The sequence below is a fragment of the Lathamus discolor genome, chromosome 3, assembly GCF_037157495.1.
Source record: "Lathamus discolor isolate bLatDis1 chromosome 3, bLatDis1.hap1, whole genome shotgun sequence".
Taxonomy (NCBI): domain Eukaryota; kingdom Metazoa; phylum Chordata; class Aves; order Psittaciformes; family Psittacidae; genus Lathamus; species Lathamus discolor.
Window position 1 is genome coordinate 47,118,487 of NC_088886.1, and position 144,179 is coordinate 47,262,665.

Genomic DNA, 144,179 nt, shown 5'->3' on the forward strand with positions numbered 1-144,179 from the left:
TCTCTGAAAAGATCGCTGTCTCTGAACACACAGAATAAGAATGAATTAGAGCTCTGACACTCTGTTCTTTTGATTGTTTTACCAAAAAGACAATCAGAGACTTTGCACAGAAATAATCTTTATTTATACAGAACATTTAGTGGTGCAATCAAAGTAATCCTGTATCCTTTTTATTTATTTATTTAAATAATAACTGCAGTAAATTATAGCAGAAAAACTAAAATTCCAGCATGAAAACAAATCTGGGGACACTTTTTTTCCTCGTTTACTCTTTTTTTTTTTTTTTTTTTTTTAGATTTATTCTGTCTCATATGAAGGGCTTAATTCTGCCTGCTTATTAAAGCTTAGAGGCTGTTACCAAAATTCACCCTTACCTTAGCATAGGCCAGGATCTAGTTCAGGAATCTTAAACTGTGACCCTATTAGGTCTGTCTGATCAGATGTTTTTTCCCTACTGCAGAAGAAGGGGGGTGTGCTTTTAAAGCAGTCTGGATGCAGTTTGCTATTTTCCGTGCTCACACTTTCAGCTTTACCCTTCAAATTCAACCAAGGCTCCTCTGAAACTGCCACATATCCCCTGGAACTTTTAGCAGAGGCTATTTCACTTGCATTTGCTTCATTATTAATTGAGCCCTCTCTCGCAGCCGCCCCGAGGACGACTTAGGAGGAGCCCGTCTGTGTAGCCTCCCCTTGGCTGGTGGCCCTGGCCGCTGCCGGCAGCTCTCCTCCCACCAGCGCCGCTTGTCAGCTCGCAAGGCCAGCGAGCACCAGCCCTACATCTTCATCCCACTAACTTACTTTCTGGGAGCCGGCGCTGCTCCCAGCCGATCACGAATGAGTACGAAGCACAGCTGCTAAGGCCTGCCAGCACAAAGCCGGTGATACTCAAAAGCAGTTTGTAATAATTAAGGTGTCTGTTAACCTCCACCGCTCTAAAGAACCTTTCAATGAAGCGAAGGCAGGCGCATTCCTCTCCGGGTTGCCAAGCATCTGTGCTAGCACTGCAAACAACCTGCAGCCTTACACAGTTGTTTGCACTGGTTTGTTGGTCACACTTTCACGCGAAAAATCCTGCAGGTTGCTGCTTGCCCCCTGGTCTTACTTGATGGTGAGAGCCTCACTGAGCTAAACTGGCACCTTCATTATGGAGGTGGGCACTTGTATTTATCACATTTGATCTGCTTATTAGGTGAAAAGCCATAATAACTGCTTTGACATCCTGCTGCATTTATTTCTCTTTTCTTTGCTCTGTCTGTATTGCTTTTCAGATTTTACCTTTGGCCAGTGCCCTTCAATGTTTGTTTATTTTAGGAAGCATAAACTGCATTGTAAAGGCTCCTGGCTCTGTGAGTAGTTTTGGCAGTAGTATTTCCTTTGAGAGACTTGATAATGACAAATAACAAATTTTAGACTAACTATGAGATTTGAGTTGTATTGTCAGAAGCAATGTAATAAAAGGTGCTGCTTCAGTTGTCATTAAAACCCTGTTACATTTCACTTACCATTATCTATTTTGCTTAGTAATGTTGGTTAAAGGAGGCAACAAAATCTATGCATCTGTCTGTATATTGTCAAGTCACCACATGTGCCAACACAAGTCCTGTAATCAGCATCAAGGCAGTAAGAAATAAGAAACTCTTGTGATGATGGTGATTATGATTAAGAAAACGAAGTGTAAATAATCTATAGTGCCTAAAGCTCCCTCTTTTTGCAGAGTGGATTTGCAAATCAGCTACAAACCTCATACTTTTCTTATTGAGGTCAGCAGCACAACTCCTGCTAATCCCAGCTGAAACAAAATCATTCTGCCAGCTTGATGTTTATAGAAATGTGTATTACCTTCAGGTGGATGTTCTCCCGCTATGGCTTTTTGTATTACAGACTGCAACTTCATCTAATGTAAACACGATCTGAGGAATGAAATCGTACTCATATCAAATAAAAAGATGTTATTCTCAAATAGCTAGCAATAAATTTTGTCAAGTAACTTATCAGCAAATGTTTAATACTCACAGGTCCATTAAGAATCGGTAAATCCAGGGAGGGAAAGGCTAGGCACATCTGAGCACTAGTGCCGGGAATGAGCTCACTGGTGCCCAGCCTGATGAAGGTGCACCTTTGGGGCATTATTCCTATTGACAATGAGACTCTGTGTGTGTGTGTATGTTAAACTTCCTGGGTTTCTTTTTTACACTCTTTTGCAAATAGCTGAGTGGGAGTGGAGTAAATGGGATTGCATTTTTGTAGGAAAAGGCTTTTCAGAGGAGCCAGGTGAATTTTTCCCTGCAGGCTGTGGAATTGCATACTAAAGGAAGGGCTTGTGCTTCCTTCCCCCCTCCCCTTTCTTCTTTTTCCTTTTTCTTTTTTTTTTCCACCCATCTAAATGTAGTGCTGGGCCTCTGGAGGCCTATGAACACGTAGAGCTTCCTACTGAGGTTGTCACTTGACTGACAGCAAAAAGCTTCTCAGGAGATGGACGAGCACGAGTAGGTGGACACAGAAAAATGGAGAATGGAAAGATAAAAGTAAAAATAGAACAGAATGTTCATCTAAAATCACAGCCTTTTCTGGGACTGTAATGTATTTAACTTAGGAATGTTGCATTTGTGATTGGGAAAAATGTAAAGTGTATGTATGTAAATGTATGTATGTGAGAGACACTTAATATCCATTCAGAATGCTCATAGTAGAAATTATATTAACTACAGAAATACATCCGAGACAAGCCACATGTGCCAATGCCCAACTGTATGTGTACTCGTATCTTCCCTTGCTGTTTTAAAGTAAGAGGAAAACAAATTGTGAATGAGCCTGAAATACAACAATCTTTCTGTCCCTATATTTCAAGACAAATTACAGTTTCTCAGAACCCCCGTGTCTGTGTGTTTGTGTGCCTGCTTGTCTCTGCCATTTGAGTGCTATAAACAGATCTCTAAATAATTCAGCTGGGGTTGACCTCTCTGAAGCAGACAGGATCAAACATTTAACACACTGTCATAATTACTACAGTGTGTGCTGCAAGTGAGTAGAGTTTTGCTATGGAGCTGAGACAGATAGAAGATCTGAGACAAATATCAGAGATGTTGGCTGTGCTTTTCTGAGCCGCATTAAATTGACCTTTTAAATGGTGTAAACTTGATTATGTTGCAAACACGATTAGTTCCTATCAAAGCCAAATCACTCCTGATAGCTAGTTACAATAACACAAGCGGCAGGTTGGCAGCAGCAGGTAATAGGCAGTTAAGGAAAATATCACAGATCCAATGCCTGGATTTTGAGGAATAAATTTTGATGCCAGGTACTTTGTTGTAAGGTGGAGTTACTTGCTGAAGCTGAGAACAGAATTTAGTCCAAGTATTGATGACATCTGCTAAAACCAAGCTGGGCTTTTACGATCTGTTGAAATGACACAAAGTAAGGGAATTGTGATTATTTTGGCAAGGCTTCTTAAAAAAACCCAAACTTTTATAGGAGCCAAAAAGTAGTGGAGTTGGTAGAATTGTGAACATTTTACTTCATGACATTTGCAGGCCCTTTCCACATTGTCTGTGTTTATTTTATGTGAATTCTTTAACAAATTAAAACTGCATTAATGCAATTGAAATATTTTTAAGGTTTCAAAGCATTTAATATTTTTTATGACAACTGACTTTTCTGGCATTGCAACAAAAATAACTTCAATTAAAAAAGAAGGCATTTTGATGCTCCACCATTCCCATAAAGTTTATCCTGACTTGTAGTAGATCTGTCTGCATCAAAGATGTGAAAACAAGAACACTCAGATTGCTTTAATTGAGGGCTGCCTATATTTTTGTGTAAATAATAAAAAAGGAACTAATCCTTTTCTTCCTCCTCATTAGGCCAAGAATTCTTGTAGATAATTAAAGTCAGGAAGTACAAGTTTTAACAATTGCATTTACTGTGCTGCACTGTTTTCTAACTCCCATTATCCAAGCAGCCGCTTAGAAGATTTATTTCCTACGGAAAGAGAAAAATACACCAGCTATCTTTGCAGAGTTACCTTGAAGGCTCTGCCAGCGGGTGCTCCAAAAGAAACCTTTAAGGTGAAGGGAAAGAATCTGAGCCTCAGCCCATAGAAACTTCATTGTAAATACTGTGTTAATCAACCTTTTAAACGCTGTTTTTAAAATAAAATAATGCTTTCTTCCTAGATCTTGAGCTAAAATTGAAACAGGTGAAAGACACTATATTTTAAAGGGAAAAAGAACTAGTAAGCGTGTTTATAAGTATTCTGGTTTGCAGGTATTTGAATTTGGGGAAAAAGTAGGGTGATTTACTGATGCACGACAGGCATGTTTCCCGTTGCACAAAATTGTTAGTCGAACTTTAAGACGTATTCAATATATATATATACACATATACATTAACTAATCGAGCTTCTGCAGGGGCTCTGCGCTAAAGCTGAAGGTAGTGGTGGCAATAATTCGTTTTACCCCAGACAGAGGAAAAGTCTTTAGAGAGTCGGGGTGCAAAGACGGGTGCTGGGATGAACCCGGGATGCTAGCATGCTGACTGGAGGATTTGTGTCCTGCGTGGGGCGGCAGATCCGCCTTCCCGAGGGGCCCGGGGCGATGCCGGGGTGAACGGGGCGATGCAGGGGTGAACAGGGTGCCGCCGCGTACTCCAGCTGGGTTTTGCCCCAGCCGAGGGGTCATAGTGCCCAGGCGCAGGGAGTTAGTGTGTGCACCCACGGGTGAAAAGGCTCGTTGCGGGCTAAGGCAGCACCACCAAGTACCTCGAGTGGAAGCACCCGGGAGGAGAGGGCTTTTCGCGAACTGCCGTTTGTGAAGCTTTTCGGAGGAAAAGCGGCGCAGGTTGTCGCGAACAGCGCTGTCGGTACGGTAGTGCCGAAGCGGAGCCCGCAAGCCGCGGCAGGGCAGAACTCCGAGGGTCGGTGTGTGCAGTCTGTCCGTCCAACCTCAGCGCCGCCCGGGGAGCCGGCGCTGGCGGGCAGGCCGCGGGCAAACCCGGACCCCTCAGAAACAGCGTTTGGCTTACTAACGCTGCCAGACACACACCGAGGAGGGGTCAGCGGACTTCGAACAACTACCGATTTACCGCAAACGAACATTTAGGGAGTATTTTTTAAGAGCCTCATGGTCAAAGCGCCCAGGGAAAAGCAGGGATGGAGCTGCGCACCTCCTGCCAGAGGCGTACCCGCGTTGCCCTGCAGACCGCGTCTGCTACAGCGCTGTCCGCTCCGCAGGCTTCACCGGCGCCGGTCTCCACCGAGGCGTGGGACGGGGGCGGTCTGTAAGACGCTTGTGTGGCCTGGCCGGTCTCAGCCTGCAGAGCGGATCGCTCCGATCTCTTTTTCCTAACAAACACCCACCCCGAGTGCTGCCGTGGCGCATGAAGGCATTAACGTTTCCACGCTGGCGGTAACCAGGGGGTTCGCCCTCCGCCGCTGTGCGGGGCAAGCTCCCCCAGGAGCTGCTGCGAGTCTGCCCGAGCCGCCCGCTTGTCGCCCGGCGCGGCAAGAGGGGGACTGCTTCCCTCCGCACCCCCCGGCCCGGGACACCCCGCACCGACGGCGCGCTGCTCCCGCTAGGTGGCGCTATTGCTCAACGGTGGCGCCGCGCCGGGAGGGGCGCAGCGACGGGAGGCTCCCGGGAGCCGGGACCGCCGCGGGCTGGGAGCGGGGTAGGCGCGTGTGTGCGGCTCACCCCGCAGCACCGGGCAGAGCGCGCGGGCTGCTCCTAACCCTTTATTTTTGCCTTTTTATCCCCGATTCAGTCACGTTTTTGTGTTCGGACACTGTCAAGGTTAAAGACCGGCCGCGGGGCGCACTCATCCCACGGGACCGCGGCCACTCACAGCGTTCCGCCAGCTCGGGGCAGCGCGTACCCGCTCCGCGCCGCCGAGCGGCGGAGGCGGGCCGGGGCGGGGCGGGCGGCGCGGGGCGGGCGGCGATTGGCTGCGGGCCGTGACGGGCAGGCGGAGCCCCGCCCCCTTGGCAATGTCTACGGCCCGCCGCGCGCCCCATGTAGGCAGTTATTCCGCTGGGATCGAGCGGCCGGAGCGGCGGCGGCATGGCCGGGGTCCCGTTCTGCGCCCTCCTCCCGCTCCTCGTCGGCGTCTGCGGCGCCGTCACCGGCTCCCGGGTCTATCCCGCCAACGAAGGTGAGGCGCCGCGCGCGCCCCGCGGCCGGGCTCGCGCTCCCTCAGTGGGGCTCCGAGGGGAAAGTTTCGGGCGAGGGTCCTTGCATCCCCCCGCCGCTCCCCGCGCCCCCGGCACAGCGCTGCCCCGGCCGGTGCCCGGGCGTCCGGCAGCAGCTGACCTGCCCCAGCCGCGCTGCAGGGGTCCCTCGGTGGCGGCGGCGGCGGCACAGGTGTCGCGGGGCAGCGCGGTCCCGCCGAGCTGCCGCCGGGCCCCTCAGCCGGGCCGGACAGCGGTGCTCCCGTGAGCGGCGGCGCCGCGCCGGGCTCCCCGGGCCGGGAGGGCGGTTCGAGGAAACCGGTTCTCCCGGGAGCTCCCGGCTGCTCCGCTCTGTTCCCCGGGGCCGTGCTGCAGCCCGTCCCTCGGGGAAAGCCCGCGGCGCAGCCCGGCGGGCGGGGGGCGCCGCTCCTGTGGCGGAGCTCCCCGTGAGGTCTCCTGGTGCCCGGTGTCCCGGACCGGGCTGAGCCAGCTCCCGCGGTCCCAATAAGTTGTAACCTTTGTTTCCCCGCTGAGGTGCGGGCGCCCCGGCTGCAGGCGCGGCGGGAGCGCTCCGGTCCCAGCTGGCCGGTACGTCGGCCGCTTCGCCTGCAGGGCAGGAGCGCTCTTCGGTGTCGGGGGGAATTCACCTCTCAGCCCGCGCCCTGTGATCGGCTTTATCCCGCGGAGGAATGGATGTGCTATTCCTCGGCTCGAAAGCAGAGAGAGTTTCAAAGTGTACGAGGTATCGGCGCAGTCGGAAATAACATTTCGTTTCAAGCTGAAGGTGGATGCGATCGTGCTCCACACATATGGAAACGGTCAGGTAACCGGTTTGTTTTAATATTGCCTTTTTGGCCGCTGAAATTTAATCTGTTTTATTTGTACCTTTCTGCAGTTACCTTGCTGGATTCCAGATCAGTTCAGGGAGAACTGGGGTGGATAGCAAGTCCCCTGGAAGGAGGGGTAAGTTTTAAACCGCTATCTGATCTAAAGGGTAAAGGGGGTGATTAGTAACTTTCAGAGAGTCCTAATGGCTCGATTATTGTTGATTGTGGCGAGAAGGTCAGATTTCTTCCCTGGCTTACCCAATGAATTACTCTTTGTTGAAGAAACTCTATACTCCCTTCGTATAGTTCTGTCATGCAAGAAGTGGAAACCAAAAGGGCAGAAAAGAGGCTTCAGAATTAGGAGACTGGTTGAGGCATGGGCTTAGTTGCCTATTTAAAACTGAAATACCAACAAGAAATGTGATCTGGCTGTTGAACTGGCATTCTTGACTGTAATTATTATACCTGTAGGCTGTCTTGGCTGGGAGATGTTCAGGGCAATTGCTGTTCTATTTCTGGATGAAGGAGTAGGGATCAATATACAAGAGAGACCTTTTGGTGTGATGGGACAGTTGGCCTGTTTTAGATGGTAAGCATTGTATGTTTCAGTTTCTGACCAGATAAACTGAAACACTCAGTGCTTGATGGTGGTTCCTTGGAGCTTCTTTGTATGTAATTTTTCAAAGAGATAATTGTAAGAGAAGACTGCTTCAGGCCACTGCCTGATAGTGATGCGATGACATTGAGATTCACGTATCCATCCTCGGGGTTTAGAGCCCTTTTGTCTAGTGGGCTGCAGGCCCGGTATATCTACTGATTTAGTTTTGTGTTAGTGGATTGGCACCTTGCTGCGCTCCCATCCTGTATGGTGCCTGTGACCTCTGTGGGGAAGCTCCTGAGAGCACTGGAGTTGGTGGGGTCTGGTGGAGACTGTACTTTGTGGGATCTCTTGTTTTAGTTGGGGGGGGGGTGGGGGGTGTGGTTTTTTTTTTTTTTTTTACTTTTTAATAAGCAATTAGAAAGGCTTTTTCTTCAAGTGAACAATTTCAGAAGAATGCCAGCAATGCACACTAAATATTAATATAAAGAAGCCCATCTCCAATCCTTTAAATATTAAATGAGTAAAACGTCTTTGTATGCTAAAGGAGAAGTAACAGTCAAACTGACTGAAAAATGAAAGTGTTGAAAGATCGGGACCTGCTCACAACAAAGCAGTGGATTCTTAAGGAAACCTACAAATTTACTGTTTTGTGTGCGTTCCCACTTGTAATTAGCAGAAGCAGAGCTAAGGAAACAGAAGTGAGTGGAAGGAATCCAACGTTGCATCGGCTGGTGATGAATTATGCATAAGCTCTGAATAACCATAACATGGGAGAATGGGGGATTGTTTTGCTCCCCCATTGTTGTTCTGAGTGAACTTGACTACAGTCCTGGCTTGTGCTCTGCCTGAGCACACTGTGCTGTCACCGAGGCTCGTTTTTCTTGGTTTTTCAAAGAGTGGGGAGGTGATTGGCAGGCCTCTAGCAGCGCCCACGGTGCACATTTACTGCTGATTGCAGGCAATTGCCCTCATCCTTTGACAGTGTGGGAAGGTACAGCTCTATCTCAGTGAGCGTCGGGCTTCCTTGTTAATCCTGTACCCTGGGAAGGTCAGCTAATGAGATGGGGTCTTTCATACAGCTCTTCAAGTGATATCTATACTGTGTATTAAAACGGGACCTAAAATAAAAGTTTTAAGAAGTTGGTAGTAGAATTGATGATCAGAGGACAACTGTGTATTATTAATGGCTGTTGGATTCCCCCTTTTCCCCTATGTTTTCTCTGAGAGCGCCATGCGAGCTTGAAAAGGAAATGTGTTCTCTTATTGTGGACGTGACTCGTTTCACTAAACCTACATATGTGTGTTCTATTTTTAAGCCAGTAGTGAAAAATTTAAGAGTACATGGTCTGTCTCTGAGATACAGTGCTTGGAAAGCATTTATTCGAACTTCATATGCTGCAGATTTATTTCAAGCAGCAGAAATTAACTCCTTCATGTTCCTAGGAAGATCCTGTCATTCAGTGCTGATTTTTCTTCAACTGTGTGTACCTTTTTGTTCATAAAAAAGGCATTATTCTAGATCTACACCACACAGTTTCTGACGTGAGAGGATAGTGTGGATAGGAAGGGCTGGAGATAAATGTAGTCATTTAGGGGTGATTAGCAGTAACCAAATATATAGTAGCCCTGGAGGAATTAATGAATTGCATTATAAATGTAAGTAATGATTTACTCTTGCATTTCACAGTTAAAAACTAGGTTTTGTGCCAGAATGTTTTATTTTCTATCATTTAACCATGAGAAAACTTGAATTACAAAAGCTAATTTCAACCTGAAAACAGAAAGTTACAGCTTTGTCCATATATTTAGAGTTACAAATGTTTTGCAGTGGCTGGAAATATGGGGCTGTAGTTACTTTTGTCTCTGGCAGTAAGATACATATGTGTGTTCATGAAATAAGAAACCTAGCCTTACATATTTATATTTTTAAGAGACAGGAGTTCGTTGAGAACCTGATCTGAAACTTGATGATTTTAGTTGCAGTCTGTCCACTGACCTCAGCGGTCTCTTTATTGACTGCTCTAGCAGCATCCTCCGTTGTGTAAATACACTAAAGGAAATCCCATCAACAAGTATTATTTCCCTCTGCTTCTTCCTTTCTCTTGTACCACACACAATATAGGTAGTGTAGAGAGTTTGAAGATAAGCAGAATGGAAAGTGATGGATAATAAAGACAATATTGTAACAGTAAACCAGCTTTGTGGCAGATGTAAATTAAACAACACTGTCTTACTAACACCTTGTTACACTTGCACTGATAGATGACATTTAAAGATTTATTTTTTCCTTTTCTGTGGAAAGGAGTGACATGCTGGGTATTGATTCTGCCCCCCTTCATTTTAATTTGCAGTTATCTCTAGGCAGCAAATATTATTCTTTCTGCTCCTAGTGACTCATGGTGCTAACTACTGTCATTCTATAAACGGATTCAGCTAAGCTGGAATCTTTTTAAGTAAAAATCACTTGCATAAGAGCAATCCTTGTGAGAAGAATACAGGATATTATACAAGAAGCCCCTTAATGTTAGGAAGACTTGTGTTTATCAAAGCCATGTCTTCAGTAGTTGTGAAAAGCACTTCTGGGGAGTCTCTTTAAAGTTACTGCTGCTTTCCAAGGATAATTTTGTATGGTTCATTTTATTGCCTGCAAACCCAGACAGTGTATCATTATCTAATATATTTATATAAACTTTTTTTTTTTAAGAAGGACTTTTTTTGATACTTAAGTGCTATGCTGGGAAGACATCTCTCTCCAGTGCCCCTTCCTCTTCTCTCACTAGCAGGAGAGCCCTGTGATAAACTTTCTTCTCTATGATAATCCTTGAAACAATTTTTTAAAAGGTGTTGTTTATGTGTGCTTTCCTTTTCTAAGTTCATTATGCTGAACTATTGAATTAGGGTCAGATTCTTCTGATACCGTTTTTGGAGTGCCTGTATTGTTGTTTCCTAATTATATTGCCCTTTAGTTTGACACTTATGAAGGTGCCTGAACTTGATTTGAGGCCATTGCCTGCAAGGTCCATGCATTACCTGCCTCATCTGCTGTCAATTCTGTAAAGTGCCATGCATAGTCCTTACCTAGGCAAGGGTCCTATGAACAAAACTGCAGTGCAGATAAACGTAGTTGGTTGGTAGAACATTCTTGGATTGGTTCAAAGGGCCTTTAAAACACATGCTTGCTCCTTGAGGTGTTACTTGATTTGGAGCTTGTTTCTCCAGAAAAGATTCTTCTTTTAATGTCCAAGTACTTAATGTCTACTGGCTATGACTTGATCTGCTGGGTTTGTTTGCTTGTTTGTTTTCCTGCAATGATAAAAATAGTTTCCACCTTAGTTGTGGAAGTACAGATTCTGTTTGCTGCGACGCTCTGTTCCTTTTAATATTGATGTATTATTTTTTCCATTTCCCTCTTTGCAGTGGGAGGAAGTGAGCATTATGGATGAGAAGAACACTCCGATCCGCACCTATCAAGTCTGCAATGTGATGGAGCCCAGTCAGAATAATTGGTTACGAACTGATTGGATTCCCCGTGAGGGGGCTCAAAGGGTATACATTGAAATCAAGTTCACGCTAAGAGACTGCAACAGCCTGCCAGGTGTCATGGGAACTTGCAAAGAGACATTCAACCTCTATTACTATGAATCAAACAATGATAAGGAGCGTTTCATTCGAGAGAGCCAGTTTGCCAAGATCGACACCATAGCTGCTGATGAGAGCTTCACCCAAGTGGACATTGGTGACAGGATCATGAAGCTGAATACAGAGATAAGGGATGTCGGACCACTCAGCAAGAAAGGGTTTTACTTGGCTTTTCAGGACGTTGGTGCCTGCATCGCTTTGGTGTCTGTTCGTGTCTTCTATAAGAAGTGTCCATTGACAGTTCGAAACCTTGCGCAGTTTCCAGACACCATTACTGGAGCTGATACATCCTCTCTGGTGGAGGTTCGTGGCTCCTGTGTCAACAACTCGGAAGAGAAGGATGTGCCAAAAATGTACTGTGGGGCAGATGGCGAATGGCTGGTGCCCATTGGCAACTGTCTGTGCAATGCTGGCTATGAAGAAAGTAACGGTGAATGCCAAGGTAAGATGAGCCATATTGTAGTCTTCATTAAGGCTTAGTTGAATGCATAATTGAATTGGAGATGAGAGTAAATGGAGTAAAGCCAGTAATTAGCAGCCCCTGTGGGATGTGGTGGGACAGAGGAGTTTAATGAAGAAACCCAATAGCTCCAGGTGGCAGGGCTAGGAATTATATAATGCAAAACAAATGATACTGCCATAACAGGCAGAAGGCGAAACACATTTTCTAGCAGGCGTCTACATTTGATTTGGCTCACAATAGTCACCAAAATGTGAATGGCTGCAAGGCAGGGCAGTCGAGCTACCATTGTTTAAAAAAGACAAATCTCTCAAGTTTTATCTGAAGTGAACTTTGTTAAGCACAGGGAATTCTGGCAAACGCCCATTTGGATAATGCAGTGGGGTAAGAACCAGTGGGGGGAGGGAGGGGAAACAGGAGTCTTAGCTGGATTACTTTCCCCCTTTGGGAAGGGGAAGTCTTTGGTGTTTTACTTGTTGCAAATTTTTTAGCACTAAATACCCTTTGATATTTGACACTGCTGCCTTTGTTAAATATTTTCATTTCTCAGAGAGTCTCTATTGTCAGCTTAATAATAGAGGTGCTAGGATACTCTTAGAAATGCTAAAAGTCTCCACCCCACCCTCCCACACACACCATCCTGTGTGCTGCAGAATTAGGGATTAAAGTCTGTATAAAAGGCAGATTATCCTAAAAAGAAAAAAACCTCAATACCTATGCTCTTTTCACCTCCCCTTTCTGGAAAAAGAAGCTGTAAAAGGCTAGGGAAGGAGAGGAGCAGGTTTATAAATAAAATATATTTAGCTTCAGCTTCTAAACTCTTGCTCATGTAAGCATAAACCTAGATCAAATTTAAATGGATTCTTGCACAGGTCAGTGGGCTTAATTTTGCTGGGTGCTGAACTGAAGGTGCTCAGCTCCTTAGTGGATTTGGAAGCATGTCTTTGGAAAATTCTGAGCCAGATTTTGCTTCATATCCTCTTGGTGTATTTTTCACTAGGTCATTTTCTGTCCATCTTGAGATGGAAAGCAAGATAGCAGAGCCAAGTAACTGCTGGCTTTTGTGCTAGGCTCCTAAGAGGACAGTGTCTTTTGAATGTACTACTTGATTTCTTCTAAGTGATAATTTACAGTTGGTATGAAATTCATTAGTATGCATTGAAATTAAGCTTTGGCAGGACAAAAATGCTAACTATGAAGTTCAGCCTTAATTTGTATTTCTGATTTGCTATATGGAAAAAGCCAAAGTGTGCCATATTGGCAACAAAATTGCCATGGGCTGTAGAGATTGCTCAAAGATGTGCATGTTGGCAGGGCGTACTGTCTGGGCTAAATTACTCTGGGGTGTGTTTTTGAATCCCATGAGATGGACACTGAAAAACCTGTGTGGTGTTAAACTTGTGAACCTGTGGCTGTGGTACTGACTGGGTGGTGCTGGGGGAGCTGTTAGTGGCTGGGGAGATGCTCTTACATTCTTCATGTCAAGAAGGTTTGCCTGGAAGTTAACTTTACAACCTGAGTGGAGGGAAGTGGAGGAGTAGCAGCGAGCATCTTGGGTTTATTGTTGGAGATTATTCTGCCTTCTCGGAGAAGCCTACCAGGTCAGTACTGGGTCACTCTGATTGACACAGATCTATAATTTTTCTGCTGTCAGTGGCCCAGACATGATGAGCTAATTGCCTAACAAGGGGAAATCTCCTGAGGTTTTTGCAGATGAGCAGTGGTCATAGTAGGATGCTTTTTGTTAACTTGTTTTTGTGGTGTTAAACTAGCCCTTGGGGTTGGATGTCAGCTCACCTACCAGCTCTCAGCTGCAAGGAGGTTTGGGCCTAGGAAACCTAATTCTCCTGTTTTCTAAGTAAAATGAAGATCAGGTGATGCGATATTTGAAAAGGAGATAGAAATGTTCTGTTGCTTGGGCTTTCCAGAGTGACATTGGCTTATACTAGTCATTTTGAGAGGATTTGAGCCAGTGTGTAATTTGAAAGCACTAAACACATTTCATCAGCGGTTATTTGTGGTTTCCTTTTCTCACATTTGCTATTCTTCAGCCAGAACAGTTTTGAGGGAAGCTCCTCTTCATGAATTCATGAAGTTTACCAGAACTATGTGGCTCGCTCTCTGGTTTCCAGCGGGGCCGCTAAAGCAGTTTGGCCTTTGACACTGCTGAATGAGCCTTCCCCTTTTCTTTCCCCACTCAACTTCATAGTTCAGCAAATGTTCTGCTCTGGCAGGTTTCTGGAGGGGAGGAGGAGGATGAAGTGAGGACATTCCTGTGGTTTTGGTACAGAGGATTGGGGATGGGGGGAGAGACTTTGAGTTTGGAAAAGGCTGCAAGAGGGTGGCAGGCTGGGACTGGAGCTGGTGAGCAGGTTCCACCTCAATTGTTTTTCAGTAGGTTGACTGTGGCAGGACAAATACAAGGGGAGGTCAGAGGTTGTCCGTTTCCTCATCCATCTTCCCCTGTGATCCTAGGGTCACAGTTTGGATTGATTAAGATCTTAAATGTTTGACAAAAGCTCAGTGGGCAGAAATACTTCAGGCCAGTGGATTGGGGCTTTGCAGTTGTTGGTAGATCCATGGGAGATGTCAGACTCCTGCCCTCTCCTGGGGCTTGCCCTTGCTGCACAGCACTGAGGCGGACCAGCTGGCACTTGTGTTATCCTGAAAGCTGCTTCAAGTTCGCTCAACCTTCTGATTCTTAAATAATATATTTTCCTTGAGCGGCTCTTGCTTAATTTCTGATGCGTGTGGGAAGCGTAATAGGAAGCCACTTCTCATCTAAAGTGGTTCCTGCAGTGGGAGCTAATAATGCTCTGACCTTGAACAGGGTTTGTAAAAAAAAAAAAAAAAAATCAAGTTGGTGGTATGGAGGTATTGGAATATGATGACAAAAATCTCCTTCCTCTGACTGCTATTTTTTCCAGCTGACTTTATTGATAATGATTGTCTTACTGAGCATACATGCATGTGTGTATGCAAAAACTCAGGGCAGGAAGGGAAAGGAGCCAAGTATTTAATCTGTATTTATTTAGGAAGCTCCACAGGTGTGTCACAGGAGAGGTTATGAAAAATTGGTCCCAATCTGTAGAATTATTAGGTGAGCACTGATTCTTTCCTCATAGCCAAATTTGTAGCTGTGTACTTGATCTTAAAAATCCAACAACTTGCTATTGCTTTTTTCTTATTGCTATTTATTCTTCCCCAAATATCCTGTGTCAATGGCTATCATTTTAGGAGAGTATAAATGCGGAATATTGTCCATCCCCAACTAGTGGCACATCTCAAGGCTAAGGTAATTGGTGCTTTAGGGCAAAGCTGAGACATAAAGTAATTTTAAACTTCTCTTTTATGCATCATTGTTATGTAAATTGTTTTGTTACATATTGACATAATGTGGTTTGGATTTAGCTATGATTTCCTTATGATAAAACACGTATCTTTTTAACTCAGAGGAGGAGGGGGGAAAACAAGCAGGAAGGAAGACAGATTAAAGAAGCAATAGACTGTAGCCATCTGTGACGATTTTGATGCTGTGAAATTACAAATCTCAATTTTAGACCTGCCATTTAGTATAAATATGTGAGACAGTTGAGATTTTTACTGTGATATTGTAAAGGTTATGAGAGCCAACAGCTTTGTCTTCATCTACACTTGCTTTTTCGAGTTGTGAATTGGCCAATTGGCAGAAAATCCAGTGTCATTTAAAATATGGCTCAGTCCTGGTTTCATATCACTGCTGTTTTTAGAATTTTTCTTCAAACTTTGATAAGAGCATCCCTAAGAAGTAATAATTTGAATGATAAGATTCTTTTTATCTCGGAGGCTTTGAAGAGTGGCTGTGATCACTGAGAGCAGCAGTTCAGTGTACATCAGAAGGGTACAGTGTAATTATATAGTTTTGGGGTGTTTTTTTTTTCTTTCTGTGATAAGAATTTTGGCTGGTGGGTTTTGTAAGGGTGGGGAAATGAAGTAATTTGTATGTACTTTCCTGTTTTAGTTAGAGACGACTTTTTCATCAGCATAACACTGATGAACAGTCTGGCTGCACAAAAGGGTAATCAGAAGGGTGACTAAGACAGCGCAGAATTGAGATTTCAGAAGGATTTTTTTTCAGGTTGATTATTTTTGGCAGGGGGAAAAAAAATGCACAGACTCAACATGTTACGTTTTAAAAGGAGCTGAGAAGACGGAAGCTACCAGGGAGAGCATGGGAGCGATACTGAAACACAGTCTGTCTGAACCAAATTTAGTTGGTTCTCTTCTCTGCTGAAGCAGTGATTTTGGTTATGTTGTTGTGTTCTCATGTAGCTCAATAGATCTTCCAAGGGTTGATCCCTCTGTGATTTTTGTACCACCTGGTGTGTTTCAAAATCTCCATTTAAATGTTATTGCAGGCTTTGTATTGCTTTTCTCCTCCCTGGGCCCCTTGGAAGTCAAGCTACAGTTGTTGAGCAATTCTCCCTTCATGTATCCCTTGGAGAAAGGCTGGGATTGCTTCCTTCTGAATTCCTGACAAAATTTCTGCTGGTGCACAGGGGAGCAATATCTGGTCCTTATTCTGCATGTTACTACTAAAAAGCACAGTCCTTGGAATCAAAGCCAGATGAGCTGCTATGGTGGTATGAATTTCAAGGCATGTCTGGGTGGACTTTTGTGGGGCATATAGACCACCTTCTGCTTTTTGTGTGTGGTTTGTTTGGTTGCTTTGTTTTGTTTTCAGGGGGCAAACCAGAACTTTCCAGACAACTCATCTTGTGTGTGATGACTTCAGCATTTACATCCTGGCTGGATGAGGGTTATTATCTGTCTAATAATATACTCCACTGAGCTTGGTCTTTATTGCGCTTGTGAGAAGTCATTAAAGAAACGCTCAGCAGTATGCTTCAGTCTCTTGAGACTGTGTCAAAAAGCCCCCCGAACTTGTGAGATAAATATCTTATCTGGTTTCATTCCATTATGCTGCATCCTTTTGATATGTTGCAAGGAGCAGGTGAGGTCACACAGTTTTGTGAATCAGACACAATTAACACTCCCATGACTAAATGGCCATTTTATGAATATTCAGAGCCTGCTTCACCTCCCTGGGAAGCAGAAATGTTGGTTCCCTTCTCTTCTTCCTGCTGGAGACTAAGGAAGCACTTTCTCCCTGTGAATGGGGATTGGCAGCTGTCGGCTGCTTTGCCTTTTGCATGCAGCATATTCCTCATTTACATCTTTTGTATAAACCAGCATGCAAAGTAGCACACCCATTTCCCCATTTCACAAAGGAGATAAGAGCTTCCTTTGGAAACGCCAGCCAAAATCTCCTTCTGTTTATGCAGAGCTCAGAGATTTGGATTTTGTGCAAATGAGTTCTGTTTTGATATTTTTGATCTCTTTGTTTAAGAGACAGTGTAATATCTGCACAGTGGGCTCCTCATGTCTCAGGGTCTCCTCTTGACTATGATTGTCACTCTGCACCCTGTCACTGCACCCTGCTTGCTCACTTCAAGCTGGTGTGCGTGAAAGTGCTATGCTCTGAAGCCCTGACCGCTACTGTGAAGCAATGGCTGGAGGTGAAGGGAGTGCCATTTCATGTGGCTGGTGGGGCTGCAGGCCCTTGGGTGTCATCACCAGATGTTCAGCAGTGACCATGAAGCCCTCCTGTAGTTACATCCTCCACTGGTGGGATGACCTGTTTCAGGAGCTGGGACCCCCACTGTGCTATGAGTGTGCATGCACACATGTGCATGAAAAAGCATGACATTTTACAACATTTTCTGTGTGTTGAGTCAAGGACCTGCTCAGCCCTGCTGGTGTGTCCTGCACGTTGCTGGTCTGGCCACAGAAGTGGGCTTGGTCCATGGTTTTACTTTGGTGCGGAGGGGGAAAGAGGCTGGTAGCACTTGAGTAAACATGCACAAATGAACTGCTGTCTTTATTTATTGAAAGAAAATAATCTATGAGAAAAGTTCTGCTTTCTTAAGCATCACCATTATACAAGAACCCATATTTTATTTTATTTTTGGTTTTAGTGGCTTTCTTTTCTTTTTAACTTTTCTTTATTTCAACTTTACTTAAAATTGCCTTTGGCTTGGAATAAAGCTGAGGCTCATTAAATGCTCCCAATACACAGGCTTGTTCAGAATGGATTTGTTGAAAGGTTTATTGATATAAGTTAGAACACATGCTGCATGAACGTACTATATTTCTTTTAAGCACTGTTTTTCATTTTGTGTCTCTGTAAATCAGTGGTATGACACTGGGACCCTGATCGCGTTGGGGCTACATCCTATGAGAAACCAGAAGGAAAAACAAGGTTGTGAGAGAGGTTTGTTTTTGTTGGATGTCCAATTAGTGTTTAACTTGAAGGTAATTTCACAGGGGTAGTAAACTTCGCAGTGTGAAACCTGGTGGCGTAATTAAATGGAGGAACAGCTCTCTAAACCAACAAAGGGACGTGCAAGAACTTTGCTTTTGTCCTAATAGTCACCCAGAAGGGGTGGTCCTGCTGTTTAAAGTATAATATGGATGGGCTATTAAGGTCTGGGGAGGGGGGAAAGAAGGGAAAAAGCTGTCCTGGACAGTTAGTATATGCTTTGGCACATTTAGTTATGCATGTCTAGAGAAAACTGTTTGCTGACCTACATTTTCTTAGATGGGTGGGTTTAAATCTCGCTAAAGGAATCTGTAAAACCAAGTTCATCTATACAAACACACTGAAAGAGGAGTGCTGAGAAACAGGTTTCCTATTTACTGGTGGCCTGGTGCAGCAGCAGAAGGGCTGCAGCTTCGGCAGGCTGGCCCAAGGTGGGACTCGAACAGGAAGACGGATGTTTTTCTGTGCTGAAGTGGCTGGAGGACCAAGGGAGGAAGACCAGGTGACTTTCCCAGAGGCACACACAAGGAAGTTGTAAATGCTCCATCCCTGGCAGTGTTCGAGGCCAGGCTGGTTGGAGTTGTGGGTGAGATGGTTTAGTGTGTGGTGTCCCTGTCCATGGCGGGGGGGGTGGAACTAGATGATCTTGAGGTCCTTTCCAACCCTAACTGTTCTATGTTTGATTCTATTATTCTATGTGACTGGGAAAAGACCAAAGACTCATGCTAGTGTCCTAGCTCTGAGAATAGCTTCTCCCCCCTCCATACTTGTCAGAAGGCATTGGTCACCCTTCTCTAATGAGTTACCCATCTTGCATGCTGGAACTCCTTAAAGCATCACTTGAACTAAGGCAATCGATAGCTATTGCTTCTGCTTGTTATATGGGAATGCTTTGTACAGCCACAGTACAAAGCTGCAGTACAGAGTCTTAATTACCCAGATAATCCTGTTTGCTTGTATTTTTAAACTATGGAGCACTGAGTAATTATTCAATTCTTAATAGAAGGCAAATGGCAATGTAAACAATAATTAGGATGTTAGACTAATGCGCTTCAAAGCAAATTGGATTTTTTTTCATACCGTTCAGCATGAAGTCCCATAAAGCTAACAATTTAGTGGCAAGGAAACAAGTTCCATTTTGCTCATTTTCTGGCGTTATCTCTTCATGCCTTGTTCCTGTGACTAAGTTTGCTCCAGTGATGCTGCCTGCTCCAGAGCCAATGTCAGGTTGATAATTAGCCCCCCCCTCCCCCCCTGCCTTTGCCTACACTCTCCCACAGCTTCTGATGGGCTTTTTGTCCCTTGTGGCCCAGGGTTAGAGGTCAGCAGCATCCCAAATTCCTTCCTGCTGTGGGGGTAGGTGAGCATGGGTGGGGCTGGCTGATGCTGCAGGTGCAGCTGGGGCTTGGACTGAGGGGTTGTGGCTGGGGTCCAGAGAAGCAGGCTGGGCTTGGTGGCTGAGGCTCTCCCTTCATTTGGGGTTGGCTGCTCTTGCTTGCTAACCAAGGCTGACTTTAGCCTTGGAAATAGTCGTATGTTGAAGGGAAATTCAAGTTTTCAGCTCTTTAGTCTTTGAAAGCAGGGTGATATGCTGTTGGTCAGAGCTACAACTCATTATCTCCTTCAGCTTGGAGAGCGCTCCTGCTTTTCACAGCCCATCTCTAGAAGTATGATGTGAGCCACAAACAGGGATGCTAAACACTTGGTTGATTTGTGTTCTGTCTGGAAATCTTCTGTATGTAGTATATTTTAGTACTTCCGCCAGCCATTAGTTAAATCCTGTCATTGTATCCATTCCTCACATTGTATTTAGGCCCTGATTGGAGACCCTGTGTTGGTAGCAAAGGCGTTAAGTCAATAATGCTGCTGCTTTCCAAACAATGTTAGCAATGTCTCTGTCACACTGAGGGCTTTGTCTGGCCTTTGCTGTGCATTTTCAGTGGTCTGAAGAGATTGAACAATCACCTTTATTTTCCCCATTATCAATGCTAAGAAAAGCCAAAATGTTCTCCAGTGTTGATGCTGATTTATAGAAATTAAATTACAGAAATTTAGTTTTAACTACATTTTACTTCTGAGAAGTGGTGGTGAGGGAAGTCAGGGGAACACATCAAGAGATTATGGCTGTTTTTTTTTTTTTTTTGATACTAGTACAGGCTATCTTTATACTAAAGTGTGTACTTAAAGGGAGTGGATTTTCTTATTTTAAATCCCAGGGGCATTTTGCCAGGCCACATTTTAATAGCATTAATTAACAAGTCTGTCTTTCCGTACATCAAACATCTCTGTCTGGGGAGCTGAAGGATACGACCAGCGCTTCTGTGAATTCATTTGTTTTCAGTTTTAAGTGTTTTCTGCAGTTGAAAAACACACTGCTGCTTTGAAAACAGTTTCCTTTTGAAGTGTCCAGCTTGGCAATGAGTGAAGCAGCCACTGGGCAAATTAGCATGTTAAAAGGACCAGATCAATACCTTCTCTTTGCCTGTCCTCCTCTTGGGCTGGGCCAGGGCAACCCTTGCTCAGGGTCTGGCCAGCTGCACCCAGCATGTTTCAGGGGAGGCATCAATAGCAGCAAGGGTTGCATCAAGCTGAGAAGGCTTGATCCAGTGCCCAGACTCTTTCAAGGATGGCAACTTGAAAATGGATTTGGGGGAATTGATAGCTTGGGGAAGATCAGGCAACTCATGTAATTACATAGAGGATTAGAAGGAAAGCGTAGGGAGAAATAGGAGATCAATTGTAGGGCACAAGTTGCCTGAACTCCTCTTCAGATGCTGGAGTATTCAGTTTTGTGCTTAGCTGGTGTGTATAATAGGCTTCTTTGGGCTTTTTCAAGAGACAAGTAAACACAAATTAAAAAGAGTGTGTGGGTAGTCCCTACTGTTTCATAGAAATGCTTGGGGGCAGTGGTTGCTGGGCAAGCATAGCAGGAGATGCTTAGATACAACTGTGTTTGCTGACAAACCAAAATAGGTGGTTCTGGTTTCCCAAGTGCGTGGTCTGCAGCTCAAGCCTATGTACCTTCAAGCCTGTGGTGGCACCCTCCAGGAGCTCCAGGTGTGATGCTCTACTGTGGCCTGGGTTTGCTGGCTGCTGAACTCCTGTGCTCTGACAAGGGGCTCCTTGGGGCCTTTGGGCAGTTCTCAAGGTCTGTGCCCTGAGAGGGGAATGAGCACGGAAGGTTACTACTGTGCCCATCAGTGTTAAAACAATGAACAAAAGGTTGCAGTTGTCAAAACTGCGCTGAAGTCATTCTGAAATAGGGACTATTTCTGGAGAGGCTTCCTGTGGTCTTCACACCAGAGATGCTAGAAGATAGCTGAATTCTGTTGCTGTTTCTTTTTAGTGGCTTTGATGTTTGCATGTTGTGCATCTGCCAGCCTCCTCTTAATCTCTGAAGTACCATAACACAGTTATTAGGTTGACACATTTTGTGCACTCATAATTAGTTCTTGGATTTCCTCGTTTATTTTTGTGGTGATCAGAAATGTCCAGGGTAGAGCTAATACGACAGCTGAAATCAGGACCAGGTCCCTATACACATTCCACCTGCTCATTAATCAAGGACTCTGCAGTTAATGAGAGTAATTTCCAGGTAATATTTAATCTCAGAGTAGCAATAGTTACACTTAATGTGAAAGAACTTTCTTTTGCAGCTTGTTGCTGAAGTCATTCTAATAGCACATTAGAAACTGTCCTCCTGTGCTAATCCCCGACACAGTTCTCTCAGGCTGACCCAAATTTGGACTACTTCTGAAAATCCACAGAAGATTAAAATACTGGAGCCAATACTTAAGGCGGGACACACCAGTTCAGTGGGTGCTGGGTACACATGAATGCATATAGACACAGCTGATAATGTACAGTTTTGAAATGCTTTGAGGTTCAAAGGCCTTTTTAGTTGATTCCTTTCAACTTTCATCACCACATAAAGAGGTGAAGTCAGGGTGTATAACTTAAGGTGCGTTGCTAATCGCCCGCAAAACTATTTCCATCCTTTTTGCCTGCATCTACCCATGTGCAGATCCTTTATCCATTTAGTTGATTCACCTTCAAGTTCTTTGTGGCTCTTTGAAGACATGTGCTCAGTACCCAGTTTTAATGTACCCCAAATTAATGTACTTGGTAACCTTGAATTCAACACACCCAATAGCTTGGGAAAGTGAGCTCAAAGGGTTGTGGGCACTGTGAAAGCACCCATTTATAGCTTTAGGATAGACAGAGAACTTTAATTTGTGAGAGAATGGAGAGCAAAAAACCTACAGTCACTTGCTGTAGAGCATGGAGTGGTAGTAGAAAGAAGCATGGCCACAGGTTGCTAAAGAGGGGTCCACAGACGGGCAGGAGACCTTGTCCATTGTGAAGGAGCAGCACTGGCTCTGGTGGAGGCTGAAGGAGATGCACCATGGGTCTGATGCAGCACTGCAGGGAACTGCCCATGTCTTAACAGGAATGGTGCAGTCCCAAGAGCAGTATGTGGCCTTATTGTCACATCTCCTTCCTGTTAGGTTGCACTGGAACAGTGACTGTGCAGAGCTGGTCCTTTTAATTCACGGCAAACTGGAACTGGGGTGTCAAAGTGTGACAGAGGAGGTCTTCTCTCTTTTCTCCTTGGTTGGATATTGGTTTGTCTGTCCATCCAGAGGATCCCTCTAGTTCTAACTTGCACTTAGGTTTCATCAGCCACCCAGCTCAGTGTGGGGATACTAGGAGGAAGGAGCTTTTTCCATCATATTGCTCTGCTGCTTTAAAGGTTGCTAAAACTCTTCCTTCTTGTGGTTGTGCATTTAGCTAGCCCTCTGCAGGAGCCATGGTAGTCTGACCTCTCTGTACACCTGTATTAAGGTTTGGGTTAAAGATGTACTGTAGCAGAGGAAAGGAGACATTTTTCCGTGGGATTGTTGAGCTCTTTGAGAATGCCAAATGGCTAAGTTAACTCTTGTGCAAACACTGCCTTTTATTTGACTTTGTAGTTTGCCCTTTGAAATACAAACATATTTGTGTCAATCAGCAAGTCTCCCTTCCGGGGTTCTGCTTGACCCTGTGCAAAGAAATGTGACTGTGCAATTATTAAAGGTGAGGCCGTTGTTTTAACAAATGCTGAGTAATTGCTATTCACTTGTCTCTGCGCCTCTGTCATAAATGATGGTGAACTGCCCTTCAGCCCAGCTAAATAACAAGGAAGATAGTTGTTTGGAAGAAGTAACTCTTCAGAAATTTGCAATATGTTAGAAGTATTGTGTCACAGGGATTTGTGAGTAGGGCAAAGAAAAAAGGTTGCCTGAGTGCAAGAACCTTATTTGGTCTTAAAATTCAGTAAGGTCAAATATACGTATGTTGCTTGAGCAGAGTTAGTAGGGGGTGTTGAAATATAGTGGAGGGCAGAATTTGCCCATTATAAAAAAAAAATCTGAAGTAAATAGGGAAATGTGATACTGTGGCAACTTTATTTAGAATTTTTTCACCATAAAAAAGATGAAGGCTTCTCCTTTCCCTTGCCACCGTGTTGGCAGATACCAGAAAAAGTCTCTTTATGTTTCTGAGGAGCTTCTTTCACCGTCTTGAGACCTGGACCTGGTTAGTGCCACTGCCCTGTTTGACAACTTCTCTGTACAGAATCGGCCATGGTTGTGAGGCTATGGATGAGTTGGGCCAAACAAAGAGAAAATCAGGCCTCACAACTTTTGCTGGAGACTAAGCCCTGTCCTGTTCCACATACCTTTTTGTTGTTGGTTTGTTTTTTTGTTTTCTTCAGGTTTTCACTTAAAAAAAAAAAACAAAAAAACAAACAAAACCCCCCCAAAACATCAAGAAAACCCCCAAAACATAACCCTGATATAAAATTAACTTTATTAAGCATTACAGATGCTCTATAGAGATATTACCAGGATGGCCTAGTGCTGATCTGACCTGCTTCTTCTTCGTGTATTAGCTTGTAATTCCTATATCTTTATCATCTGTGATTTCTCAGAATAAATTGTTTATTGCCCTGAGCTCAGCACCATGAATCTTGCAAGCAGACCTTCGATAGCAAATAAGTACACATGATAAGGGGAGATAAATTTTCTTTGAGAGCACTTTGCTATTCGCTTCTTGAAGAGGTTTTTCAGAGTAGTGGATTCTGTTTTGTCTATTCACATCAAGTAGTGTATTTTTGGCCTTATTCCAGGAGGGAAGAATTGAAATGCTATGTGATGTCTTTTTAACTAGTCCAGACCTTGACTGATGGATTTGTAGCCCTCATGCAGGCTTAAGAGACTAAGGCATCCCTTCTGCCTATGTTAGCACTTACTGTCCAGCTTACTTTAAGGAATTCAAAGTTTGGATTTGCTTAGAGATGAAGATATCTTGAAAAATCTCTCACCTTTCCGCTTTAACAAGAGGTGTGTAGAAGTTGGCCGTGAAAATGGAGCCTCACATGTGAAGAGAAAAGGTTAGGCTGGACACAAGGAGTGTGTGGGGAAAATGAACCATAACCACAAAGAGCTGTACTGCCAGTGCAGATTGCCCAGGGATGGGGGGGAATCTCTGCATTGGAGGATTTTCACAGTAGGTTAGTTAGGCACCTAGTACCATGGTATCCTCCTGTGGGAGTACAGGTTATCCTCCTGTGGGACAGGGGAATACACTAATTGAGATTGCCTTCAGCCTCATCTCCTGTGGTAAATGCCCTTGCACAGTTGCTGTGGGATCACCATCATCTTACAGCAGAAAGGTAACTCTCAAGGTCTGACCTAGAAATAGACACTTGATTGTGTTCCCCCAAGAGAAACTTTCTCAGCTGAAGAGGTCTTGCCCTGCATCTCAGTTTTCCAGTTAACTAACCATCTAGTTTCAGCTAACCAGAACCCTCTTTCTGTGTCTGGGATACCCCTCTACCGGTTTGTTCCAGCCTAATGCAGGCCCAGAGTGCTACTGAACAGGCCCTGGCTTTTCCAAATGATTGTGGTTCTGCATATGAGGTTGGTAGCATCATTTTACTGACCTTAATGTCCCCTCCTTTTCTGAGCCTGTGGTCATGATATGGTATGGCAAGGATGCCATGGAGCAGCCCCAAGGAGCTCTGCCTGGAAAGATGAGCAGAAGTGCTGCTCCTGTCTGGGTTCCTTCTCTGCCCCTGTTTGCAGCAGTATCATCACTACTTTCATCACTCTAAAACAACACGCTGTCTCTAACACTTCAAGAAGCCCAGCATAGATGTGTGTAACAGATGCGGTGCTGTGTGTGCTTTGCTTTGTGAGTCTGTGCTGTGTTTTGGCTCAATTTCACATACCCTCCCACACAACTTGGATATTTGGCAAATTTACCTCGGCTCGTTGAAAGATGGCCTCCCTCATGCAGTCAGAAACCTTCTCTTTGCATCCAGGTTGGTTTTAATGTGCAATGCATGTGCTCACTTACAAGTTGAATAAACAAGTACCTACTGAGGAGATATTGGCTGCTCAGGTGCAGTCCTGTATCTCCTGGGATGCGGAGAAGGGATATTAAAATTGTTTACGAGGTCAGAGCTATAGTGAGCCTTGTACTGCCTTTGAGTTACGATATCATTACCTGAGCTGCGGGAACCAAGAAATAAAACCTTTTACCGTGAAATATGAGGAGTGCTTATGACTTTGAAGTATAGAGAGGAAGAAAAATGTACACTGTGTCCTAGTGTGTTCTCCCCCCATTGCAGTAGGTTTGATTTTTGCTTACTGGTGACACATATAGAATAGGTATGGCATTTGTTAATAAAGCTTGTGCTAGAAAAATGCTCCTTTTACTAGCTCATTTCTTTTTGGGTCATGCCAGGAAAAATGTTCCTTTGCAAAAGGAATAAATTATTCAAGCTTATTTAAATAAACTTGTTTTTCCTCTCCTTGGTACCTGCACTGTTGCAAGTCCAATCACTTGTTTGCTTTTATCGCATTGTGCTTCCTATCCTTTACGTGAACAGATTTTTTTCGTCTTGGTGAGGAAGGTATTATTTTGTTTAGGCCATATGAAAAATTGCACTAAAATATTGATGGAAAAGGACAGAGATTGCTGAAGCAATATTAAGCAGAGTATTCTCAAATAGATGAGAGCAGCTAGCAGTTTACTTCTGTTATGAGAACCACTAGCAGTTTTTCAAAGACTGAAAGCAGTTGATATCTGTATGCTTTATAGGCAGTGATCTATCAGAACATGTTTTTGGAAGTTTTTATGTTGTCCTGTATAGGTTCTTGTCTCATAAGTCACTTTCAAATTAAATAACACTATTACAAAGTTAAGTATCTGCAGAGCGAGAAAGAACTTAAAAGCCATCAATGAGAAGAATGTGTAGGTGTAAAAACTGTAATGGACGTGCGGTATTGAACAGAAACATGAGTTGCAGGCAGTGAGAGAGGCAGCAGAGACTGTCCTAGGGGAGAAGCTGAGAGACAACTGCCATGATGAAAAGCAGTAAATCAGCATTCAGCAAAGTTAACTTTTTGTTTCTTCAGAAAGTGGATTTTGTGGTCTTGCTGGCCTACTCTTATGTCAATAGCTTGCATCAAAACTTCCTCAAGTCAGAACATCTGTTGCGGCCAATGGAAAGACTCCCCTTGACTTTAATGTGCTTTGGATCAGGCCCAAAATGCAAATACTTTTTCTCTCATCCTTTGAAGTCTTTAACATTTCATGGGCTCCCTTATGTTATTGGTAATTTGCACCAGAGGTATTTTGCATGCAAATGAAATTTCGGCAGTAACAACGACTGCATTTGTGAATATGCATGTAAGTACACACACACAAATATCAGTAAAGCAAATTTTACTTTTCAGTATACCAAACTAGAAATTTCTTTGTAATAGTAGGTTACTTGTACTAACTAGAACTGCAATCAAATGCATTGACAAATACGTGTAAAAGATTGTATAAAACTGGCAAAGTAAGTTTTAATGCATCTGTGTAGAGCCAATTGATTTTTCTTTTTTGTAGCTTGTGCATGTTAATACATGTTTTCTGTATGAAACTGGCATTTGTCACCAACTTGTTACAGCACTGTAGATGTCATAAATTTAAATATGGTAATTGAACCTGAATTCACTGTGGGTTTATTTACCAGATCAAAGAGTAACTTCAACCTACAACACTTGTTTTTGTTTGCTAGCTTAGTGAAGTGCTGGAGAAGGATTATTCCTTTGAATTATGTGAGTGCTAGAAAATCACACTAGAAGTGTGTTTTTTAGCTGAGAGATCCTACTGATTTTAGTATTAACATTTTACAGTTTCTTAAGTCATAAAGACTATTGTAGTGCTCTCATGGGAGTCAATGTGTTATTCTGCAATACCAAGGCAATAAAATACAGCAATAAAATATGACAAGTTTACAGTTACCCTGTTTACCTGATATTAGGACCTCACTCTTATCATGTGAGGGGGGTGAAGTTGCTTTGTCCCCTATTACCTCTTCATTTAACCCTGTCTGAAAACCACTGAGCACTTATGGGACAGCGTATTGACATCCGAAGTTGCCCCTTGTCTTGACCACGGGGGTGCTCTACCCCATTTAAAAGTCAGTCTGTCTAGCTTATCTGTTTAGTTCTGTCTTTTTCTGACCCACTCATTTTCTGCACAAGTTCTCACTTGCAGGACTATTCTCCTGAGTCCCAGCAGTTTTAGCTGCAGTTGTGTCCTCTGGGGACTTGTGCTGGGGTCCTTCGTCCCTTCCTGTTTCCACCCTCCCTGGCTTTACCTGTCTTGCTGCATGGTGACTGGCTTGGCTTTACTTCAAGGGCATAGCCATCCACTCACTGGGAGGAGAAAGGGAAAAATAATTTGGGTTTCTAATTGCTGTAAGATATGATTAGGAACACCTTTCCACAGAAAAATGTCTACTAAACAGTGTTGCAGGAAGGGCTTGTCAGTGCCGTTGCCTGTTAGGAGATCACTGTATGAGTGGAAATGTAAAGAATTAGTCACTCTTTTTGTACCCCAGGCTGTTATTTACATCTTTTGCTGGGAATGTCATTACAGCAGGGAGGGAGTGGCAGGAAATAAGGGCTGGGGTCAGTAGTGACAATGCTGAGTGGTGAGAAAAGATGTGTCAGCGAAGCAGAGGTGCCGGTACTGGAAGCCCTTGGCTGAGCTGTGGAGGTGACGTTCACCTGCCAGGAGAGTGCCATGCAATCAGGGAGCTTGCGGCCCAATGAGGTGTTAGCTTCCATTGGCTGGGAGCTGCTTCTGAATTTCTGTGCATCTGTTTGTGCAAGAAGCACATAAATAATGAAAAGCTGAAAGTGGGCTTTTGTAGACTGATGTGGTTACTCAACTCTTAAAAATATAGGTCATGAAAAATACTTGTGTGTTGTCAATGGAAAACATTTAAAGGAAAGTGTCTTTCTGGGTCTCTGAATTTATTTGTGGTGATTTAGCAAAGTTTCATTTTGAGAAAGAGAAAAGGCAACATAAGGGTGAATATATGAGAGGAGATAATGTTGCATGCCATATTATGTAGCTGGTGGCTCTACTGGGACAAAGTAAGCTGGGCAAATTGAGGTACTTAAGCTGTTAAGGACAGCAAAGGTATTTGATTAACGCTGTTCCTGGTCTGGAAAATACTGAAAGGAAGGGAATTATGGACCAGGCTTTGCTAAAGAGTGGATTTAGAAGCTTCTTCCCACAAGGCTGTCCTCAGCCCAAAGCTTCCTGGGGCCTTGCTGAGCCAGCATTTGCAGTGCAAAGAGTAATGAAGGAGGTAGACTGCTTCAGTGGGGGTTTATGGTCCTGAGAAAGCAGTGCCAATGAGTGCACATAAGAAGCCCGAGGCTGCCTCATTTAATCATGGAGCTTTGGGCTCCTTGAGAAACCTCCAACTTCAGAGGGGTACCGCTCTGCTCTGCTTCCTTCAGTTGCTTGTACTGCAAGGTGGTGCTTGAGCCATGCTCAACTTTCCCTCCTCAGCCTCCCTCCAGGCACTGCTGAGGGCACAGCCTCAGGGGGGTGGGAGGGAAGGGTGCAGTGGCATTCATGCAAATCCTTGGCTGCTTTGAGCTCCTCTGTTCAAACCAAGCTGTGGAAGTTTCTGATTCATGGGTTGCTCTATTTGCTTAAGCATCTTGGTTACATTTTCAGAAGGCAGGTGGTGTCCCAAATTACTATGTAGCACGGACTCTTTAATATCATGAGTTCGAGGGCTAACTTTGATATGAGCTGCATAAGCAGTGAATAATAGCTGCTTCATTCCTGGCAGGGCTTGGTGATGGATGTTGGCAGGAAGTAGCTAGTTAATTTTTGAACTCTCCCATCCCAAGTTAAAATCTGATCTCAACCTATCAGTGACATCTGGTGCATAAACTAGGTTGTTAAATAGCAACCCACCAGATTTTGTGGTTCAGGGGCACTGCTAAACCATGCTGTGATACCCAAGCATATTTGAAATTCACCTCACAAACATGCCGTTGTGTTCCTAATTCACTGCCACCCCTCTAGAGAGGCAGCAAGTGACCAGTCAGTGCAGTGAGAGCCATGGCCTATCCGAATTAGCCTTCCAAAATAACTGTGAGGTATTGCCCAATTAATATACTCTGCATTGCCGAAGACCATGAACAGCCTCTTTTGTGAGACCCAAAGTTGTCTTTACAAAGAAACAATACAAAGATGTCTTTAAATATGCATGGAATGCATACTGATTATTTTAAACACTAAAAAAAGTCTTGCTTGTTATCTGGGAGACCGAGGACAGTTGTTTTATTGTACTGAGTCTTACAACATCTTTAAAACTTTTCAGCTGGCTACAAGTCTAGAATAAGAATGAAGTTTTAAGTCTGAATCCCATACAAGTTGTAAGCTATTACTATTTTCAGTACAGAAGGGGGAAGGAGGGAAGAGGGCTGTCTTCCCAGTAATGAGACAGGTTTAAAAATGCAAAAACTGTGAGCTTATGTGCTGTTCTTTCCCTCTGCAGTTTGGGGTTAGGGTTGTGTGTGTGTGTTGGGTTTTCTTATAAACCGACAGGAGAGTATTTGGATCACCATTCCAGGTTCTTTTCATTGCCAGGAAGGATGTGCATTGATTCTAAGATGTGAGAGGCAGTGCCCACTTAATTGTCTTTAGAGAGCGGCATTTTGATCAAACAACACAGTGTGCAGCTCATGCAACAAACTGCTGATAGCTGTCCTCTGGCCCATAAAGTGACACCTAACGTAACCACACGGAGATTTACTGCAATGCACAAATCTGGTTTCTTGTGAGTCTTCTCAGTGCACAGCCCTTGGGTTTGCTTCTCCTGCCTTGCAACTTTTATGTCAGTGAAACTCCACTAATGATGAGAATTTCAATTTGCTACTTAAATTTATGTTGATGTCAATGTGAGGAGACTCAGACTCTGTGTTATTAGACTGGTTTTATGAGAGTAGTGATCAGGCTGTTGAGTCATTACATCTACTTTACACTTTGGATTTTAATTGCTTTATGGAGCTTGTTAATTTTTGTTTGGTTCACCGGTAGCGTATGAATGATAGTTGTCTCTATCAAAAACCACCACCAGCTTTTTCACCACTACTTCTAAATAGTACCACAGTTCTTAGAAACATAGAGGCAGGGTTTTCTCTTAAGTAACTATTACATAGTAGCTGCATAAATACTATTGTGTTTCATTTTGGCTTGTTTTCTATTCTCTGGTACTAGAAACAGATATGATTCTCAGAACAATGTGAGTAATAATCAGAACTTCTTGAAGATCAACGAATATGGGAAATAAAACTACCCAGGTGATGTATTTGTAAGCGCAGTCAGTAATAAAGCCACATGAGAAGTCATTATCTCCATGCTTTTAAATCATTTGTTGAGAAATATATTACTGTTTATTTAAAATATCCCTGGTACAAAGCTCCTGGGAATACACAGCTAGAATGTGGTATGCAAATCCCTCTGTGTGGGGTTTTCCATAGGCAGCTGTTCTTTGACCTTGCCCTACATGAGGAGTTTCATTTCTGGATTACCCACTGCCCACTCTCAGTATCACACATTCACCTCAGCTTTCTGAAAATGCAGTGGCAAATCAGACTGCATTAATGGAAAATGCTGTGGCCTAGAAACAGCTTTTACTGCTGACAGAATGGGCTGATGAAATCTGGGCTGGTAAGGTATGCTATTTTTTGACTGTGAAAAGCAGCATTTTCTGAAGGTTTGCTGAATGCACTAATGCGATTTCATGTTCTTTGTTAGTCGTCTCTAGCTGCCGGTGATGGTAATGGATGTTAATGTTAAACATTTGATCAGCTAAAGTATATGTCTGTCTGCTTTTCTTTTTCAAAATTTGCAAGGACTGTGATCAGCTCCATATACTTTGTAAAAAGCCAAAAGCAGCTCAGAGAAGGTGAACAGATCTGCTAAATCCGCTTTAAAAGCTGTCAGTGCAAATGAATGATTATGTGGAAAGAATTGTCTTCTTGCCAGCTAAGTGACCATTGGCTTGTACTGTCTTTCTCCAGGCTTGCTGTGACCATTTAGTGAGGTCTGATTCATACTAATTCCCACAATCTGTAGGTTCTATTCCCTGCTGAGGTTGGAATATTTGGATGACTGTTCAGACATTTAGTTTTCTTTTTAATTAGCACATCTGATATTTTTTTTTTTTTTCTACTCTGAAGGCCACAACCTCTGTCCCAATCCAGGCAGGTGAAATTTCACAAGCACTTTATCATGGCTCATACCTCAAGCATCCGGACACACCTTTCTAATTGTCATTTATATCCGCCTGTCATTGCCTCTGGCATTTGCTGAGTTCACATTTCCATGTGATTTACTGCAAAACATTTTGCTTAACAAGTGCCTAACGCACACTGACAGGGAAGTCCCCCTCAAGAAGCTGAAATAATGATAGCCTTCATCTTGGCTTTCTTGAAGTAGATGCTAAAAAATCAATCTGTTCGTATCAGTACTTTAGACTTTGCACATAGGAAGAATTCTTGAAACGGAAAGAAATCTGACCTTGAATCTGTGAGTGCTTTGAATTGCAAATGCTTTTTGTCATGGGCTCTGTGTGTGTAACAAGGTGAACGAGCTCTGAGGCAGCATTTAATCCTCAGTTGCAGAATTTTGAGTGCTTATGAGTCAGCGCAGCCCTGTGCATGTTCAGGTAACTATTAAAGTATTTGGATACCGAGGCTGCGCCTTAACAGCAGTTCTGGGAAACTTTTTAATATACCAGGGCAGCGGCTCTGTCTTCTGGACTGGGCTTCCTCGGTCCCTGTCTGAGGGTCCTATGTGCAGCAGGGAGGGAACGCAGCTGGGTACCCCCAGCCCATGGGCTCTCACTGGGCAGTGCAGGACATAGCTCCAGCATGGAGGCTCCTGTTTCACGTCCATGGACCTGGGAAGCCTTCAGCAAGGGGTCTTGGTGAGCTAGCCATGTGTGAGTCCAGGGTAACTGTTCCAATGTGGGAATGACTTTCATTCTTTCCTTGCTGTTTTAAGGCAATCTGGGTAGGGGACATCTAATTTAGGCCCAGAATTTGCTCTTCTTTAGTCAAATATTCAAGCCCCATATTCCTCTAAAATTGCTGTGCAGCTGAACAAAATAAAGTCACTAAGCAGCTGCAATGTCAAAGCCTTATTTGTCAACTTAATGTTGACAAATGACGTTAATAAAGGTCTTTCAAAAAATTATGTCCTATGATGAGAACTCAAAAAATAAATAGCACATTCACAAAAGTAAGCAAATGCGTAAGAATAAAATATGGTGAAATAACCATCTTGCTCAGTTGGTTGCTCATCTCAAGTATTTGGGCTCTGCCTGGTACAGTGCAAATTTACTGACCCATTAGTGGCTGCTGTTCAGCTGCACCTCCACAAAGGAAAAATACGCATAGAAAATAAACTTGATATGCCACAACTAATTCATCACAGCCAGCACTTTTCCTCCTGCTCTGCTTAACTCCTTCAAGTCTTGATTATGTACAAATTTAATGTTTTGATTTTGTTAAAAAATCTTGGGTTTGTTTATCTGAGTTATATTTCTTAATGAATGAACACAGGCAAGAAAAAGTGCTAAGTAATTGCAAATAAGGAGCACAGAAAACTAATATGCTTATCTGAGGATTAGTTTTTAAAGGAACAAGTTTTCCTGTGTATTTTTGATAGGCTAATAAAGATTTTGGTAATCAAGTGACAAAGTACTTGAAATTCAAGCAAATGATGGTCTTTGAATCACTTCTGGCTGAGGCAGCCTAACAAATTCTCAGTGAACTTGGTTTTGGTGAGCAAAGGCAGAGTGCAAGTAGCCCTTCTGTGTGGTGGGCACAGGGGAAAAGTCTTTGGTGGCTGTAGATACCTGCTGGGACTGCTCTTGATAGTCATCTGTAGTTGTATGGTGCCTTACTGTGAAACTTGGTAGTCACAGAACACCAGGAAGGCAGTGGAGTTTTGCAGGGTGGTTTTCTCTAGTTGAGGGTGAATCCACTGATAGGTGACTAAGGCAGAGAGAAAAAGGGGAATATTTCTGCCTCAGACTCTGTGCTGAAAACAGTCTTGCATACCTGAGGATATTTGTTTAACTGGTGTCACATCCCCTTGTCAACAGTATTTTGAAACCTCATTCTCCTAAATGATCTTAGATGCAATCTGAATACTGCTGATAGCATTCTGTTAATTGCTGTGGCAAAATTAAGTCTTGATATGGTTTAGTGAGAGTAGATAACAGGAGCACTCATAAGATATCATATCAGGAGGAGCGCGGGCGATCAGGGCGGACGTGAGTCACACATCAGCTCCAGAGCATGTGAAGCCTCCGTAAGACTTACAGCCAGATTTCTTTGCTAGAATGAATTTTTGTGGCCTGGACTGAAGTCAGTGGTGCTTTTGGCCATTTCTAAATAGTTCCATGGTTACCACAATTAAATTCTTTGTTTATTATCTTGCACTGATTTACATATCATGTAGATATTTAAATAATAGCTCTATCATGCCAGCCATGAGGGCCTCTGAGCCAAAATGGGATGTTATTGTTAGCTTTATTTGCCAATAGTTTTGTTGGAGACGGATACTTTTCCAGATTAGGAGCAGAACTGTGTTTGTTTTGTCACTTTCTCCTCATTAGCAGCTGTACGACATCCAGCAGGAATCTGAACGGAAGCTTTTCTTCTGGTGTGTCACCACTGTCGGGGTAAGGGCTCTGCAGGCTGGGCTGTGTCCTGACTTATATCCCAGCATGTTGGGTGTGCCCTCTGGGTACCTGCTCTGGTGGCCGGGGGCGCAGCAGGCTGAGGGCAATGTGGCAAAGCCTCACTGGGCCAGCTCATCCACTTCCCTGCTGGGGATAGGAGTGGCCTGCAGTGACCTGTGTGGAGAGGGGGAAGAAACCCTTCCTTGGTTCCTCAGCACTGGCTAGCTTTAACCCAGCCATTTGAGTGAGAAGTCATTTGCTTTAGTGATTGGGTCAGCTGGGGAGCTTGTCCCTTATGCCACAGCTGGTCTTCTCTTGAAGCTGCATTATTTCATGCCTTGGTTAGCATGCTTCCTGCAGCACCCAGAGTGTGAGCTCCATCTCCCCCAGGAGCAATAAGCACTTCCAACACATATGCCTTCAGCCACTGCAGTTTTGCTCTAGGATGGGTAGACTCACATTCTGGATGCTTCCCCTGGAGTAAGCCAGAGAACCCCTACCACCTCCTCTCCTAATTCATCATTTCCACCAGCTCACTGGTGTGCCTGCTGAGAGCCTCCCTGGCATTGCCTGACGAAGGCTAAGGTGCGGGATAAGACACCTATCACAACTATTTTTGCTCATGTGTAGCATCAGTTTCTGCAGTTCTTTTCCCCAGGATTTTATTTCATGTCATGTGTTTTTTTAAGTACCTTTTTATACAAAAGGAAACTTTCTGCAGAACTCTTGAAGAAAGCTTGGTTTAAAGCATTCATCAAATGACTGCCTCCATAAACAAACCTACTTTCAAATTTTATCAGTTGAAATGCCCATTGCACAACTGGGCCAAATCCTGTACTTTTAAAGCAGCAGCTGTGTTGTAAATCTGTGGGTTATCTGGACCTCAAAGTAGGATGGGCAGAGCTGTGGTGTAAAGATGCCATATATCAGCTGAAAGGAATTAGTGTATGATGGGTCTTCTGAATTCAGGATAGGAAAGGGTTTAAAAGCAAGGTCCAGCTCAAATTATATTTCTTCTCCAGAACTCGCAGCAGCTGCTCATAAAACCGGTATCTCTCTGGTTATTCTTTTTCTGAACCTCTTGCTTGCTAGGGCTGCTAAAACAGGTCCCCCAGACCAGGCTCTGTATATCTGGTATCTTTACTTGTTCCGCAGGGAAGTGTGATGATGAGACGAGGCACTGAGTGTGGGCTTGGGGGAGTCATCTGCTCTCTGCAGAGCAAGTGCTGATGCACTAGTGTGGTAGAAACCATTCTGAAGAGGGTCAGGAGCCTGGACAGCAAGCGTGCTGCTTTTCTACTCCTAGATTGGCACAATGCCACTCCTGCGTCTCCTTCAGGATGGTTGTGATAGGCGACGTAACAGGGGGTTTGCTGCACTGGTGTTTCTGCTCATGACCAAACAGATTGTTCTTCAGTGCTGAGAGTGATACACTTCTCCCCAGATAATTCCCTCTCTTGCTTTTATTTATTGGTGATAAAAGACTGTCACAGATAAATAAGCATGTTCTCACTTGACTTGATAATTTACATGGCATTGCTGAAGGTGATTTATAATTTATACATGGAAAGGATTTGCTGATCTCATTAATAACTTTCCAAACATCTAGATAAACATGCTATCACTCTGAATCAAGTGAGCTTGAAACAGCCAAGGTATTCACCTGCAAGGGCTTCTGGCACTCTGCTCTTTCCCAGACAACAGAAGTTTAACAAAAGAATGTGGGAACTATATTCCAAAATGCATTTCTCCTCACAGCCACCCAGATCACCCTAAGGTGGGAGATTTCGTCTATTCTTGCTAAATTATTCTTCTCTATTGAAAGGCTTGTTGACAGGAGCAGATTCCCAGCTCTTTGATTTTTAAATAGGGACTGTATTTCACAGCTCTGAGTGCTCAGCCTATCCAGTCATTTCTTTGCATCCTCTCAAACATCCTGCCAAAGCCTGTGATGCAAAAGTGCGTGTAAACAATCTCCACAAGCTTCCTCTACCAAGGCTGTAAAAAGAGAGTTGAGACAGCCCTGGATGTTCCCTGCTGGGTTTGCCAGGTTGTTGCCGTGAGATTTTGTTTCATCAGAAGAAATCACCTCCTCTCTTGTACAGGTACCTTGTTATCTGGAGATCTCCAAGCGCTCTATATGCAGTTACTGCTTAATTAAACCTCACAACAGCTTTAGATGTATCTATTGTGAATTTTATTGCCACTTGGTAAGCGGATAAACTGAGGCAAGTATACTGAAGTATTTATGCTCTGGGTGTCTGTGTAGTTACTCTTCAATTTAGGGGATCCAACAGAGCAGCTCTGCTTTCTCTTCTGCTGCTCCCTGCTTCTTTCTTGCCATTAACTCCTGTGAGAAAGGGTAATCCACATCTGGGGATCTCCCGTGATCCTCAGGGAGATGAACTGGATGTTACTGAGCAGAGGGTGAGGCTAGCTGAGCCGAAAGGAAATGGGTGATTTTTTTCCTGTTAATACTGTGATACACACTGTGCCTGTGAATGCCAGAGGAAGGTCAGGCAGGCTGTCCTCTGCCTCTGTGACGCAGCCAGGAATTACACTTGGGTGACTGTTTCAGTCTCCTCCTGTAGCCCTAAGATTGCACCTCATTGTGAGTCATCACATTGTAAAAGAGAACAAATGTAGAATGATGGCTTCCAGATGCCTCCCTGGGTATTTTGGGTTTTTCGAAATTAGCCCAATGAGGAGCAAATCTTCAGACTGGTTTTCACACATAGGGTAGAATCAGGAAAAAAGCCATCTAGTGAAATCCTGGTGGTTTGAGTCTTCTTCTTCCACTTTCAGAATGTCTTTGGTGGCGAATGCCATGTTTAAACAAGAGTGCACCTGCATGTGACCCATAATCTGACACTTTTTCTGAAAAGGTGTGATCTGTGTAGAATAAAGAAACATACAGCTTGAGCGAATTTAAGGGGAAAAGGACAAACAACTGAGCTGCTGTTTTCCTCTTGTTGGAATTAAGCTTTGTGCTGAACTTTGCATTAGTAATGAACAAAAAGTGGTCATGCACTCCAAATAGCAAAGGGCAAAGAAGAGAGAAGCAACTCATCAATGTATGACCCTCTCTAAGATGTCATGGGTAATCAAGTGTGAAGCACTTAATGGATCATGATTTCCATGCCACTATTTTGATTGATGTACTACTTAGTAGAAGATTGATAGTTTTTACAGTGATGATGATGGGAGTCTCTCAGAGGCAGAGGTATTTAAAAGATGTGTAGATGCAGCACTTAGGGACATGGTTTAGTGGTGGACTTGTAACTGTTAGGTTAATAGCTGGACTAGATAATCTTAAAGGTCTTTTCTAACCTAATGATTCCATGATTCTGTAAGCACCTCTGTATTTTCTGCAGTGCTGGGGAGAGCCAAAGCGTGTTTGTTTGCAGCTATTGTGTTCCCAGCATCTTTGTTAAACGGTCAAAAATAGTGCAGAGTTGTTATCTTGCAGAGACCCAGATCTCACCAGAACTGTCTATATTTAGGCATCTTCCAAAACCTTTGTGTCAAGCAATTCCCTGGGGAGACCACAATGGCTTTTCTTTCTTTCTTTTTTAAATATTGTCATACAGCCATTTAGTTTAGAGAGGATGTAATGATTAAACCATATTAAGGCATCTTGCTACAGCTCTGGAGACATTAGCTTGAACTCTGTTCTGGGCTGTTCACAGTTAACCCAAGGATAAAAAAAATCCCAGAAAAACACTGCAGTTTTTAGTTTGCTGGCATGATGTGGCTCCATCACTCATGATACAAGTTCAAGCAGTAGCAGAAAACATTGCAGCTATGCCGAGTTATGCTGCAGAGTGAAATTCCACTTGCGCAAAAGAGAGAGCATTAAAGGTTTTATACACAGGATCCATCCAAGTTCTTGACAATAGACAATTTCTTAAAGGGTGTTAATGTAATACTTATTTCAGCCAACTTGCAGTGTCTCATTAGCATGTATAAAGTACAAGCACTTGTAAAATAACTCAAAATAACATGTAGGATGTTCCTTAATACCTTATGAGTGCGCTCTTTTTCTGAGTCTGAAACCCTCAGCTGACACCATCTGATGCTTGTTTTTGGAGCAAATAGACATTTTAAACAGCAACATTGGAGCTCATGTTAGGCCTTTCCATGTCAAACTGCTCAAACTGCTACTGTGCTCTATCTGACTCCATCTAATGTTGGAAGTTTAATTGCCTTTATACAGAGCTGTTAAGATTTAGGAGATGAGAGATAATCCCAGGTTGGCTGGACAGTGCTTTGAGATAACAGATCTCTGTTCCCATCAGTGCTTTTTTTTACATGACTGGGGAGAGAAACTTGTAAGCAGGTCCCCTGACAAGAGGATTAGTGCCTGTTAATGTGGAGATTCAGGCCAATTAATCAGCTTTCACTGGAGTATAGTGTAAAACTTCAGTAGTGATTCTACACCCTCCACCCCATTTCCCCCCTCCCTTCCCCCCCCCCCCCATTTAGTTGCTAAAAGAACAAAATTTATTATTTTCTATGGTTTGGTTTGGTTTTTGTCCTTTTATTTTTAAATACGAATACCCTTAACTTAGGTTTGCTTAAAAATCTGTTAGTTTTGTGATTTTCCTTGTGCTGCTTCTGTTCAAGGGAAGCCATCAACTTGTTTTTCTAATTGAGTAATTATTTGAAACTGATTAGTCTCGTAAATCTCTCAGCTTGTATAAAGGTGATTAAACTTTAGATGAAGATTGTGATAGAGCACAGTGACAGCCTGAGCATTCCGAAACGGAGAACGTCTGTGAACACTTGACTCTGGCAGTAGTGTCTTAAAGATCCTCTTAGTGCTGGTACAAGTGTGCTGGCACTTGTGGCGGTGTGTTAGTACTCCTTGCACTGAAAAAGGACACAGACGTTCAACTGTGGCCTCTGAGGAGAGGCGTCTTTACCATACCAGGGCAATTGCTTGTTGTTTAAATGTTTAAAACAATAGAAGTAAAAATGCAAGCCACTGTGGTGCCAGCTCCCCCGTTAAGCAGGACATCCCTCTTCGTAAAGGCATTTAAATATGAAGGTACGCGAGGGTTTAATACTCAGCTGTATTGGAACCCAGCCGCTTGGAAAGGAAGGGGCTTTCCAGGAGGAAAAGAAGGGACACCTCCTGGAGACACGGAAAGGACAAACAGTCCTTTCTGTTTCCCGCTGGTGGAGTGCCGGCCGCTTCACTTGCGATTGCCAGCCCTAGCAAATATCTTCCTGTAGAGAGCAGAGCAGGTTGGGATTTCATTCCTTGTGGAAAGTGCTGACTTCTCACTGAGAAAAGGGCTTTGATCAGTTTTGTTGTTTTTTTTTTTTTTTCTTCAGTCAGAAATTATTTCACCCAGACCCTTAATTTTAGCTTTCTACTTTTTCATTTCAGACAAAACCCCAGTGCAGCAGATATTCTGTCTGGGGGCTGGTTTTCCTTCTACGATGTCTTAATGAGACTTTTCAGCTGACCCTCCAAGCTCGAGGCTGGAGGCAGTTGGATACAGGCAGCTTCGGCAGCGCTAATGTAAGATCAGGGCACTGTCAAAGATCAGTAGCAATCATCAGGTGGAAAATATCAGACTTACCCCCAGCTATTCCCCCCCAGTACTACAGCTATAGCAGAGGGAGGTGTTGCATATATAAGCTATAAATTCATAGAAATACGAGATTTTCATGCTTGTGGGTTTTTTAGAGGTTTTTCCTTTTAGCAGTTGTGATCTATCAGCTGTGTAGCAAAGTTCAGAATAATTCTTAATACTTCTAAGAATAAAAGCTAATTTTTCATTTTAGGACTTTTCCATAGATGTGCCTATTGAACTTACTTAACATATGAATTGTGTATGTATTTAATTTTTTCTTCTATGCCTTTGACTGTCTAGTTTCCTTAGAAAAAGGTGACTGATAAGTAGGCTTCAGCTTTTAAAAGGATTGAGTTATCAGCATAATTACATTTCTTTTGTATGAGATACAAGTTGGTTTGAAAAATTTCTGTAGAAGACAAGTATAGCATTTCTCTGCGTAAAATTCTCTTCTATCAGGAGAACTGATACTGCTTAGGAGTGGAACTCCAAAAATACAAAGCCTGTGCCTACAGAGAGGATTTAGCAGTGTAATGATGGCAGGGGTGCCCCGGGTCTGTGCCCACAGCATGCAGTGTGCAGGGCTGTGAGGTAAAAATGCCTGACAATTGACTTTGAAGGCTGCATCAAGAAAATGTTGCCTGGGTGGACAAAACCTCCTTTTCCAGGCTTAATAGGCTGTTCTAGTTCTTGTATCATACACCTGGCAGTTTTGCTTGTGCCTGTAGCATGCTCTTGAACAGATTGCTGAATCAGATGTCCTGTCCCATTGTCCTAGCCCAGCCCTTTGCTGAGCTAGCTACTTCCTCATCTCCCCTGTTCTATTTCACTGGACTTCACATATATTTAAAAAAAAAAAATAAAGCCCTGGCCTTCAGAAGAGCAGATTTTGGCTTGTGCAGGAATTTGTCAGGAGTGTGGTGAAGAAGCCCGCGTTGTAAAGGCTTGTAAAGGACAAGCTGCTGAAAGCGCAGAAACAGCCCGCTGCAGCTGCAGAAGGCAAAGCAGGTGTAGCAGAAGGCGAGGGTGGATGGGCACGGTGCCCCTGGCACAGCTCAGAAACATAAGAGAAGTGCCCAGGAGGATTGTATAATCTAGTCATTGCCTGAGGATGCAGGAGAGGAGTTAGGAAAGCCAAAGCCTGGATGGAGTTGGACCTAGTGAGGGGTATGAAGGACACCTGCTTCTGCAGGCACCAAAAGGAAGGATGAGGCAGGCATCACAAGGAACATGACCAGCAGGTCAAAGGAGGTGATCCTGCCCCTCTACTCTGCTCTCATGAGACCCCACCTGCAGTACTGCATCCAGCTCTGGAGATCCCAACACAGGACATGGACCTGTTGGGTTGAGTCCAGAGGAGGCCACAAAGATGATCAGAGGGCTGGAGCACTTCTAGGAAGACATGCTGAGCCTGAGGAAGAGAAGGCTCAGCTGGGTGCATAGGCTGGGCTTGTCCAGGGCAGTGGGGGGGAGGGTCTATGCTCTCATGCAGCTTGCTTTGGGAGGGATGTGGGTGTGAGGTGAGCAGCAGCAGCAAGGTCACATCACCTGCAGTGACTGGCTGCCAGACTGCAGGTCCCTGCTGTAGGAGCCGTAGGAGGAAGCAGGGTACAGCCAGCAGAGGAGCATGCCTGTGGGCTGTGAGGGGCAGCTGTTCTTTCTTCTGCTCCTACCAGGGCTGCAAGTCTCCTGTCATCACGGGGTCAGTCCCTCCCTCGTGTTTAAAAACAACCACAGCACAAGTTGTGGACTTGTAGCCAAGGTTGCACCACTGGGGAAAAAGACAAAGATGGCTTTTTTTGTAAACTTCTTCAGACTGGCTGTGTGAAAAGCTTCACTCAGTTTATGCTGTAGCTTTGCACAGGAGGTGCGTACCTCCAAGCGTACCTGCATACACAGTTCCCACAGCTTAAACAGAACTTGGATTTTACACCATAGTGCATACTGCATCTATGGTCCCTTTATTTCTGTTTTGAACTTCTCAGGTTTGTACCCAGCCATGGAATAAAAGTGCTCTGAAGTCAAACAGTCTAGGCTCTTCCCTTAGTGGGATTATGTTTGTGTTTCTTTGCATCATTCATGCAACAGAAGTATATGCTTAGTGTGTAGAAATGCTGGTTTTCTCATCAGATATACAAGTTAAAGAAGGGGAACTCCTTTTAATTTGTAGAAACCATACAGCATCTCAAGGAATTCTGAATCTTACGGTCATTATTAACGGGAGGCAAAGATCTTACAATGTGAACATCAAAGGAATCTGACGTTATTTGGAAACAGCATTTGGTACATTGCATCAAATTCTACAACTTGACTTTTAAGAAAGGCTCAAGAGAAAGCTTTTTTCCTCTCTTCCCCCCCCCCCCCCCCCCCGTTTTTTTTTTTTCCTTGGCTTCTAAGGATCTTTATTTATCACCCTCAGGGGCATTACACTGAGTAATTAGATTGGACCAGGAGAACGACTTAATTTTACAAGAAACTCATTAATTCATTCTATTTAAAATCTTCTCATTTCACCCAAAACCCAATTATGCTTGTAGTGGCAATGATCTGGAAAGGCATTGTCTCGTAGGTATTGGGGGGGGGCACCGGGACTCCTGCAGTATTCATGTCGGGGAGACAAGGGTGACTCCCTTTCTTTGACTTTAAGGTCAAAAGAACTAGTTGCTGGGACAGCTTGACAATTAGAAAACCCTGATGAGCATTTGGAAGCAAAACAGCTGTACAATAACGGAGGGGTTCATGGTGCAGGGCAGAAAGCTCATCAAAAGAGACTATCCAAACAATTGGGTTCTATAATTAACACACAAAAATCTGCTCAGAAATGGAAATAACAGTAAAAGAAAGCTGAGAAGATGCTGCCTACTTATGTGGCAGATGTGGTTTTGTTACCATCCGAGCGAGAAAATCCATCCTCTTAAAAAATAAGAACAACATTAGAGGCAAAAAATAGAAGTAACTTTTTGTTCCTAAGGGTGCAGTTAAAACATGAGCTTAAAATATTTCTAGACAGGGAAGAGCTGTAGAAAAAATAACCAGTGATGAAAGACATGAAATATGCTATCAAAGTATTTTTTCAAAAGTCTTTAAGCACATATTTATTTTCTCGCTGCAATTTATGAGTCTGACACTGAAAAACCTTTTCTTAAGTTCTTTGCTTTGTTCTTCGTTTCACCAAGAAAACTATTTTAGGGTTTATCATTAAAGTTGGCTGCAATCATTGACTTTAAAAAAGTTTACTCTCTTCTATTGTGTGTGGAGGGAGATCTGAGTCAAAATTGCATCTCGAGGAACTGTGAAATTTGCATGAGTACGTAGCTGGTATGTTTTTCTGCTTCAAAACATGGAAACTATTAAATGCATAATTTCTGCCATTTCAGCTAACTCCACAGATTTTTAGCTATATTATTTACTTGCCTGGGATAATAAATGTTCTCAGTGGTGCACTGGTCCCTCTTGGGAAGGAGAGGTGAGGCACGAGTGTGGTTTGTGTTTGGCTGCTGATCCTCTCCTGGTTGAAGGCCTTTCCTTGCAGAACTCATTTTGAGATCACAGCCTTTAGCACAGGGATCTGTAGGGTAATAGCTCTGTAGTCCAGCATCCCTGTGCCTCTTCCATACTTTCCCCTGTACAGGACTGCCATCCCACTGTGTTTTCTGCTGCTGCTGCAAATAAGCACTTTAGGAAGTCTATGTCAAATTTTGTTCTAAGTTAGCATGACCAGGAGGTTGAGTGAGGAGATTCTCTGCTCTTGTGAGACCCCACCTGCACAGAGTTCAGTTGTGGGGCCCCCAGCATAGGAGAGACCTGGACCTGTTGGAATGAGTCCAGAGGAAGCCACGAACATGATTAGGGGGCTGGAGGGTCTCTGCTACAGAGACAGGCTGAGAGAGCTGAGCTGTTTGGCTGGGAGAAAACTACAGGGAGACCTTGTAAGAGTCTTTCAGTACCTCAAGGGGGCCTAAAGAAAATCTGGAGAGGGCTGTTTTACAAGGGCTGTATTGACAGGACAAGGGGGAATGGCTATAAATTGAAAGAGAGTAGATTTAGATCAGATATAAAGAAGTTCTTTACTGCGAGGGTGGTGAGGCACTGAAACAGGCTTCCTAGAGAAGTTGTGGCTGCGCCATCCCTGGAAGTCAAAGCCAGGCTGGACTGAACTTTGAGCAATCTGGTCTAGTGGAAAGTGTCCCTGCCCATGGTAGGGAGGTTGGAACAGATGATCTTTAAGGTCCCTTCCAGCCCAAACCATTCTGTGATTCTATAAGATGTTCATTGACTTAACTAGATTTACTTGAGCAAAACCATATTTCTGTGCTTGTTTATTTACCGTATTCTCTTTAGTAGCTCCTAATATGGATATCAGTATTGGTTGTGAGCTCTCCTCTTTAGCAGTGGCTGAGGCAGCAGGTAGAATCTTCTGGCCTTCATCCATAGTTGCCAGGGCTGCTGCAGGAGCTGCTTTCCAGCAGCTGTTAGCTCAGGACTGGCTTGCTTGGACCTTCCCCATCCCATCTTCTACTCAGAGCTCAGTCCCACCTTGCTCCAGGGTCTCTTTCGTCCCTGGCTCAGGCTCCTGCTTAGCCTTATCATTGATGAAGAGCTGAGTGCTGCCTCCATGGCACTATCAAAGCCTCTGCTTGAAGCTTGCTGGGATTTCTTAAGATGTGCACTGCATATTTAACGATTTAGGAGGATGTCAACAAAGAGATTGGGAAGGTTTTGAAGCCTTTGCAAGACATTACACTCTTTTTTTTTAAGAACTATTAAGCATGTCAAGCCTTTTCCAAACTATGATGAAAAGATTCATTGCCATTTCAGCAAGGACAAAGGAACAATTTAAGAGTAAGGACAGGGGGATTTTATTCTAACAACATTAAATTTGCAAGAGTCATGTTTTTAAACACCCAACCCCAATTGGAAAAAAAACATGGTTTATTTAAAAATAGTTAAAAACAATAGAATACATCTATTTTGTTGTAGCTGTGATTGAAAAGAATTCAGTTTTGGTTTTTGGTTGGATTGTTTGTTTTTTTTATTGTTTTGTTTTGTTTTTTTGAGAAAGCCACAAGTCTGAAAATCAGGTTTTAATGGAAAATGGAAGTTTGAAACATAGTTTCAGAAAAACTGACTTCCAGATTTGACTGAAGTTCCATAAATCTTCAGAGCAATTTTTGCAGTTTTAACATGTATCACTCTGGTAAACTAAGAAATAAATTAAAAAAGACATATATTAATGACCATCAATGTTTGCCAAATCCTGTCTCGTTTTAAGAGAAATAGAAATCAAATAGATTTTAACATTAGGACTCAACATAATTATTTCAAGCTGACGTCCATTTAAAATCAATGTGATTTGTCCTGAGGAAAAACTGAGCTATTTCATGCTGAAATTATTTGTTTGAGAATTCTCCTTGGATCTAGCGCAGATGATTGTTCTGCTTGTGGGTGATCTGAATGCGAGAAAAGATTTTTCCCTCTTTAGAAAAAAGCCCCAAACCTAACAGAAAGAACTAATTAAGGCAAAGCTAAGGAATTGAATTCAAAGTTTGCACTGCACATGTGAACTAATCTTTTTACAATGGTATCTTTCGAAAACTGTGTAAGAACTCCATTCATGCAGGATCTCACACAGCAAATCCTTCCTAGAAAGGCAGCTGCATGAAGATTTGTCATGAGCAAGCAATAAAGACTTTCAGGGAACAGGTTCTGTACAGGCTTCTTGTTTGCCTACTAAATCATTAGTTTTCAAAAAAAAGCCCATCCGTAGCCTTAGCAGGCACTGGTTGTAATAGGTGTGTCAGCAGCACTTCATGCTAAGAACAGCTTTTACAGGATTAGATTCGAGTTTTTAAGTGACGGTATCATGAAGCTCTTAAGGGCAAAGCACTACTGGTTTAATGCAGCAAATTCTCTAATGTCCTTTCATGCCATATGCTGAAATGTGATGAATCTCTGATCACGCTAAAATGAAGAAAACCAAGTGTTCGGGAATAGGTGGGTTTTGAAGGAAAATGGCTGTGTTTGCTTTAGGAGCAACCACTGCATTTGGGAGCTTTTTTCGCATCTTGAAATATTAATGATCTTTGCTTAATATAGTAGAAAACAAAATACACTGCATGGGGAAGAAAAAAATCCTTGTATTACAGACGGTTGACCTTGCAGTATCCACTGAATCCATCTATTCCCTTTAAACCACCACGTCTGAAAAGACAGTGAGGAGGAATGGTTGCAAAAATCTTTACCTCTGATGTTTTCCTACTTTTCCAACATCATGTTACAGCCTGAGCAGGATCTCCCAATATTTATCATCTAAGTATTTTAATACTGAACAGGCTAAAGACAGCCTTTCATTTAGTAATTTCTGTGAACTATGATGTTTGTGTTAACAGTAATGTTAGTTTCCATGTTTTATTTTAAAAGCCTTGAAGAATAGAAATAATTTGGTGGATAACAGCAGTCAGCCTGGTGTCTTCTCTTATATTCTGTTTTTCCATGCCTTGTATTTATATATGGCAGGAAGATATGACTGCCCTGGTCTTGTACAGGTTTAGGTGTATTTCTGATCTCAGCTGTGACAGTGAAAACCAGGAATAATGTCTCAGATCAGTATCTGCAACTTGACTGCTGCTGTTGTTAAACAGGGCACAAGAGGACATGTAGTGATAGTACAGCTCACTCACCAGGTACTGCAAATCACATCTAAAAATTAAAGATATTTTTCCTTTTTTAATTTTTTTTTTTTTTTTATTTTTATTTCTGGGCAATTCACATCGCAAACAGAGGAAGGTGGTTTACATGAGTTGCCTTTGTGTACTGCAAGTGTCTGGCCATACCCAGTGGGTTTGTATTTGTGTTCAGGGACTAATTGTCTCTGATGTGGGGAGGCTGCGTTTGACCTCTGTGATTCTTCCTACCAAAGCTGTGGTTTCTGGTTTTAATTGAAACCCCAAGGACATTTGAAGCATGGCCAAAAAGCACCTTCTAGGTTGAACTTTACCTAATAATGTGACACATGTAAATTCTGGAAGCATAAATCTCAGTCACTTAAGCAGTGTGTTTTTATATCATCCTCTGGTCCAGCAACAGACACAGCAAAAAAGGACTGATCTCCTGGCGCTCTTACAGATGGTGCACTGCACGTCATAAAGTTAAGACTCGTTAAGGAAATTCCATAATGGCTTTAGTTAATAAGAGTGGAGTAACTTGCTGTTTTATAAACGCATTGCTGAAATCCCTCTCCATATCCCATTGGAGGGCTTAATAAGAAAAGGAGGGAAAGAGCAAGGAGGACTAAGGCAGGGGTAAAATAGGAGTGAGCTTCGGCTGTGCAGAGGTCTGCACCCCATGTACTGGAGCCTGTGCATAGCAGGAGAACCCCAGAGGTGGTGTGTGTGATACGTGATAAGATGTGAGAGTGAGTCATGCAGTAAATCCTGGGAACAACCTTTCCTTTTTACATGTTTGCATGCCTGGGTATTTTCTGTATTCTCCATAATGCTGAAAGCCAGTGGTGATGGTGGGCTTTTATCTCTAGCCAAGGAGAAATTTTCAGGATGGCATACCTGTTAGCCACTATGAAAATGTGTTATCAATGATGCTAATGAGTTTTTTCGAAGCGAGGTAAAAGTAGCCATTCGTGTAAGCATTGCATTTATAAAGGTGATGTCACTGAAAGTTTGCCAATTGCATGTGGGACCTGGTGGCAGTGGTGCACTTAACTGCTATGCTGTGGTTTCAAGGAGGAGAGAACACTGCTGATTTCCTCCCTTGGGGAGAAAGAGCCAAATGACTTCTGCCTTGCCAGGAGGGAGACGTGCCATTTCCGGGCATGTTATGCTGGGGCCTCATTGTCAATTGCAGTGGGTTCCTGTCCCAGTCCCTCTTAAAAATTGGCAGTGTCTGACTGTCAGCTGCCATTCCTTAAGTGGTCATAGAATAAACCAATTGTGCCCCTTTTGTCTTGCTCTGTGTGTGCCTGAATGCAGGTGGACATGGGTTAAACAGCATGTAACTCCACAGTAAGCACAAAGAGGCAGCTGATTTTCTGGCAGTGCCAATAGAAGAGTGTAATTTTTTTTTACCATCTCCAAGCCAGCTTTTAAAATGGCTCTTGTTGGAATTAGAAATCAGTATCCCCTGACATGGGATTACTCATTAAGGGTGTCATCATTGTTAATTCTTCACCTGGGGCTAAGAGGACATCATTAGATCTCTTTGAAATGTCTCCTGCCTTGATTTTGAATAAGTAAGCTAGCAATTTAGGATCACAGCCTGGGCAAGTAACACTCTTCCTTCCTGTTCCTCCATCTAGCTTGCAAAATTGGATACTACAAGGCTCTCTCGACAGATGTTGCTTGTGCCAAATGCCCGCCTCACAGCTACTCCATCTGGGAAGGCTCTACCTCCTGCACCTGCGACCGGGGCTTTTTCCGAGCTGAAAATGATGCTGCCTCCATGCCCTGCACTCGTAAGTTGGTCTTTGAACAGTCTTTTCCCCTTTTATTATTATCTGTTTCTTCTCCTTTCTTTCTTTCACCATGTATATAGGAAATATTGACCAGAGACCTGCGTCTCTTAGGGGTGTCCTGCTTCTGAGAGCAGCATTCAGTAGCTCTTACAGCCCATTGCAGGTGGTTAGCATTTTGGCTCACACTTCTGGGAAAGAAAGCATCAGTTCTCTGCCCTGAATTCCCAACAGTGACATGGCTGCACTGACACTTGGGAGCTTCTTACAGTCTAAATAAATCAGGAGACTGAAAGGAGACAAAGCTGCAAAAGAGGAGTGGCTTCAACACCTCAGTAACAGAGCTGGAAATAAAATATAGGTTGATGTTCCAGTGTGAGGGCCTGTCCAGTGATCACATCACCTTTCATCTCTTTCAATATTGATGTTTGTAGGAATTATAGAAGCTTTTCTCATAATTGTGTGACTTAGTGTAAATAGGTAATATTTATAATCACATTATATATCTAATTCACTCAAAATATGGCTGATTGCAGTTAGGAACATAAAAATACTTATCTGGAAGGGTGGTGGCAATAAATCTTAAACCTTAATGAAAAAAACACCAAGGTATGGTTTATTTTATCCTTTGTAGGCAAATATAGCATGTACAGCAAATGGAATTTGCTGTAGCTTTACCAAAATACATCCAGTAGGGAGAACAAACAGTGTGGAGCACTGAGCACACTCATGGGGTTGCTGAAACAACTCCTTGTCTTATGTGTTGGCTAATGGCTTACTCAGCTGAAGACCTGGGATTCCAGGCATGCCCTGGTGTTAAATTGTGATCACGTAGTTCTTCAGTTTTCATTTCTGTAGGAGCATGGCAGTTTGAAACAGTAAGCAAAAGGGCTGTATTTTACGAGGGAATATCTGTCTGTGGGTTTTCCTGAAAGCTATTGGAAATGCTTCCAGATTTTTGGAGTTCAGCTGTATATTTATGTAGAGTATGTGTGTCTGTGAGCGAGACAAGGCTGAGGTATTTCTTTTGTAACACTTTAATATATTCCAAATTTGTTTTGGAGAGATGACTCACATTTATTTAAATCTTAATTTCTCCCTTACAAGGCAGAAACAAAGTATGTCCATAACTAAGCCACCACTCATCCCTTCCCCACACCCCCTTGACTCCAGCTCTTCTTCAGTGATCTCCTTCTTTTCAGCTGTGAATTTTTCTGGGTGGTGTTTAAGCAGGCCTGGGCATAACCAGGAGCAGCTGCTTTTGCTTAGTAAGACAGAAGATAGGTTCATATATCCCTTGCCAAAAATTGACTGGGAATGGAGGTCTAACTGTATGATGAAACCTTGCTGAAGTGGGTATGTAGATGCTTTTTACAGTATAATTTACACAAGAAGATCTAAAGCTTGACCGTTCTGATAGGAAAGAGGTCTTACGATAAAACGATTGTTTGGAAGCTACACCCTAAATAATGTTATAGCAGCAAAAGTTTCTCATAAAGCCCTAGTCCTAGTGAGAGGTATCCTGACCAAATTGAAATCAAATTAGTAATTAACTGGTTGAATTTAACTATGCATGTGGAGTGAGTGAAGTATAAGGAGACAGCAAAACACTTCCAGATGGGGAAATTGTTAGCAAGTGCTATGTATGTTTTTCTTGTATTGCAAAAATGTACCCCTGCAAGCTTGGCTCTTGTTTGTCAAGTCCTGGGCCTACTTCTGGCACCCTTCACCATTCCTGTCTTCAGAGGTCTGTCAAAGTTGAAGTCCCCGATCTCAGTCTTTTACCCTGCAAACATGAAGAGGGAAGAAGAGAAGGCAAGGTCCATGATGCTCATCTCAGTCTTCATCTCTACAGCAGTCCAGGAGAACTTGGCATGCAGCAGCAAGCGAACACCACAATCCCACAGACACCTGGTCCTGGCAAGCAGGCCTGTCTCTGGAGGTCCCATTTCTTAGCTTTGCATTTTCGTGTATCTTAAGGGCTTCTTTTTCTGTGATCCAAGATGAAGGAAGACACAGAGGCTATTTCTGAGCTGGCTTGTGGGGCAGATTTGTTCCCCCACTCACTGCTGTGCTTGCTAATATCCCCTCTTTGAGGTCTGCCCTAGCATTGTTTCAACACTGCTGTGACGGTGGTACCTGCTCAGGCTCAAGATGCAGCCCCGCATGTGTGGTGCACCTCTGTGATGCTCAAGGGGTGGGTTGCAAGGGGGTTTGGAGGAGCCGTTTGCTCACCGCACTCCCCACACTGAGTAGCCTTCTGCCCACGCACTTGAGGCAAGTGACAGGAAGCATTTAGAGGGCTGTGCTGAAGGAAGCCCCTCCGGAAGAAGCTCCCTGTTTGTCTGCCTTTTCTGACAAGATGTGGAGACAGAAGGGAGCGTAAACATCAAAGGTTCTTTCAGACAGATTCAGACTCTAATCAGTTCTTACCAGTTGGTTAAACCAGGTGACAAACCCAATTCCCTTGTGCTGACAGCCATAATAATAAGGCACCTTCTTTGTTCATTACGCTCTCTTTAACCCTGGTATTCTCATTCAGGCCTGCATTTAGTAATCGCTCAGTGTGACGGCACACTAATGAAGAAATAAAACACAGTATCTGAGATCCATTCTTCTAGCAAAAAGATAGACTCTGCTCCACTGGCTTGTAAAATCAGGTTTCTGTTCACTTGGAGAGCTATTAGACCAGGTGAATAAATGTAACATTTGGTAATTTGGAGAGGACACCTGGAATGGACTGTAGATTGATCCTTTCTTCATTATTTCTAAACATTTTTTAAGATTAAGAACTTCAGCCTTCTTAGGATGTGTTTTTATAAAGCTTTGACCCTTGGCTATTGATTTCCTTTGTAGTTCCTTTAAAACTGGCTGTTCTCGTCACTTCTCTCTCCTTCTAGGTTGGGGGAGGAAGACTGTTGTGACTTTCCATTAGCCTGATTGTGCTAGTGGATGAAAGGGAATTGAAGAATTCTCCTTCCTTCCCATTTCTTGCAATTGCCATGATAAATAATAAAAACAACACCTATTTCCTGATGCACTGGTCTGGAGAGGTGCTCTAGAGTTTTCTCATTCCATAATGCCACTCTCTGACATCTCCATTTCTTGCTGAGTTGTACAAACTGTGCTTAACCTTCAGGTAAACCAGGCATCTAATCTGAACAGGTAGCTGAAGCTCTGGTTTTAGTATTCTGCTCTTATTTAGGTCTGCTAGAGTGAGTAGTTATGTCTGGCTCAAAGCTTGTACAAATAAGAGCAGAATGTGTTAGGATGCGAGCACAGGAGACTCTGGAGTAGGGTATGTTGGAAGGCCAGGCATAGACACCCTGACATACACATTTACTAATGCAGTTTTTCCGTTGAGCTTGTCTCATGGGGATAATCATCAACATGTTAGTCACCACTGAGGAGCAGGGTGTCCTTGGATCTGCCGCTTTGACCTAACTCAGGAATTTAGACTTTCAGCTCTGAAGCAGAGTGGGCTTACCAGCTATCAGAGTGGGCATGGGGATGGTGTAATTGACCTGTAATACATTTGAACAAAAGTTGTGGAAAACATAGGTGCTTTTCCCTTTTGGAAGCATCACAGATATAACGTTAAGGCAACTGTTTAGACCTTCATTATATTTTCATACTTGCTGAGAGGATGGGTCTTTCATGAGGTTAGCAATCTAATGGAGAGTAAATTGCCTTACCAATACACAACTCCATGAGGCTGAAAAACAATCAGTCTCAATTATGGTCCTCATCCCTGAGTTTCCTTCTCTGTAAGGAGATAGTCTGTGAATTGCAGTCTAGTGCAGGCAGGTGCAGTTCCCACCCAAATTAATGGATTTTGGTCCTGTGTCCCCACCGTTAATGAGTTGAATTCTCTAACTGTTCCTTAACAAACAATGATCACATTATGACTGAGAACAGGACAGTTTTGTATTGTTTATGTTGTCTGTTCGATTCAGATTATTAATGATTTTTAATTGGAAGCCTTTTACAAAAGAGAGATTACCAGCATAGACTGTCCAGCTTGAAATCTGTCTCAGTAAATGACCCTGAATAATTTAGTCTGTTGTGCCACCCAAACAGTGACTGATTTATAGATATTTTGGCGTGGCCTGAAATATTTCTAAAATATTTGCATTTAAGACAGCTTATACTGGAGAATCTTAGAGATAATGAGAGCAAATTTAGTGAGATACAAGAGAAAAGTGCCTGCTTTAGAAGGTCTTCCTCCGGTTTAGGTTATCAAGAAACTGAAGAGCCTGACTTCAAACAGCAAACATCACTTACTTGTCTTTACATTCGCCTCTTCTAATTGAATTTAGTGCACTGCTGTATTTCCTCCAGAAAGTATATTGTTTTTAAATTACCATTTCAGTGCTATTACTCAAGGCTCCTGCTTCTAATGCTTTCTGACAGTTATCAGCATAATGAACCATAATGAAATGATGAGCAATCTACAGTGGAAACTCAATGTGGATTCCACTAGAGCTGTGTGACTGTGTTGTTAAGATTTGAATGCACATTAAAATAACACTGTCCTTATTTGTTTCCAAGGTCAAGGCTTTAAAAAAAGGTCTGAAAGGTTTAAACACTTCAATTTTGTAAATGTTGTGATCTAATATACACCCTTAGCACAATCTTCTGTTGCATTTAATATATCTCAGAGATAAATATTTGACCCGGATTTTCAAAAAAGAGTGAATTTACCTACCTAATAACTGCTTGCAAATGAGTAATTACACAGGAGCTGATTATTTGAGCATACATTTATTATGATTGCTTAGACTACTAAATAAACAAATGTGCTCTTTTTCCTTCAGCTGAACTTGTGCCTTTTTGAAATTTCCAGACAGACACTGATTATCACTGTTGTAGCTTTTAGAAGAATAAGAAAGTAGGGTACAACACACAGTCATGTTGGCTAGTATGTTGTAGGTAGGTTTGCACTGGTGTTGTCGTGGTTCCTTTCCAGGATCTGCACATTTGTCCTGGCACTACTTTAGTCCGAACTCTGCAGTTCAGTCCACTCTCTGTTGTTGGACCCCATTCTCTGTAATGTAAAGTATATGCCAACACAGATATTCAGAAGTTAAATTTGTGTAATAATTATTCCACCTCTTTATATATGTCTGTATCTTATTTTGTTCATAAAACATCATATAAGGCTGTTCATTATGTAAACAGTCTGTCAAAATGCATTTTAAGGTGCAAGTATGGCAGTTGCAAGAGCAGAGGGAACAGTGGGTAGGCAGTACGAAGAGAATGATTTTTCTTTTCCACACAGGCTGGAAAAATAGACCATGCATTGCTGCCAGACTGAGAGAAAGGGATTGTGAGTGATGGGAATCTCAAAGGAGAAGGCTGTCTCCCCTCGTCTGTGGTGACGGGCTGAAGGAATTGAGAAAATGTTGAATAAGAAGGGGAGTGGTTATGGCTTGAAGAGAAGAGACGGGAGTAATTTGACAATGTGTGTTTATAATCAGTAGACTCGAAATCACCACTCCTTTAAATACAGCAACTGTTTATTAGCTGTCTTCTGATTTTCTGGCCAGAACCTTAAATTAACAGAGACATTTACTCAATTAAGTGGGGGCATTGATTTGGTTAGTCAGGACCCAGTTCTGTAGAGTTGTTGAAGTAAATTAGAGGGCTAACAGAGTAACAAATTCAGCAGTTGGGCCAATGACAGAACAACTTACTTTTCTGTCTGGATTTCTTTCCTGTCAGACTGTCGGGTAACTTTCTGGTATCTGCAATGGAATACTTCTTTTTATCTCAAAAGAGTGAACACAGCTAGTATTGTCTGCAGCACAGTGTATTAGAGTAGATGTGACAATGTGCCTTAGCATACGTGGCAACGCAAAATGTTCTTATATGGTAATTTTGGAAGAGAGCACCAGAGCCCACAGGGATGGCACCTGCAAGCATCAGTTTCACAAACCTCTGCCAGTGGTAACTGGACCTCTTCGCTTAATTCACGTAGCCTGGAGAGAAGAGGAATTGCTGATTGGATTGTTCTCCAGGTAAAAGGAACAAAGCCTATTGTGAAGCTGGTAACCAGGGTTCTTTTGGCAAGTAAGTAGAAAATTGTACATGCCAGTAAAACGGGCATTTTATCATTGGCGCTGGTCCAAGATTCCTAGCTTGGCAGAACTCCCACTGAAGTCAAAAGAATCTTGCCCGAATAAATAAATTAAGAGTTGTTTACCAAGTCAGTTGCCTTATTAAAACCCAGTCATAAAGCTAACAGTGCACAGAAAGGAGAGGTAGAAATCGAGCAGATGACTGATACTTCAAGTGGCTGCCACATCTTGTGGACTGTTGACTTTGGTCTCACCAGTCGTAAAAACACATAATCTACAATGATAAATGGTCAGGAATAGCCAGGCAGACAAGAGGCGAGGGCTGTCCGAACTGTCAGTACTTGTGTAAATGAGCCCACAGCAACAGGAGACCTGTCCATAACTGCTGAAAGAAGCAATTAGTGGCAGCAACATATACAACTGTCACAGGAAAGTGTGGGCTTTATTTCTAAGCCTAAACTTACACAGCCCAGGTGTTTACTCTCTGTTATAACTTGTCTTTCAGATGGTTAAAGATCAACAACAAAGGCTTATCTGAAGGGCTTCACAGCTCACATGCTGAAACATTATTGACAGCTCCACACTTATATAAGTTTAATGAAGCTTTATGAGATGGAAAGAGGAGGCCAAAGTGCTTTTTCTTGCAGGCTGTGCCTGGCACGGCTTTGCCAGACATTTTAGTGAGTTTAAAGACATTGATTATTTAGTAATTACTTTTTTTGCATCTCCTCTGAAAATAGTAACCTCTCTATTTCACACTCAGCCCTGCCTCCAGGGAGATGAATTTTAGGATCATGATCAAGTTAAAGGGTATTGATTAGAATTGTTAAAGGCTGTCTGAGCAATAACAACATTATGAGGCCTTGTTGAGAGAGTAGCAGTATGGTTACATCAGTGAGGCTGGCAGCACAACTAGAAGCCTTAGCAGGGCTGTACTGCCTCTTAGCGCCCAAGCTAGCCCCTTCAAAGGTACTTGATGTACTTCCAGTGACATTTCATTGCTGTCTGTATATATGTTCCAAAGGTCTTTGGAGTTGTTCATTGTATGGATCTTTTCTTTTTTACACCTCTTTATTTGTTCTCTTTATTCTTGCTGTGTTGTACACAAAAGCTGGCTTTCAGATCTTGTATGGCAGATGTGCTAAACTTTTCACTGCTTCTGATAGTGCGTTTCTAGTTAGGTTTTCTTGCTATTAGACGGTTGGATGCTTACTCCCAGATGCCTGCTGCTCCTATAACTTATCAAAGACTTGACTGCTCCTCTGTAGTACAGCCAAGGCCAAGTTGCCGATTCAAAACAGGCCAGTTCATACAAGGCTCCTTTTAAACGACGGTGAGTCATAGCAGCCATCCCTGTTCTTATGAATCTTGTTTATTATGTAGCAAATTAGCTCAAGATTTCTGAATACCCTGAGCTCCCTTTGAAATCACCGGAGATGAAGAGGGTCAGTGTCTCTAGAGCAGGCTTATAAAGACGATCCTTTTGTCAGTTCTGGTCCAAAGCCCATTGAAGCCTGCTGGTCTGCCTGATTGACTTTGATTAACAAACACCCGTAGCTGGCACTCTGCTGCATTTAACGGTATGTTTACAGGGTTTTCTCAGTTTGAGGGTGAAGTTGGAAAGCTTCAGACTGCAGCAGGTTATCATATTATTTTTACTGTTTGTCAGAATAATTTTTAATCCTTACCAAGCTAAGGTCTAATTTTTCTGCCTCAAAAAAGAAGGTGATATTTTCCTCAAGGAGAATGCGGGAATGGTTAAAGAAGATTAAAGTCTTTTCTACATGCTTGAGGTTTTCTGATGTCTGGTGGGAATTGCCAGTGAAGCTTTCCTTCCGATCTCACTCTGTCAGTGAACGCAGACCGAATGCAGGGTGACAACCCACTTGAAAATAATTATCCATTGCCCTGGCTGCAGAGACATCCGTTACCTGATAGAGAAATGTGCACACACACACACTGAGTAAATTATTTTTTAAAATAATTTTCTTCTTCTAGGGCTCAAAAGCTTCGTCCTGTTTGTTACTTGGGCTCATGCATAGCTATTGAAAGCATCTTTCTTTTAAAGGAGGGTCCATTTTAAATGCACTGATCTGGTGACTGACAGGATTCTCATAGTGAAGGCTTGCCTTCTTTAGCGTATACACTTGAAATATCTCCATTAGCACTTCTATGGAGAGTGTGGGTTTCAGCTTGCATTTTCAATAGATTCCCTCCCACAGGTAGTCTTCCAAGGTAATAAATATTAACTGTACCATAGGTTAGTAGTAAATAGATATGGTTACAGTCCAAATACTGATAATATCAGTTTACTCCTGGGTAATACTGCTGCCAAAATAATCCACTGCTGCTGTTAGTGGCTGAGGACTAAGCTGGCACAAAAAAACGAGCTCCTGGTGAGGAACCCTCTGCCAGGGGACAGGCTGGGGCAGAGAAATGCAGACAGGATGCTGTTTGTGGCTGGAGAGCTTGATTTTAGGTGCCATCAGAGTGGGTTTTTCATAGGTGCTAAATTCATTTTAAAGGCATAAAGTGTCAAAGCCCTGCGCTGAGGGGTGTTTTAGTTTTTGTTATATTTTTATTTCTCCACCTAAGAAATAGTATATAATGGTTACTCAGGTCTCATAAAATTGGCCAAACGAAAGCCCACAACTTTATCTTCAGTGCTTTGTCCATGGGACCTCTGAGAAAAGAAAAAAAAAAGATTTTTTTTTTATTTGCCTATAGCTTTGGTGTACAAAAGCTCTTTGCCCAAAATTTGGAGCTGCTAGTTGTCTAAAAGAGGGATTCTGGCATCCAGTCAGCTCGGGGCAGCAGAGAACCAAGCATCAAGGTCCTCCTTATTTCTTCTCATTTTATGGGACAACAAAGTCACTTGGGAACTGTTTTGCTGGGAACCTTTTCTTTGTCTTATTCTTTCACTGTCCTTTAATCCACGCCTCCTAACCATACACTGTTGCTGAACTAAATTAACTGGTTTAGTGAAGAAAGTATTCTTTGTGTCAAACGAGTCTGTCTGGTCCAGTTGTAGAAAACTGTAATTGAATTTACTGCATCCACCCACAGAGACTTTCAGAGAAGTACCTTGCTGGGCAGATCAGTAATAAAAAAGGAAGATGTAAAACCAGGGATATTAAAACCTTTGTTATAACCATTTAAGCACAGTGCACTTAGAGTTCTACCTTCAGATCTCAGGGTTAGTTTCCAGAGGTATTTTTCAGTTGCATAGATTGGTTGGTCTACAGCTGTAGGGAGAAAAGGTAGGCTGACACGGTTGGAGTCTATCTGCATGCCAGACAAATCATGCCTGTCTGCCTGTCTTGTTGGAATCCATCCAGCTCCAGAGCCAGCCACAGCATATTCTTTGACATAGGTTTGTGGTATATGGAGTTTGTTGAGGGAGAGGCTCTCTCCATTTGACTTGTGGCTTCATGGTGGTGCTGAACTTGCAGTCTTGGTGCACCCTAGTTAGACCCCGTCCTTGGGCATGCCGAGGGTCTTGGTGTATGGAACTTTCCCTTTGGCATGCACAAAGAGATGGTTGCAACTGATCCCTGAGGACAGCAGAAATATTCACTTAGCTGCAGCTAATCACTGGATTATAGAATGGTTTGGGTTGGAAGGGGCCTTAAAACACATCTACTTCCAACCCGCCTGCCGTGGGCTGGGACACCTTCTACATGACCAGGTTGCTCAAATCCCTGTCCAACCTGGCCTCTTTGTCTAATTGCCTTTTGTGCTATTTGACTTTGAAGTCATTCATTGTGTTCAGGGTAGACTTTCCTTGGTGGAATGATTTTGCCAATTCCAGTAGGTTGAACCTCCTACAATTTTTCTGTTATCCCTTAGTGGCAGGAAGAAAGAGGCTTTGGGATAACTTCCTCAGCAGGAATGCAGACGTTCACCAACAGGCAAACAACCTATTGATGGTTGAGCTGACAACCTCTGATGGTCGCTCAGTATGCAGGGTAGCAATTTATTCTCCTTGCAAACAGTTTTCTGAAATGTCATTATGCCCAGTGTTAGTCTGCAGCCTGCTTCACTTCACAGCCATGGCCTCCTGCCACCTGTACCCCACAGGTACAGGTCAGTCCCGGGCAGTGAGTTCATTACCGGGTCTTCACTGCGGAAATTGTATGCGAGTTGCTTCAGTGCTTGGACCAGGCTTGATCCCTGGTGTGAATCACAGAGGATCCTTAACTATACCCACAAAGACCTGTAATCCACAGAGAGCTGACACACAGGTCATGTACACACAGATGATGTGTGGTCTGGAGGGAGACGGTCAGGTGTTGATACATGCCCTTGTCATGGTTTTCATCAGACCTTTATCAGTGTTGCAGTGGCGTGCAGACTGGAGTGGGACTTGAGTGCTTTGTAGGAAGGGAGGGAGAGAAATATTGGTAGATGGAAAGTTAAAATGCAGCCTAAGGTTGTAGTAAGAGTGCTGAAATACTTTTGTTCTTTTAGCACAAGTAAGGCTCATTCTGTTAACACCTTAAAAGCTCTAGTTTTCCTGAATATTCATTTGACACATGATACAACGTTGTCCTTAGGACAGACAGATCTGTATCTGTGGATGAAAGAGACAGATAGATGTAATAGCTATGGTTTATTGCAGCAAGCGAAAGACAAACAATCTGCATTGCCCAATATGTTTCAGTAAATCTAATAGGAGGGTTGAGGAAGATAGCAAGATTATCTTGACAAAGATTATTTGTTGCTAAACAGACTCTTGAATGTTTTCCTCAGTCCTGACACACAAGCTGAACTGCTCCACCCAGGGCCTTTCCATTTGTTTCATGGCTCAGTTGATTTCGATAGGTTTATTGTGAAGCAAGATTTATGGAGCCCCAGGAAGGAATAAAATGAAAAACTTCCGTTCCCTATGTTCCCACAGAGGAGACCCCAGTGTCCACTGATGGTGATGGTAAATGCTCCGGGTTGGGGGATCTGTCTTTCAGGACCCATGATCAAACTGTGTCCTCTTTGCAGTCCCCGATGGGAGAAGTGCAAGTGGCTCTGCAGTTCCATCTCTCAGGTTCTGTTGTCTCGGGCAGGGGAAGTGAGAACATCTGGCTTCCTAACATCACAAAATGAACTTTAAAATTAGTTTTTCAAAATAAAAATGTCTAGATTTATTTTTCCTGTAGGAACTGTCACAATTTTAAGCTCTTCTGGGCAGTGTGGTAGTATTAGCTCCATGCTTCCAGAGCGCCAAATGGTTCGTGCAATAGCGTGCTTCCATCAGCAGGAGTTTTAAGAAAAATGCTGTAAATCATGTGACTCAGAACAAAATCACAGACGTTGGTACCATTTTCAGAGGCACAGCTCCCTGTCTTCCCTTTCAGCTGCCCTGTAGCTAGATCTTGCTGACAGAGGACAGAGGGTTTGTGTGAGGGCAGTGGTCTAGCTGGCAGGACACTCTTTCTGCAGGATCCTGCTAGCTGGGTTTGTCCTGGAATTGCTCTGGCAATTCCAGCTTGCCATGGCCCTGAAAGGGTTTTCGTCTCTTCTAGCAGCAGTGGCTCTGTTGTCAGAAACACAGCAAATCCTGATCACCGTTGAAGGAAGGAGCAGATATGCCCTATGTTTCAACATCTGAAACCAGTCCCATCAATCTGAAACTATTCCGCACTCCTACTGCCAACAGCTCTATTGATGACTATGCTCCAGAAAGAAAAGAAATTGCTTTTTCCCTCATGTAATGTCAGCCCACCATTTGGAGACTCCCCCGCATCTTCCTTTTCACGCTGGAGGTGGTGTGCTCATCTCTGTGACCTGCAAGCATCTGCTTCCCTGGTTTTCCGCTTCATTGCATCTCTGTTTAGACACTGCAATGCCCTGTCCCACATACTAATTACTGACTTTTTGCTTCTGAGGAGCTTGATTCATTCTGGCACATTTTCCCATGTGAAACTGGACCTAGAGCCTTGGAAAATACCTTAATGGACATCAGAACAAGTCTGAGTTTAACCCCAAACTGGCTGCTGTGTCTGAGCTAAAAGGCACATCTTTCATGCTGGAACTATGGGGGTATGAACCTTCCTCATGTGGAGTGCTTTGCCTCACAAATATCCCCCTGAAACGAGGGCAGCCCTGGCAGTGCCTGGCGTTGCTCAGGAAGGGGAAGTGCTTGCACAGGCACCACCTTGTCTCAGCCCTCCTGGCTGCACTCTGAGTTGATGCTCTCGCTTGTGTGATTGCAGCAAGTGAATGATCTGTAAGAAAATGCCTTTTGCTTTTTCTCACCATTAAGCTCTTTCTGTTTCCCATAGAAGCAGTTTCTGCACAGGGCTTGCTGCTTCCAGGAGCTGAATGGCCTCTGGGAGGACAGACCTCTGAGGAGGTCGTTTTGCTTGTTCTCCTGCCTCCTTGATAGGGCTGAGGGACTAATGCCACCTTGTGCACCTGCCTGCCCTGAAGAGAGAGCCCTGGTGTGAGGCAGTTTTTAGGAGTTTTAGGGTAGATGAGTTTAGATCAGTTTCTGCTCAGCAGTTCCTGCACTGCCACTCGAGTTCATGATTGCAGCAATGTCTTCCATCTCATTGCACTTGCTGGAGTGGCTCCTCTTTTGAAAAGGAGGCTTATGTATTTGCAGGCTAAGCAGAGATCGCTTTCTGCTGCCTGGTGGAGCTGGCAAACCCAGCTTTTGGGGGAAGGGGGGATGGTGATGGGGCAAAGGCACTGGGCTGAGACTTGGAAGCTTTGTGACTGATTCCCAGATGTGCAAGGCACATCTTGTGTGCCCTTGTCATCCCACCACATCTCTCTACCTCAGTTTCCATGTGATTAACAGAGATAAAAAAACAGTTTCTTTCCCTTTTATTTCCCTGCTAGTTTCTAAGCATTTTTGGAGCAGGAAATGTCTCTTACTGTGTTTGGTAACTGATGTTTGAGTAAAGGGTTTTGTCATTGGGAGTCCTAAATGCTGCCAGTGTACAAATAACTGTCATAAATGGCAGCCCGTTGGTGCAGTGAGCAGGAGGCTTCCCCATCGCAGGGGCTGGCCCCGGCTCTCTCTTCTTGAAGTAATTCTACCTGTCAGCCCTGATTAACTCAGAGTGCTTCAAAGGTTTGGCAGGAAGGGAGGATTTCCCTCTTTTCAAAACGAATATATTAATTTTGTATTTCTGAAGTGAGTGCAGAGAAACAGTCTTTGCTCTGCTACTGTTGCACCAGAGGCCTTTCATTTAGATACTGAAGATAGCTAGATACATTTGACCTCTATGTAACTTAAATCTCTTTTTCTAACCTGCCTCTCTTGAAAGAAAAGTTCTGCCTCCTGCTGTAAATGTGTTACAACCTGGCAGCTTCAAGCAGAGACCGGAGGACAGGCTACAGCCCTCAAAACCTTAACCTCCACAGAGTGCTCAGGTCTCAGGCTTCTTTTTAGATGCACCTCATGAATGAAGGCAACCAGAATTAATCTTCACCATAGCCACCTCTTAGCAGCTTAACCTCTTCACTGCTACACTTGAGGCATTTTTATTTCAGCAGAGTTTCAGCATAATGTATTTGGTTCCCATTTTACCCTGATGGCTGTTTTTGTACCTTTGGAATGTGGCATTATGATTGATTTATTTATACACTTAATTAAACTGTTGGCGTTGGTGGGTCTTTCTGCCCCCCCCCCCCCCCCCCATTTCATAACATTGGACAAATAACAGCAATGGAAAACCTGGTATGAAACTTGCCAGAACTTTCTCTGTCCCTTCCTTTTCTGTCAGGAAACCTGGCTGAACATTTTTTGCATTCAAGCTATCAAATGTATTTTGATAAAATTTAAGAAGCTTTCACAAACTCTCCTATTTCTTGAATAAAAATTGAATTTAGGACTTTCTGCAGAATTATTCCCAGCATTATTCCCAGCATTTTCCTGGTAATAATATTTGTGTTTAAAACATAGAGTAATTACTAAGACTTGCTGTTTTTACTGTGTTCTGGTCGGGATTACATTTTGCAAGCTTTGTTCTCACTCTTTGTTTCATTTCTATTTGATATAGTATTTACCTTATGTCCTTTCTCGAAGTACTGTGTGTGTAGTCAGAGTCCCCTCATGCTCTACTCCAGAATAGGCTGCCTTTCAATGAAGCTTTTTGTAATGTACAAAATACCCCTCTGTTTCATAGAGTTACTAAGAATCATTCTTGTTAAATTTAAGGGTACAAGAAGTGTCTCACCTCAGCTGTATTGAAACCAGATTAAGAGTCACAGGATTAGCTCTTCTGCATTTTCAGTTTTCTTATTGGCTTCAGGCCCATGGGGATCTCAGCATATAAATAAGATTTCTGTTACGGAGCGAGGTAGAGCGCTGCTGGAGGCACTTTGCCCAGTCGGGCAGAACCGACCATTACAGTCCCAGCGGGTCGTTGAAGGTGCCTGAAGGAGCTGCCTCCTGCGGGCTCTGCTTTGCCTCTGCCGCCCCTTCCCTTCACTCAGCTCTGCACCTCTCTTGCCCAGGGAGTCCTCTGCATCCTGCCAGCAGCTCTGTTCCCAAATCCTACCGTCCCTGTGCTGGAACCAGCTGGGAACCGTTTGGCAGCGTATTTATGAGTCTTCGTGTCTCCTGTCCCTGTGGTGCAAGAGCTGATATTGTGTCCCTGATTCAGCCTTGTTTCCAAGCTTTCTGTATGGTCTCTTGTTCTTGCCCAATTTTCTTTTATCAGCTCTCCTTTCAGCTGCTCACCATATTTTCCTCTCCAATTCTTTCACATTCTCCAGCACTCCCTTATTGTAACCTTTATTCTCTGCCCTTCAAAGCCTTAGTTCTGTGTCCAGCTTTCTACTCAACTCTCTTTCCTGCACCCCAAGGTGTCATTTCCCAGTTGATGGCTTCAGTCTTCACTGAATGCCATCTGACATCAACTTGTCTGGAAAATACTGCTCTTCTGTTCTTAAGAAAAAAATTTCAGGATATCAGCAATTTCAATGAGAATCTGTCTGTAGGTGATGGGGGACCTTGAAAATCTCCAGTGAAGTAGGAGTTTTGTGTATTTGATGCTTTTCTTGGGAGGTCATGGAAAACTGAATATAAAATATGTAAATGTTAGGTTTTTCATAACAAGTCCAAATAGTGAAATTGAAAAAATACTGGGCTTTCAGGCTCATTTAGATCTGGAAAATACTGCTAATTGATCAGATGAAGAGATCAGTTCGGTTTACCAGTTAATTTTGCACCTTTATCAAGAACATGGAGTAATAAAATTCTCTATGGTCTCTGCTGTCCTTAACTGGGAGTTGCACATGCTCAGTATCACCCAGGACCCTAAGCCTGAATCCACTATATAAGCTTTTTGCACATACTGAAAACGTGGACTTTTTCTTTCTAGGCCCTCCATCTGCTCCCCAGAACCTGATTTCCAATGTCAATGAGACATCAGTGAACTTGGAGTGGAGCCCCCCGCAGAACAAAGGTGGTCGGGAAGATGTCTCCTACAATGTGGTATGCAAGAGGTGCGGTGCTGGCGACCTCAGCCGCTGCCGGTCCTGTGGCAGTGGTGTGCACTTCAGCCCGCAGCAGAATGGCTTGAAAACCACCAAAGTCTCCATTACTGACCTCCTGGCACACACTAACTACACTTTTGAAGTCTGGGCAGTGAATGGAGTGTCCAAGCAAAATCCCAGCCAGGACCAAGCTGTGTCAGTCACTGTGACAACTAACCAAGCAGGTAGGAACCTGAACACAAATTCTCTTCCTCTCTCTTTTGCCTGTTTTTGGGGAAAGCTGTGATTTCCAGTACATTTAGCATTAGCAAATGAATGCGAGGAGTCATAAGATGTGTAACTGGGTAAAACCCCTATTTCCTCGTTATTTCTACAGGTAGTTTAAATTCTTTAGAGCTAGAAAAACAGAAGAGTTTGACTCCTGTAGCTGGGAGCAGAGCTCTGCTGTAGCATGCTATGAGGACATGGGGAGGCATTCTTCAGAGGCAGAACAGTACAGCTGCCCAGGGCGGCGCAAGGGGACTGAGGCAGGGTCACCAGCAGCTTGGCCCTTTGTAGGGGAGACCCTGCACATGGATACAAATATGACCTTGGTGCTCACAGAGAGCAAAATGCACACTTGGGGAGCATAGGATTGTGTTCTTTCCCCCTCCAAAAAGGGCTTAATAAGACTGAAAAAGAAGAATGAGCTGATGCTGGCCTGCCTTCATGCCCTCTTTCCTGTCCTGCAAAGTCAATTAGATTCTGTCCCATTGTTAAATAAATACCTTCTTAACCTGCTGCTAACCACATTTCAATTGACCGGAGCTGACATTGCTTTAGAAAACATATATGAGCCTTCATCTTATGATGGCTGATTTTTGTGTTTCACTCATCTGGGAGAGTGATATACTATTTCTGCTTATACCTGGTTATTTCAGGTACCCAGTTCTACTTTTTTCAGTCCCCTGTGCTTGACCTAGCAAAGGCTGCTGCAGCAGATTGCGGTTTAGTTCTGATGATCATTTGTATCAATTTTCCCCTTAATTACATGAAAACATTTCTTGTTTGCAGCTTGCTAGGGTTTCAAGCACAGGGTTCCAGTTGAATTTTTAATTTAATGCACAAAATGTATCTGAATATGACACTCTTCTATATGCAAATTAAGTATCCAGACTGTCAGACTGGCTACAAGACCGTCAAACCTGTTATCTAATCGCTCACAGCACTGATTGCCTTCCAGTCCCACAGATGTTGCAAGCATTCAGCACATTAGAGCATAGCTTACAGGGTTATCATTTATCGTTAGACTTATGATGTATGGGACAATATTAATTTTGTGTATTTGGATAGTACTGGCCTATGTAAATATTTTAAATTGTTTCCTAATAGATGCATGTGAAAAATAGCTATGCATAGTCTAGATCTCCAAATTTTAGCTGTAGTCAAGAACACTTCAATATTAACAGTGAGAGATGCATCCAGTTTTGCAGTTACAGTTACAATTGAAATTGTCGAGACAATGCTGAAGCTCCTTTGAAAATCTGGTCCAGTGTTTTTGTTCTTTACACATACTGTTGACAGCATCCCTTTTAAATTATGATTCAAAAATTGAAACTATCACTTTGCCTGGTGAAAAGAAGGCTAATAGAGAACAGGGGCTATTACAGAGTCTTGGGAGAAAGCTGCGGGAGAATGCTGTCATACACTATACGAAAAGAGAAGGTTGAGAACAGCAGCAGGGACAGTGTTTTTGTGCTATGAGTGCCTAGCAAAGAGTATTTCTCACTGATTTTTGGCATGTGTAAGGATTAGTGGATGCATATATGCATGAATAAGTGAGTGGGATCCATCTACCGTGTGAAAATTCTACCATCTTATGCTTTAATATGCAAACTGAAATCTGATTGAATATGCAAATAAGAATTGATTTTGTTTATTATCCATGAGTAGCAGTTCTTCACATCAGAAAATTTGTATTTTTGCCAACATTTCCAATTTTGAAACATGCCCAGTCTATCAAATGCTTCAGAGGGCTGGATAAATCTGCACTGGTACAAATGAAAATTAACTCCAAGGTGCCAGCGTTCTCCCATTCTTCATCCAAGTGTGTGTATTCTGCTGCATAGAAGATCCGAATGGAAATATGTGGCCTAAACCTACAGATCTCAACTGAGATAAATAGTCCTTACATATGCAAATAATCTCATTGATTTCAGTGAAACTGCGTGCTTGAGTAAAGGTTTGTGAAGTTGGACCCTTGGGTTTTACGAGTACTGATCTGTTTAATCATTGTAAATGTGTGTCTGGGGTGCATTAAAATTCTTGTGCCACTAATTTGCTATATTTTATTATAAAGAAATCATGTCATGATAGAGCTCTGCCACAGGCTTGGTTTTGATCTCGGACCTTTCTTACACTAATGTAAAGCTACCTTGGTTTCTTTGGAGCAATTTCTAAAGTCGGATTAGAGCCAAGATCGTCCTTTAATAACACTCTTTCCCTGTTCTGCTAATAAAAATGAGACTACTAATGCTGAAAATCTAGAAACGACTTTATTGGTTCTGACATCTTATGCCTATGTTTTCCAACATTCGGTAGAATGCCAGTCCCTATAGAAGGTGGCATGCCCCAGAGAAGGACAGAAAACAATGATAAACCAGTTACTGGTGTGTTCAGCACTAAACTTGAAGAAATGTGTTGCAATGACTTAAAAGGTGAAAGGCCCAGGTGTTTGTTTGTTTGGTTTTGCCATTTTACTCCTGGAGATAATGAAATGAGGCAGTTTACTTTCCCCTTTTGTTTAGAAACTCTTTTCAGTTTCCAGTACTTTAGAAAAATGTTTAAATGAAAATAAGCTTTTGCCATTCCAAGTAGGGTGAAATAGCATTTGAAAATATATTTTCCCTGCTTCCTTTGAAAAGGTCCTGGGTTTCATAGCTTTTGTTTGTTTGTTTTTAAAAGAGAGAAGCCAAATTTTGGGCTTTGATCCAAGTAAAAATTTCTGTCTACAAGTGAAATACTTCGATGTTGTGACATTTTAAGACATTCTGAATGGTGAATTCAGCTCGTTATTCTACATGTTTAGTATAATGATTCTTTTTTTTTTTTTTTTTTTTTTTTTGAGATGAGAGCCGATATTCTTTTCCCATGTAAGCTTAAAAAGAAATTAAAGAAAGCAAAGGATGGAACATTGAGCTGTTGAAACATGGAGCCAACAACCTTAGCACAATTAGTACTGAGAAATGCTGATATTCAGGGTCTCCACCAGCGGTGGTGGCTTTTGTGGCTTTCTGTTTTTGATCAAATGAAATCAGCAATTTGTCCATCTTTTAAAGATGTGAAATGACTTGTGGAAGGGATGTAAGCTGGTAATTCTTATGTGATGCTGCTAGGAGAAGCTAATTTCTGTGAGAATCCTTACCAGACAGTTGACTGAATAGCTCAAAATCTCCATTTGCCCTTTTTTTTTTTTTTTCTTTTTTATTGCTAAGGGTAATGCTGTGAAGCTGTTCAAAATTAAAAAGCAAATCTCTCACCAAAGGGACCTTGTTCACAGCAAGCAGGAAGCTTTTGTTGGGTTTCTGTTTAAAAAGGCACCAAACAGTTTATGTTTTTATTAAAGATCACAGCTGAGCTGTTCAGGTTTCCAACCTGACAGCCAGGCTCACATCTAAGCTCATCTGTGTGCGTGCCCGAGGGGGCAGCACCGCAAGGACAAGGTTTTGCTCGGATGCTAAAGACGTTCACAAGGGCAGGGAGCAGTGGGGAGGGGAGGACAGCCTACACAAGCTTTAAATACAATTTTAAAATCCAAACTCATTATGCTGCTTGCTTTGCTTCCTTCGGTTTGTTTGCATTTTATGAGGGATGGGTGTCCGTCTGGCTCGTCTGCTTGTTGGAGTTCAAACGGTTGATATTTCCGAATAAACAGACTGCCTGGTGAATTGTTACCTTGCTAAGCTTACCTTGGGCTCAGTGTTTCCTTAAGTGGACCAGCACAGCTAGATGAAGGCTGGATGTGTCAATTAGGATAAAATACAGTATAAATAAGTAAACTTACTCTTTCTCCCATTCCATCAGAGTGGTTGTTTTCAAGCTGCCTGTGCTCAGGATCAAGAGCTGATCTTCCTTATGAATTTCACGGGCTTTCTGTCCCACTTTTCCCTCTTTTTGTTCTCTCTGTTCTCCCCAGTTCCTTTGTCTCGGCAATCCCCTGCACCTTGCCTGTCTAGCTGTCTGTTCACCTGTCTCAAAGCTGCTTCATCTCAAAGGCAGAGCAGTGTGGCTGGCGCTGCTGCATTCCTTCCCCCCTTCTTTTGTATGCTCCCCCGGTCCCTCACCATCACTCAGAGCCCTGCGGTTGTTCAGTATCCATTTCCAGGCAGGAACTAAAATAGGTCACGGTGCCACCAGGATTTGAGCACTGCCAAGGAGATCCACGTGAATTGGGTATTCTTCTGGGACAGGCTGCGGTGGTGGTGACCAAATCGTGATGAAACCAAAACACTGACATTCAGTACAGGGAAGGAAAATATCAAGTGTTACTCAGTTTTATTTAGCCTTTAGGTTTGTTTGTTGTTTATGTTCTTAATTCCATTACTAAAAGGGAAAAAAATCTGAAAGATCCTGATCCTTTGAGAATGATTGTGTTTTAAGTTAGAAATGGCAGAGGGGAGAAGTGGGAGTTATTTGCTTCCAGACGAATAACAAGTTATACTGGACTTCTTGGTAGGGGAATGTATATTCCCATTTTGCGTTTTGGTGGGTCTTCTTTGAAAGCCCACATTTCCTTTCAAATGCTGATTAGCATTCCTCACGTGTTGTACAGAACAGCACAGAAAATGCATATAAGGTCTTACATTCTGCCAGCATGGTTTAGCCTGTGCAGAGCTACTTTTGAAGCCAGTAAAAATTCATGGGCATGCATTGCCCTTGGTCAGTGTGCACTCCTCATATTGACAAAGTAATAGTTGCTCAGGCAGATCAAAAGCAATACATGCCAAGGCCAGGAAACCTAAGGTTTTCAGTATTTTCTTTTTAATGTGCTGCTTTCTTGGATATTTATAACTCATCTCTAAAGAACTGCTCTGTAGTGAAACATCAAAACCCATTGTTAAGTAGATTTCAGTTGCAGGGCTTTCGTTAGGTGACTGCCTGAATACCCTTGAACTACTACTGGAAAATAAAATTAACAGATACTCTGAAGATCGATCGATTCATCTGATTTTCTGCACTCCATCATGTTCTCTGAGTATACTTCTGGTTTCAGTATAAGTAACAGTAAATCATTTCTGTTCACTGAGAGTGAACATAACAGTTTTTGGTTTTGTATGTGGGGATATTTACGAGCATAGTCAGAATCTTATCGATAGGGAGGTCATGAAAGAAGTTAATTTTGCTTTCAGAAACAGCAAGATCTGTAGTTGTTCAGAACGCTGTAGTTTTATGCTCAGCTATTCCAAAATTTACCTTTTAAAAAAAACTATTGTCCTGGTGATGAGCTGTTTACTGTTGTGTTGAAACGTGATTTTGAAGGGTTGTGTAACCCTAAGGAAGACATCATCTCCAAATAGCCGGGGAAGAAGCTCTGTGATCTGGAATACAGGATTCCTCATACAGTTGTGTGACAGTTTCACAGGCCCTCTAAATAGCATAAGCTGGCAAATAAGTCATTCTCTGTTCTGACATCACCCTTCCCTTGTGCTTGCTGAGGACATCGGGAGGCTCATGCAGATCAGCTCCGCTTTCACGGCTGGTGGATTTTCCAGTCCAGCTCCCCGCCTGGCTCCCTCGGGAGGTGTGGGGACAGGGTAGTGCTGTTGAAGTTCAGGGTGTTGTGGAGGGCAGGATTAAGGTGCTGGGGCAGGCTGTTACAAGGAGAGTGTTTTGGATCAGTTGCAAAGTGTTGTGGTTTGCAGCAAGTTGGACAGTCCAGCTGGGAAGCTGTGGAGGTGGGTAAGCCCCAGAGGAGTGAGTGGCACTGCAGATGCTGGGCACAGCAGTACCTGGCTGCAGCTTTCCAGACATGCAGGAGTCAATTCAATTTTCTTTTCTTTTTTTTTTTTTTTTTTTTCCCAAAGTTCTTGCTACCAGCATGGTCCCACCCTTTCCAGTTACTTGTTCCCTGCAGCCAAAGGATACAGGCGTCCTATTGCAGGCACACAAACCCCGGAGGAAACTTGTGCATATAGTTGGGTGTGTTTAAACAGTCACAGCACCCTGGACACCCAGTTCCCCAAGAGCCTGATTTAAAATAACCTCTTGGCAAACATCTGGATGCATGCCAGGTGTCCAGAGTATGAGATGTGTGTGTGACACTTCTGGCTGCTGCATTCTCGTTTTTCTGCAAAATGACAGGGTAATGGAAAAGGGGAGTTGCAAAGAGGTGTTTTGCTTTAAAGGTGTTTGTACTCAGGATGATGGATCAGCAGTCTCCTTGTTCCTCAAATGGAGCTGTGGCAAGCGTGAATTCAGCGGGGAAAGAGATTCAAAACTAGCAGTCAGGGACTTGAAAAAGGGGTGATCCGTAAGCGTGACACTCTGGGTGATTTGTTGCAGTATTTTGCAGAATTCCAGGCTAATTTTATGCAACTTTCTCATTTTGAGTCTAAACCAGCATGGTTTCTAAGGCTTCACAGTTGTCTGCTGGTTACAAACAACAATCCCCCTCCACCCCCTGCCCTTGTACACATGTTTTCAAGCTGAAGGCTTGAGACAAGTTGTGGGCTGTTGTAGGGTTTCACCTGATGTAGTCAGTGAGGTGACCTGCGAGGTTGTGCAGGACAGTGACCTGCCTTATTTTTCCCTCACTTTGTCTCTCTGAGGGAGTTGTGTTTTGGCTTTTTTCTGTCTGAAGACTTACATCGGAGGGAGTTACTGCGAGGAGTTCTGAAGCAAACCAAACAGTGTATTTTGGGAAACCACAGACCTTTCAGATATAAATGCAGTGGGAGATCCAGAAAGAAGATAAGTGATCCCCACACAAGAAATCTGGGAATTGCATGAAAGCAGACAGTTAGGAATGCTTCTGAATGGGCAAATTTCTCAGAGCCTCAGAGATGTCATGTATTGACCACTTTAGACTAATTCTTCTGCATGTTTAATTATGTGTGTGAGATAATGTGTCTGCGTAAGGAGCTTCTCCAAGCTGACAGATGCAAGTGGGAGTTTCTTATTAACAACTCTGTGTTCTTGCACAGGCTTTAACTGATGGTCTGTAATGAATGCGTACTTACAAGCATACGTGCTCCAGTCTTAGAAACAAAACCGGGAAAACTATTGTTGGGAGGGATTAAATTATTATTTTAAGGTAACTACAGCTTTCCACAAAGAAATAATAATTAAAATAACAACTGCCTGCATGTTGGCAAATCCGCCTGCACCACCCATTTCCATGAATTTGTATTCAAGGTGGGGGATACAAGTCTTGGTTGGAAAGAAAACAACAACCCATTGCTTTCTAAAGATCCTTTAGTAAATAATCAGCTTCAGGGTTCAGAGAACAGCTTAGACAAGCTGCATGTTGGATGGAGCCAAGGAGAAATTGCAGCATTTAAGTAAAAGTTTGGTTACATTTTCAAAGAGATCTCACGGTTTCCTGTGGGAAAAGGAGGTTAGTTACATATCCTCCTGGAGAAAAAACGTGTTTTATTTCAGGACTGGCTAGCAGTGACCATATTTAAATTACATAAATCTGCTCTTAGGAGACATCAAATCAGATCAGTGATGTTCCCAGTGATGCTGGTACAGATGAATAGTTACCAAACTGGCAGAGATGAAGATAGGGTCCTGCAGCTTTTATTTGCTCTGGACTATTTAACTGCATGTTTCTTTTCATTGGCAGCACACACTGACATTTCATATTTGCAAAGCCTGCTGTCCAGTCTGAGTGCTTACCTCAAACAATTCTGAAGGAAATATTTCCATGTGGAAGGAGATTTTGCCAAAAAAAGTAGTGTTTGTGGCTACCAAACGTTCAGATGGGCTTCTAGATTTTCTCGTTGTGTTTGCAGTTTACTAAATTAATTGGAAAGCAGCCAGAGAGACAGCAGAGTCCAGTCTGTAGTTGAGCAACAATAAAAGGCTTTGGAGAACTTTATCAAAGCTTCCATTAACCCCCTGCTGATGTCCTCAAACAGGTTTTTTTTGAGAGAGTGGAAACACAAAAGCCAGGCTGCACAACTGCCCTTGTGTGTCCATTCAAAGGTTTTAAATGCACACAGTTACTAATTAAAATGCCGTGCAGAGTAGCACAAATAAACATTGCTAGTCCCCAAAGCCCAAGGTTTCTGCCCTGGCTTATAGTTTGGAGGGCAGGACGCTGAACTGCCCCCTTAAGGGTGGATAAAGCAGTCCCCTTTGGTTAAGATATGCTGTCCTTGTGTAAGAGTTGCAAACCATGTGTTGAGTCCATCCGCTGGCATGAAATCACACTCCCAGAGTGCCGTCCCAAGGCAGCCTGATCTGTTTTATTTATTGTTTTTTGCATAGCATTGCATTAAGCCATGAGGACTAAACAGAGCTGTGGCATGCCTGCTGGATCTCTATAATCATGTTTGCCAGATTTTGGCGGACATCAAAATGCTGAACACACGAGTGAATACTGCTCCTTTCATTGAGAAATGTCACTTCAGATTTAGCCCCACGTGTGAACTGGTGTGCAGGGAGCGCTTTATTAGTATGGCAGGGCTCCAGTGGGCTTCCCCTCTGAACAAAGCAGGCAAATGTGTAGCCTCTTTCTGCATCTACTTGAAGGATTTCATGGCATCTCCTTAAATTAAGGTAATCTGCCTTCATTACTAAATTCGAGAAGCAGAGTTCCAGAACTCCTTCTCTCCTGAGAGAAGGGATTCAGGGTCTCTGAAAGTTGTGATTTGTAAACTGATAATAACAAAAATTGACTGTGGGTTTTGTTTTTTTTTGGATTTATTTTATTTTTTTTATTTTATTTTTTTTTAATACAGTCTAGAGAGATGTAGGAAGCTCAAGCATTTTTATTTTACTCCTCTGGTCATTTGCATTTCAAAACATTCCTTATGGAAAAGTGGTAGTGTAATTTAAAAGGAAATAATAACTATTGTCTCAGCCTTCTGAACTGTTCCTGCAGAATTTATGAGGATTTTATCCCTGCTATCGAATTCTATCACCTAGTCTTAAAAAGGTGATTGACTGATTTTGATTTTTTATTAAATACTTCTACTGTTCCATAAAATGTCTTTGGTTTTGCCTGTATTAAAATCCATTGAAAGTATCCTTGGATTATTACAGGCAGAAAGACCCTTAAGCTGTCATGTGCTTTGGATATAAATGTCTTTCAGGTCCATAGATTACTGAAGGCTAAAAGGAAAGCACAGAAGGTTTTAATTAGCTTTTTATTATTTTTAATTTTCTATGTGCCATGAAATGGTCCCATCAATAAATAATAGAGTAAGACAGTTCTGACCAAGCAAAATAGGAAAGTACAGCAGACTGGAAGAAGCGTCCCATATATGAACTGAGTTTTGTGTGGTGCCCATTTATTTTAGCAGACAAATAAAGGCATGATCTCAGGACAACCCACTACAACGGCTCCCTGGGAAGATTGTGCTTGTCTCGGTAACATACTGCGTTCTTTAAATCTGTCCTCTGAATCAGCCTCAATTTATCTTTCTTAGCATAAAAGGGAATGCAGATGGAATGGCTGCAGCCTCCCTTCTACTTTATCAGGATATTGTGCCTGCACATAAATAAAACAGAAAGTGACTGGAATATGTAAGTGGCTGAGTGTTAAATCCTGTGTTTTTCAAGCTCCCTTGGCACTCTGGGACAGGGTGGCCAAGGGGAGCTCTGTAGGAGCTGCAGAGATTTGTGGGCTCTCCATCACACTAGAGACATGTGATGTGCAGACCCAGTGGTGCCTTTCCAAGAGTGTCTTAGCGGTTTGCTTTCACTGCTGCCCATGCTGAAGGTTAAAACTGCAATTATGCAAGTACTGTTTTGAAGAGAATGGACTGGGCTCAGAGGGAGACCTCTTTAACACTGCTTGCAGATGTGACATTTTTCTTCAAACAGAGAATATTTTTATTTATATTTATTACATTGACAAGCTGCAAACACCACACGTTACAGGGGCTTTGTAGCACAGGAAATTTTTGGCTTATTTTCAGTCCGATTGATCCTTAACGAAATTGCCAGCTTCATCTGTATCAAATGACAAGATAATAAAAGTTTTGGATCTGTTGATAACAAAACTGAACTGAGAACAAAACTATGAACCTTACAGGGGAGGAGATGTAAGGTAGGAAAGTGCTTTGCATGCTGTTGGAAGAAGAAATTAATTTTTAATTGAAGGTTCTGAATGGAGATTATATTCTTCATTGCGGTCTCCATCCTGTGTGCTTCTCAGTTCCACCCTGTAAGTAGTCTTTGGGGCTCTGGCCTCAGGAGAGGAAAGACCTGCCACAGAGATCTCATCAGGAACTAGGGGCAGAGTCCTTCTGTCTGCTACAAATCTGGGACTGAAAATGAAGGTCCAGACTTGGAATACAGACCCATTTATGTGATTACTGAGCTAACTGGGGATTATTGTTTTCACTGGCTTTTATTTGCCCAGACTGTAGCTCAGTACTCCTCCATGAGATAAACATGGCTGATTTCTTTCTACAACTCCAAATCTTCATGAAGCTGATTTTTTTTTTTTATTTATTTTATAGGATTTTATTTCTATAGGATTGAAATTGCTTTTGACTGTTTTCCACCGAGGCAGCCACCTTTAATTTTTAATTGCTTGTTCTATTTGGGGGGGTTCTAATTGACACAATTTTTACATTAATAATGCACTAGTTTTCAGTACCCAGCATCAAACTAAAATAACGAAAACCCTTTATAAATTTAATTATGTGCCATCTATGATGTAATGGGTTGCTGACATCATGAACTAAGATTTTAATTTTAAGGTTTATGTGTTTTAGGAAGCTTAAGGCTCTTCCTCAGTTTGTCCCTCATCACTTTGGGTTTTTTTCTTAAAGAAATCATCAGACTTGAGGTAGCTTTCCTTTTTGCAGCAACACTGTGTGCAGAATGTAGTTTTCTCTCTCATCAGGTCTATTAATGATTTTTAATTTCCTGAAGCAATATGCCTGTTGTGGATGAAGGAAAAGGGGCTTAATTCAGTTCCAGTGAGAGGTAGAGTGTGAAAGCAAAGTGTGGTGCAGTCTGATTCTCTTCCAAAAGCACAAAGGACCTTTTTCCCCTGACATGGTCTAGTGTGTGGTGTCCCTGCCCATGGCAGGGTGATAGAACTAGATGATCATAAAGTCCTTTCTGACCCTAACTGTTCTATGGTTCTATGATTCTAAGAAGAGGAACTGTGGTGATGAGTGTGGCAGAGTGTCTTGTAGCATCCTGGAAGAACTGAGGACCTCCAAGTGCTGTCAGACCAGTGACCTTCACAAAGTGCTACTAACTTGAGCACAGAAAACCTAAATCTTGATTCATTCACAAGAGTTTCTCAAGAGCGCAGAGGCAGAGACTGTATCATGTTGAAGCCATCTAACCTTTCAACAGAAGGTGCTTTACTGGGATTCCAGTTGGACACTCAACTGTAATTAAAACAACAGTTGAACATCAACTGTAATTAAAATCTATAGATTGTTCAGCTGAAATGTAAATATATAAATGCAGACCTTCTACACCAGCCTCTTCTGCGTGATGGAGTGGATAAAAGTGAAGTTCCTTAACTTTGGTGACTTCACAGTTTATTACTGTCAAGCATGAAGATAGGAATGGTTTTTATTTATTTATTTAAGATAGGATGGGTTTTATTGTCATGTGAATCCTGGGTTTTGATTCTTTTAGGTGCTGCAGGCTCAAGAGGGCATGTTTGAGACCCAGCCTGCAGTTGCTGTTGGGACTGTGTATCACAGTTGAATAAAAATGTTCATGATTGTATTATCTTTTATTCCTTCCAAATTCTTGCATTTGTGACTTTGGGTGATTGATCTAAGAAACCCCAATGGCAAAGTCCAGTTCTCTGCTATTACTGTAGCGCTTCAGAAGCAAAGATGAGACAATGTGGCCAAATCTATTTATTAAAATAGCAAAAGCTGCTTTAGCAGAATGAGTCATAGCATTTATTTGTTTTGTTTAGAAGATGCTTCAGTAGCTCCAAAGCATCTAAGTGGTGTATAGGGCAGAGGCTTTTATTTGTCTGGATTTCAGAAAGGCTTTTAAGCAAATTTTTACAAAATCTAATATTCTTAATGCTGAAAATAAGTGATGAAGTTATTTAGCACATATATGTATCATCTAGACATCCATGTTTCAAGCAAATAAACAGTAATAGTTTAAGAGCCAAAGACACAATAGCATTAGGAGATGTGTTGCCTTGGGTATCAGATCACACATTTGCCCTATCGTGGGTTAAGCTTTATATCGTAACTTGGTGGTAAGAAATGACGAAGGAGCAGAAATGAGGCTTTCTATTAAAAGCTAATGGACATCGGGTGAGTGTTGTCTTTTGCAATATGAGACGAAGGGTTGCTCCTTGGGGATATTAATAGGGCAGTGTCAATAATTTTGACCCAATTGTTTTATGGATTGTTGATACACTATTGTAAGTTCTTCAGAAGCTGCACACAATAAGTGGCTTGCAGGGGACAGATACAGTAAGTTATTTTGTTGATCCTGTACAGCTCTACTCTTCTCATCTGTTGGCTCATGGAGTGTATACAGACATGTCTTAAATCCTCTGACTGTGGGCAGGAGGATGGGAAAATGGGAGGAGTAGCTGGATGGTTGATTGACTTGAGCAATGGCATAGAGTATGGTAGAGGGGGACTTATTTGGGGGCGTCTGATGTATATTTGAGAGAAGCTTTGATTTCCTTCTGGAGGGGGAGTGGAGGAGCTTGTTTTGAAAAGGCAGCTTAACAGCAATACAAAGGTGAAGGTGACTACTTCTGGGGAGGAATTAGCTATGTTGGACTCCCCGGGCTTCTTGCAAGGAGCAGCAGGGTATGTGGGTGAGGCAGAGTTGACCTGAGCGGATGATGATAAGTGGGTCATATTGCTGCAGACTAACTATTTTGAGTAGTTAGGGGATGCCTTGTTTCCAACATTATCTATTTTAATAACTAGAGGTTATGGTCTCTAATTTCTCATTCTGACTCTCCCAGAGCTACCGTAGCCTGGGGTGCTACACATTGTGTCCCAGCATCACTGGTTTTTGGCGGTCTGTGCTTGCTGGACCAGTGTCTGGGAAGCAAGAGAATGATTACAGCACATGCTTCCTGGGAGTGTTCAACCCAGAACTGGGTCATGGGATCCTACCTCTAAGCATGACTGGTCTGGGCCCTGAGAGGACTCCAAGAGTTACAGCAGTCTCTGTCTGGAGTGCATGGCCCATTTTCTCTGCTTCCCTCAAGCCAAGCAATGAAATGGAGCATCAGTGTTGGCTTCTTCAGGCTACAAAATTTATTGTTGTTTATATTGGGTCAGATTCTAACCTCAACTAGAGGGAAGTGTAACTGCAACATGACCTGCTTTGTGACCAGCGGCTCCAAACTTGCTCAGGTCAGACAGCTGCTGACTAATTCCCCATCTTAACAAATTGCTTATAGCTCTAGAGTTTCTTAGAGCAATTCACAGTGCTAAGTACGCTTGCCCTTCTTGTGTTAATCATTCTAGTTTAAGCATTTAGAAATGTTTCTGTGCTGGTGTTTTCGAAGTGGCTGTAATATTCAGACAGATTTTTATAAATTGCCTTCAAACTGAAAGACTTGTTTTCCTGTTTGTTTTAAACTGGCATTCATACACACAGGAAATACACAGTATTCTGCCATGTTTCTGTTGGCAACTATTAAGTTATCCTTGTCAGAACATGCCAACAGGATTTCTTAGTGAGCTAGCAAAAAGAAAACAAGCAGTTCTCAGGGTAAACAGACCCCATGCTTGCGTTGTAACACAGATCTCTTGCTAAATGCTATGTAGATGCTATAGTCTTTTGGTTTAAGGCAATCTTTGGGATTGCAGGTTGAAGATTGAGATCTTTGGAGTTACTCCAGACCTGCATTGCATTAACTGACATCATTATTTGGCCTTCGGAATTGGAGGGCCAGTACCTGAAATAATGTATTACTGTCAAGAGCTCATCTTCAGAAATTAGTAGCCAGAATAAGCCATCTCCTGAATGTGCAAAATCTCCTTTGTCACCCCTGTCTCATTGCAGTTTCTGATGTAGACCACAGGAATTGTGGTCAGACCTCAGCTCCTATAATTGGTTTGACTGCAGTGAGAGCAATTCTGGCATGCTGAAGTAGTCTGTGCAGAGCTGGACATGCAACACAGAAAATACACAGGCTCTTTGTAGATATTAAGCAACTATTGCATGCCGGTTAGTCTCACCTTGTTGCCTGGCAAGATCATGGATCAGATCCTCCTGGAAACTATGCTAAGACACATGGAAAATAAGGAGGTGATTGGTGACAGCCAGCATGGCTTCATTAAGGACAAATTGTGCCTGGCAATTTGGTGGCCTTCTATGATGTGGCTATGGCATTGGTAGATAAAGGAAGAGTGACTGACGTCATCTACCTGGACTTCTGCAGGGCAATTGACATTGTCCCAGATGGCATCCTTGTCTCCAAACTGGAGAGGCATGGATTTGACAGATGGACCGCTTGGTGGATAAGGAATTGATTAGGTGGTCATACTCAAATTGTTATGGTCAGCAGCTTGATGTTCAAGTGGAGATCAGTGCCAAGTAGCCTTCCTCAGGGGTTGGTATTGGGACCGATGCTGTTCAACAACTTTGTCAAGTTTGCTGACGACACTAAGCTGTGTGGCGTGGTCAACATGCTGGAGGGAAGGAATGCCATCCAGAGGGACCTTGACACTCTTTAGAGGTGGGACAGTGCAAACCTCTTGGAGTTTAACAAGGCCAAGTGGAAGGTACTGCGTTTGGGTCGGGACAATCCCAGGCACAACTACAGGCTGGATGAGGACTGGATTGAGAGCAGCCCTTAGGCGAAAGACTTGAAGGTGTTTGTTAATGAGAAACTCAACATGAGCCGGCAGTGTTTGCTCACAGCCAAGAAACCCAACCATGTTCTGGGCTACATCAAAAGGAGTGCGACCAGCAGGTCAAGGGTGATTCTCCTCTTCTACTCCATTCTTGTGACATTCTATCTGGAGTACTCTGTCCAAGTCAGGGGACCCCAAACTAAGAAGGACGTGTAGCTGTTGGATCAAGTCCAGAGGAGGGCCACAAAGATGATCAGAGGGCTGGAGTACCCCTGCTATGGAGACAGGCTGAGACAGCTGGGCTTGTTGAGCCTGGAGAAGAGAAGACTACAGGGAGACCTTATAGCAGCCTTCCATAATTAAAGAGGCCTACAAGAAATCTGGAGAGGGAATTTTTACAAGGCCGTGTAGGGATAGGATGAGGAGGCATGAAATTAAGCTGAAAGAGGGTAGATTCAGGTTAGATATGAGGAAGAAGTTCTTTACTATGAGTGTGGTGAGACACTGGAACAGGTTTTCCAGGGAAGCTGTGGCTGCCCCATCCCTGGCAGTGTTCAAGACCCTGTTGGATGAGGCTTTGAGAGAGAGGTTAGAACTATATGGTCTTTAAGGTTCCTTCCAGCCCAAACCATTCTGTCTCTATGATGCTGCCAACAGCTGAAACTGGAGTAGGGTGGTAAAACTACAACACTAATAATTCTCTGCTACTACTATTTGTTGCTGCTAACAGCCTGAGTTTTTCTTCAGTCTTTTGATTTGGTGCAAGTCAGAGCCAGCTTTTGTGGTTTGGCAAGATTTGCGGCACAGGTTCTTCTGGGAGAGGCAAGAAATGAAAACTTTAAAATAGAGGAAATGTTTGAAAGATAATAATGCTCTGTTAACAGTCTTTAAAATCTCATTTTCTAGTCCCTTTCTTTATGCACACATCATTACAAACATAACTGATGTGAGCTGCTCCCTAGGTTTGTCACTTGTTTTTCTCAGATCTCTTTAGCAGTGACAGGATTGTGGAGCCTGGAAAGAAAGGGAAGATCACTTGTGCCTGTCATTTTGGGGTGAAGGTGTCCTGTGAGAGCACCATGGTGCTTTTCCTGAGCACTGTAATTTCTAGTAACAAGGAGGGAAAGTTTTAGTTCAGAAGTATTATGGTTGATTGAAGGGATTGAGAGAAGGAGGCCAAGTTCAGCTGTCACACTGCTTCACATTACATTAGCCAAGATTTCCAAGTGTGGGTGGATAACCTTGGGCGCTTTACTCCAGTGGTGTAGTTTTAAAGTCTTTTCTTTAAATACTAAAGCTTGAAAGTGCTGGCCTGAATCTTAGTGCGTCTCTGTTTCCAGGCTGGGAGGAGTTTCTTGCCAGTCGTCATTCCTGGGGGAGGGAGAGGCAGACAGTGGGAAGACAGAGGACTTGGGAATGTCTTGGGAGGTTTCCAGTGGCTCAGTTGAGCAATTAGGGCCTCTAGATCCTTGTCCAAGTCCTAACCGGGCCCAATCATCACTAGTACAAATGTTTGCTCCACTTGCACAGAGAGAATAATGAAAGAAAGAAAGAAAGAGAGAGAGAGAGAGAGAAAGAAAGAAAGAAAAAGAAAGAAAGAAAGAAAAATAAAGAAAGAAAAAGAAAGAAAGGAAGGAAGGAAGAAAGAAAGAAAGAGAAAGAAAGAAAGAGCATGTGGTTAGTTTTTAGAAGTGCACATTCAGCCCGCAGACTCTTGCTGGTCCCTAGGAAAAAGGCGTAGTTGTACTGGCAGTGAAGAGCTGGAGTGCTACACTCTAGCTCAGTTCTTCACACATACACAGACATGTAATCTGTGTGTTCACATAGGTTCACCTGTGCAAAAAACTTTCATGTGCTTATTCTTATGTATATACATGGTTTATATGCGTGCTATGCATGTGTTTGGAAATTTGGTCATGCTAAAATGCACTCTACTTTGTTTGCAAGGCCTTTGCCAGGAGTTCTTGGAGCACAGGGGTGGTGTTACTCAGAAATGGGAACATTTCTGCCTGGAATAGAGAGAGGTGTGGGTAAAAGGCCCAAGGAACCAACAGGAAGCAGAACTGAGCATCAACATTTTAAGAAAGAGCACAATTGCTTTCATGTTAATTTATTCTGGTACTTGTAACTCTATAGGGCTGGATACTTCTCCCTTTGCTTGATTTGAAGTCAGTGCAACAGCTAGTAGAGCAAGTTGTTGTCTTTCATGAATAAAATTATCCGAATCTGGCCCAGGGAATGTTGCCTTTAGAAATGATTAAAAATGTTTGATTCTCTGTGTTTTATATCCTTTTCCTAATGTGAGATTATTTAATAATATCATTTACAAATTCCCATGTAAAAGCCCACAATATTATAAGGTAAATATTCAAAGAGAAAACCTGAAATGTGCCAGGTTCCCTTAAATGTGTTTTGTCCCAATTAAGAGAAGAATTTTTATTTTCTTGTTTTGATTTCAAAGAGGACTTTTCTTTGGTGTTAGATTGACAGAAATTTAATTTTATTCTTTTTTTTAGTAATTAATGGAGTAGGCATTTAGTATCTACACTGGAAAGTAAAAATGCTTAATCACAGTAACATCATTAGTGCTTTCAAGCATTTAATTTTGATGCTTGACAAAGCACATAGCCATTGATAAGAACAATAAGTGGTGTTGTGCGCAATTGAAGGAAAAAAAGAAAAGCATGAAAACCCCTAAGCTTCAAGTAATTAAATTTAAATATGTTATTTGAATTTAGCTGAGACAATGTACAAACTGTGGGTATATTTTTCAGTCAGTGAAAGACCCCTTGAGTAAACACAAGCCATTTAAATTCAAATCATGGGGAGTGGAAAGTAAACCCTGCTGTGGTTAAGAAGGCATCTTCAATAAAACACTGGGCATTGTGTATCTTTGATATCTGAGTACTCATGTGTTGTAGTTTTATAAAGGGCTGTTTTCACTCATGGATGCCTACATGCCAGAGACTTTATTGCATCTATTTATTTCCTGTTTTTTTTCCTCCCCACCCCCCCTCCTAATTTGGACCAGTAATGAAAAACTGACACTCTGCTTCTGCAATCCTTTAAAGTGCCTCAAAACTGTTACAATTCAGCACTTACTAGCCTTGGGATATGGCTTTATGGCATTTGGGTGAAGTTTTTGTAGTACATCTGTGCTCTTTCCCTCACTGTAGGCCGCATGCTTAGAACCGCAGTAATAAAACTACTAGTAGGTGTTTAATGGCAGGTTATTGAGGAAGTAGATAAAAGAAAATTGCAACATTCACATCAGTAGGGAGTGGGGTTTTTAAGGGAGAGGAACTGCTGAGCTTTGAACTAAGGAAAGTTACACTTGGTGCTTTTGTTCAAGGGGACCCTGTTTTAGACACCAAAATACCTTGTCATTCTTCCCTGTGAAATAGGCTGTTCTGGTGGAATTAGTATTTGGTATATACAGTCTGTGCACATGTGGCAGAAAAAGTTGCTGTTGTAAGCGATGATCATTGAGAAGCAAGTTTTTGCTTAGCCTTCCCTTCCAAATACCAGCAAGTAGGGAGGAGGAAAGTACAAAAAGTGAAAGAAAAAGTGATCACCCACTCTTATCCAAAAATATTATGTGATCTTATTGCAAACATCTTAATCATGTACGTTATTCTTTTCAGTCAAGCTGTCCTCAGTATGTCTTTGGTAGGAATGTGTGTATATCATGAACAGTTAGCCCACGCACATATATGAGAAGATTCTGTCTTTTATTCCGCTTATGATCAAAGCATCATTTTACAACCTGTTACATGTTTATCTTCACATGATCCCTAAGAGGCAGTTTCAAGGCAAAAGAGAGAAGAACAAAGAATGTAAATATTTTTTGCAGAAGCTCACCCTGTGGAGGCTGTGACTGCTGCCTGTATTGCCGTGATGAGCTGGCAGTGGTGATGCACTCTTTGTCCTGAACAATACTGACAGGACTCTTAGGCCCTTTGGGTAGTATATGTCCAAGAGACCCAGACCTGTTGTTTTTACTAGAAGCCCTCTCAGGTCAGCTGATGGATCATGGAAAACAGGGAAATAAATAAACCTAACTCATAGGGCTATTTACAGAACTGAGAGAACTGGTGATGGAGGATTTTATACATGCAGTGGGATAACCGTAGTACTCCCCATGGTTACTGAGCTCAGTTCCTCAAGATCCAGAGGGCTGCAGATCACCATCCTATTGCGTAGACTGTTAGAGGTCTGTGCTGCAGAGATGTCAAATTGCTCCTGGACAGCCTCTTGCAATCATGGTACTTTGATTTGAATTGTGTAGTTGGACTTCAACACTTAGGATTTCTGTATAGCATATGGGGAGACAAGATGTACAATCAAAACAGAAAGCTTCAGAAACAAATTGCTCATGTACAGAATATAGGACAAAAGAAGGGCTTAAAAGTAGGATGAATTTGCATGTAAAGAACAGGAAGGAAAAAATAGGGCCATTCTTAAAATTGTAATCATAAGGAGTAATAAAGGAATAGATGTACAAATCCTCTTTGATCCGTCATATCAAAGGAATGGGTGTACAAATGCTTCTTGCCTCTTGTCCTGGAGGCCAGGAGCAGGTTGTTTATTCCAGTATGGTGTAGTGCGTCAAATCAGCTGTCTATTTTTGAGAGACATGAGAAAGCACTTGTTAAATTATATAAAGCTAAGCATCTTTCACAAGAAACAGTAGTTAATATATATTTTTCTGCTGCAAATAGCCGTTTTACAACACAGAAGAAATCCATTTTCATACAGCATGTATCAGCCCAATATTGAAGGCCTCACCAAATTCCAGTAATGAAATGGAAAACCAAGGAGATTAAAAAAATGGAATAAAAGTGAACTTTCTATCTACAATTCCTGAGGTCAGACCAGCATGTGACAGATTCTCAGTAAAAAGAATTGCCTGTCTGCCCTTTGTGAGGCACCAGTTAACTAAGCAGATTTCTCTCTGGTTGGTTTATCAGTAATGTCGTGTGTGTGTGTGTTTTAGGGTAACAAATGTGTTTTCTAATTTATTTGCTGAGCAATATTCTTACTGCAGAGTGAAAAAAAAAGAAAAAAAGTCTGATCCTCCTTTGAGGAACTGTGAGGTTATTAAGCAGGTTCTCAGTCATGCCACAGATATAACTTGATGGAGCACACCTGGATCCTCCCTGTTGGCTGTTTATAGTCTCCCCTGTCATCCAGTATTTGCCTTTGTATGTGAGAGACAAACAAGGAAAAAAGAGATAAAGGTTCTGGAGGCATTTCTAACAGAGATGCCAAACTGTCAAATAGTAAACTGGGAAACAGCTCCCTGATGCTTTCACATCAAGAGGAGACACCCTTTTGTGACTGTGCGGCGTATACTGGTTATTTTCACTTCCATCAGAACTGTCTGATATGATCAAGTAGGTTTGAGGCTTTCAACATTCAATTTTCCTTTCATTTATTGTGACTGTTTAATTTATTTGTCTTTCTTGCTAGTTTTCAAGGATATATGTTTCAAGGATACTTTTGACTTTCTAACATTTTCATGGATCATCATCCCAAATTTAAGGGTAGGAAAAGGAAACAACAAGAAAGGGAAAGGAGGGGAAAAAGAGCAACATGTCCAGCTTCAGGGGACAAAAGAAGAAATATATTCCATTTAGGAAGACCTCTAATCTCTCGTTATACAGGACAGCTTTGTTAGATAAGATTAAAAATTTCATGAATGTCCCTTTTTATCCCTGGAGACTCCACCATTTACACCAGCTATTGTCAGCATCAAAAGAGCTTGATAACAGCTGGCTAGAGACGTGACCACACAGCAACACAACAGCAAGAAAGGGGCAGCCAGGTTCATAAATCTTCAGAAAACCTGTTCCCCCAGCACAGCCATGAATCTGTTGCTATCACAGTCAAAGGGAGTATGCATTGTCCTCCAGCCAGTCAAAAACCTGAACTTCAGCATTAGCAGGGGCTCTATTGAAACTGTAGGGTGCACAATGAGATGTCTTCCATTATCTTCTTCACTGCAGCCCTTATTACTGCACATGGATACAGTTTAAAAGATCTTTGAGTTTAGCTTGTTGCTAGGTTTTCTCCCAAAATCGCACAGCCCTTACCCTTGGATTCCAGCTTTTCCTATTCATAGTATCAATATAGCACCGCAGGGGACAGGGTCAGATGAAGCCAGTTTGGTACACAATGGACCAATCTCTGATATCTTCTGGCTGGGAAGGAGCTATCAAAGCCAGAATCTAGCTCTTGGGCACTGAGCTTCCCCATTCTCCAGGGACTGCTCACAGACGCGGGCGTAAGCACGGTGAGTTTAGGAAGCGCAAATTGGCTCAGACTCTTGAAATACAAGTTTCCTGGTTTTCATGGGAGGGTCCAAATTCATGTGTATTCAGCTTTATTCTCATCCTACTTAATTCAGTGGCAATATTTTCTCAGCTTTAGAGAAAACCAGATTAGTCCCTCAGGAACTTCAGAGTTCCTGTAAAGCAAACAGCTAACGAAGTAACATTAGTTAATCTTAGGAGGTGGAAGAAGAGAATGACTGTGGACCACAACAAAAGTACAAGTTTATGCACTGTGCCTAACAAAGGGCAAAAATAAGGCAGAATCTTTTAGTAGCTTAGCCTGTTGTGGAGGTTTGTACCTGGGCATCATGAACGTTGCAGTGTTTAGACAACTGTATTATTACTTCAAAACCCACCTGCATAGTATTGCCCAGAATCCAAGAATGGACTTTTATTAACGAGGACTAAATGTGATGCTGTTAGAGAAAAAAGGAAAAGTACTTAATGCTTCTAATCTCCACACCGCACACCCTGCCTCTCCACCCCCCAAGAAAAACAGTTTCTGAATGTGCTCATGTTGTGAAAACTGTGATTGACAGTAAATTTTCCTCATTAAAACTAAATTATTGCTTATAATTTATTTTCATTTTACTTATTTTTTATTCTGGCAGCTCCATCACCAATTGCTTTGATCCAGGCTAAAGAGATAACACGGCACAGTGTTGCCTTGGCTTGGCTGGAACCTGACAGGCCAAATGGAGTCATCCTGGAGTACGAAGTCAAATACTATGAAAAGGTACTGTTCAAAACTGAACAAGCAAGGAGGGTTTTTTTGGGGTTTGGGCAGAGCTTTTAACTTCATTTCCTTGTGGCTTATTTCCAGATAGGATTCCATCATTTGAAACCAAATAGATTCAGTTTGATAAAATCCAATTAAAGATTTCATGCACTTGAATGGTTGCTTGAAAGAGTAAGAATCATAGGCTGTTCCAGCTGTATGGCACGAGTTTATTTTTTTCCTACCTAGGAAATGAGCTTTTGTAGCTAGCATATTTATAATGAGAATCAATAATGTTGTTCAGAAGTGAGACAGTAGCTCATAGAAGTATAACAATGAAATATATAACACAGTAATAATAATAATAATATCTGTTTTCCGATAGCTTCCACTTAGAGTGATAGTGTGGGCTGGATGGCTTTTAGTAAAGAATAAGGAAAGAAAATTACATTCTTCATACTTTCCAAGCTAGAGAGAGATGTTATTCCTGCAAATAACTTCTCAAGTGTGGAACTATGAAAAGAGCTATTTCTTCAAAGGTTTTTTGTAAAAATGAACAGTTACAATTGCCTGCTCTTGTTTGTGTGTGCTGTCTCTCACATGCACATGCATATTTCTGCATTTTTTTAATAATCACTTATTTGCTTACTCATACATACAGAAAAAGTCATCTGATTTTCAGGGAAGCTAGATTATTATATTTTCTGATAAATTTTTCCGGCCAAAAATAGGACAGTTTTTAAGATTGGACTTTTTGAAAGATATTTTCTAAGTCTTTTCTTTCTTGAAATATTTTTATCATTTTTATTTTTTATATGGTTTCTAACTGGTAGGAAACAAAAAAAGTGCCAGCAAGTGTGAGTAAAATGTTGCGTGTTCATCAAGAGGATCCTGTTTGAACTCTTGGCTATTTTCCAAAGGATTTCATTGTGTGATTTCTTAAATAATCAGTGATATATGAGCATCATACCTACCGCCTCATCATCCTTATTTGGCTTGCTCAGAGCTCCATGCAGCATGCAGTGCTAGGGGTGTTGAGCAAGGCTAACAGCAGAAGCCTTTGGGATGTATTTTGAGAATTCCATCATTGTTACTCACCTTCTTTCATCATGACAGTTTTGGCAAGGAAGTGGGGTTCCACAATTCACGTTGCAGTGAGGCATTTTTACTTGATCACCACAGTGTTCTTTTGTTGTTAGGACCAAAATGAGCGCAGCTATCGCATTGTGAAGACAGCCTCCAGGAATACTGACATCAAAGGCTTGAACCCTCTGACTTCATATGTATTTCATGTGCGGGCCAGGACGGCAGCAGGATATGGAGACTTCAGTGGACCATTTGAGTTCACAACTAACACAGGTAATGACATGCCCACTGATTTCTTTTGATTTTCCTTGAACAAAGAATGCATGTGTGACTGAGCTGTGTGTTTGGAGTTCCCAGTTGGTTGCTCGGACTGTGGAGTGTATGTTATGGGAAAATGTTCTTACATGGCCACATGACTGTTAGTGATGCCATGAATCTGACCCAAGACATGTATTAGGTACATTGTGTTCTAGATTCTAGCAATGAAAATACTTCACTATGGCATAAAGAGACACACATGTTTGCACATATTTTTGGAATATCTCATTTGGAGGAGAATAGAACCCTCTTACTCCCTTTTGCAAGTTATTGGCAGATCAGTTAGGTGTTCTACATCAATTCAAATAGTTGAACTTTTCGTTAGGAAGTCATATGAAGACAGTGTTCAAATTATGTTGTCAGTATAGCATTTCACTTTGCTCAAGGAAACATGTAAATTAGCCCTCAAAATGTTTGCATTTTGGTGGCAGGAAGGCAATGTGACCAAGCCTATTTTATTTTGGACATATACGTCTGCCTAAATCAATTTAAGGTCATGCCAGTTAGTGGCAACATCCTTCAGAATGTTAAAAGCTAAATATAATCAATCCAAGGGGAAGATGGTGGACATTTTAAAATAACTTATTCACTTTGTGTCAGCTGGGGAGTGATCATCTTGTCCCACTGAGAGAAAAAAGGAGGAAAGAAAAGTGGAAAGCATTTAGAAAGGCAAAAACCATAGCCATTATACCCTCTGAGCAACACCGAAGGGGAGAAGGAGACTGAGTCCTTTTTTTAGTGAAGTGAAGTTCCCCAAGTCATTATCAAACATCATGTCTTCAGCTCATTAGCACCCTGTTGGAAAATTGTGTCAAATGACTATATAATAAAGGCCTGAAAGTAGATTTGAGTGCTACTCTAAACTGCCTTCACAAGCCAGAAAGCCTCATTGAGCGCTACCTAGGTTGATTTTTTGAGAGTGTCTGACACTAATGCTCCCTTTTCTGTTTCCAGTTCCTTCCCCCATCATTGGCGATGGTACCAATCCCACAGTGCTTCTTGTTTCAGTGGCTGGCAGTGTTGTTCTTGTGGTCATTCTCATTGCAGCCTTTGTCATCAGCAGGAGGTAAGAACTTAAGCTTCTCTAGCCCTCTCTTTCTTTCATGAGGGAGCTTTTTGTCTCCTCCAAACAAAGCTAAATTCTTTGATTAGCATCATAAACAGTACATTTGCATTACAAGCCTTCTCCCATGTAGCTTTGATCTTCTCAACATTAGTACCAAGCAGCATGTGATGTAATAGCAATAGTTCCAGCTCTATTTGCCCTTCAAATGCAAAGCTGGTTCCAATAACTGTCATTGAGTAGCAAGCCAGTTAGAAATTTGTGGTTAGTGTAATCTGAAGTTAAGTTTAATGGCTATGGGTACAGTAGATTTTCTTGGACTGACTCCTGATTGGGGATAAACAATTGCACTGTTGTGAACTAAGCCATCAGATGGCAATTCTTGTGGATTTGGTGTTAGTCTGTATGAGTCTGCATTGGTCTTTTGGGTTAGTCCTTCCAATGTGAGTGGGTATGACTGTAAAACATAAGCTACAGTCATTCAGCATCATACGCAGTAACACAGCAGACTGGATCGATGGTTATTTCACCAGAGCAGGACCGTAATCTTCTGTGTAGTGCTTATTCTCCCAGATTCAACCCAAGCATCAGGAACAATCCTGCGAATGCGAGAATAGTGTATCAGAAACATAATGTGAGTGTTTCTGTCTTTACATTTGTATTTAGTCTCATTTAAAACAATCGGCATGATTTTGCTTCAGTGTAAAAGTGATAAAACTGGTTGTATCATTACTGCATCTGAAGCCTGGTATCTGAGGGATGCACATTTTGTCAGTCTCTGTTGATCAGTTTAATGGTATCAGTCATAAATGTCCACAAATTCCTCTTGATTTGTTCTCTAAATTGTCTTAAAGGGCAGTTAAGTCACTATGATTGTAATATCTGGAAAGTAGGCATGCATTATTATAGCTTTATGTGGGTGTTAAACTCAGAACCTCCATGCTGGCAAGAAGAAAGAAGAGCAGAACACATGAAAGTGTAATGCGGAGAGACAGGTTTATTAAAAGCCATTGCTAACAGAAAATAGCATCACTGAGATTGATGACTTAATCTCCTTTCTGCTTTTATTGATCACTTTATTATTTAAGGCAGGATTGATAGCAGGATACATTGGATTTCTAATTATGAGTCGCCACCTTGGAGAATTGAGCCTGTGGAGCTGCTTTGAGATGATTCCTTTCACTCCTCCCCCTATAAAAAAATGTCACTTCCCAAGGCTGATAAACACAGCTTGGTGATTAGCCCTCAATGGATCACTTTTTAGAAAATGAAATGTCATCCCCTTGCCCTCATATTGATCCTCTTTAGTATCAGCCATAAAGCTGTCAAAGGAAGGGCTGCCTGGAGCCAGGTAGCTGAAAGACTCACTGATGCAGGTGTATGCTCAGCCAGGTCTTCTCACCACTTAGGCTGTCTGTTCAGTTATCTCTGCCCACAAGTGTTCAACTTGGATAAAGACAAGACAAACAGCAGGTGGGCAGTAGGGAACAAAGGCTGGATCAGCCACTGGTAGGAATGGAGATAAAAGTGTCCGGGTGGCCATGGGTTCAGAGATGTCCCATAGCTCTGCACTGGTAGGACTCAGAGGGGCCATGGAATGGGAAAGACATAGCAAGATGAACAGAATACTAGGACAGTGAAACTGCTCTGTGTATACTAATGCATGGTGCCTTTCTAATTAATATCCTTCCTCAATACACAGCTCTGCTATAGCTGGAAGTAGATCTCAATAAACAGAACCTACTTCAATATTCACTATTACTCTTAACGATGTTAACCGCTTTACCAATGTAATTTAGAGGTGTGGGCTTTGGGGATATTTCATGATGTTTTTACCTCAGCAGAAGCTAATGGCAAAATAATTATACTTTGTTCCAAAATGACTTTAGATATGAAAAAGCTTTTCTGTGTATAGAGTCCCTATGAGGAGTTTTTGTAATCTAGCCATGACCTAAAAGTTATATTTGTACAATCAAACCTGTGCGTTGGCCTGCAGACATGGCCCTAATGCATCTGTGAGCCAAATGTGGGAACTGGGCATATGCTGCAGTCACTCGCTTTTGAGCCCTCGGTTATTACTACTAATTTAGCATTACATTTTTCAAGTCATTGCTCAAATCTGAAAATTCATCTTTACAACGGAATTTGTCAAAGCACTTTGCTTTCAGGCACCTCTAGCTGTTTGGTTCTGTCCTGCAACCACAGTGTTTCTGTTAACATGAGAACTAATCTGCCTAAATGTTGGTTTAAATTTACTGAGGTTCAGATGAGCATATCCGTAGAGCAGAGTGCAGGAGGTAGTATGAGTTTGTTTAAACCCTGCCCTGCAGGAACCACTGAGTGAAACTGCAGTATCTCAAATAGAGTTTTAAAGTATCTGAGAAAGTGTAAAACAGAAAGACCCGCTTTCTAAAAGGGCTTGGGGTAGAGTAAGATGGCCCTACAGAATCCTTGGTCATCTAAAAGTTTCTGTTAGGAATTCTTCTAGTTGATAGACTGGCTTGTCTTCTGCTCCATCTACAGCTGCACACATTTGCTCACCTTTGCTGATAGTGCTGGATCTGGTGCTCCACCAGTCTGCTGCCTGAGCACTGCAGCACTCCAACCCCTCTTTTGTTAGAGGAGAAAGGGAGAGCAGTGCTGTGGCGCCAGGTCCGTACTGTTTCACTTCAGTGCCTGCTAACGCCCTCCGTTTCAGCCTCCTCTTCATCACCAGCCCCCACCTGTAAATTTGCCTGTGCCTCTGACCCCCATGGTTTCTGAAAGCTTCTCTGTTCTTTTCCTGAATGCCATCTATTTAATCACCACCACCAAAATCCCTGTAATTACGGGGTTCAAGCCTGCGACAAAGGCTCCCTTCTGCCTCTCAGGTGAGCTGCCCCGAGAGGCAGCTCAAGCCCTGCATGTCCTGTGGTGCGGGGCTCCTGTGCTGCTCTCGGGACAATGGCACTCAGGAGCCTCCTGCCCCCAGCCAAGCAGGAGAGGTCAACAGGTGACACAGGGAGAAGTGGAAGTAGGTAGGTAGTTTGGAAGGTATTATTTAAGCTTAATAAGCTACAATTATATTTGCTCAAACAGTAATCCCTCCGTTTCCCTTTGCTTTTTGCATGTCTTTGGGTTTTAGTGGGGGAAGGTTATTTTTTTATCTGTTGGGTGATTTTACATACAAAAATAAGATGAAAAGCATTTTTCCATACCTAAAATGCATTCATGCAAAGATTGTTTGTGTTTCATGTTCCCCATCTGTGCCTGAACATTAATAAAATTAATTTGGAGGAATCCTGCTTAAAATGCAGATAATTTTTGTTTTGTTTTCTCTTTTTTTCTTTTCTCTGAGAGAAGTTGTATAATACTTGAAACAATCTCTGCAATCCCCTTGGTCCCATATTGCACTGGGTGAGATATGTGCTGCCTCTGCCCTCTTACTCAGTTCAGTAACTGGGAGCAGAACATAGTCCTTTTATTTACCTCAGCACTGTTATACCAGTGCTGTAAGTCCTCAGGCAAATAAATGGTTTAAATTGATGTTTGGATCCAGTGTGGTTTTTAATAATGCTTTTCTTGTGATTTGGAGCCATTTGCGTTTAATTGACTTTCATCAAGAAAAGAAACTCCCAACCATTTATGGTTGGATGTGTACCTGCTCTTTATGTCTGAACACAAGTGCTGTTGATGTTGTTGGGAGCTGTGAGGCTTGGTTCAGAGATCAGGTAACCTTCACATGTCAAACAGGATTTTATTTCCCCCCCCCCCTTCTCTTTCATGGTTAATTTATAGTTTTTATTATTGGCATAGTGTGTTTAACACCCAGCACTGAAAGACTGTGAAGAGCAAGGCTGGGAAATGGCCTTTCAGCTGGCACCGATGGGAAGCTGCCATTCCCTGAAGGCCAGGCACAGGGTGGGAAGTGAGATGCTTTTTGCTAATGGGCACAAAGGTTTTGCTGACAGGAGGGGAATGATGAGACTCAGGAAGATTTGCTGCAAGTGAGGCTCTCAGTCATGTGTTTTCTTCCTGTTATCTGTGAGGTTTTGACCCCTTTTAACTCATATCTGCTGATAGGCCTTTCTCTCACCCACTCCCATTTTCCTCCTCTACCCATTCACCATTTTCAGACTTCTAACCCAGTCTCACCCCAGTGTCCCCGGCAGGCCTGGTCATCTGCTGCCCTACTCCAGGCAGCAGGCTGTACATTTCAGGCAGTGCCAGTCTTGCCTCCTGTGCTCCAGGCTTGGTTTCTCCTTCTGCCTTCCCTCTTCTTCACTCTAGTCCAGACTTTTGCAATTAGCTAGCCTGGGTCTGACATGCTAGGAGACTTGGACTTCCACAGGAACAGGCAAACTGAGGAGTAAGCAACAATAAGTGCTTCTCTTGGGTAATGTCTGTTCTAATGTCTGGTTCTGAACTTCCAGTGAATGATGGGTAAAAGCCCACATCAAAGCTCTACATCTATATACCAGTAGATGCTGGGGAGGCTTAAATTCCGATCCACATTTGGCTGAGCTGACTCTTCAATATCTTCCCTAACAGACTAACTTCTTGTGTTAACTTTTCTTAATACCACTTATCCATTGAAGTTTAAAGCCGAATTAATTAAATACATAACTAGATACAATATCATGTGTGTAGGTGTAGAAATAGTGATCTGTAGAATTAACATACTATACTAGAGGGCTAGTAGAACAGCCCTGCCATGAGGAGTTCTTTGTCCCCCATTCACTTACACAGTGATTAAGAGAATAAATAAAGTCCTTGGGATCTGTGTTTTTTGGTGGTCAGGGTTTTTACTTTTTTTGCTGCCATCCTGATTTTTGAGTTAATAGACTTGTTTCCAGTTTTAGATATGCAGTTAAGTAAGTATGCTGGTATTGGTATTTGCCTGATTGCGTCTGAAAATCAATCTACCAAAACACCTTTGCTGTAGCATTTAAACCCATATATGATAGGGCTAAAAAGAAATTTGGCTCTTTTTTGCACAGAATTGCAGATATACGTTTGAAGAAAAGGTAGCCAAAACACAGGCTTTCTTTTCTTTCTTTAAATGCCGAGATGCAAAATAAATTTGTGTTTCCCTTAATGCTTTGTTGATGCCAATAACACTTAGAGCAGTCTGAAGAGTCTCCTACCCCTCTGGTAAGTGTATGTTGTGTCATGGGCTGTTGTAGGGGAGCTGCTGAGCACAGGTCGTGGCAGGTGCAAATAGCTCAAGTCCCAGCAGGTCAAGAAGACTGAACTTGCCTCAAAGTGAGATACTTGGAACTGTAATGCTCTGTTTTGTTCCGACAGGCGCAGCAAGTACAGTAAGGCTAAGCAAGAGGCAGATGAGGAGAAACATTTGAACCAAGGTAAAAGGCAGTGGTGCTTGGGTTTTTTGATTTGGTTTGTAAAACATGTCTCATGTTCTGATGCTTGTGTAATAAGGGATGATTTTCCTCTTGAGATAACGTTTCTGTTTGCTTGTCTTACAAACATCCTTCTTTAAAAATGCATACTTTAGTAACAGGAAAAATAACAGTATCTGGGTAAAAAGTTTTGAGTGGGCAGACAGGACAAAGGTGCATCAAATTTTTCTCTTGTTCCTTTCCACTGAAAAGCATCTGTTCCTGGCTAGTGATACCTAAGCTAGACTTTTTCCCACAATACTCTGCTAAAGCAGTTTTGGATGGGTTAGAGGCAATCTTGCAGGAAAGGGAATGTGAACATTGCTGGCTTTTTTCCAGGACTGAATCCTACTATTATTTCCATCTCAGTCATCCAGGTATCAAATCTAGGACTGAAATTCAGAATTTCTTGGCTTCCAAAAAGGAAGTGGGATGGGTTTTAGTCTCACAGGTCTGTAGAGAGGCTACTGGCCTGTTAGGGATAGCAGTGATTTGTGAACCTCATTTATTGGCAAAAGCCTCATCCCTTACATCAGTATTAAATATTGATGTAAGGAAATATTAAGTGTTTACATTTTTAAAAAATCACACTGGAGAAAAAATACATTAAGTCCTTCCTTCATCAGTCATTCCTGGCTTACAGTACATTTTTATTGTACACTCTCTTTGCTGTTGTATATCATTAAGGCTTCAGTCTCATATGTTCTGTGTTTAGCAGCATGTAGATCAGTGACTTCAGATAAAACATTTCTGCCTTGCAGGTGTTAGAACATATGTGGATCCTTTTACATATGAGGATCCAAACCAAGCTGTGAGGGAATTTGCCAAAGAAATTGATGCCTCCTGTATAAAGATTGAAAAAGTTATTGGTGTGGGTAAGTGCCAGAAGTTTTGCTTTTTGCTTTTTTCTTTCTTTTTTTTTTTTTTTCTGTAAATATGCATTTAAATTTGCTTTTAGAAAACTTGGGATCCTGTGATTTGTATGACAGTTCACCCAAATGTACTGACATAACAGTTTGACAACACACAAATACGTGTTTCATGTTTATGACCATGGATTCTTGTGCCTTTTTCCTTAAGGAGAATTTGGTGAAGTATGCAGTGGACGTCTCAAAGTACCAGGAAAAAGAGAGATCTGTGTTGCTATCAAGACTCTAAAAGCTGGTTACACTGATAAACAGAGGAGAGACTTCCTGAGTGAAGCCAGTATCATGGGACAATTTGACCACCCCAATATCATCCACTTGGAAGGTGTAGTTACTAAATGTAAGTAGGTCATTTTCATGACAAGGCCAATTTGGAAGTCACTGAGAAATTAAATCTGTGATGGTGTGTGCTGGTTCATTTTTTCTTTTTACCCTCTTTCCTGGGAAATGACAGATGGAACAGATCCACTGATAGCTAATAGGAGGAAATCAGTGCAGGACAAGTCATTAATCTTGTTGTCAGCTATAAATGGGTTTATGGCTTCAACTGATATTCTATCCGTAGGAAGCTTGTATGTGATTTTGTAGGGGGAATTAATACTGCAGGGGTTGCCTTTTTTTTTTTTTTTCTTTTTCCTATGCCAAGCAGGCATCTTTCACATCTTCACTAGGCTGAGCTGATTGTTACAGGATAGGCAAAAGCAGATGGTGAGCAAAGAATTTAAAATGGTTGGGGGAAAAATACCAAAACAAAAATACAGAGTCATATGTTTAAGGTACAAAGCACAGATGTAAGGAGCAAGCCTTTGAAATGAAGTAGGCTGTTTTAGTGTGAAACTTGCTTATTTGTTTTCTCTGAGTTACAGGTGTGATAATTCCACTCTGCAGAATTTACCTGGCCGATCTTTTTGTTTGTTTGGTTGCGGTTTTTTAAGTCTGTTAGCATGCACTGTGCCATGAACCCTGCCTTAGAAAGAGAATGACAGTGCTTGCTGTATGCTCTTGGTAGGCTAGAACTGAAAATACACCTGTGAGACAGACGTGCTTGGGTCTGACTTGATAAGGTGCCACTGCGATAGTGTAGTTATTGTTCCTACTCCATCTGCCCTACGTACCATGTTGACAAAGCCTAGCACTGATGGGAAATCTTAAAAGACCATTTGAATGTAAAGGTTCATGCTCAGGGTAGTGAAGAAAGCAGTCGTCTCATGAGCTGCTGTTTAGAGGGCCTGACCAATCTGGTGGCCTTCTATGATGGGGCTACAGAATTGACGGATAAGGGTAAAGCAGTTGATGTCATCTACCTGGACTTGTGCAAAGCGTTTGACACTGTCCCACACGACATCCTTCTCTCTAAATTGGAGAGATATCAATTTGATGGATGGACCACTCGGTGGATAAAGAACTGGCTGGACGGCCGCACACAAAGAGTTGTGGTCAATGGCTTGATGTCCGGCTGGAGACCGGTAACGAGTGGTGTCCCTCAGGGATCGGTGTTGGGACCAGTCTTGTTTAACATCTTCATCGCTGACATGGACAGTGGGATTGAGTGCGCCCTCAGCAAGTTTGCCGATGACACCAAGCTGTGTGGTCCGCTTGATATGCTGGAGGGAAGGGATGCCATCCAGAGGGACCTTGACACGCTTGTGAGGTGGGCTGATGCCAACCTTATGAAGTTCAACCATGACAAGTGCAAGGTCCTACACCTGGGTCGGAGCAATCCCAGGCACAGCTACAGATTGGGCAAAGAAGAGATTCAGAGCAGCCCTGTGGAGAAGGACTTGGGGGTGCTGGTCAATGAGAAAATAAACATGAGCCGGCTTCAGTGTGCGCTCGCAGCCCAGAAAGCCAACCATATCCTGGGCTGCATCAAAAGGAGTGTGACCAGCAGGTCGAAGGAGGTGATCCTGCCCCTCTACTCTGCTCTTGTGAGACCTCACCTGGAGTATTGTGTGCAGTTCTGGTGTCCTCAACATAAAAAGGACATGGAACTGTTGGAACAAGTCCAGAGGAGGGCCACAAGGATGATCAGGGGACAGGAGCACCTCCCATATGAAGACAGGCTGAGGAAGTTGGGGCTGTTCAGCGTGGAGAAGAGAAGGCTGCGTGGGGACCTAATAGCAGCCTTCCAGTACCTGAAGGGGACCTATAGGGATGCTGGGGAGGGACTCTTCGTCAGGGACTGTAGTGACAGGACAAGGGGTAACGGGTTAAAACTTAAACAGGGGAAGTTTAGATTGGATATAAGGAGGAAATTCTTTCCTGTTAGGGTGGTGAGACTGGAATGGGTTGCCCAGGGAGGTTGTGAGTGCCCCATCCCTGGCAGTGTTCAAGGCCAGGTTGGATGAAGCCTTGTGTGGGATGGTTTAGTGTGAGGTGTCCCTGTCCATGGCAGGGGGGGTTGGAACTAGATGATCTTGAGGTCCTTTCCAACCCTAACTATTCTATGATTCTATGATTCTATGAATTTGTGAAGCTTACATTCTGCAGCTAATGGTATGCATGATAAACGTGAATGGAAGGTATCGATAGTGCGAGGAATTGAAATTAGATGTGGATGCAAAGTTAAAAAGTAAAATACTAGTGTAAAGTATCTCCCATACAGGGTTGTCAAAGCCATGGATACCACTGAAACACCCTGCCCCTCTTGAATGTCACTGGGAGCTGAATGCTTACTCTGTCACTTGTGTTTTTAGAAAACATACCCTTGTTCATTTGACCATCATTTACTGAGGGCTTCCCTCCAAACTGAAATGAAAAGATAATAGTCTGTTTGAATTTTTAAGGTCTGAGTCTTTCTTTCTGTTGCTCTTATTATAAAGGGGGGGTGGTTGTAGTCAGGCCACCATGTTTGCTATAGACTGTAATTTTTCTAGCACCCTTGTAAAAGAAAGACAACAGTGGAATCTTTGTGTTGAAATCCCATTGAGGCCAGAACCCCCTGAGCTATTACAGCTCTAACAGTTATAAATGACTGTATGCATCTGCATAATGCAGTTGTCGCTGAATTAAAATTATTTGAAATTTTCACCAAGGAGATGGTAGCCTGACCCGAGAACATTTCATTGCCTGGCTTGCAGTAAGTGATGCTTCTGCAGCAAGTCATCTTGGTTACCTCAGAGCTGGTGTGTTTGGTAAACAGGGCTACTTAAGAAGACATTTATCTCAATTTCTCCATAGGTTTTCTGAATGCTGTGATAAATGAATGTATTTAATAAACTGAAAATTAAAGTGCGAGATAAATAGTTGTGTGGATTGGAGCTGGGAGAAGCAGCAAAAACTCATTAATACATTATTGGCTGCTAGTCAGGTACTTTAGTAATTGACTCACTGATGGTAACTTCTCTATCCCCCTCCCCTGATAAAGAAGTGCCTGAGTAATGAAATTGCATGTTAATGCACTGAAAGAGTCTCCCTTTCTTCCTTTCTACGTTGACATAGTATCTTTTGATTGAGGGAGGTTAATTAAAACTCATTTAGCTGTATTTGCTCAGTGGAAGGGTTCCGGTCACAGTTGCAAAATGAGGATATATGCAGATTTGGTTGGAGTTTTTCTTTCTGCCAAAGAAGGCCCCCAAATGTGAGTTAAAGGGAGAACGACGTTTTATCACATCCCTTTCCTTAATGGTGCATATACATTCAAGGTTACTAAGCCCTTCATCCAAAGCAGTGTAATTTATGCAATACCATCACTTCTCTGCTGAGCTCATGCAAATCAGAAGGGGTTCAGTTGCCAGACCGGCATTTCACAGGCATACCAGTTTGCATGGGACCAAAACAGTTTTGGTACCAGTTGTGAAGGGAAGGAGAACCAGGAATAGTAAAAGGCCTGTGAAGAGTAAGTTGTGACTGAAAAGGTGAAATAAGTAATGATGAGTGAAATAAGTGATGTATTGCACATGGATGTTGGCCTAAGTAAAATTACGTAAATTTTTCAGTACAGTCAGTATAGAATATTGTTTTCTAATAATAATAAAAAGAAAACAAAACCAGATTACTTCAAAACCAGAAATCCCTGACAAATTAAGAGAAAAGCATCTTGGTGAAAAACACGCTGAGGCAGAAATGATTAGGAGAACTTTCAATGCTGCAACGTTTCATAGTAGGGTAATTTTCACATCTGGTTGTTCTGGAGCAGGTACTTGCTGGTGACAGACACAAAGAAAAGTTGGGTAGTTCTGATACCTTTGATGCTAAGACAGAATTGAGCTATCTGCAGTCTAGGTAACATGTCCACTGAACCCTTCTTTTCCCATAATGTTCTGTTATTCAGAGCTGCTCCAGAAGTACAAAAGCAGAGTTTCTATGGGACACTGTCTTTTATTTAGGAAGAAATTCTGTAGTTCCTGTAGCTAAAGCATAACTGGGAGGAAGGGTTGCCATCCATCCTGGCACTCATCATCAGGTGCTCCCTTGGGTTCAGGTGGGCTTGACAGTGCTCATCTTGGGACCAGGCTTCTGCTATTTGACCGTTGATAAAGTCACTTATCTTCGGCTCCCAGTGCTTACTTTTAGAATGGAGATGATATTGGACCTTTTTCTGCAAATACCTGTCTAGGTGCTGAATGTCCAGCTTGGTTTAGCCCCATGAAATAATTACTGTTACTTATGTGTACCTAAATGTTTTGAGTTTCAGTGTTGTATGACTTTGGAAAGCTCTTAAAGGCAACATCAAGCATTATTTATGTATTTGCTGTTGTTTTACACAGGAGAGTGCTCAGAAAGCATCCCCATGTCAGTAACATTGCATTACATTTCTCTTCAGATTGCCCAGCTTGGCTTTCTGTATTGCAGCGTGGAAAGCTGAGTGCTGCTGAAGCGCTATGCCTGTGTGACACAATTCATTGAATCATTTATCCTGTGGTTGACTTCATGAGGCAAATGGCTTTGACTCATTTATAAATAACAAGAGACACTGAATACAAATTCAGGACATAAAGTTGAGAGGAACAGCCTGTATTTTTCATTCTTGAACCCGGTTGTCTTGGAATACCTTGTAGCTGCTGATGGCTTCTAACTCTCCTAAAGCGTTGATCTTTTGAAAGAGGCAGAGACCAAAGTATTCACAAATTCCATTTTGAAAGAGGAAGGCTTTCTAGTCTGCAAGCAATTTAATTACACTAAAGATATTTGTCAAGTTTGAACAGATCTTTATTTCTTAGCTCTCAATTATCAATTCATAAACTCCCTAGAGAACAGGAGCCACTTTAGTTAAAGACCTTGTCAATGAGCCAGCCAAAGGGTTAACCTTCCAGATGGGGCCCTTTGAATGTTTCTGGCCTATAATATTTCTTCTCTTGCTCCCCACAGCTGAGGCATAAGCTTGGTGCTTTTCAAATTAAATTAGATTGTGTAAGCCAGGTGTCTTGGCAGTAAAATCATGTGCAACCCATTTTTATCCCATTAACATCGTTGTTCATCAAGGAATTCTGTTTTTCTTTCTGCGAACTCTAGGTAAACCGGTAATGATCATAACTGAGTACATGGAGAATGGCTCCTTGGATGCCTTCCTCAGGGTAGGTGATTTCTTCATACTAAGCTAAGGAGATTTTATACTGGGAGACATTTTCTGGTCTTCATTCTGAGTTGCAATTTTTTTGCAGAAAGATACTGAAAATTCAGCATTTTTAAAGGAGGTTATGTTTGAACTTGGGGAAATTTCTGTTTTCTGGTGTTGCCTCCCTCTACTGAAAACCAGAATAAATGTAAAGTGGAAGAATATAGAATAAACATAATTTTTAAAATAGCAGGGTCTTAAATAATCCATGTTTAATGGAAGCAGTTCTGATTTGCTCCATTTTTGAAAACATTGCAATGCCATAGCCTCATTAAAACCGGATTCATTGCAAACTGGATACTACATCACTGGAAGCTGTGACAGAACCTGAGTTTTTACTTTGCTGGTGAATTATAGACAGTAGTCAGGAGACTGAGGAAATAGCTTTGCATTTTATTTGAGAGAAGATGGGAATCCAGAGATATGCTCTTTGCCAATTTCAGCAATGGCAATAATGTAGCTTTTAGCTTAATGCTCTGTGATTTTCTTCCTTTCCCCATATGCAGAAGAATGATGGCAGATTTACGGTCATCCAGTTGGTGGGGATGCTTCGTGGCATTGGCTCGGGAATGAAGTATCTGTCTGACATGAGCTACGTGCATCGGGATCTAGCTGCTCGAAACATATTAGTCAACAGCAACCTGGTCTGCAAAGTGTCTGACTTCGGCATGTCCCGGGTCCTGGAAGATGACCCTGAAGCAGCTTATACCACACGGGTAAGGAGGGAAAGAAAATGTCCAGTGGGTTTTCTTGCCTGCATATTGGTATTGTCTGACTGTGTAGGAGGTGACGATGGTTTCTTTAAAATAATCTCAGTTGCAATGAAACCTATATCATGACCTAAAAATAAACATTGGCCCAGACTCCATAGCTTGTATACATTAATGTAGTGGTATTGCTACAACATCAGTGGCTACATTGGTATTTCTTCTGTGAGGATGTGACCCATGTATTCCTCTGGTTTCTTCAGTGTGCTGGAGTGCGTGACAGGAACCTGATGCCAGAAATTAGAGCTTAGGCTTCTATTCCTTCTGATATCTACAGACGTGTAATGATTTCCAAGTGGCTAGTCCTACTGAGGTTTGATACAGCAAGTGTATAAAACCCCATAAGTCCATCTTTTCCCCATTGCAAAGCTAGTCATAAATTTGACCTAAATAATTTGGACTGGGAAAAGTGTAAAACCTGCATTCCCATTTTTTTATTTCTTTCACATTTTATCTATATTTCAGCATCCCACTGTTAACTAATTTTGCTAAAGCCATTTTAATATGCTGCATGTAGAATAATGGAATAATATAAGTACCTCTGGCCACAAAACAACATCCTGACTATTACCAGCCTTTCTACCAATACCTCTGTAATTAACATGCACATGAAGGGGAAAAAAAAAAAAAGTCAGAGTTTATAAAGTCTCCTTTTTTAATTGCTTATTTTTTTCAGTTTTAAATATCTGCCATTCTCCATCTGTTCTCCCTAGTGCAGGGTTTGTTTGCAGCACTCAGATTTTGCAGTTTAATCCCAACACTCATCCTTTAATGGATTCACAGTTCGTTACAGGGAAGGATAGACTCCTGTAGTATTAAATGCTAGCCAGCCTTGGTATTTCTCATTCATAAGGGTGGCAAGTGGAAAAAGCAGAAGTCTGAAAAGCTGTATTCAGGGAAATCAAAGTTTAGATGAACACACAAGGGCAAGACAGAAATGATTGAAAAGCTTCCCTTTGAATTTAGTGAGTGGAGATATAGTGTTATGTTTGCTCTTGAGAGTAAACTACAGGGAATCAATGACATTTACTTTACAGTGCATTGTCTTCATTTGGTATCAGTAATGAAGGATCAGGAAAATTTGGATGAACTCCATTGTACTTGAGCAGCTAAGTAAAAAGAGCTTATTGACAATTTTTAGAATGACAATCACGTATAAACAATGTCCATGCATCTGTGTCTGAAAGGAGGAATAGACCTTTTTCAAAAGTAGAAACGATGCAATAGAATGCAATTTTTAAAGTGTCTTTTTTGAAGAGATGGTGTGTTCTGCCCCCCATTAGTGGTTTAACTCATTAAAGTGAGAGCATCCTATAGCCACATGAGTCAATACTGCTTCAGCCTGGTTCACCAAGAGCCTGATGCAAAGGGCAAAGAAGACATGAGAAGGACCCTTTTTCGTTTCACTTGGCTTTGGAACAAGTCCATATTAAACACTTGAGAGAGATATTAGAACAATAAGCCATTGAGTATGCACAGGCTGCATTTAGTTATGGATAAAAACTATCTAGAAGATTGCCGAGAAAAAACCTACCAAAATAAATTTAATCAAAAGAGCATAAAAGCAAATGAAAGAACCTTAAAACCTTTGTTCAGTTTAAGTCAGTCCCCAGATGGAACTGCAGGAAACCAAAAGCTCAATTAAAAACACCTTGCATATTAACATAAACAAAAGGAGAAATCTCTGGCCTGTGATCACTCAGCTAAGGCAAAATCAGATAAACAGGATGGAGTGAGTTCCTTTTAAAACAGTGCAGGACCTCAGTGGCCCAAATCAGATGCCCAAGTGTTTTTATTTGCTTAAAAAGAAGTATCACAATGAGAGACTGCTCTCTCCAACAGGTATTAAAAGCAGCCTTGTGCCATGGTCTGGTGTTGAGCTCCTCCCATAGGGACTGGGAGAGCCCAGAGGCTTGATCGCTGTCTCACGTCTCTGGTAGGAGTTGGGATATTGCCCATGGGAAACACCACAGTATTCATAAATCTTCCCAGTTTATCCTCTCTTTATTTTACCTTTTTGAAACGTAAAACGTTTATAATCCCATTTTTCTGAAACAGGCCAAACAGGTCAGACAGGCAAGCAAGGAAATAGTAATTAACAGCCAGCATGTACTTATTTGTTTTGTCAACTAAATCTCTAATATATACTTTGTAAAACCCCTGGCTTGTTCTCATGCTTCATCATAGCCCTAAGCAGAGATCTCTTAGAGGGGTGATAAAAACGCATTTAACAATTTACTGGTTCGCCTCCTTGTGACTAAAGAAAACAGATGGGCAGCATTGCCTCCTGGTTGGATCTGACAGTTTTATGGCAAGAAGATTTAAAAGTGGATGCCTTTTCAAGAAGGATTCTGGAACTGCATACAGAAAACGATTTTGTGTTCTTAATGGCAGCATAGAACTGTGTCAGGCGTGCGCTTTACTGTGTCACTGACTCACTAGCCCGCCGTTTCTTTTATTTGTGACAGGGTGGCAAGATCCCCATCAGGTGGACTGCACCAGAAGCAATTGCCTACCGTAAATTTACATCAGCTAGTGATGTGTGGAGCTATGGCATCGTCATGTGGGAAGTGATGTCCTATGGAGAAAGACCTTACTGGGATATGTCCAATCAAGATGTGAGTCTCCTCCTGAGCTTCCTCTTCTTTTTCTCTTCCTTTCCCCCATGCCTTTATCTTTGTCCTTAGATGTCTGCTGATGTGTTCCAACTGCTATATGGTTATAAGACATTTACTCCAGGCTTTTAGAAGGATATAATTAGTAGTAGATTCCTGTTTTCTTAGGGAACTTCTCTGGAGCTGAGACTTCCTTGAATATTTCAAGCCTGGTCTATGGTCAGGAAAGAGGGAACTCTTAAGTTAGGGTCTGTAACTTATGCATCCCTCTTTTTTCTTTTTCCTTTTTTTTAAATATATATTAGGAAAAATATTACAAACAATTGAAGTAAAAAGGAAGAATGAAGAAAAATGAGACAAATATATTTAAACTGTCAGATCTTAATACTGCCAAGAGAGGGAAGATTTGAATGTTGATATTAAATCTCAACTTTATTGAAAGTCTTTAAGAAAAACCACTTTAATTTAATGGGGCTTCCTATTAGTAGTTAATTCTTCAAGCCCCAGTGCACTTGTAATTTCTTCCAGATGATTTTATTTCTTGTAGGATATCTAAAACAACACATATGAAATCCAATTCTGATTATCAGTCAGAGCATCCTTGTGACAATTGCATAGCTGCCCCCTGAGGACATTAAAAAGCAGCTTTCCTAAATGGCCATTCTTAAATTATGCATGTCCTGTTTAACCGTACCATCTGGACTACTTCAGTGTATTCCAAGGGGGAGCATGGACAATGGCTGCTATTCTAGAAGAGTATTTAATAATAATGCTAATAAGAGCTTTTGCTAATAGAATTTTTATTAAATGAAAAAAAAAATAAATCCCAGTGAAAATGAGGCATAGATTATCCATAATTCTTTTCCCAGGGGATCTAGAAACATATAAAGGAAGAAGAAAATGTTAATCGGAATATATGGTCATGGGAGTGGTTAAGTCATTTTACAAGTCATCTGCTTTCTTATGTGGAGCTGAACGTTTTCAAAGAGTGTCTAGATGCGGATGGCATTTAATCTAAATGGGGGATATAATTTTAATTTCCTTCTGATGTGAAATGTCTCTTCTGGCTCCCAGTCTTGCCTTCCTTTGCTAACAGGAAGTCATCAAGATTTAGCAAGAAAATAAAACACCAGATGTGTCTCAGTTATATCAGGCATGTCTACACTGCACAGTGGAGCTCAATGCAACCAACGCACAGCTAGCTTATTAGGCTGGTATGCACTGCTAACATGTGGTGCTACACCATGCTGAAAAGCTGGCTTGAACAGGACTGTGAAAGCCAGTATTACCATCTTTGCATCCTCTTTTTAATACATGGCATAGACATACCATTTTTTTTTTCTTCTTAATGATGTTGAGAGCAGTGTTATTCACAACAAAGCAGAAGTGAATTTCAAATTATTCTGTGTCTGTTGAATCAAGAGAAATCAAAAGGATCTTTATGCTTTCTGGAGTAGTGAGAGCCATTTTGTTTGTAGTCACTGAATAGCTGCTGTTAGTACCAGCATATCCCTCACCCTGTCCTCCCAGTGGATTTTAGCCACTAATTGGACAAGAGCAGAACAAGGGAATTTAGTGCAATTCAGTGTCATGGTGAATCCTGCTAGCAAAGTCATATCGATTAATTAAAAACTGAAGGCTTTTGGGTGATACCAGAATTGAATCCTGGTCACATCCCATTCTCCTGAGAGGGCTAAGAAGCCATTAGAGTACTGAGCTCTGGAGCCCTTTTCAGAGGGTTTAAAATTGCTTCAGCTTGTGAGTTTTTCTGGTTGCTATTAAGTATGAATTGCATACTTCAGTTGCTGCATTGGACTTCTGAACATTCTTGCTAAAGCTGCACAAAAGGATTCCCATCTCTGCATTTTTTTGCTTAGAGCATGAAGTGGTGAGAAAACAGGTTCAAGGCCTGTATTGCTGACAGAGAGGAGGGGGACAATGGGTTAATCTGCTGTGTCCTAAAAGTGATGGGGAAAACTTCATCGTCAACATATGGCACGCAGAACTGTTGCTTTTCTAACCCTCTGTCCAATAAAGACAGTTGCTTAATTCTAACCTGGGCTATTTTGTCATCCTTGTATCCTATGTGCTTTCTTGTAAAACATTGCCCTACTGCGTGTCTGTTTTGGATGCTGTACCCTTTTAGTTTTGAATTGCTGAGGAGAAACAACAGTTCTGAGACTACCAACTGCCTGAGCCTGAGTGCCATTTTCCATGTTGTTCCACTTAATTGTGGATTTGTTTCCATACTTTGCATTGCCCTAGGATAAATGATAGTCAGCTTGTAGATTTGAGTAGTGTCTGATGTTCTCTAATGTCTTCCTAATTGTGCCATTTATAGGTTATTAAAGCCATTGAAGAAGGATATCGACTGCCACCCCCAATGGACTGCCCCATTGCTCTCCATCAGCTGATGTTGGACTGCTGGCAGAAGGAACGCAGTGACAGGCCTAAATTTGGACAGATTGTCAACATGCTGGACAAACTCATCCGCAACCCCAACAGCCTGAAGAGGACAGGCAGCGAGAGCTCCAGGTCAGCAGTGCTTTTGTAATGGAGATGTATGAGGGAGCATAGTGGAAATGACAGGCAAAGCTGCATGTCACCTAAACATCTGTGCTGGGCTTAATGTGTGCTCTGTGGCTCTGCAGAGCCTGACTGCACGGCAGACATTGTACAGTGCGAGAGGGCAGAGGGGTTGTGCTGGCACCCTGCTGAACCCAACTAGGTATCCCCAACCCTCCTAGCTCTTTGAGAAGGAAAATGGAATGAGCAGAGCTCTTCCTGTATCATGCCAGGTTCAGAGAACAGTCTTAAACAAAAGTTCTGATGCAGGCAAACACAGTTTGAAGACAAAGTTTGCTGCATCTTTTCCCTCTCCCCCCTAGTGAAGGGGCTTGGAAGGGTAGCCTTAAAGCAGTGTAGCTGACAGGAGTGATGTGGTTTTCTGCAGGAAAAGTACATCATCAAGTTTTATAAACCCTAGATTTGTGTAGGATTTGCAAATGAGCATTACGGCATTACAGCCAACGCCTTGCGGGCATTGGGAAGGTGTGGATTAATTTTTATGTGAATTTGAATTTAATTTTGTGGAAAGCCAGTTTCATGTCTCCACCGATCCCGCATTACATTGGTGTTTTGTTTTGTTTGCTAAGCACACTATACCTGCTACGTGCGAAAGAAGTGCAGTAGGAAGGAAACTCCCAGAGTTGTAGGGTAAAACCAAAATATCTTTGTTGAGACAGATCAGCAGTTTGTTTAAGCTGGTGAAACACTGCTGAAGTAATAGGAGCTTGGCTAATTTACACCAGGTTTGTTCTATTTTTTTCAAATGCCTTTGCTTTGTCGGGTAGATTTACTTGCAGCAAGTATGGGAAAAAGCTTGAAAGAAAAGAAACAAAAGGAAGATAATGGGAAAATATTTTTCAGTAGAAGGGAAGATAAAAAAATATCCACAGGGCTATACAAGGTTAAGTTTCTTGAATCAGTGAAAGAGTAACACAAGTTCTTCTTTAGCCTCCTACAGAACAGCTTCCTAGAAAAAGCTATTTTTGTTTTTAAACTTGTAGGTCCCTTTGTGAATATTTCTCACAATGGAGAATATCAGAAGAGGGACTATTAACCCTGTGAGACCCCTGTCACGACATTGTCTCCAGATTGCCCTAGCTGCATTGGTAGTCTGGCAAAAATATATCCACCCTTGAGACTTAAATAATTTACATAGTGAGAATCACAATATGATCTGCTGTGATAACTTGATTTGAGAATCACAGCCTGATCTCCTCCATTTTGCTTTCTTTCCAGTTTACAGGTGCTCTTCGAAAATACATAGATTTTACAAAAAATAATAGCCCGTTCAAGATCATTTCATGTTCATGGCTATTTATAGATCTTTATTTTTATTCTCATTGGAATATGAATTTCAAATATACATATACCATTATTAATATACAATTTTATGTGTGAAGCATAATTGTATGTAATTAGGTCGCTATCACTGGTCTTGTGTTAGATAGCACTTTAAAAAAACTTGTACCAAGTAGTACCAGCATGTACTGGGTGCCTTAGGCAAGACATAACTATGCTATTGCACATCTAATCTTTGATAATGTGCATTTTCAAATAAATTGCTAAATTATATTTGTTTTGGTTAGATAGATAGTAATTTGTAATGGTTTAATGAAACTGTGATTTACAATAGACGTGGAATAATGAGATACTAAGAAGCAAGTTTGGTAAAAATAATTATTCACAAATCTGTGCAAGGGAAAATAAGAAGCACATGCCACAGTGCAAACAAAGATCAAAGCTTACATGATTCCCACCACTTCTGGCACACGCACTGGTCAGGAATGGATTGATTAAAGAGGGGATTAACTCCCTGCTGTCCTGAGTTTGATTGAATGCCCTGAGCTTGCCTGCAAACCTGACTGGAAACAGGATTTATCTGAACCTGCCCTGAGTTTTGCCCTCCAAACCAGTCTGGCAGGTTGTGAGCTCCCAGTTCCTTTGCACATACTTCAGTAGCGTTTCTATAGTTGCCGAGCTGAGGTCTGACACATGCAGGATTGGCAAGGTCTTGCATTGCTGCCTGTGAGATACAGACTCAGTAGGCTGAGCGCCTTCCAGCATTGCCATCTTCTTTGTTTTTTGAAGTAAAAGCTTTTTCTATGAACTTTGTTGTATCTGATGTGGAAATCGTAAGTGGCATTGTGGTTCAAATTAGATCTGAAAGCAAAAATAGAAACCTAAGGTCAAATTCATTCTTAGCAAAATTTGGCCTATTACTTTGTATTTTGCGAAGTTTCCTGCATTGATGTACGTTGCCGTGCAGAGAACCACCAGTTTCACTGAGCACAATGTCTTGTCCTTACTTTCTCTAATTGTTGAGGGTAATTGTTTCAGAAACTAAACTCTTTTTTGCGATTCATGGTCCAGTTGACACTATTTCTCTGTCCTTTCACTGTTTGGCATCCAGACCTAGCACAGCCCTGCTGGATCCCAGCTCCCCTGAGTTCTCAGCGGTTGTTTCTGTCAGTGACTGGCTCCAAGCCATTAAAATGGAGAGATACAAGGATAACTTCACAGCTGCTGGCTATACCACCCTAGAGGCTGTGGTGCATATGAACCAGGAGTAAGTACTCAATGATATAATAAAAAAACTGGTAAATCTGGATTTAATCAACCTCTTTTCCTTTGTGCTGCATATCATTACACTCATTAAAGGAATGGAATGCCTTTCATTTGGATGGAGAATAACTTTAAAATGCCTCCATAATGCCCTCACTTATTTAATTAAACATTTCTGTGCATCTGCCTTGCTTTTGCTTTGTTGCTTGTGGTTGACTCTTAATATTCTTCTCTGCACCAGCATCTTATCCACAGTTCTCAGCCCCCTACTTCTCTTGCTTTCCACAGTGACCTGGCAAGGATTGGGATCACTGCCATCACGCACCAGAACAAGATATTGAGCAGCGTTCAATCAATGCGCACCCAAATGCAACAGATGCACGGCAGGATGGTCCCTGTCTGAGCCAGTACTGAATAAACTCAGAACTCTTGAAATTAGTTTACCTCATCCATGCACTTTAATTGAAGAACTGCACTTTTTTTACTTCGTCTCCTCGCCCGTCGAAATAAAGATCTGCAGTATTGCTTGATGTACAGATTGCGGAAACCAAGCGTGTGTGTTGGGAGGGGAGCCTCCAGAAATGACAAGCCGTCATTTTAAACCAGATCTGGAACAAATTGTTTCTTGGAACATACTTCTCTGTTGATCAACGATATGTAAAATACATGTATCTATATGAATATAAAGTCACATTCAAGTTTTGATGCTATGTTTGCTGCCAGATACTGTGCTTAAAAAACAAAAACGAAATTACTTTCCTTCTCCCTGTGACCCGTAGGATTACAACCATAGTGTTTTGTTTGTGGGTGAAACCACCGTTGTGCATCTTTCACTGGAATGAAGACTCTGCCCTAGGATATTTTTTGCAGACTTGATGCGTCACAAATACCTTGCAGAAACCTCAGTGAGAGTATCATTGGGCTAATCAGTGCCTGCCGATTAGTGATCTACTCATTTATGGGCTTGAGACATGATATGACCCATCTTGTGGATTACTGGGCAAAACTGGACTTTTGGGGAGTTTATTGGCTGTTGTTGTGCCGTGCTGAAGCCTACCACTTAGAGACATTTTGTGAACATCTTGCCAGTAGACAGCTGTGACAATCGTGGCTGTGGAGCTTTCAGACTTTTTTTTCTCTTTCAAGAAGCAATTCTCTTTGCCACATGAAGAAGGTCAGTGGAAGTACAGTGTACAACATGTTCATGGTGCTTTATTTCTTAAACTGTGCTAGGATTTCATCACTGTTGGGTTAAAAAAAAAAAAAAAAAAAAAAAGAAAAAGTGCTGTGGTATGTATTATTTGGGGTTCCCAACTGGTTTTTATGAACCTGTCCTGGTTTCCCAGACTAATTGCTTAGTGTTTCCCATTGTTGGCTCTATTTGATGACAATGAAAATTGCACTGTTTCAAAACCTGGTCTTGCTTTCAAGCTGTTGCATGTTAGGATGTGCAGACAGGGTGTAGGAGTGCATCTTGGGGCTCACTCAGTTCAGTGCTAAGAGCTTGACCCCACTTTGCACTAAGAGCAGCAGGGATGCTCTTATATTTTTTGGGTGGAAAATCCCATGCGTATAGATTGTATAGAAAGTAAGCTTAACCTTGTAAAGTAGAGATACTCGTAAATGCGCCAAAGATCCAAGGACTTTTCCTGCCCTCTCATGAAAAACAGTAGAGCCAATATTTATGTTTTAGAAAAATCAGTCTCAGTTGCTGTGTCAGTGGTTTTGTGGGAGTGAGAGCAGAAGGAAACAGGGTTATGCATGCAGCCTTCCTGGTTTTGCATAGTTTGGGTGTTGGGCATGGTGATAGTGCTATGTTAAACAGCAGTGTTATGCTTCACACACAGTGATGCAGTCTCACCAGCTGTGGGAACCAAATTCACTTTTGAAATAATCCCCATATGTTGGATTATCAAGGTAACTGTGGGTGTGAGTGCTGGGTTAGGCTGCATGGCTAAGGTCTAAGGGCCTTTCTTTAAGTATGGCAAACAGGATGGAGCATGACCTGCTTGAAAAGCTGCCCTCCAACTCCTACAAGAAGCAGATGGAAAGTTGCATGAGCAAAAGCATCTCCTAGGTTGCTAGATGGAGGTGACTGCTGTAGGAATGTGGTTGTCCTCATTAGGTCACACAGTATAAAGCTTTATCTGGTAAAGCTCTGAGCACATTTAAGCTTGAATTTTATTTATACTAAAGATTTTATAACTCTTTTTCAACAGACTATGTAGATTAGATTCCTTTTAAAGTCCTTTCAAGTGATGAGATGACCTTAGAAAAGAGAAAGAATCAGGCCCACTTCTGCTGGGTAGGAGGAGGATTTTAATGACACATCCTCTAGAATAAATGTATTTTAGCTGTGCCAGGCACAATGTCAGAAAGGTGAGATTTGTTTTGATGGCTCTAAGGCTGGTTCTTTGGTCTGTAATAGTTTTGTCCCACTCTGCACCTGACAGCAAATTCAGAAATTATTTAGTAACTTTATATGTCAAGGGTTTTTAATAATTGCATTTATTCTAGCTCCAAAACAGCTCACTCACTTGGACAAGTCACACTTACTATATCGTCACACACATCACTTTTTGTCACTTTGAACAATAACTTGCTGATTTCAAACGCTAACTCCCGCTCACCCCAAAATTTCTCAGAGAACAACTTGTTCAGAATATGGGATGCTAAATTTGCATCCTGTCAAGTCATGACAGCTTAGTAAAAACGGTTTTGCAGTATTACTTGTGAAAGCTTTTCATTTTCAAAGGAAAAAAAAAAACACCTTAAAAAACTACTTAAACCAGCATGTTTTAATGTCATTTTGCCAGGCAAGGTGAGAAGTGGTTACTTGTTCTAAAGACCTGACACTTGTACTTCCAGCAGCAAAAATTCTGGTGCTTCTTAAGTGCAGAGATACTTTCAATTTCATCTTGCTGTAAATCTGTTGCGTTCTGTTGAGATTTTGTTTTTATGTAAAAACAAAATACACCCAATTTTCTGGCCAGATTGTAAAATTGCTTTCTTGGAGTTCAGTAACTGGAATTCAAAACACTCCAATATTTTCCACACAAAATGGAAAACTGTGTCCCTATGGAATGAAAACTGTGAAGGCAGCTGAGATGCTGGGTTTTCACAACTGCCATTGATGGTTGTGTTCCCTGTGATAAAACACGGCCAATGAGGGGGCATCCACTTCAACGTAATTTTAGCTGGAGGAGAGCAGATTAAAACAAAATGTATGGCACCATGGAAGGAGGACTTTGAAACAGTGTGAGGGAAAGAAAAGGGGCAAGGCAGGCAAAAGGTTCTCACCATCTGAGAACTGCTGGCTGTGTTTGTCTCGCTTGCCCAAGATAGGTGAACTAGCCAGTGTGGCAGTGCTCTGCATCCACTTGCATTTGCCTTTCAGCCACCCTTTCCTGTGAGAATTGCATCTCTTGCTACTTTGTCCTCTGTCCTTCAGGAAATCCTTCTCCCCTTTATAGGAAGAGGTTTTGTTCCATGAACCTGCTGCCAGGTCACCTCTTCACCAGGGCAGAGACGAGTTCAGCTCTTTAACTTTGATATGAATCAGCAATTGCAGCAGCCAAGGAATAGCAGTGCTTCATCTGGGAAATCTAAGAGGAGGCATTCAGGCAGGTCTGTCCATCTATCTTGTTGCATGTTGTTTAATATATTTGTGTTTTCTTTTTGTGCAGGGCAATTAGATTTTGCTTTCACGTTCTTATAGCCCGTCCTATTGATCATATTGACCACGGAGGAACATGACTATCTTTCTGGATCTACAGTTGCGTCTTCCGTAGCACTGATTCTGGAGAACACATGCTGAACAGTCACCAGTCGCTGAAGAGAGCATGACTTTTACTTTCTCTTTGTTTTTCGTCTGCCACCCACTCCAGGTTTTTTTCTTCATTGAGAGCTAACTAACTCATTAAGACTCAGCACCCAGTTGTCACTTGAGGAATGTACTGTGTCAAAGCCCTGCAGACTTCTGGATGTTTTGTTTTTTTTTTTTCCCTCCCCTTTTGCTTTCTCTTCCTACCTTTGGTTTTATTTATATATTTTGTTATTTTCTCTTATCATCCCCCTGGCTGTCACTGCTGTATCTCTGATGGATGCAGATGACGGAGCACTACACATCTTACCATGGACACCAGACTAGGTGCTGCGACAAAGAACCCAGTTCCTGTGAGCTGCCCATATCCATTGCTGAAGTGACATTTTACACAAAATGTGCCATTGCAGTGATATAAATATATTTTTTTCCCTTGAATGGATAATGGATTAGTATCTCCTCTGAAAGGTGCGTATGTGTGCTTGTGTGCATGTGGTTGTGTGCGAGTCACCTCCTGTGTAGAACTGCCTGTGAATGTGCCAAAAACATCTCTGAAGGCGCAGGAGTCCCCTGTCATAAGAGAGCAGGCCAATAGCTCGTGTCTGCCATGGTAGCGAGAACACACACATTAAAAAGATATTTAAATTTCTCTATCTACGAGTGTATTTTTTAGCTGCCACACTAACCTTAATGAGTAGTTCTACAGCCTGAAACGGGCAATTTCAAGTTAGTTTTGGAGTTACGGATTACGGGCTCCATAAGGGTGCTAAAGATATTCTTAAGTGTTGTTTATTTGTATTTAATGCCCTGTTTGCGATCGAAACTGACCAATTTCTCAATGGTAAGGTGATGGAGGCAACACCTGCATATCCATCCACTGGTAACCCTGAACTGAACTCTTGAACAGCCTTTTATATCTGCAAAAATAGGATTTTAAAGACTTGTTGAATACGAACAAATATATGCAATTCTTCAGTTCACAGAAGCACCTTGCTCTATGTGCAAGCTGTGAAAACTTCTAATGTAATAATCAAAACAATTCATTTGCTCTCAGCGAAGTTAAAGAACAATAATGCAACAAGACTTTTAAGGTTACAGTAGTTAGAAAGAGAGTTGTGAAATGTGTCCTGTTCCTCTTGTGGGTGATGAAGAGCTGGTGAAGTGCAGTAGAAGGCACTCTTTCTTCCATGGCCTGAGGAGAGGTGCTGCAATTTACTGGTACTACCTAGGAAAGCTTTCTGTGTTTGGAAAATTCACTGTCAATGTAAGGTAGCTTGAGAAGAGCTGTGTCCCAGAGCCCAGGAAACATTACTGCCACGAGGGATTTGGAGCAGGGCAGGTGATGCTTCCCACTTGCTTCCTGGCCATGGGGGGCTAGCGTCTGCCATGGTACCCGGTGCAGCACAGCCAACTGCCATGGGACAGGGGTTCACTCCAGCAGACATGGGGGAGGCTGGATCCGCTATGTTAAAAGCGAATGCAGCCTTGACCAGAGCCATAAAGTGGTGTCCCAAAGTCGCTCTAGTTTTCTCCTCTTTTACCTCCTCGTGGACCCTCCGAGCTCACTGTTAACTGTAGTTATGCCTGCAGGGTCATGGAAACGAAGTGAGGTGGCTGCGCTGTCGGGCAAAACCCGGGCATGGTCCGAGTGCCACGGAGTGCCAGCTATGCCACTCAGCATGGCCCACAGCAAATTGCTCCAGAGGGAGCCGGGGACGAAAGGAAAGTGAGTGCCACGGCACTGCTTCCCTTGGGGGAGAGGAGAGGTCAGCACCAGGACTGTCTCACATGAGAAGCCTCTGTTCAGAAATTGTCCTGCTTGCACACCACTGGTTGATGTTTGTCTGGGTTTCTTGCTGTACTAATTTTGTGATGGATCTTATGTATTAAAAATATATATGTATAAAATACAAGAGGCTGGTAAGTCACCAGTAAACGGGACTTAAAAAGCAGTATTTTTCTTTTATGTGACATTTTCATAACCAGAAAAAAAAAAAAAAAGAAAACTGAAATACTAATCAGACAAATAAAAAGAGAGTGCATTTATTTTTTTGTATCACTGCAAGTATGTTGGAATATGCAAGGACTGTGGTTATAATTAGAATGTATGAGGCATATTATAATTTAGTTCATACTGAAAAAATCTAACAGCATTTCTTTGTTCGTGCATTTGAACGATCTCTGGGTTAGATATATAGATTTTTCTATTTTGTTTTAATTTGTAATTTCCCCTCCCCCCTCCATGAATTTTAGGTACACATAACTTATGTCATTTATTTATGGTCTTTTATACCTAGTTTGTAAAATTGTAAAATAGCAAACAGTGCAAACATTTGCATTTGAAAATAATAAAGTAGTTGCTGTACAAACCTGAAATGGACTATCTCTAGTTATTGCACTGTTTGTAATTTAGTGTTTATCAAGAACAGATACAAATGCAGAACTTGGAGTAATAATCCTGGTGTTTGCCCCAAAGGGATTAATTCTCTTCGGTGGATTTCACAGGAACACACTCCCAAAGGACATTTAAGCTGCTTAACTCCCGCGCGTACGTTAAAGCACGTTACTTTTGCTTGTTACCATCTGGATTGTGTTGTGTGCTGAATATTTGTAATGTGGGAAGGATGCTGCAGTAAGGCTCACCTTGTAAATGCTCTCAGTGCTTTTTCCTTGGAGACCAGGTAGCATCCATGGGCACTATGCCTGAGAAAAAAATGCAGTATCATAATGTTGTTTCATTGGCATGCGTGGGGCCAGCTGGGAATAGTTTCCCTCCTGCCTCCTGCTGTCTGGACCTTGCCTGGGGCCAGACTTCACCTCGGCAGATATCCTACAGTTTTCAAAGCTTCCTTTCGGCCAGGGTTTTGCCTCTTGGGGAACTGTGACCTTGCTGCTGAGTTACTGCACTTGTTGCTCTCTGGCCTACCTCTGCATGGTTCAGTGGGCTCATGTTGGAGGCTCACGACCAGAGAGGATGAAAGGAGCAGGAGAGAGGGGAGTGAGAAGCATAGGGACAAAATGTAACCCAGAGGTGTGAGGGTGTTGGGAACAGCAGAAAATGGAGAGGGGAAAGTTTCTGTGACGAGGGCTTCGAGGGAGTGACAAGTGAGTAGATATTGTGTAAAGGATATTGCTATGTAATGGTAGCAGATGTATGGACACGTGCTGCACATTCTGAGTGCCAAGGGTGTAATGTCCTGAACCGTCACTTCTTTACAATGCTGCTGCTTAGTTTAGGCTATACAAGCTTTTTGTCACTTTAACTATGTGAATTACACATGCCCACAGTTCACAGGTCCCACAGCAAGGATGGTGGCTCCTCTAGAAATTTTCACAAGCTTTTGACTTGTCTATTTGAAAGATACTTTGAACCATATTCTTCTTGGAAAGATTCCAGTGATGCCAGGGGAACTATATCATACAGTGCTGATCCCAAGAAAGTCCCAATGGCACTGGGTTATTGTATTTGAAAAGCAAGTCCACTGTGTCCTTTTGTACCTGGGAGAGCAAGCCAGCCCCACTGGGTGTTTCTCTGATGCCTGTATTCAGCCAGTTGGTGTATTAAGAGAGAATGTGTCATAGCTGGCAAAAGAGATTCCATTTCACACACTCAAAGAAGTTTTACAAATTCTTTAGTTTTATTACAAAATGCAAGGAAAACCTTTACATCTTTTTACAAAAATACTATTTCAAAATGTTCAGTGAGGACTGAACACGTGGGTACTCTCCCTTCTCTTTCTGACTCTGCTCTTTTTCCCTTTTAGCTCCCAAATCTTAAGAAATCATTCTATCAAAATGTTCTACCCCCATGGTTTAATTTTCTTCCAAGTATATGAGTTTTACTGAAATATATCCTTACCAAAAAGACATTTATTCTCTCTCTGCCCCTTATTCTTTACACATATTTATACAGGAGCATGAAGCAAGCAAATCTATTTACATATAAAGCGTATATATTTGCATCTCAGTGGCAATGTACATAGCTGCCCATGAGCTGCGCATGGAGTAGTGTAAAGAGCAGACATGGTTTATCTAGAAACATTGGGGCTGTTGTAGACAGGTCAAGAAAAACAAAATGGTTTTTGACAATTGGGAAGAAAAAAATAAAAGCATGTTATGCTCTAAATCAACAACTTGATTAAAACTAGAGCTGCATTTGAGGCCTTGACCTTAGTTATTCTACCCTTTCCCTTGCAAGGAAGTACCCTTGGGCCATTGACTGATTCTCTGTTGAATAGGTTGCAGACCTCTGACATATCTTATTTCTGGCAATGGCCCTGAACATAATTCTTTGTTTACAGGAGCCTCCGAGAAAGTTACATAAATATGTAGACGTTTTCTTCAAAAAAATAAAAACAAAACCTAAAGCACTCCTTTCCAATCAGCTTAGTAAAATGTATTCTCCATGGGTGGATGGAGATAGTAGCTACATTAACTTACTTTTATACACATTTATATAGAGAGCAATTATATTCCAGTAAGCTGCTGTGGATTACTAGCCTGTAACCAGACCAACAAAAGATAATGAAATCCTTGTTTTTATAGTGTTCTTGAATTTACTCACGATTCTGTTCCATAAACTCTTGTAATGAATTAAATGGGCTGCGGCGTTCTGGCATTCACTTTTTGAAGGCTGTTTTTAAAATACAAAAGAAGTGCTGGTCAGCAGAACAAAACCACCATCAGGAACCTTGTTCTCCTCCCATTTCTGCCAAGGTAACCTTCCTCCCCTGGCATCAATAACTAAGATCTCAGGGCCGGGCAATACAGGGCAGTTAGGCAACTACAGGTGCAGGTAGGTGCTTACTGCCAATGATTTAATGATGCTTTGGAGCTGCTTAACCAAGGAGTGCAGCAGCTCACGTAATGAGATCCCGCTTCGCAGTTGGATTTTCAGCCCTGCATTAAGTGTCTTGCTGATGAAGCTCCCAAAACATCTCCATCATCATCATCGGGGGAGGGGAAATTTTTCAGAAGCCAACCATCACAGCAAAAAGCTGGGTAAGCTAAGAGAGGTTGGAAAGCTATCGAGGGACTTGCTGTGCTGCTCTGGTGCCTCTTGCCTTGGAGCCTGCTGCAAACCTTGTCCTAAACCAGCCTCTATGAGAGCTGCCTGAGGCAGGTTCTGCCCTTGCAGGCCCTTCTTCCTTCCTGCCTCCCGTGGCCTTCATAAGCCGTTCTCTCACAACAAACTATCACTGGGATGGTGGCTTTCACAGAAGATATCTTTCCACTTGGGCCTTCTGTCACCCTGAGCACGGTCAAAGGTACAGGAGGGTCCTTCAGTGAGAGAAGGGACTGGTGCATGTCTCCTGTCCTGGGAGACGCTCTCTGAGCTCCTGCTCATTTGAAAGCTGAGGGGAAGGTCATTAGTTCTAGGACAGCATCAGCGTTCAGGCTGTTCAGTAGCTGTGGCTGGCCAGGTCATATATGCTTTGAAAATACAGACATACGGGATCTGGGTGGGCATCAGAAATAGAGATTTAAGTGGGTTTAAATCCAAAAGTCTCTTAAAAACTCTGGCCTCAGATTTTGAGGAGTGCTGTGGATCTCGGTGCCATCTCATTGCCGTGTGCCAATGGGATCACCAGGAAACTCAACACTTAAAAATTCAGTATAAGAATCCCCAGAGAAGCAAGGGAGTGCTTGGTTTATGTGCTTACGCTTTGCGTCTGAGAGCTTACCTGGGACCTTCCAGCAGGCAGATTTGCAATATATGACAAGTATTAAAGAGCATTCGCGTTCACCTTTCTGAAAGATTGGCTAAAAATCCCTTGGAAAAGAATGCGTCTGGAAAAAACTACGGGGTTAAAATGGACTGATGATGCTCTTCTGCACTTAAAGAGGCTGCTGGATTGATTGAATCAGCGCGATGTGAAAGGCCTAGCAAAGTGACACTGACAATAAGAAAATAAGGACAGATGAGTTGATCTGTTTCCACAGATGGTATAAACTGATTTCGCTGGGACTGCCCGAACTTGCATCAGTTTAAGAATCTAGTCCTTAACTACATGAAACTTTAGGTAATTTTATTATTTTTTTTTTTACCAGAAAAATATATTCCGAAGAGGTCATTTTGTCTGTTGTATCTATTTTGTATGTGGCCATTATTCATATTAGAAGTACATGTTTAACAATGCAAAACTATGGTATCCAGGAACAGACAGGAAGGTTTCTGTAGAGTCCCCGAACTTCTCTCTTTGTTGGCTTTGTTTTCAGGTTCACATTCTGACGGCAGATGGGTTTTGTTTGGCCAAATGGTTAGGATTGCAACACGTCCTCAGAGACCTTTTTTTGTCATTCTTGCAGACTCTCTCAGAGTGCTCCATTAAGGCTGTTGAAAGGGCAGGACATCCATGTATCATTCAACTATTTTTGATCTCTTGCATCCACAGATGGAGGAAAGAAATGGAAACCTAAATAGCCCCCTCATGACATTAAATGAGTTGCTGACTGGGCTGATCCCTCACAGAGGGAAAGCGGCTTTAAAAGCTGGTTCTTATTTTTAGAGCAGCATCAGTAGTGCAGTTGCTGTTGTGTCAAGATTCACCCACTACGATGCTGTTCCACACCATGTGTGCTTTCCTGGTAGCTCCTGCTGGTTGGGTGAGGCAGGGAGCGGAACCCAAGCCAGTGGCTGCTGCTGAATGTTTGCAGGCAGCATTTCCGCTCTGCCTGTGCCCAAGGATACTGCTTTCCTCAGTGTGACCAGCTTCAAAACCTGATGTCTAGAAACATTTATTACACAGGTGTTGCCTCACTTTCCACCTGCTTTTGTCTTCACACCAGGCTGCAGCCTGCTGAGAGCTACTTTTGACTCACCCAGGGTTTTGGAGGCGACTAGCTTTGGAGCTGATTAGCTTTGGAGCCGGTTTGTCACCCTGACCAGGTGGAAGAGATCATCAAAACTTTTTTAATCAGCTTTGAAGGTGGGTGTAGTTGATCCAGGAACAAAAAGCATTCACCAACTGCTAAATCCAATCAACCGTGGGTGACTGATTACTTTTAGCTTGCTTAATTGATTGACTGTGGCATTTCTATGAAGGAGCTATTCTGAAACCCAAGGAAGTCCACACAACTGTTTCAATTCTGGGAATAACTTGTAAGTTATGTGTTAAACCTGTGTTTGAATTCAACAGTATTGAGAATTATAAGCAAAATATACAGACGGGTGTGCAAGAGCCGTGCTGTATTAGAGCGAGTGTTTTTTTTTCTCTTGCTTAGTAACAAGCTAAATGGTAGGAGGAGCAAGTTGATGGATCCTTTGAAAAGAGTTTGAGGAGTTTTTATCAGTAACAAGTTCCTGTAATATTGCCTGGTAGCATCCATAGAATCATAGAATCATAGAATAGTTAGGGTTGGAAAGGACCTCAAGATCATCTAGTTCCAACCCCCCTGTCATAGGCAGGGACACCTCACACTAAACCATCCCACCTAAGGCTTCATCTAACCTGGCCTTGAACACTGCCAGGGATGGAGCACTCACAGCCTCCCTGGGCAACCAGCAGTGGAGGTTGCAAAAAGAGGCTTCTTTCATCCTAACAAGGTAGTACAAAATCTGTTTGTATCTTCATGTGTATGAAATTGCCTTGTATACGCACGTGTGCATGAAAACACCTTTGTTCTTGCTGCCTGTTGTGGTGCAATGCTGAGCATCTCACCTCCAATCAGTCCGTGTCTCTGGCAGAATGACTGCTGAAGTTACATTCGGCATTGCACTGACATGCCAAGTGTGCAAGCATGCAAGAGCTGGAGATCCTCTGGAGGATATGACCATAAGCTCACTGTGTGCATGGGCTTGCCTGTCCCAGGACCACCCTTAGGAGACAATTTAGATAGGCTTTGTAACACCTATGTCAGTTTTTACTGTTGTTTTTACTGCACTGGCAACTGCTTTTACTTGCACAACTGAGAATGAACTTGTCAAATGCCAAAGTACGATTTCCACAGCAAGGCTGCTGCCAGTGTGTGTTCTAGGGCCAGTTATTAATGTCATTATTGTTTATTTTCAACACAGTAAGACAACTCCAGCTGGCAATGAATGTGCATAATAAACAGGGATGCTTTTGGTATGATACAGAGCAACATGTCAAAAGGTGACTCAGATACAAACAAAGGTACAAGCCCTTATTCAGCGGGACTCACTCATCACTCTCAGTTTTCAGGCATATCTGGTGATGGGCTCTCATGGGATCAATAGAGAACATTTTAATAAATGCTACTGAACCTGCAGGAATATTTGCTACAAGTGAGCAGAGACCCAAGGAGCAATCACTTCCCTGTAAAGTGCAGACTTCTTCCTGGTGCAGCCTGTTTGATAACAGTGAGAAATATCTTGGGAACATTTTAATTCAAAAACCAAACCAAACAGAAACCCCAACCTCATTCTTATGAAAGAACATAAGTAAAACACTGTCGTAGTTTAAACCAATCCACACAGGTCGTCCACTCACCCCCCCCCCCCCGACCCTCCCCACTCCCGGAGGGATGGGGAGGAGAATCAGGAGAATGTAACTCCCATGGGTTGAGATAAGAACAGCCCAGTAACTAAGGTATAACACAAATCACTGCTGCTACCGCCAATGATAATATTGATAAGAGAAAATAACAGGAGAATATGATACCACCGCTGAACGAGTTCGAGCCCCGCGAAGAGAGCCCGTGCCCTTCCGGGTAACTCCCAGTTACCTCCCTGAGCATGACGTGCTGTGGTATGGAATAGCTCTTTGGCTAGTTTGGGTCAGGTGTCCTGTCTCTGCTTCCTCCCGGCCTCCCTCGTCCCCAGCAGAGCATGAGACTCACGGAGTCCTTGGCCAGAATAAACATTACTTAGCAACAATTAAAACCAATCGGTGTTATCAGCTCTCTGCCCAGGCTGGAAGTCAAAACACAGAGCTTGCACCAGTCACTAAGAAGGAGCAAAACGGCTCCTGGTAAACCCAGGACAAACACCAATCTGTTTCTGAGCTTAACTTGAAGAGTTTGAGTGGGTCTTATGATGTATTAAAATGATAAGGAGTTAGTTGGTGAAATTCTGTCTTTGGGGCCACTTGTTACCCATGCATAAGGGTAGTCTGGTTAAGAACAAAAGACACATACGCTGCTGTCATTGCATCTTTCTGCTACTCTGACCCCAGCTATGTTATGTTTGCTTCAGTCTGTGGTAAAGGCACCTAGTTGTCCCCATCATGACCTTTGCAAGGTGGATAAAACCAGAAGTGGTCAGTGTGCATCTAGCATTTGCCAGCTGTAGAAATTACCCAAGGTGTATCCCAGCTGCTGGGCATCTCTTTTAATTGCAAGCCACAACTGCAATACTCCCATGCTCTTGACTCTTCAGTCAACCAGTAGTGCTTGGAAGGTGAGAAGGAGCTCCCAAGGAGGCAGTTTTCTGGAGGTACAAGGTAAGTTTTTCCTCTTTGTGCCAGGCGGCAAGTCTGGGAGTTGTTATGGTATCAGGATAAACAAATGTTGCCTCTATGTGAATTAACTGTAGAAGTAGCGAGGACCCTTCTTGACTGCAGTGTGCTTCCAGGCTCAGCCAGGGAGGGACCTGAGTCCTGTGTGTCTTGGGGTCTCCTGAGGGACAACGTTCCTGGGCTCAGAAGCTGGGAAGCTCCAGATCTGATGGCTTTGGCTGGTGATTCAGTGTTGGTTATGTTTTGGATTATAGTAAAATCTTTAGTTGGTCATTTGCTTACTGAAGGGCTGGGGAAAGCAGCAAACAACAAACAAGTGTGGCTTAAATCAGAAACACCTGCAGAATCATGCTGTGTGTGTGTATTTTAACTGGAAGCAGGGGTGTATTTTTTTTAGGTTATGGTTTTGCAGTTTGTTGAAAACCCATATGGTCTCCTCACAAAGTTAGTTGTTATCAAACACTGAGAGAGCTGAAATAAGCTTTTGTGATTCACGGCAGAGGAAGAAAAGCTGAATGGGCTTAGTTTGTGTTCCAGAAGTGAATACTCCCAGTTCTGAACCTGAGATCAGATTTGTATTTGTTAATCAAAGAAACCGGATCCAGCAATAAATAAAGCAAGGGCTTAGCCAGGACTGTCAGTGGAATCACTAGGTATACTTGGCAGGCTTTACCCGAAATTCTCCTCTTTTCAGAAACCTGCACATTTTCATTTGAAAAATTTCATTAACTGGTAGCTAATCTGCATAGCGTTATCAGCTGTGCCAGTACTGGGTTTCTTCACCTGTGCTTGAGTCTTCAGTCTCTCAGTTCACTCATTCTTGACCCGGACAACCTCAGGTCAGAGTTTGTCTGATGCAGTCCTGGTTTATTGTTTTGTTGTTTATTGTTGGGTTGGTTGGGGTTTTTCAGTTTTGTTTTGTGGGTTTTTTATTGCTATCTTCCTATGCTTGTCCTAAGTGATTCATATTTCCAATTCTCCAGCTCCCATTTATGTAATTTTTTTTCTCTGCTGTCATTAAACCTCCATCATCCCTCACTCTTAAATTGCCACTGGTGAGGATTTTCCATTTTCCCAAGTCCTGAATGCACTATGATTTCCTGGCAGCTCTGCTGTCATTACAGGACTGTAGAGGCTCGTGCTTGTCATAATGACATACATCCAGAGAGCATCACTACAGTATCTAATGCAGATACAAACATAATTCAAGAATAAATGAAAAGCCGCTCTACTTAAATTATTGAGGAAATAAAGACAATGAGCTGTTGGGTGCTGGAATGCTTCCTCTCTTTGTTCACAAAGAAAGCAGTTGTTCAACATCACGCACATTCTTATTTGTGTGCTCTGTGTTTTGAGGATGAATTTGCCCCTTTGTGTCACTGAGAAGCTGTATGTGGTATTCTCAATAGACACAGGACTGCCCAGGCAATTCCAAGTGTTCATGTAACCTGAACAGCTTCCTAGCACAGGACAAGTCACCAGATGATTTCTGTAACACTAAGTCTTATTTTCCTGCTGGAATATAAATCTTTTGTTCATTGACCCTTGTTCTGATTTTTATTGACTGTCGAGCAAACTTATGCTAATGCTAAGCCCTTTCTGCTTGTATTAAAAAGGGATTTCCATGGACTTACAAGCTTACCTTTTTGAATCAGAATGACATGTTGGTTTATCCCATAATCTTTAATATCTCATTATCAGCAGGAACAGCATATGGAATCTTAAATTGAGCAACTGGGGGTCTTATTTGCGAACAAATTGTGTTCATTGTAAAGTTTGAGCCTATGCGAGAACCTCATGCCTCTTCCATAAGGAACTGCATTAGCTAGCATTCATCCCTGCAGATGAGGTGACTTGCAGTTGAGTAATTACCTAGGGCAGTATTGGTGGGATTGGAGCTGTGTTGCTTTGTTTGTTTCATCTTGCAGCTTTTTCTTTTCAGCATCAGTATTGTGTTCTGGGGCTTTGGTTCAAGGGGAACCAGTTAAAGCAGCTGCATTTCAGCTGTGTCCTCATTTGTAGATAATATTCAATATTATAGTGTTGCTCTTTTTGTTTATATATCATTTTGTAATCCAAACTGGATTGTTTTAATGGATTTGCTGAAGAGCACAGCCAAGCATTCAGCTCATGAACTGTCCTCTTTGATTCATTGCTTTTTTAAATTCAGTGTGTGACTGGGCAACTGAGTTGTATGGGATTTCTTTTTTTTTTTTTTTTTTTTTTATGTTGCCTGAATCAATCAAACTTTCTCAGCGAGAAACTGTAATTTAAAAGAAAAATGCACAAAACTGAAAACCCTGTTAATATTCTATGGCCCAGATTTCCAGAAGTGCGAAGCAGCCTTAAAGATGGCTTTAGAAGTCAGCTGGGGTTTCCTCAGTGTGAAATAGCACAGGGCTAGTGCAGTTTGTCTTAACAGCACTTCAGTTCAGACCAAGCATTGTAAGCAGGTATAAATCTGTGCAGCCCTGATGAGTTAGGAGGTTGTCTTTGCTTCAGTCTGGGCTCCAGGCTTTGAAAAGCTTGTCTAAGAGTAGGAGGTGGCTGGGGCAGAGCTGCAGCCAGGCTGAGAAACAAAAAGGAAGCCAAGAAAGAGAAGGAGAAAAGGAGCAGAGAAAAAAACTTGTAACACAAAAAATGTGGAAAAAAGCATGTTACAAAGTTTTTCAAAGAGGAGAATCTGCTCATTTTTAGAGTTGTTGGAATGAAAAGCGAAGTCACAAGTTAACAGTGTTTGTTTTGTTCTGATGAATTCAAAATTCATGACTGTATTTACTAATTATCAAAACAAAAGATAATCTAAAAATGAAAAGATTGTTGTTTGTTAAAGAGTTCAGAATATGGACAGTGGACTCAAGGCATCCCTGGATGTGCCCCAAGATGTGGAGCAGATGTTTGTAATGCATTGCATACGTCCCTCCATGCACATCTGATTTGGGGCTGGCAGTCCGTGCTGTTAACTTCTCTAGATTTGTATTTTTTAAAAGCCTCAGCTCCTTCTTTGCTAAAGATGAGGAGATTACTTTTTATCTTTGTTTTAATTGGACACGAGTGAGGCGAATTCCTGACAAAGCAAAAAAACAAGCATTTTTCTTGTATTACTTTTCAGAGAACAAATATTTTCAAGGGTTCAGAGGGCCCTGCAAGTCAAGAGTCAGAACTGAGAAATAGAAAAGGTGGGAGATGGAGGGGAAATTGCGGTGCAGAAGAATGGCAGAGTGCTGGCTGGGAAAAACAATAATGGATATTATTGCTTTCTGGGTAGAATGAAAGGGCTGTGCCCTTGGCTGGTGTTAATTGGCCTAACTCCTCTAAAGTTGGTAGAGGATTGATTCACAGCAGCTCTAATCCTCACGTTAAATCCCAGGCCCACTGGGAGATTTATCATTGTCTTCAAAAGAAGAAAGATTTTTAACCTGTGTGTAATTTTATTCAGTCACCCAGTGAATCCCTTAACACTAAAAGAACTCGGCTCAGCCAGTGCTCCCCTGTGAGAAGGATGGGGTTCGGACTGTTTGAACTAGAAATACGGAATGAGCTTTCTGGAAAAATTGTCGAAAAACTTCTGAACAAGCCTCTGTCCAGTTTTCATGGTTTATGTTCTATGACGGGTATTATTCAAAACTGCTGAATTGTCAAATTTTTACATCAAACCCAGGTGAAAACCTCATGGTTTAGCTTGTTTTCCTAGAGACAGGTTTGAGTCTACTTCAAACCTATGGCAATGAATAATGTGTTCTTGCATAGTCAGGTAGACAACTAAGCTACTGTTAACCTAGCACAGGATCACATGCATAAATCTCATTTTTACTACATGGCACGTGCAGGAAGCAAGTATTGACCCTTGTTTATCACAGGATAAGTTCAAGGAAGCCAGACCTTGCTGTAAGGTGTGAACCAGGCCAGCTGATTGGGGGTGATGAGATTTAATGACAGGAATGACAAGAAGTACAGTCCTGAGCTGGGGTAAATCTCCCCCTGATGGTGACAACATGGGCTGGTCTTCAGCTTGTCCCTATGCACACTGACATGGTTTCAGAGCTGCCACAGACACACAGACCCCAAGGGACAGGAAAACGGTAAAACAGTATCAAGCTCCTATTTTTGTATCTTTTGTATTTTTTTCCATGGTTTGCAACTTCTGAACCATCAGAAAGCCTGAATAGCAACGTAAATGCAACTTGGTTTTGTGGTTTCATACATTGTCTACTCTTCTATTTAACTATGTGGAACTGTAACCTGTGTATACAGAATATTGACACATTCGTAAATATCTCACACATACCATAAATTTAAGATACTAAATGCAACTTCCCTTAGGAATAAACTTGGCTTTGTTACTCAGGCTCTGAATGAAATAGCTCAAGAAGCATCAAAATCCCCCTGTCAACACCATACAGATGCACACAAAGCCAAGACAAACTTGCCTTCAATACAGCAAACATCTGTACACTAGTATACAGGAAGTAGAGATGGAAAAGTAGTACATATGTGGCTCAAAGATGAGGGTATTCATGGTAAGGGCCAACTTACTTGCTCTGAGTCTTTTTTTCTGAAAATCTGTAGGTCTTGGGTTGGATTGGGTTGTTTGTGGGTTGGTTTTTGTTTTTTTTCTTGTTGTTGTAAAGAAATTACTAGATAAAAACTAGTTCTTTATCATAGAAATGTAGTCTCTTTAAGTACTGCTGTCAAAACGTTCCAACTTCAGGGATATCCTGTTCAAAAGCTTATGTAAAATTAGAGTATCCAATTTTGGTAGGACTTCACTTTGGTTTTCGTTTCTTGAAAATAAGCCAGCAGAGTAACTGCTATGCCAGAATATCAGTGTTTCAAGGTCTTTCATAAGGCAAAAGGTAATGGAGAATCTGTATCTTTTTGTTTTCTATATGTTTTCTCTCTCTTTTTTTTGTTTTTCTGTTTTTATTTCTGCTGATGAACCTTTCCTCTGTTATTGTTTTAAGCTTCTATTTCATGTAGTTGTGGTCTTTCCAGCTTTCTTTAGTTTCTGTTTTATTTTCCTTTTTTTCCTGTACTTTATAACTGTATTTTTATTCCTTTCTTTGTCAGACTTCTGCCAACCCCTATCGTATCCAAGAGCTGTAGTATTTCATTCTGTGATTGTTTTCTGTAATTTTATACCCTGTATGCAATTGTATAGAGGCTGCCGGTTCATTTTGTAAGAAATGAACAGTGGTCCACAGCCATCATTATCTGAAAGCTTGCTATAGACTGCATAATATTGGCAGTGTTCTTATAGAAGCGCTGTTAGCAGAGGGGAGGGTAAGGCTTATGTCTCCAGCTGCAGCTCTCTAACCTAGCCATGCTTGTGGGCAGGGGAAAAATGGGGACTAAGCTCTAGCAGAACAGTAAGACAAATAATTATGGTGGGGAGAACTTGGTTGGGGGTGTGTATAAAGGGCTAGCTTTCCTTTCGGTCAGCTGGAAATAAAAGGCTGTTTTCTCTGTCAAGCCACGTCCGCTCTCCCTACAGTTTTTAACTGCCTAGTCTATTCTCAAACAAACAATTGTTTTTCTGCTTTAATATTAAAATAAAAATTAAACAGCAACATCAAAATGAGGTATTCATTTTCTACATTTTATTCCTTTATGTGTGTGGTCAAATTCACAGCAACCCCAAGTTTGTGAATAGATGGGCTGAGGCCCCAAAGCTTTCTCTTACTTGCAAATTTAAATAGGAATTTCATTTAGGAGTTATTATTGATGGGCAGTTTGGGAGGCTTTGGCTGAGTAACACAAGTGCCTGAGCATCAGATTAACGTGGTATGGGGAAGCCAAGGTTGAGAAGATGAGTAGTTTCTTGCAACACCCTGTCCTTTTTCTGTCATTCCACAAAACTACCCATCTGCATGGGGCTAGCTGCAATCTGGTAGAGAAGCAATTACATAGGGTCTTTTTTCTTGCAATTTAGCATAAATTAACACCATATCCCTGACAGTAAACATGGGCAACTGTAGACATTGCAACCGACAGCAAGACAGCTCAGGCTACAAATGCAAAGAGTAGAAGCCATTCAATATTGAATTGCCACAGACTTTAATAAGGACAAGCAAAGAGCTGGAGTCAAGAGGCTGTAAACAGGCAAATAGCTGGGCACACAGATACTTCTCATGGCTCTCCTACTTAGCTGGATCTCAGGAAATGGGTCACCAAATGCTGTGAAGACTGCTGCAGCTATCAATGTTAGTAAATAGCTGAAGCTCATTTAATTTTGGCCAGCTTAAGGGAGTTAGAAATTCCATCACATCAAGCCACGGCTTCCTTTTTGCACTGTGCAGGCACTCCATAAATTCACATAGCTTTCTCCCTCTTATCTGAATCGCAATGCAGTTATTAAACAAATTGTAAGTCTATTTCATATCCTTTTTACTACTTTGAAAACGGCACAATATAAGGCTTAATAAAAGCTGAATACTCCAAAACTGCTCTTAGAACTAAAAATATGACTACATCAAAAGACTTTATAAGGGGAGGATTTTAATGGCTGAATAATACGCTGGAACGGAGCAGTAATTTCTTCTCGAATGCTGGGATGAATTATTTATGCTTTGACAACATTATGTGTCTCTAAAGCAGCTTTTAGTTATTCGCCTATTCGAGGGCACAGCTGATCCTGCTGCCCGCTCTTGTAATTACATTAACCTCTTGACACTACATGACAAGCTTTTCCTGTGAACTGCGATCAATAGCCCATAACTGCTACCTATTTAATAGGGCCGTGGTTACACTTCAGTTCAGATATAATTAGCTCTTTTCCCCCTTCCTCTTTTAACAGAGCATGGAAAAAAACCCATGTTGTTTAAATTAAAAGAAAAAATACACACAACAAAATAAAGGCTGTTAAGGAATAGAATAAAAGCATTCAGATCACTGAATAGGCAAGTAGTATGTTCCCTGAGTTCCTGCTCAGAAATGTGCAGCCCTTCCATTAGTCCACATCTGCATTTAAATGGAATTGGAAGCCATAGCATATGAGGACTTTTAGGAATCAATTACAGAACTGTTGGTACAGGTGGGCAAGGCTGTGACATGATACAGTTGAAGCACACAGTAATAATGAGATAAACAAGTTTCGTTTCCACTCTGTTTTCACCCAGTTTTAATAGAAGCATAGCATTTTGTTGCATACCATAGGAATGACTTTTTCTCATGGATATACTTAGATTCAGGTAAATACATACAAGGTTTGAAATTAAGACATTTGACTAATTGTGTTAGCAGTTTTAAACAAACGATACTTTCTTGCAGCTAATGTTTTTTCCTGTTTGGGTTGTATTATGGACTATCTGAACAGACTAAAAATTATCATATGAAAGAGGTTGATCTTTGCCTTGATGTAACAGAAATTACCTGTCCATTAGCCTGTAGACCAGCTTTCCGTTCCTTGATCTGTAGACAGATGGCCATGCTCATGTCATTGGCCTAAACAATGTTGCCCTAGTTGTAATTTAAGTTTATATTCCCTAGTCCAAATAATTCTTTCCATTTTCACATGTTACTTTGAAGAATGGCCACTGGGAAGCAATGAGGTTTTGTGGGGTTTTTTTTAATGTTTTTTAGGGGTTTTTCTTTTTTTTGCTAGAGGGTTGATTATGCCTCTGCTCATTCCAAAAGGACAGGATAAGCACTTATAATTCAGTTTAATAACTTTATCTAAATAGGCTGTTTGCAAGAGTTATATTCTTTCATTCAAGATCCAAAGAAATCAAGTCCATAAGACACTTTCCAGTTCCTTCGAGGGATGTGTACCATGAACAACTAGTGCTATCAAAGCATTACAAAGCAATATGGGTAGTGAAAGAATCTAGAAGGTTTATCTCATCAGAAACATGTATTTTTAAACCTATGAACACTTCAGGTTGTGTGCCTCTATGTTTTTTAGAAACTTGAATTTCAAACCTTTTGGGATCAGATGCTCAAACTCATGTAAGATTTGGGTCCTAGGTCTTGCTTCCTCTTCTGGAAAATTATTGGAAAATGCTCTTTACTTGCTTGATTTGATTGGCAGGGGATGGTCTTTTGTAAGCATACCTCTTGTGGCAAGTCTTTTAAAATGCAAAAATTACAGACTTTACTTTCAGCTTATAAGTAATTATTCTCTAAAGAAAATACATAGCTTTTGTTTACTTCTGTTTGTACATTTTACTTAGATGATGCTACAGATGGTAGACATTGCTGAGGCCACAGAAGGCCTCATGAACTTGATAATGCCTTGCACTTACTGAAACACGACTTCAGCTGCTCTATGACATTGATTCACTGGCATGAGAGTGAGATTTTACTAATAACATGTATTCCCAGGAAGGCTTACCTTTGCTTAGTAAACATTTTACTTGCTACTTCAAGACTACAACAAAGCCACAGTTTTAACCAGCCCTCGATAGCTCAGAATAGAATAATATATACAAAAGCATATTTCTGCCATAAAACCTTCCATATCAATGTGTGCAGTCACTATCTGGACACATTTTCTTTTTCCAGCATAGATGGATTAACAGAATTGTTAATACCATTCTAAATTAGAGTAATAACCCTGTTTGAGATGGTAACTAGGCGCTCCTGGGAATAGCACTGAAGTAATGAACTGTAAAGCATAGGTTCCAAGGAAGCTCTGAAACGCCTTCCCATTTCTCCCAAGAGACAAAAGGCAAGAAAGAGAAGAGCTGAATTAGCAGTTAATAATATATAATGAGTTAGAAGTTTAAAGTTTACGATGATTCATAATTATTATAAGAAACCAGTTTGTCAATTCATGAATTCAAGACAAGCTTGTTTTCCTGCACGGTGCCTATTGCCACTTGCTGTAGTTGTGAGGTGTTGTACTGCCTTTCAACAGAGTTTCATTTTTGGAAAGTTTTCTTTCCTACAGCATGTCTGTCAAGTAAGGAAAGGATTTGGCTAGGTTTTCTGTTCCTCCTCCTTAAATAAATAAATAAAGAGATGCCAGTCAGATTTTCAAAGATATTTTTGGTAACAGCTTTTCCCTCTCACAGATTTGTTGATCCCAGTACTTGTCAAGGTGTGTTAAAGCAAGTTCTTACAAAACTGCTGTCCTAAGAAGAATGAAAGATTATCTGCTTCTCTGCAGAAGGCAGACATCCTCTTTTTATGACTTCTGAGCGCGTCAGAAGCTCTCAAATGTGAACCTCTTGTAGCCTTGACAGTCTTGAAAATAGAGCAAAGGAGACATAGGAAGGAGACAGAGGTAAAGGACCTGAGGGGAGGGCAGGGAAAGGAGGAGGAGGAGGATGGCTGGTTCTCAGAGCAGGAGAGCAGGGCAGAAGCGAACACCTCAGCTGCAGAACGCATCAGTCTGCCTAAAACACTGACATTAGTGAATGCATCAAATAAAAAAAGTCATTTAGAAGCTTACTAACTTCCAGAGTTGGCAACTCCTCCATCCCAGATGAAAACAGTGATAATTTTCTTACTGTTTTTGCAGGTTAGTTCTCTTAGAATGTCAGAAGATCTCAGTCTTTCCTTGAGGCTCCACTATTTAAACATTCCAGTTACAGTTTCTCTACTGAAGGTACTCCTGTATATTTATAAAAAAAGGGAATGTTTCGCTATCCCCAGTTTACAAAGTAGGAGTTGAGGCACACTGAGAGGCAGTTATTTTAGTAAAGGTCACCCAGACAATATGTGACAAAACCAGGAATAGAAGTCAGAACCTTAGGATGTGTTCCTTAATCACAAGGGTATCTTTCCTTGTGCATTTTTACTGTCTGAAATACTCTGAGAAACTATGACTGTGGGTTTGTTTAATGGTATTACAAGAGCAGCACTAGTCATCTGGCTGGAATTTTCACTAACAGGTCGTATCACTATGTATTCATTTAATATGAGATAACTTTTCATTTTTCTGCCAGCAAATATTTTATTTCAGAGATACTAAGCTGACTAAACTTACAACTTGTATGAATGGCATGGAATTTGAAGTTAAACAGCAGCCTGCTTGTTATGCTTATAACTGATAGCAAGAGGGTTTTCAAATCATAATTAAAAAATCAACAGATTGTCAGTGTTAAAGTGGAGGAAGCCTGCATTGGGAAATTCATTGCATAACTCAAGAATTTGCGCACCTACTTATTTCCTTGCACACCTATGTGATTAATCTATGTGCTATCAACTAGGCTTCCAAGAAAGGATTTTTCCCAGCCCTGTATTGCACAGAGCAAGGCAGGTCCCAGAATGAGTTGAGAGCTGCTTTGGTTTTCCTACTTTTTGCTACAATAACTGGCAGATTCTGGATTGTTATGAGCAGGGTGTTTCTCATCCTGCCAGGCCTTTTCCTAGAGCACCTGCCAATCTGACCTCATTGTGGGGTACACTGGTCTTTGAAGGCTGAATGAGCTGAGAATGTGGTTGGGAGTAAGAATGTGGTTTTGATTACTATCTTTAAGTAGATTTGGCACCTTTATCTGACACGGGGAAGTGGAAATGAAAATCAAACCCGGAATCGCCTGTATGGCAATGCAAAGCACTCCTGCTAGGTTGGCAAGACAGAAAATTGCAGGACACATCTTACATGCAGGCATAACTCCATGAAAGTCAATATTACCCTAGTTCAGGAGCTGCTTCTCCAGAGGATGCTAGTTTATCCTTTTCTCAGCCTGGGGGATGTTCAGGCACCTTCTAAAAGCACTTAAATAAATAAGGCCTTTGAGTTTATTTGAGCACCTAAATAAATAAGATCTTCTTTTGTTTCACTGAAGCAACAGTGGAATTTATAGGAAAAAGGTATTTCCCCCCCCCACCTCATACAGCAATCCACAAATTTGCTTATATGTTATTTGATAGTGGTCACCTAAGAAGGGCAAGAAAGTGGTATCTTATGTCCCCTTTGAGATGTTGTAGGAATAGTATCCTGTTACAAGATATAGTATCCATAATGGCTTGAGAGGTATGTTCTCTATATCCAGTGGCCATTTTAAACAGAGAAGAATGGTAACATGATGACACTATCAGTACGCTGGGATTCAGGATACAGCTGGGCTGCTTCTGTTGAAAGAAAAGCCCTGAATCCGACAAAAAAACTTGCTTCAAAGTTTTTCTACTGCATTAATCCAGAAAGCGTAGCTGCTTTAAAACAGGATTTCAGCTGCAGCAAGCAAGCTATTTAAGTCCACCAGCTTGTTCAGGTAAGCAGAGTACAGGCACCCTGAAGAGAAATTTGGAAATCTGGGCCCTGCATCTGGAAATAAGCTTGAGCTGGCTTCATCCAGAGCAGGGTTCATTCCTGCTCCTATGTCCCAGGTGGGAAGCAAGGTCAAAGGGAGGTAGTCGCAGGATGCCTGCAGTGCCAGCAAGGTCAAACTAGCTGCTGAGCATCAATGTGCTCCTTGGCATGACAGCACTTGGCTGGGTATCTCCTATGGCTAGAAAACTCCATGTGATACTTCTTGCCCAGGCTTCAATTAGGATTTTCCTCCCGTCTGTTTCTCACACTTCTCATCCAAATTAAGTAGATTAAATTGTTATCCCCCAGTCTTATCACTTCATACCTCAGAAGTCTTCTCATCTGATTGTTGTCTAACACTGTGTAGCCCAACTTAACCTCTTGCAGAAGAAAGTATGTACATCTCCAGGAATAGTGTCTTTCCTATATCTCAACATCTTTTTTCCTTTTGTTTTCACAGTATTTGTATACAGTCTTTGATTATTATTGAAACTCTCATATTTTAAAATAATTTTATTAAATGTTTAATGAATTTTGCTTGCTCTTTAGTTAACTATTTCCATACTTAGCAGTAACTATCAGGCTGTTTGTTCATTTTGTATTCAGTCCTGTAGTCAAAGTAACTGAATTCCATACTTCTCCGCATAGTCTATGGCCCAGATTGCCACAAAGTCTATGGCATTATTTTTACTTAAGTAGATGAACATAGCCCTCCTAATGATTGCTGTGTGAATGATCATGTACAGAAAGTTCAGATTTGCTTTCCCAGACATTCAGAGAAAATCTTATGAAACTCAGTTTCAATGATGTTTGTAGGAAGGAAAAGGTATTGTGGATGCTAATATAACTGGGGAAGTTTGTGTTCAGTATGAATGAATATTCTTCCAAAATTTATTTCTTGCATGTTTTTGCATTATCTTCTCCACTCTACTTCTGCTTATGGGCAAAATCTGATTTATCAAGTAAAATTCCACAGATTTGACTCTTAACTGAAAATAAAATGAAATACACTGTGGAAAAATGCAAACTAGTATATATGAGAACAAACCTGTTCTGCATCATGCTCCAAACTGAGAGGGATATAGCAAGAAATTATATAGTAAAAAGTGTTGGGATTGATTGTTTTTATAAAATTACCTTTGATCTGCAATCTGATATAACAGGAAGAAAATCTAGCATAGGTTAAGGCTGCATTCATCAAAATATGTCCTGGAGCAAATAAACCATAGACTGTGTCTTGTTTTAACTGCTTGGGGTTTTAATGCCATCTATTTCTCCCCAGATTAGCTGCCCTCAGACTTTTGTAGTGCTATTGCGTGACCTCTATATCGTATGCATCCTCATGTGCTTGTGTTTGGGATATCTTGTAAAGATATCGGTGACCTGAAAAATACTGATAACAGAGAAACAAAGTGGCCTGGAATGGCCACTTTATAGAGGTAAACATAAGGAGTTCTGGTAAATTTTATATGTTTAGCAGGATACCATCTAAGGAGCAAAAGAATGCAAAATAACATAATTGATGTATATGGAAGAAAATCAAGGATTCAGTCACACCGTAGAAGCTATGATATAATTAGGAGCAGTAGAATGAACATAAGAAAAACTAATTTGAATATTAGAGGAAATATTCTGGGCTGCCTTCAGCCTTTCAAGTAACATCCCAAGTGAGGTTGTGAGGGATTCTTGAAAATTGATCCTATAGGTATTAATTAAAGAACCGATAAACCTGCAATAGACAGCAATCTTATCCCTCCTGAAGGGATTGCCCAAATGATTTGTGCAATGTTTTTTGCTTCTACCACCTCTGGCTTATGCAGAAAAAAGAGCAAAAGCAGAGGAAACATCTCCAGCACAGTGAAATATCTAGTCAACCAGCCCTACAGATGTCAATTGGAAAAAGGTAGAGGCATCTGGAGGGGAGAAGAGCAGAAGGTATAAACATAGTGCTCTCCTAAGACATGTGCCAAGGAAAGAGAGCCAAATGGAGCAGAGTGGGTGCAGGGAACTGAGCCCTGGTGACTGAGCTTTTTTTTTTTTCCACACACCCCATTTCTGCTCTTCCTGTCTGCTCCTTGTCTTTACTTGTCCCTTCAATCAGAAGCGAATCACAGACTTTAGAGACCTTTTCTGCTCTTAGTCGTGCTGCAGTGACAAGCTTGCCCCAGGAAATGCATTAACAAGAATGTTTCTGCTGGGCTGAGGTGGTGGGGTCAAGCTGTGCAGGGTTGCCCTGTCCTGGGGAGCCCAGCTGGGGGCCTTGCCACAGCACTGCTGGTGCTACCCAAGCTGAGCATCTGCTCCCCCCGTAACCCAGTGGCCCCACAGCAGCCGCCCCTTGCAGGGGTAGTGCTGGCTGGGCCATGGCAGACAGGGACAGAAGGACTGATTTGACGGGAAAAACAGGAGGATTTGGTGGGATCGAGGGAAATTTTGTTCTACCCCAAATAAACAAAGCAGAATGTGGAAAGTTTCCAGTCAGGAAGGCGATGGTTGGTGTCCTCAGCTGCCAAGGCTGCTGGCCTACACCTGAGGCTGCAGTGCTATACTTCCCTGCAGTGTTATGTTCGCTTGTGAGCTGGGTAATTTTTTTTATTTTGGGATTAACAGGCACAGTGAGTGCTTTTGTTAAAAACCTGCTGGGGTGCAGGAAGGTGCTTCTCTCCAAGACCTGCTGCCAACACGGTGCAAAACACAAAGGAAAGGCAAGCAGTGATTTCATCTGCACAAAGCATCCTTTTTTTCCCCAAGCCTAATAATTTTTTCTTTTTTCTATTTACAATATTTTATTTTTATTTTTTTTTTTTTTACCATTAATGACTCTTTGGGAGGTTGTATCAATAACATTAATACCACAAAACTGGAAATCTCGCAGCAGCCCCATAGTAAAACAAACTGCAGTTTTGGGGGAAAAAATGGTGTTCAGCAAAGTGCTTGAGTGCTAACTGAAGGTAAAGGGGATGATTTCCTTCCCCTTTTTCAGCGATTGTTGCTTAGTAGGTGCACGGGCTGCCATAGAGGAACACTGGACCCCCATATCTTCTCATCAGCATCTGCTGGGTCGTGGGGTACCACCCAAGCAGTGGGTGCTTCTCCTCAGGCTGGGGACTTGCTCCTGTTCATATTCCTCCTAGGATTTGATGAGAGCAGTGTTGAAAGTGAAGAGCTGTTTTACAGCTCTTTTGAGGGAGTCAGACTGAGAGGATTGCGGGTTGGACTAGATGATCTTTTGAGGTCCCTTCCAACCCTTGGGATTCTGTGATTGAAGACAAAAGATATTTTCCGAGTGTGTAACAGTAAATCCAACAAATATATTCCTAATTGTTTCATTAGGTAAAAATCAACAGCTAAAGTAGTCATTGTGTCGGCTGCCAGTTGATATGTGCTTTGGGCTTCAGTGTTCCCGATATCATTGTAAGGAAAATGTCCGTTTAGCCAGAAACCACATGGAGCAGCTAAGGTGGCTACTTTGATTCCCCATATGTGTGTCGTGTGTTCGCTTCTGTCTCTGCAAACACAGAAAGCTGCAAGATGTCTGTATCATAACACACAGCATATTGCTTTTTCCTGTTCAGAACTGGAATTTTTCTCTCCCTTGAGAAACGCCAGGTCCACACAAGAGTTTCTTGGCTCACAGATTTCAGGAACTCCAGGGACTGGTGAAGGGATTGTGGCGTTTTTGCCTGTGCAGCTGAGCCTGCTCATGCAAATTACTTGAGAGTGCAAGAGGGTAAGCATCATTTTGTGCAATAACCAAGTGGTTTATTTTGTGAAGTGATCTGATTTCCTCCCTGTTCAAGACTGAGGTTTTTGCAAAAAAAAAAAAAAAAAAAAAAAGTAATTTAATCTAATTTTAACAATATGTAAAGGAATTTAAAATGTAGCACTTGTCATTAGCTGCTTGAAATGCACAAAAATTGCAGCTGTTGATTTATTGCTTGATTAACACCGTAGCTTTTCTTAATTTTTTTCAAAATGTTGCAGTCTATTTAATATACCTCGTGTACAGGTAACTGGACTGTTATACTCTTTTCTTGTACTGAAGCTCCCATTAAGTGTATGAATAATACAAAGATGCTATTACTCATGCAACATGTTTCTTTGTTTTTTTCTTTTTTCCCCTGCACAGTTTTCTAAGAGATGGACTCCTATTGATACCATTTACCCTTGTAATCACATTGGCAAGTGTTCAAAGGTGTGATGGGAAAGCTTTTAAACATGTGAATGCTCCAATTGATTATGAGTACCAGTAGTGGAAGTGCTTTTGAGGTCATGCAATGATAGCTCAGCAGTAGTACAAAGTAACTTTTCTGACCAGGCAGCAACTAATTAATGTTACTTGTACAGTAAGAAATGACTTTCCAAGGCAACTGATAGGAATCAATCCATAATGTATCAAAGAACACTGTGAATTTGCCAAGCAAGTGAAGATCACATTCTTTACAGGTATTTTGCAACAGAAATATTCAATTTCTTGGATAAATGACCTTTGTGGCTTACTCATCTAGGTCTCATCAGAGCGGGTGATCTAGGTTTCCTGTCTTGATATTCCTCAGAAGAAATTTGCTTTGTTTTTCCTCTACCTGATTGCTATATTCCTTTAGAGGATATTTATTGTTAAGCCATGGCCTCTGTTATTTCCTTTGCTGCATGAGCTTAGTCAGAACTCTGTGCCTCAGACATGCAATAAAGCCCAGTAGCAGAGGAAATAACAGTGCAGTTAACCTCCTTAACATTGATAATAAATAAGCGCTAATAAGATATGTACCAGGGTAGCAATTGCCCTGACATAATGAAATGCACTAGCTTAAATATGTGGTAGCTGGTGTCATCATGCTTTTCAGTAAAGAAACCTATGCAGGCACTATGTTTTCTAGGTAATTTATGTGTCAGATTTTCTAGGCAGCTCAGCTGCTGTTCAGACATTTAGTCCAAGTGTCCCACTTTTCATAAATTCTTGACACCGAGCAGAGCCCTTTGTTTTTACAGGTGCCTATCTTGGATCTGAACTGTTTCTTTAAAAATATTACCCCAGTTGGGGGTGCTGAGCATCCTTGGAAATCTGGTCTTTGTCTTCTCCCTCTTTGTTTAAACTGCATTTCACTGGAATAAAGCCAGCTCGATTGAGAATTTTGCTTTCCAGTCGCTACAGTGACTCTTGATGGAACATGGTATCTCTGCTATCAATTTACATCCCCCTGCAGATCAAATAGCACTCTTCATCTCACCCTACTGACTAGCTATCATGACAACCCTGCGGTGAATATACACACTCCAGAACAGGATGAGAGGTTTGCCATATTGCAAAGCAGTTCTTCAGGATGGCTTAGTGGCATGTTTTGAAGGAAAGACTAAAGTTCCCTTTGCAGCAGGCCTAAACCAGGAAAATGCAAAATTCTCCCCCTCTTTCCATTCCCACCCCCATGTTGAATGTGTTTCACTATCTCGCACCTTGGGCACTGCTTAGAACAGCTCATTGAATTTCAATACCTACAAAAAAAGAAAAAAAAAAGATAAAAAGGTAGTACTGAATAAGCAGGAGATGTTTATAAGTACCAATATTAATTAGGCAATCATGGCTTATAAAAACCAGATGAGGGTATGGTTTGCAAATTGTAACTAAGTCTGAGTGATTGTGCTAATTTATTGTGATTTGGAAACAGAAATGTAAATTTGTAAGCCTTGTGCCTCATTATTATGATGATTATTTTTTTTTACTCCAGGGTTGCCCTGACACTTATTGTGTTACTAAAGACAAGAATAATAATACCAGAAAATGGTCATGTTTTATCTCTGTAATGTTGCTGGCAAATTGAGACAGCGTGGTAGCAAAATCATAGAGGAAGTTTTCTCTGAAGTGCCCATGTCTTTGGTTTATAGAGCATGTCAGATTTTCGTCATTGCTTGGTTGCAACAAAACATCTGTTCCTGCTTTTGGGAAGTATTTGTAGCAGTTTTACAGCAGGATTTAATTACTGCCAGTGAATGGTGTTTGGGTGCCATACAGTACTAACGGATATTCATCTATACTCCTTTATATCTATGATGTGTAAATGACAAATAGGGACACTATTTAACTGTGACTTTAGTAACAAAGACTGTTTGCTGAAGAACTATGTGGTGAGAGAGTTCAAATGATAGGCAGTGCTCAAAGGATTTGGTTTCAGAGTTGCTCACAAAGTAATGTGATTTGTTTCTTTCTGAGCTCCATATCAGAATGCAGCTTGCTAAATCCTAAAACTCTGTTAGCCACAGGAGAATCTCTACTATGAACCTTGAGTGAATCTGAGATACTGGGAACCTTCTGAGCCGCTGCAGTTATTGTTGCTCATGCTTATTTAGAGTGTTGAATCAGTTTTGGCCCTGAATGCTATGCTTCTGATGGAGCTTCTTTTTAAAAAATTGCTTTGTCAGGTTTTAGTCATCCATATGCTGTTTGAGAAACAACTTCTTATACACTCGTATTATCATGAAGATACAGTCTGATTTTTGCACTGTCCAGAACGGGGGGCCATCTTGGACAGCTAGAGATATCAATTTATAAATATGACTGATGCCATTCGATGATAACAATTTCTCTGGTGACTGGAGGGCAGTACAATACCTGAGGCAGCAGTAATGCCAGCTTTGGCTGTGTTCCTTTTCTCCAGCAGGTTATGCCATTCTGATTTTTGGGAGCCTGCTTTCTTCCTGTTCTACTAGAAAAATAAGCCTTTTCCCACACCTGATGGCTTCCCTCATTTGAGTTGTCTGCAAGTTCTCTGAACTCCTTATGTTTATCAACGTTATTACCTTTAGGAAGAGAACCAAAAGCAGGTCCTGCATTCTTTTACACGGTGTGCATCTTCAGCTTAACAGTGAAGAGGACGGCTTTACAGGCACAAAGCTAGGGGTCGTCACAGATGTTAGTGAAGCTCCAGTTTAGCCTGGGGAAGCTTCCTACTGTGGCTCCCTGCTCTACTCACACCCTCTGTTTTGCATTAGAAGGAAAGAGCCCAGCTTGGCTGGTAGGGGCAGGCCTGGGAATTTGTGGAGAAACTCTTCAGTGCTTATATATGGGACATTATATATGGAAATCATGATGTTATTACAGTTTATAGACACATTTATATTAGGGTGGCACCCACATGTTCTGCTTTACATTTATGTGTGTAAATGAGTGACAAAGCATTTGCAGTTTGCGACTGAGAAACCTTTGTTTCCCCTTTAAGTCCTTGTTCAGTTCCTGCAGTAACCTACCTGTAGCAAACGTTCAGACTGTGGCATTAGAAAGTAGTTTCAAGCACTTTCGATGTGTTTTAGCAATACTGGCATGCTTGCACAGGCAAACAGACACAGACTGGACCTTCTTTATATTAGCAAAAAACTGCATGTGCTAGTTAATTTTGTCTATGTTTCTGGGATTGAAACAACCAACAGCCCTAGGGATATCTTACATGGTGTTCATATGGGGCTCTTGGCACACAAAATCAGAACTCCAGCAGACACTGTTATGCTGGCAAAAGTTTCATGTGTCAACCTTTATTTTCTTTAAAAATTCTTGGAATTCAGTAAGTAGTCATCCTGTCTTTTTCCTTGCTTTTGGCTGCTAATGCATTGCAGAAGGTTGGGTGATGGATTGGTTTGTCTGGGTGTTTGTTACACACTGACATGCAATAGTGTATGCAGGGTTAATGCTATGCATTTCAGTGAGATGGAGAAATCCTCCTTCAGCTTTCTCCTGAGCCCTGAGAACTCATTTCACATCTCATTCATTAGACAAACTAGCTGATCTGAAAATAGCATGCAAAACATTCCAGATTACTCTGATGCAAAAGTTTAGTAGCCTGATCCCCTGAGGAGTTTCAATAATTCAAATTTAAACCTCAAAAAAACCCTGATTTTGAGGGCCCAATTTATAATGGCTTGAAAATGAATGTAGGGCAGTGTTTGTGAAGAACTGTAAGATAAAGACAACATGCAGTTAGTTTAAAATGGCAGGCCTGCCCCTTTACCTGTAATCTCTGAAGATTACCGGCTCCTGCTGCACTCACAGCATCGACAATGTGTTGTTCATAGCGTGCTGGCCTGGGACAGATTCATAACAACTCACATTTCTGTTCAAGGTATATAACTTTATTGCCTTGACACAGGGAATATTTATAATGGGAAAGGGTGAGCTTTTTGCCCTATCTCAAATGAGCAACAATTCTTGTATTCCCTCTCTCTCTGCTGGGCATGTTGCTATCAATTCTAACTTGGTTTTCAGTCTTGAATATATCTGTTTGCAAAGTTAAAGAGAGATTTCCTTGTATGGGTGTAGGCAACTGATGAAGAGGTTTACTAGGGCGGCATTCAGCATAAACAGCCTGAATTCAGACAGTTATACAAAATGTGAGTTGCTGTCAGTCTACAAAGTGGAATGGTAATTTTTTGATATTTTGGATCTTTTTTATTTTCCTACTTGCTGTCTGGAACTTCACCCAGGAGTTAATTCTGGATTTCTGAAGTAAGAGGAGGCCTTCTTTAACATGTACCTGGCATTGTGCTGATGTGGGTCAGAGCACCCAACCTAGCCATTTTGGCATGAGGATTACCACTTCAGTTTGAGTGATACTGCATCTGAAAAGATTTGTACATGGGGAAATGTATTGGAAACATATTCAACTGTAAGCAGTTCAAAGACCTATGTGACTGAGAAACTAAACCATTCCTCTGGTAATGTCTTCTATTGACTTTTTTAGTTTCTCTATTAAAATATGTATTTTAGTTATAGTCTGAATTATTTGAATTACTGATTTCTAGCTTTCCCTATTTAATTTTTCAACACCACCCCCCCCCCCCCCCCCCCCCACACACACACACACACAATTGTTATTACAACTAGATGTTTTTTCCTGTAAGCCCTAGCTCGGGTATGTCTATGCGTGCTTCAAACTCCTATATGTTTGTAGTGTAGACAAACAGTGTTTCCTCTCTAAAGAAGCACCAGTCTTGGCAAGCAAGCACAGTATCAGGCAGGTGGGGATCCAGATGCAGAGAGCTTAGAGACAGCACACATACATCTTAAAAAAGCCTGGAGCCAAACCAGGCTCTATGCTCTCACCCTGAGAGCTTCGCTTTTGCCCAAGGAATTTTGATCTGTTCTAACACAGCATTCTTTCACAGATGAGATTCCTTGCCTCTTCCTTTGCCTCCACCATTGTCTCTGCTGGTTTTTACACATCTTTTTCCTCCTTTTCTTGTCAGGTTTTCAGGGAGTAGTCACACAAATTCCTAAATACACCATGAATTTCCTCTTCTAATTAGAAAAATGCATCCAAAACCAAACTAAGCAAGAGTCTTGGGTTCCGTTAGTCCCACCCAAAGCCCTTGTGTTCTCCAACAGACTGAAAGAAAGATATTCTAAAAGCACGGTAAGTGATGTTTTACCCCTTTGGTCCCTCAGGTTAATCAAATGCTCCTAAGATTCATGAGGTTTGTAGTTTTTTGGCTCATTTGAACCAGTTTTTATAGAGCAAACAATCTAAAGTTCTAGGCCAAAGAGACAGATAACATTAGCAGATGTCTGTAGTATTTAACAGCCTCATCCTGCGCTTGCAAGAACTAGACATTGGTAAAAATGTTTCCCTGGTTCTGTGATACAAAAGGGCACTTGTATCAATCAAGGAAGCACTTAGCCAGCTGAAGATAATGCTGTAATTGAAGGATTTTTCCCCTGAAATTCCTGCTGCAGAAGAAAATACAGTAAGATAAATACGCCAGATGCACACGAAGAGGCCTCTTTGAAAGACGTCATTAGATTAAAATAACAGAATTGCACGGTGCAGTCTGTCCACTGTTACCCCAGTGTAAATCTGGTACCCTTCACCTGGTTGTACAGAGAACCGTTCCAGCTTTTTGCCAAGACACGATAGGATAGTTTGCCTCCTGATTTCTTAGTATTACCTAGGAAGGATTTTTTAATAATGATATATTTATTGCAAGCAACTTCTTTTTTGTGGGCAGAATGAGAACTCATTTATTCCCTTGAGAACTGTGATTTGAAGGTAAGGCAATCAAACTCCAAGCTATTGATTTCCATGAGTCCAGCTATAACCTAAAATATTTGATGTGTGGCCTGTGTGTGAATATGAAGGAGAGAAAGGGAGGAGGGGGAGAAATGCATGCATGTGCAAGAGATGGTTAGGGGAGGAGATAGTTGTGTAAGTGGAGTAACTGATCATCACAAGAGAACAAATTCTCCAGGGGCCAAGGGATTACTGTGTCTAAAAAGGTCCAATAAAGGGGAAGGCTGAGCTACTCATAGTGTCATCGCAGCTGTAATTCTGAAGCCATAATAAAACCCCGGTACGTTATTAATTCAGCTGTTCTGGTTGCTGTAGAGATGATATTCGAGTACTGCCATTAATTCATTTTTTTACCCACTAATATATTATTTCCTACAGGGATTCATTGTTTTAACCCTCAAAGTGAATTAGCCTGTGGCATATTTCAAAGGTTTCCTCCCAATTAAACCAGCCCAAGGACATCTACATTGCATCAGAGCCACTACCATTACATTAACAAAGATAAAAACCACAGTCAAGAGGGTAGAGTATTTTTAATGGGACTTTATCACTAATACTTGAAATTATATGTATGAGAAGCAAAATGTGCTTGGGTATTCCCCACAGAGATCATGCACTCTAAAATTGCCTTAAAATGCACAATCAGTAACAGCAGTATTTGTAACACTCATTGCTCATTAGTTTGGACCAGAAAATTACTTCTGAATAAATGTTGATTTGCTGCAGAAAATATATAAAGCAGTAACATGTAACTGAAAATGATCATCAAACTCCATCATTGCTGGGACTTGGTTTTTGCGTTTGTGGGTGATGAAGGGTTTTTAGTTGAAAATGAGCACACATAGATAGACTGGAAAAAAAGCAAAGTGGAATGAACATATTAGAACAAGCTGAGCAGGAGCTAAGCAGCTTTGGTGGACCTGAGCATGTCTGATGTCTCAGCACCAAGTTCTGAAGAATATAGCACATATATCGTTCATGCATTATCTACCATATCCAGGGTTCCTGCTACTCTGGATTATGGAGAACTGCGTGTGTACAGCCCTATCACTTAATTTTTCTGTTCCATGAACAGC

The 144,179-nt window shown here is 41.9% G+C and overlaps 1 protein-coding gene across 8 annotated transcripts; it reads left to right on the plus strand.

Moving 5' to 3' along the window:
• The first annotated feature begins 6,028 nt into the window (after window positions 1–6,028).
• EPHA4 (EPH receptor A4) lies at window positions 6,029–114,811 on the plus strand. Of its 8 annotated transcripts, XM_065675034.1 has the most exons (18): window positions 6,029–6,144; window positions 7,056–7,123; window positions 11,006–11,669; window positions 48,056–48,211; window positions 63,621–63,959; window positions 85,663–85,787; window positions 86,969–87,128; window positions 88,128–88,239; window positions 93,523–93,581; window positions 94,379–94,492; window positions 94,698–94,883; window positions 99,998–100,059; window positions 100,607–100,816; window positions 103,336–103,485; window positions 105,824–106,017; window positions 108,461–108,616; window positions 108,901–109,786; window positions 112,299–114,811. In XM_065675034.1, exons 1-17 carry the CDS (start codon window positions 6,054–6,056, stop codon window positions 109,013–109,015), a joined length of 2,961 nt encoding a protein of 986 aa, XP_065531106.1. In that variant the 5' UTR covers window positions 6,029–6,053; the 3' UTR covers window positions 109,016–109,786; window positions 112,299–114,811. The 8 variants fall into 8 exon arrangements, with proteins under 8 accessions (XP_065531106.1, XP_065531107.1, XP_065531111.1 ...); XM_065675035.1 differs by lacking the exons at window positions 85,663–85,787; window positions 86,969–87,128; window positions 88,128–88,239; ... (8 more) ...; window positions 108,901–109,786; window positions 112,299–114,811 and adding an exon at window positions 75,055–75,185; XM_065675039.1 differs by lacking the exons at window positions 48,056–48,211; window positions 63,621–63,959; window positions 85,663–85,787; ... (10 more) ...; window positions 108,901–109,786; window positions 112,299–114,811 and adding an exon at window positions 22,557–22,619.
• The last annotated feature ends 29,368 nt before the right edge of the window (window positions 114,812–144,179 follow it).

Excerpts from the sequence above, each read along its gene's own strand:
- EPHA4 (XM_065675034.1), top strand. The coding sequence starts at position 6,054 with ATGGCCGGGGTCCCGTTCTGCGCCCTCCTCCCGCTCCTCGTCGGCGTC. Across the intron at positions 85,788-86,968 it reads AAGTCAAATACTATGAAAAG|GACCAAAATGAGCGCAGCTA; the intron begins GTACTGTTCAAA and ends TTTTGTTGTTAG. Across the intron at positions 87,129-88,127 it reads TGAGTTCACAACTAACACAG|TTCCTTCCCCCATCATTGGC; the intron begins GTAATGACATGC and ends TTCTGTTTCCAG.